Source organism: Chelonoidis abingdonii, chromosome 10 (genome assembly GCF_003597395.2).
Source record: "Chelonoidis abingdonii isolate Lonesome George chromosome 10, CheloAbing_2.0, whole genome shotgun sequence".
Taxonomy (NCBI): Eukaryota; Metazoa; Chordata; order Testudines; family Testudinidae; genus Chelonoidis; species Chelonoidis abingdonii.
In genome coordinates this window covers 1170227-1314405 of record NC_133778.1, presented here as the reverse complement: position 1 = coordinate 1314405, position 144179 = coordinate 1170227, and the positions used below count along the sequence as shown (strand labels likewise).

The 144179-nt window shown below is 44.7% G+C and overlaps 1 protein-coding gene across 1 annotated transcript; it reads right to left on the bottom strand.

The window, feature by feature from the left end:
- Window positions 1-63409: 63409 nt before the first annotated feature.
- TWIST2 (twist family bHLH transcription factor 2) lies at window positions 63410-134434 on the bottom strand. The gene is made up of 2 exons (XM_032771217.1): window positions 133716-134434; window positions 63410-64067 (listed from the first exon to the last, which is right to left on the bottom strand). Exon 1 carries the CDS (start codon window positions 134234-134236, stop codon window positions 133754-133756), a length of 483 nt encoding a protein of 160 aa, XP_032627108.1. The 5' UTR covers window positions 134237-134434; the 3' UTR covers window positions 63410-64067; window positions 133716-133753.
- Window positions 134435-144179: the final 9745 nt, after the last annotated feature.

The following is a 144179-nucleotide window of genomic DNA, read 5'->3' as shown; positions in this document are numbered from 1 at the left end:
ATGTTGAAGAAGAAGAATTCCTGGCACTGTAGGAATCACAGGGTGAAGCTGTAGGACCTGCCTGAGGCCAGAAGTCAGGTTAGATGCTTAGAGTGGTTCAGTTTGGCCTTCAAATCTATTAATTATTGTCCAACTTTGATATCCCAGGATAGCTCCATCAAGAAATTGATCTCTGTGACTATTTGGAGAACTAGCATTCTAACAAACCGATTATTAAGTTTTTGGTAAAGCTGCAGCTTCTATGAAGTTGTGGCTAGGGTGGTGCAGAAGGTTTGTCCCTGGTTCATGAGAAGGCTTGACAAGATTCTGTGGAATTGGGCAAGTTTTGAAGAACCCAATAAGTGCAAGGAGGAGAGGACTGTTTGCTCCGATGTGGAAACCATGCAGAACCAGACTGTCTTTACCCAACATCACTTGAAATTTTGTTTGCTCATACTCCAAACTCACAGCCAAACTCAGGAGTGGCAGACCCAGGAGTGCCTGTGGAAAAGCAAAGGTCATTGACACCCCAGCAAGTCCAAACCATGGAGCTAAATAGCTCTGGTAGGAACCCAATCAGTATTTTTTGGTTGTTTCTTTGAAATATTTTATTTAGTGTGTTCATAGTCATCTAGCCAAGCAATGGCATCTTCAGTGGCATGATGCAGTTCTTCTAGGCCACTGCTGAATCTAGTCAGCAGGCATGCATTGACAATGTGTGTCATTGTCTGTGTTGCACCGTAGCTGTGCAAACGGCTGTCATGAAGGCCCCAGCAATACTGATTGGCTGCATAGACACCTTGCCTGGTCTGGAACCTGTTCAACAGGGACCATTGGTGATGGGGCAGGTCAAAACCAGGTGGGCAAATTGTGGGGTTAGTGACGAGGGACTGGTGGGGATTATAACATCCTGGCATGGCGAACGAGACCATAATGGGCAACCTGATGGCAACCGTGCAGCTGTGGTTTGAAAAGGTCATTGTGCAGTGGCAGGATGAGTTGGCACATACTTTCGCCAGTAACTTGCCAGTGACAACCTCTCGTCTGATAGGAGGAGGGGCAATATTGCTCAGAACTGGAAGCTATGGGAGTACAGTCGGACGCAGGATGCCGGGGATGATATGCATGGCGGCATGTAACTGCGTATCCACCAGTTTGGTGTGTGACTATTGACTCCAAACTGGTGTGCAGGACTCTGCCACGGAATACAAGGTGGCAAGAGCTGATGTCTGCAGAGTTGGAGCACGAGTACCCCATGACGAACCTGCCAGTTTGCTAAGAAGATTGTTGTGCATCTTAACTTTAGCTGCTGTCTTCTTCAGGTGGGCATGGTAACCCAATGTGCGGTCTAAACTCACACCTATATAGACCATTGGGGCAATGGATCAGCGTCCTCCTCATGCCACCCACCAGTAGCTGACAGCAGTCAGTGAAGCTAATGATCCAACCAGCAAGCCGAATTCTGAGAGCATCAACTCAACGAATCCCGGCACTGTCGTCACCGACAACCCCAACGTGCAGCCTGGTGACTTCTATGTCTTCTTTGATGATTGATGGTAGAGTCTAAACTGTTAATACATTTTTACCATTTTATGGGCTTGTTGATGCTTAGCATGTGGTTGGTGACATGGTTCTGCGTCTGCAGTATAATGTATGATCTTGGCCAAGTTTATCTTTTGACTTCATTAGGGACCTTCATTGCGCCAGATTCTAGGGGTGCTGAAAACCAGACTTGAATTGAATGATTCCTTGGGGGTTGCAGGCTAATTCTTCTTTCATCTAAAGCCTTTTCATCTTTGTCCCCCTTATCTATAATGGGTAATTTGATTTGAACTGTTATTTCAAAACAATTTATTTTGCTTCCCTTTATGAGTTGAGAAAGGCAGGACTTAAGTCTTCAAGTATCAGAGGCTGCTTCCAAGATCTGCATTGAAAGAGGTAGGGGTGGGGTGGGGTGGGGGTGCAAAATATCCAAAGCAGTAAATTATCTGCAGATTTCATTAGAATTCCATCTCACATTCACTTAAAGGAAGCTGGCACAGTGATGCAATCAATCATGGTCCGGTCTGTCAGACCCCTTGTTTTTTAGAATCCCCGTTCAAAGTCCTGGTGCTGCTAGTCTGTTGAGCAATTTATTCCGAGTGTTGTGCCATAAAACTCCTCTAGTTAAACTTTGGTTCTGGAGAGAGAAAAATAACACACAAACACGCAACCTCATGGCTTCCAGTCTCCGACTAGTCTAAAAATATGAAGTCTTGACTCTTGTCCTGGGTCTGGAGTAGCTTGTTTCCTGAGTTCACTAACAGGGCAGCCAGCAGGTAGCCAGTTCGGCCCTCCCTAAATAGGTGTTCGCCCTGCCAGCTGAAATTACGGAGCACGAAAGGATGTCAACATGAGCTGAGCAGCCAAGGGAGGGATAGAAAATCGGGGGTGGAGATGCCTGTAAAGAATTAGCTGAGAGCAAATGAATGAACTCATGATGACAAATGGCCACACGTACAAAACTTCCTCTGATTTACACTGATTGGGGACACACACACACACACACACACACACACACATATACAGAGCTGCGATTAACTGGAAAGACAGCTAGAGACTAGAGTTTGTTTCTGCAGCACAGAACATAATCCTTGCTAGCAGAGATGAACCAGCTCTAGCCAAGGGGAAATCTCCTAAGTTTCAGACAGTGCCAGCATTGCAGTGTTGGAGGAAGTGTGAAATCTCTGAGGGTAAAGAGAAAAGAACCAGTATTTCCAATCCCCCACAAGAAAAACCCGGCTGCTCACCTGCCCTCTTTAAGAGGCTGTCACTAGTCTTATTTAAAAGAGAAATATAGTTTACAAGGTGAGTAAGGTAATATCTTTTATTAGGACCAACTTCTGTTGGTGAAAGAGACAAGCTTTCGAGCTTATACAGAGCTCCATGTGATCTTGAAAGCTTGCCTTTCTCGCTAACAGAAGTTGGTCCAATAACATATTATCTCACCCACCTTGTTTCTCTAATACCCTGGGACTGACAGGGCTACAGCAACATTATTACAAATATAATCTACATCAATCACTTCAAACATGAGCATGGAGTTTTTGCTCAATGGGGTGTTAGAGTTGCTCAAAAAAGGCCAATTATTTTTTATGGGGAAACTAAAATAATTCTTAATTTCCCATGAGAATTTTCTGTTGTTTCTCTGAAAAAAAATATGTTTGGTTACAATTTTCAGGGTTTGGTTTGGTAACATGAAAAACTTTACTGAAAAAGTGAGAATTTTCCCTGCCAAAGTTTTTGGTTTTTCTTTTTCCTCTAAAATAGAGCAAGACTTTAAGCCAAAATGAAAATTTTCTGTAAAAAAATACATAATTTTGTTTGAAAAGCCACTTTTCATCTAAAAAAAGTTTCAAATGAAAACATTTTAACCAGCTTCAAGTTACTTGCAGTTGCCCCATTTGGAACTTTCTTAGGACCAGCTCTGAGTTCACATGCTTCCATAATCTTTGCTAAAGGCTTCCGGACAAGAAATGAAGCATTCCCTGAAGTTGTGGTCAAAGACCGGTTAGAGTACAGGCCCTGACTGGGTGGTTTGAGCCTTGTTGTCTAACACACTTGTTAGAGAATTATGGGCTCTCCCAGACTAAGCACCCCAGGCCAGCAGCACATTCAGAAGTAGAGCTTCATATTTCACTGAAGAGTCTTTCTCTCTTTTAGGTAATGGAACTGGAATTTCTTGGATACAATAAATTGTCTCCCTCTTTCTAAATGATTCAATTCAGGTTTCCAATTTAGAGGTGGCTTGGCTTTGTTTCACCTTCAGATCAGATTGTTCCCATAAACAGAAACTACTGCAGTTACAACAGGGACCTAGGAACTGGGGAACCTGCCTTCTGGTCCCAGCTCTGCTTTTTCAACATGTGACCTTGGGTGTGTCATGTCTCTTCCCTGAGCCCAGGTTCTGCAGCTGTAAGGCTGTTGCAGACTCATAGCCCCCTATATGTGGATTAACCACTTGGGGAGAACAGAGAGCCATAGTCTATATGCATGGGGTACACAAATATTAAGCTAGTTTGCACAGCTCAGGGCTGTTTGAACATGTCTGTCTTCATGTGGCCTCAGTGGCCCATTCCCGTAGCTGGAAGCAGCAGGAAGTACTAGGGTGACCAGATGTCCCGATTTTATAGGGACAGTCCCGATGTTTGGGTCTTTTTCTTATATAGGCTCCCCAGCCCTCCCACCACAGTCTCAATTTTTCACATTTGCTATCTGGTCACCCTAGGAAATACAGACGTGCCCGGGCTATGTCCATTAAACTAGAAGCCCAGGAATGCAGGTGACACAGAGCTCGGATGTGCCTCCTACACTGGGAAAATTCCCAGGTGGTCAGAGCCTTCTGGTTTGCAGCCCCTCTTGTGCTGGCAGAGCCATACAAAACTGGAGAATTGGGACAATTTTTTTCCTTCAACCCCTTTTTTCTGTTACCAAGTTACTGGATGCTCACAGAGACAGTGGATCTAAACAAAGCAAGTCCCCCTCCCTCACCCCGGCAAACAGTGCCTTGCTCAAATCCAAGGAGTTTAAACTCATGGAAATCTGCAATGCCATAACTATCCCAGAGATTTCCTTCCTGCATGGGTCATATCAATCCTAGCCAATCAGGGAGTGACATTTCCTATTCTCATCTGTTTTTCTGCACCTCTTGAGCCTGTAGCTCCACCACGTCGCTGACATGGCCCACAGCCCTGCCCTCAGAGACATGGGAGAATTAGGGCCTTGGAAAGTCGATAGCATTGGGTGTCCACTCCCTTAGCCTTGGAGCTTTGCTTAATGTTTCCAATTCAGAGCAGCTCAGAGGGGATGGATGCAGTGGTGAGTTCGACCCAGTTCACACCAGTTCGCGTGAACCGGTGGTTAAATTCTGAAGCAGTTTTAGAATCGGTTATTAACCCACTTCCCTGCAAGGGGCACTGCGGCTTTGATGGACTGTGTCTGGGAAGTGATATAATTCCTCCTCCGACAACCGAGAGCGCTGCTTGCAGGAGCAGTGTGGACCGCCACCTGGCCCTGAGCATGGGGTCTGTTGCTGCTGCTGCTGCTCCCCTGGCCCTGGGGGTCCCACTGCTGCCTGGTGGGTCCCCGGCTGCTCTGCTGGGCTTGGATTGTGTCCTGCTGCTCTGAGCCGCTCTCCCCGTGAATATCCGCCACCCTGCCCGCAGCCAGCCTCTGTCTCCAGCCAGCCCTGCACCCCCTGATCGCAGCCAGCCCCTGCCACACCCCTGCCCTGCCTGCACCAGCCCTGCACCCCCTGCCTTGCCCACAGCCAGCCCCACACCTCCTGCCTACACCAGCCCCTGCCGTACCCCCTGCCCTGCCTGCACCAGCCCCTGCCGTACCCCCTGCCCTGCCCGCACCAGCCCCGCATCACCTGCCCACGGCCAGCCCCTGTCTCCAGCCAGCCCCACACCCCTTGCCTGCAGCCTGCCCCTGCTGCACCCCCTGCCCTGCCCACACCCAGCCCCGTACCCCCTGCCCTGTCTCCAGCCAACCCCTTACCCTTCTGGCTCCAGCCAGCCCCGCACCCTCTGCCCTTCCTGCAACCAGCCCCTACCTCCAGTCACCCCCTGCCCTGCCTCCAGCCAGCCCCACACCCCCTGCCTCCAGCTACCCCTGCCCCATGCCCCTGTCTGCAGCTGGCCCCACATCCACTGGTGCCCTGCAGTTCCCAGGGCTGTAACCCTGCACACATGCTTCAATGAGAGGAGCAGGGAGCAGCTGGGACCCACGTGTGTACACCCTAAGGTGACCAGACTGCAAGTGTGACAAATCTGGACGGGGTGGGGGGTAATAGAAGCCTATATAAGGAAAAGACCCCAAAATCAGGACTCTCCCTATTAAATCGGGACATCTGGTCACCCTAACACACCTCCAGGGAGTGGCGGGGCCCCACACATGTGAAACGAAGCTCATTTCTAGTTCAGGCCCATCTTTTTAAGAAAGAAATTTAGGTAGGGTTAACATACATCCGTATTTTCCCAGATATGTCAGGCTTTTTGGTTCTTAAATCGCTGTCCAGGAGGAATTTTAAAATTTTAAAATTTCCTCCCAGGAAAATACAGATGTATGGTAACCCTTCTGGTATGAAAAATACATACTGTGGCACATCCTTTAAATAAGAACTTTTCATAGGGAACCGGTTGTTAAGATTTTGGGAGCTCATCACTGGATGGATGCCTTTCACTTGGGGGAGAGGGCCATGTGATGATTAGCAATGTATTTCCCTTTACTGTTTCTCTGATCTATGTCACTCTGCCCTAATCAAACACCCTTCTGTCCTAAAGTCTGAGGACGTTTCCCTGCGTTGATCTTGTGTCAAAATCTTCATTACCTACATTCAATCCTCTGTCACTCAATGCTATCAAAGCTATTGGCTTATTACTATCCTGTCCCACAGAAAGGGGGATCTAATGGATTTGAAATAAATATGTAGAAGGGGAAGGTGATTCCTGCAGAGACACTAACCCTCCATTGGTCTGTTGGCGTGCCACAGGAAATAATCTGCAGGATGCCAAGAATCCTTGTATGGCAAAGAAGCAGTAAGGCCAGACCGGGGAGGCAGGTGACTGGTTAAAGTTGGAGGAGTTATCAGCCTTTCCCATGACTCCAGGACCATATCTTTGTGTGTGTTGGTACAGCACCTAGCACAACTGAGCACTGGAGATGATGAGGGGATCTCTGGGTGCTAATGTAACCCAAATAATTAGCAATAAGAATAATAATACTGTTTAATTTTTTGTAACAATTATTTCATATCCTGGACTGTGTAAAGTCATTGGCTTAAAATATCACAAGTGACTCATATTGGTCACTTGGGCCACTTCTAGACCATTGTCTTTTCTAATCTTGTACTTCAGAGCAATCCATTTGTCTGTCCTTTAGGAGTCTCTAAGCCACCCCGATTAAGGTGACCATATGTCACTGTTCAAACGGGACTGTCTTAGTCCTTCATATAATGTCTGTGTCCTGAGAACATCATTTGGGACCTTGGAAATGTTCCAGTTTTGAACTGAATTAGTCAGAACTTTGGGGAATTTGTTTTATAACTAAGAAACGTGTCTACAAGATGTGTAGCTAGAGGGAGTAGAATTTGCTCTGGGCTGTTCAGGACCCACAGTTCAGTGTAATGACCCCCAGTGTCTGGAGTGCAGAGAGAAGCTGAATGACTGTAGAGCCTATTCTGTTGCTCAAAATGGATGTTAAGACTCGGTTAAGACAAATGTTTTGTGATACATACATACAGTAAGGCACAGAACCTCCAGGCTATTTAAATGCCTAACTCCTATGGATTTCAAGGGCAGTTCAGTGCCTAAATACTTTTGAGTGTACGGGCCCTCGTTACTGGGAGAGAAATATACTCGTGCTGTTGTGGAGTCAGAAGTTGGCAGTGGTGACAGCAGTGTGTATTTTTTGAAATAAAAGCGTACTTTGATCTCAAGATGAGTAAGTCATGACCCTAAAAGATGTCCCTATTTTTGATTTCAGAAATACTTTCACCATAGCCATAGCATCTCAATGTGATGTGGGAAGTGATGAGGTGTGGTCTAGCAGGCAAAGAGAGTCGAGAGATCTGGGGGGAAATCTTGGTCTTACTGAAGTCAATGATTGCGTTTCCATTAACTTTAATGGAGCCAGGATTCCACCCTATATTCTGTCTCTGTCTCAGGTCTCCTGTGTGATCTTGAACAACCCACTTCACCTCCTGCATCTGTTTCCTCTCCTGCTCTCAATCTCGCTTGTCTTTGTTTGTCTGTAATTTCTTTGGGACAGGGACTCTGTCTTACTATGTGTCTATTCAGCACTTGGCTACATGGGGCCCTGATCTCAGCTGGAGCCTCTGGGCATTATCCTAACACATACTAGTAAGTAAACTGAGCAGTAAGGGATTTTGCCTTCTCCAAGAAACTGGGGTAAGATGCACAAACTTTTGACTCCTAAAACTGTTTGAGCTGTGCCCCTCATTTAAAAAAAGCACAGAAACAAACAAACAAAAAAACTCCCCATAGACATCACACAGAGAGACAAACCTGGAAAATATCAACCATTAAGATTGCCAGTACGTTTTATGTTTGTAATGGGGAAACTCTTGGAAATGCCCTTAATGAGCAGGCAGTATAGTTTAGGCAGGCTTATTTGCTCTGCCTTGGGAGCAGATTTGGGAAAGAATGTTGATGTTTATGAATAATAGGACGCCTGAACAAGAATGTGCCTGGGTAGCAGTATCCTTTCACCCATCTCCACCAGACATGACAATCCACGTCACATCAGCTAAAAACTGTGTCACATGGAAGCCATTTGCAGTGCACATCAACAATAGCTTTATTGATCCTGCAAATGAATAATCTCACAGAGTTTTATGTACCAGTAGATGGCATACTTTATATGAACTATCTGCATATACTCACATATATACAGCTACATCTCTGTTACATATGATCCCTGTAACATCAGCCAAACACTGCTCTTTCTCGAATTAAACACACACAACCAATGGGGACAGCTCAGCCATTATGAACAATGAGACGCTAACAAAGCTCATGTTTACGTTTGTGATTGGGATGGGGGAATTGGATGAGGGTGTCGGGGAATTGGAAAGGAAACCTATGTCAGCAGAAATTCTAGCTTCTCTGTTTATTGTTCTAACGCATGGGGAGAGGGACATATAGTTGATTTTGGGGGGGGGGGGGAGCTTTGAGAACTGCAGATGACTTGATATCTTCTTAAACTGTATTCAAAATTTCGCAAGAGGGGCACAATCCCCTGGCTGAGCATGGCATGTTGGAATGCATGCGTGCAAAACCAGCGTGCAGATGTGCATTGGGAGTCTGCATACCTCAGTCCCACAGTACACATGCACTTAGATGTAGGATATCTGAGCATCAATGTATATAGCTCAGCCCACTGTGTTTCTGCTATAGCAGGGCTGGTTTGAACCGAGACTCATGCCTGGTCTTTTTCCGTTTTTGTCCTGCGGCTGTGTGTTGTCCAAACCCCTTTTAGTGGGTGAGGGTTTCTGCTGGTTTAATTGCTCCCTCCACACAACCTAGAACTCAGTCTTATTGCTCTTCTGGTCATAGCGATGGAGATCTGGCTCTGGCTCCCCTGTTACAAAGATGACTGGAGGGGTCACAGTAGATAGATGGGAGTTGCTCCTTCTGGCCAGAGGTGGCACACAGTGCTCCTGGCCTGTAGTGATGGCCAGACCTAGCATCTGGCTTCCTGATCTTTTCCAGAATGGAACTTTGACTGAAGATTTTTGCTGGGTTGATTTTGTTGAGGCTGTGTTTTAAAATGTGAATGTGTCATCTGGATGAGGGCAAAGTTTTCAAAACTGGAAGCTTAAAGTTACTCCCCTAAGCTTCCAGCAGCAGTCAATGAACCCAGCAGGAGTGGTGGACAGAGATCAGAAAGTCAGGCTCCAGCTCAGTCCTTCCAGGTTGGCTGTGAGAGCTGCCAAGGGTGGATGTAGTTAGTCTACTGGCTGCATGACTCTACACCTGTCCAGGCCACCCCTGTAGCTACACACATTCTAGTGCAAATCGATGGGCCTGGTGGTGCTAAAGAAGGATTTTCATGGGAACAGGCCGTACCAGATCTGACTATTGACCCACCAAGTCCAGAGGCTGGCCTCTGGCAGTGACTGATATTCCAAAGGTGAACATCTCCCATAACACAGCCCCTAGAATGGCCACCTACAAAGTAGGATGGGCCCCTGTAAGGAGGTTGGTTTGACCCCTAACCACATGCAGTGTAACCATTGTAATCAATTAAGCCTGTGATCCTGCAGGATGCTATGGAGCAGCAGACAGTAGTGCTTATTGCAGAGCACCAGGTGTAAAGAGTGTTCTGCCCGGGGGGTCTAGCACTTCTCCTTTTCATGACTAAATAGCCCTAGATTTTACCATATCTCAACAGATGTGAATTTTTCCCATTCTGGGGAAAGTGTCTCAAGTTTTGAGTCACTCTGTTTACCCAGGACATGGGGTTTTCTTAAAAAGCCTCGTTTTCAGGGAAGTCACGGTGCTGAGTGCCTGACCAGACAGCTGCTTGTAGTGCGTGAATCCCTGTTGATTGCAACATCCCGTCAAGATCAAACAGGAGGCGGGCTCTGTTTGCAGAAGAAAGGACTTTTGAATCAGACACACAAAGCTGCAGTGATGGGAAAGGGAACACGGCGGGGGGAGGGGGCTGCCAATTGAAGTATGGTCTTGTGCTTAAAGCACTAGGCAGTAACTCAGGAAATTTGAGCTCAAGTCCTGCCTCTGCCACAGACTTCCAGTGTGGCTTTTGGCAAGTCACTTAGATCCAGATCCTCAAAGGTTTTTAGGCTCCTAACATCACAGAATCATAAAATAACAGAGTTGGAAGGGACCTCAGGAGGTCATCTAGTCCAACCCCCTGCTCAAAGCAGGACCAATTCCCAATTAAATCATCCCAGCCAGGGCTTTGTCAAGCCTGACCTTAAAAACTCTATCGAAGGAGATTCCACCACCTCCTAGGGAACCCATTCCAGTGCTTACCACCCTTAGTGAAAAGTTTTTCCTATATATTCAACCTACACCTCCCCCACTGCAACTTGAGACCATTAATCCTTGTTCTGTCATCAGTACCCTGAGAACAGTCTAGATCCATCCTCTTTGAACCCACTTTCAGGTAGTTGAAAGCAGCTATCAAATCCCCTTAGTCTTCTCTTCTGCAGACTAAACAATCCCGTTCCCTCAGCCTCTCCTCAAGTCATGTGCCTTCAGCCCAATCATTTTTGTTGTGCTCCGCTGGACTCTTCCAATTTTTCCACATCCTTCTTGTAGCGTGGGGCCCAAAACTGGACACAGTACTCCAGATGAGGCCTCACCAATGTCGAATACAGGGGACTGATCATGTCTTCGATCTGCTGGCATGCCTTCTTGGCAACAAGGGCACACTGTTGACTCATATCCAGGTTCTCGTCCACGTAATCACCAGGTCCTTTCTGCAGAACTGCTGTCTAGCCATTTCAGTCCCTAGTCTGTACAGTGAATGAATTCTTCCATCCTAAGTGCAGGACCTGCACTTGTCCTTGTTGAACCTCATCAGTTCTTTGGCCCAATCCTCTAATTTGTCTAGGTCCCTCTGCATCCTATCCCTACCCCGGGCGGCGCTTGAGACGAACTAGCAATCGCCTAGGGTGCCAGGATTTTCGAGGGGCAGCATTTTGCCGGGGAGGGGGTGGCAGACGGCTCTGGTGACTGGGCAGTCATGCCTGCGGAGGTCCATTGGTCCGCGCTCCGGTGGATCGCTGCAGGCATGCCTGAGGACGGTCTGCTGGTCCCCCGCATCCCGGTGACCTCCCACAGGCACGGCTGCGGCAGCTCCACCAAGCCGCGGACCAATGGACCCTCCATAGGAATGGCTGTCGGCAGCTCCACTGGAGCCGCGGGAGCGTGCGCGGGGGGCGAAAAGGCCGTGCGCCTAGGGCGCAGAAAAACTCTAGCGACAATCCTGTCCCTACCCTCCAGCGTATCTACTACTCCTCCAAATTTAGTGTCATCTGCAAACTTGCTGATAGTGCTGTCCACACCACCCTCCAGGTCATTAATGAAAGATTGAACAAAACAGGCCACGAACTGACCCTTAGGCACTCCGCTTGAAATCGGCTTGCCAGCTAGACATGGAGCTGTTGATCACTACCGTTGAGCCCGACGATCTAGCCACTTTCTATCCACCTTATAGTCCATTCGTCCAGCCCATACTATTTAACTTGCCAGCAAGAATACTGAGGAAACCATTATCAAAAGCTTTGCTAAAGTCAAGGAATAACCACCTATTGCTTTCTCCTCATCCACAGAGCCAGTTATCTCCTCATAGAAGGCAATTAGGTTAGTCAGGCATGACTTGCCCTTGGTGAATCCATGCTGACTGTTCCTGATCACTTTCCTCTCCTCTAAGTGCTTTAGAATTGATTCCTTGAGGACCTGCTCCATGATTTTTCCAGTGGGAGTTAGGCACCTAAATTCCTTTGAGGATTTAGGCCTTAGTCCATCTGTGCTTTAGTTCCCAATCTTTAATGAAAGGATAACAATGCCATTTCTCTGCCTAGTTGGTTTAGATTGTAATTTCTTTAAAGCAGGGGCTGGCTCTAACTGTATGTTTGTACAACGCCTAGCGCAAAGTGGCCTCACTCCTGACTGGTGCTCCTATAATACAAATAATAATACTAACCCTAGTCACTGTCATTTTGTATCATTTCTGTCCCCCTGGGAAAAGCATGTCTCCCTGTAAAGATTCTTCAGAGCTTGGTTTTGTTGCTCCCCCAACCCTCCCCCTTGATATTATGATAGAATCTTCTTTCTCTGAGATGTAATCACATGATGACACGGCATGGCCTGTAAATCTCCCATGCATGGCTTTCAGCAGCCTGCCATTAGCTGCCCATGGTGAAGTTTAGGGTTAGATAAATCAGCATGACAGCGGTGCAGAATGCAGGGATTTAAGCTGCTGCTCCTATCCAATGCATGTCCCTTTCTGATCCTGACTCCTGAAAGTAGGCCGTGTATGGAAGAGGGAGAAAGACTTTGAAGTCCAAAGCTGCTGTATCTCCTTTTGAAGTCATTAAGCAGGAGCTCTACTTGACTGAATTAGCATTCCCTGCTTTAAATGGAGGTGAACGTGGGCCGCAGGGTGGCTGGGAGCACACAGTCTGGCTGTGCAGACTCCAGTGTGCAGCACTTATTGTTCTCTTGTGCTGTGTGCAAAATGGTACGTGCTGGCGGGACTGTCCACACAAAGCAGTGAGTGCTAGCATGACCCAAAAGATCCAGAACAGAACCCCAAGGGAGATGCCTCCTCCTGCTTGCAATCAAGGTATCCTCGTGCATACAGCTCCTTTGATTCTTGAGATAAGAAGTAAAGACTGGGAAGCCAAATGAATTCTACTCAGTTGGGACGAAGCAGAACCCCAGCTATGAGAAAGGGGGTGGGAAATCAGCTGAAAAGGGGGAGAAAAATCTGACCCAGCCCTGAACTTCTCTGGCAGGGATGTGAAATGCATGAGGAAATATGGTGCAGCCTGCGATTTCTCATTATATTAGTGGGAGCGACATTATTGGGTCCAGTAAATCAGCCAGATGGCAACACCAGGGATTAGACAAGAAGGTGGGATCAGCAACAGCGTGTTGTGTTCTCCCACCCTCCCTCAAAGAATTTTAATCACCACAAATTCCAATGTGCTGTGTTGGGTTTGTTTATAATAAAATCTTTACAATGCAGAGAGTATTTCTCTCTCCCTCCGTCCCTCCCTCCCTAGCTGCAGGACAATCCCTTGCAGTTTGACACACAGGCCAGAAGGAGGGTGCGGAGGTAGTCATGTGTTCAGTAGGTTTGCTTCGATTACTTATCTCTTGAAAGGATGGTCTTGCAGGAAAGGTACCAGATGGGGAGACAGGAGGCCTGGATTCAATTCCTAGCTTTGCTACAAACTTAATCTGTGCCTCAGTTTCCCATCTGTAAATGCAAATGCTAACGTGTCCTTTCTTAGTTGGCTCATCTGTGTGAGGTTTAATCCCATGTACTCCCACCACCCCTTTTAACTGTGCTCCTGGATGGGGTTATCCACAGAAAATGAGCCTGGCAGCTCTGGTTGCAAAAACTTGAGCCTCTCTGATTAGAGATAAAGACCTTGGTCCATTCATGAGGGTGTAAATTGCAGAGACACTTGTGGTCCACTACAGCAGGGACATAGATTCACCCTGGTATTCATGGAGGTCACACTTTGGCCCCATTAGGAGTCCCCAGCCCTTCATGTCCCCATGCAGACAATCACTTGTAACAACTCCCCGGCCTGGACTGTCTCTGGGGATTGAATCCGGAAAGCATATGTTGCTTCTGCTGGAGCTAAAGACTTTATGTAGCATCGAAGAGACTGCCTCTTACAGCTCTTTAGCACAACGGGAGCCCAGATCTCAGTGGGGCTGCTAGGCATTACTGTATACAAACAATACTGATGGGCCCCAGCCAGGCATTGTCTGTCTTGTGCTTTATAAGACTTCTGAAACAGCAGGGAAAAGAGTGTTCAAAAAAACAAAATGAACCAATAAAAAGCCCCGTGAAAATCAACTGACTGGCAAAGAAAATAGCTGGCTCTCTTATTCTTGTGTTTGTTTATTCTCCATAGATATTGAAGCTGTCCTCTTTGGTCCATCACTCCAGGAAAAAATCCCTGACTGGCTTCATCTTTCATTGTCATTTAGAGGGTAGCGCCCCTCCCCTCTTACATGTGTCCAGTTCCTTTCAGCCCCTTATTTTCCTTTTCTGCTTTTCTGGCAGGTTTTTGCTGTGTGAGTTGTGAAGCATGGGCAGAATCTGCTCGAGGGAGTGGGGTGGGGGAGTGCTTCCCCAAGGGTTCTCTGTGATTTCTTGCAAATGTTTACAGAATTAATACTGGCAAAAATTAAACATGCAAACTATGGGCCAAGATATGACATCAGAGGGCTAACAGACTCCAGAGCTACTTGGCTAGATCTTGAAGAGATAAAAGGGTAACTGTGTGATTAGACTGGAATCCGAACTGATTGCCTGGAGAAGACTTACGGCACTTTTGGCGAGGTAATAAATACTATAGCCTGGAAAGATGCAGCTTCAAACAACAACAAACAAGCAGATGGGCCTGCAACCCTTAAGAGTCCTGCTGAAAGTCCAACAATGGCCAGAAATTACAGTGGCTCAGAAGGAGTGTGCAGACTCGCACACAAATGATAACTGTCTAGCTGCAGAGATCCAAATTCTAGCAGCCCACATTGGGGCCTGCAGAACTCCCTGGCTGGTTTCTGGTGTGGTGGCTGAAAAGCAAGAGTCAAGGGTGGGAGAGTCCTTATGCGGGGACAGGAATGAAATAGTCGTGGGCATGAAAGACTTTGTCAATCTGAGCTAGTCTATGATATGCTTCTGGCTTGTGGGCTGTTATTGTCAGGGTAGCTGTAAGGTGGGATTTAGTAAGCAGTTCCTGGATGGCTTCACTAGTAAGAGGTGCAAGGGGCATGAGTGGGACTGGGACAGGCAATGAAGGCGGCATGAGTAAATACCTGCATGGGCGTGCTGTCTTGGTGCATATGTAGCTAGCAATGCAAAAGTGTGTGTGTGTGTGTGTGCGTGTGTGTGTAAGTAGTTCAGCAAGACATGCCAGTCTACACAAGTGCTGCCAAAGGTATAAGAGAGAGACATCTCGCAGGGGTAAGTGAGCTTTGCCCAGGACTGAGCTCCCATTGTTTGGCATGTCCCCATTGTCCACTGGCGCTGTCTAGCTCTGAGCCGGTGGTTCATTGCTATGCAGCACCATGCCATATCTGGCATCTCTCTTGCGGCTTCCAGAATTAGGCAGAGTTTCCCCTCTTCACTTTTTGGAAAAATGATGCCTACCCGTGTAGCAGAGGATGCACATACACATACCTACCCAGGCCTAGATCCTGCAAAGACTGCAACCTGCTGCCTGAGAGTAGTCTTACTGAAGTCAATGGAATTACTTGTGTGTGTAAGGGGAGCATAAGTCTTTGCAGAATCAGGACTGAAGACACATCAATAAACACACTCATGTGTGATCTTAAAGAATGGCACTAGCAGATCCATTTGGAACGGAAACAGGTAAGCTAGATACCAGTGTTAACTAGACTACTTCGTCTCTGTCTACTATATAAGCTCCCATTGAAAGTCTCATTTCCCCACTCATAACCCTAAGCCTGTCAACATGTAAAAAATAGATTCTTATGAGAAATTTTATTTTCCTTATTCCAGATGATTACAGTTTAAAACAGATGCACTTAGTCCAATACAACCAGCAGGATCCCAAACTCTGTGTATACTAGTAACTTCAGCTTTGAGAGTACGGCACTTGAAATAGATTTAGGGGCTTGTGTGAAAGGAAACGGAGATCTCTTGGAGCAACAGATGATTTTTAAAGTGATTAAAGCTGCCAGATTCAGAGCCTGAATTCTTTCATCCACTGGGCAGCTGTAGCATGGACTGTCTCCGTTTTGAGAGTCAAACCAGTTACCTTCAAACCATATACACATTGTGGGGCATTGTGATTTTATAAATCAAAGGAATTAAATGTGGTACGTACGTATATGTGAACTACTATCATTGCATTAGGTTCAGAACTGGTTTAAAAATTTGCATACAGGCAGTTGGATGCAGTAAAAACACATTCTGTAGACACCTATTATAATTAAATGAAATCTGTGCATGTTCATTTTAAACTGTGACCTTTTGGAAAAGCACGAAGGAACCTGTATTCCCCTGGGAGATATTTACTGATCCGTTATCATTTGAGGAAGCTAGATGCTCAAAGACATATGTATTTAAACTTTCACCCAAGGGTACAAGCCCTTCAGAAAACATGAGCCTCTGTCTCTTTCCCTGTCCTGCAGTGTGGCAGAGAAGAGAGCCTTCTTCATATCTTGGGTGACGTATTCAGTTATCAGTATTCTTCTAATGGGGATATCAGGTGACCCAGGTCCCTCACAGGATCTTGCTTTTCTTGATTTTCATCTGCAGAAATTCATCATATGCAAGTCTGATTTTCAGAAAGTGCTAGGCACCCACTGCTTCTTTTCTTCCAGCCCCCCGAAGGTGCTCAGGCTGACAATCCAGAATCATGTCACTTTTGAAAATCTTTGCTTCAGTGACTTGCCCAAGGTCACACAGGTAGAGCAGGGATTTGAACCCATGAATCTGGGTAGCATCCTAACCACTTCTCGCTCACCTTCCCACAGGGTCATAGGGCTTGTCTACACTTAAAATGCTGCAGACTCGCCACAGCACTGTGTCAGTGAAAATGCTACCTATGTCTATGGGAGGGATACCCCCATAGGTACGCCACCTCCTGGAGAGGCGATAGCTGGGTCAATGAGAGAATTCGGTCATCAGCCTAGTGCTGTCTATGCTGGGGGTTAGGTCGGGTTAGGTTAACGATCTAAATTCCTAGTGTAGACCAGGCCTTAGTTCCAACTATTTCTGTGCTGGTGCTGGTGCTAACAGGTTGCTCCTGTAGTAGGAAGAGAGCCTGAGACATAATTGTAACATTTTTTCAGACATTTCAAAGCCATTTTTGTTTTGTCTTCAACATTTTTCAAAAGAAGATCTCTTTGAGGGCAGCTTAGAGACATTAAAATGTTTCAAAGCCCATCTTTGAACATCTTATCTTGGAAATGGAAAATGACAAAGCAACGAAGAAATTGAAAACAAAAAAACCCCATAAAATGTGCAAAAAACGCATGGAAAACTTAAGAAATATTCTCTGAGAGATTTCAATGTTGGCAAAAGGCCATTCTGAAACAAGCTCTGCTCCATGTTCTGTACCGTTACTAATAGGGATCATACCAATCTATACCACTTCTGCAGATAGGCTCAGGCTGGGGAAAACATTTTTTTTATTATGGTAACTGTGATATGGGCAGGGCTATGCTTGTCAGGCTGGTACTGGACACACAGAGAATAAAGCAGAGCCCTAAGCACTGAGCGAATACTGTTCACCACAGTAGCACCAAGGTGCCCTGACCAAGATTGGGCCCCATTGTGCTAGTGTATTTAGTTTGAAAACTCTTTTTGGGGCAGAGATTGTCTTGTGTTTGTACAGCACCTAGCACAGTACCAATTCATTTCTCATCAGAGCAATATGCTTTAGTGGACAGACAGCAATGGACTTGGATTCAGGAGAATGGAGTTCTGATCCCAGCTCTGGCACTAGTCTGCTTGGATGACCTGGGACAACAAGTCACTTCACCTCCCTATGCTTCAGTTTCCCCATCTGTAAAATGGGGATAATGACATGCACATCCTGCGTAATGCACTTTGAGATCATGTGATGAAAAATGCTATATAAGAGCAAGATATTATTAAATAGCAATAATGCATGCATGCAGTGAGAGACAGTCACTGCCCCAACCTGGTTAAAGTCCACTTGATCAAAGAGGAGTAGGGAGACAAAAGTAAAGTCAGCTGTCTAAGGACAGATGGTTAACGGCAGAGTCAAATCTAGCCCTCCAGTCGTTGGAGTTGCAGTTCAGTGCTCTATCGACCAAACATGCTACTTTCCAAGTGCTTAAAGATAAGCACTCGCTTACCTGCTTCTCTAGAACCAGGGTTGACTTTACAGACCTTTCAAACTTACACAGAGCTCTGACATGACCGAAGATGAGATCTGTGTAAGCTAGAAAGCTTATCTGTCTCACTAATAGAAGTTGGTCCAATAAAAGACATTACCTCCCCCACCATGCCTCTTTACAGACCTTGTCAATCAATAGTGGGCCACATGTCCAACCCAGTGAAGCTGAGCCATGAGGAGCATGCCCTCGATGCCACAGATTGGATGCCACTCAAGGACTTCAGTGGTGGGGATCTTGCCCTGCCACTTGATGTTGCAGATGGATCTTAAGCAGTGAAGGTGGAAGCTCTCCAGCTGTTTGATGTGGCATTGGTAAAGTATCCCTGTCTTGCCGCCGTAGAGAAGAGGGGTGAGTCAGGACCGGTGCAAGGTCCTTAAAAGTGAGGGGAGGAGAGCACCGGCATCTGATCCATGGCCCTGACTCCCCCAGCACTGCCTGTTCCCCCGAGGCCCGGCCCCCATGCCTCCCCTTCTCCCTTAGCCCCTGCCCTCATGCCACAAAAATCCCCCTGAGGTCCCACCCCCACTCTGCCCCTTCCCCTGAGGCCACATTCTTGTGCTGCCTCTTCCCCCAGACCCTTCCTCCTCTTCCTTCCCATTGCTTGCCCTTATGGCTGATAAGAAGTGGGGAGGCCATGGCCCCCTGTGATCCCCCCCTCCGTTCCGGTGACCCTGGGGTGAGTACAACAGTGTGATAGGTTTTTGTCAGACTCCATGCTCCCTCCAGAACCTGTGGGTCAGCCTGACAAATGCCAAGCTGGCCTTTGCCAAGTGCTTAATGGTCTTATCCCACATGGCATGGCTGGAAAGCACGTTTACTAGAGAACAGAATTTCCTGACCCAGTTGAGGGGGAAGTTGTCAGGTGCGACGATGGGATCATGGTGCTTGGAATGCTGATGGGCTCAGACTCAGTCTTTTTTAGGCTGATAGTAAAACTGAAACATTTTTAGGCATAGGCAAAGCAGTCCACAGTAAACTGAATGTCCTTGAGTGTGGAAGCAATGAGAGCTGAGTCGTTAGCAAACAGGAGCTCTCTTCATAGCTGTCCAATTACTTTGGTGTGGGTCCTGAGTCGCTGTAGATTGAATAGACCCCCATCAGGGGAGGTTTCCTGTATGCTGAAAGCAGTACTCTGCAGCCAGCTGAACATGGGAACCTGCTCTAAGAGTCAACTCATCCTCAGATATAAAGACACCTTGAAGGCCAACCTCAAAGCATGCAAGACAGACATTAAAACCTGTGGACTCGTTGCACTGGACAACCCTACCTGAAGAGGTCTGTGCCCTAAGGCCATGTCCACTTGTGAGGATTGGCATGTGAGGTCTCCACAAGAGAAGAGACCACGTCGTACGGGCGGTCACTCAAACTCTCCCCCTACTAACAACTACATTTGCAAGACATGCAACCACATTTGCAAATCCAGGACATTTGCTTCCCATGTGAGAAGCCATCAAAACAAACCCAGAACTTAAGTCAACATCAGCTGAACACTCATCTGTAAAAGTGACAGGAGATGCCAACAATAACAACAAGGTCAACAGGGAAGGGTTTTTCCCAGTTTAAATTCTGATTTCAGTTTTATAGTTTGAAAGTTGCTCTTATCAGACACAAATCTAATCTTGTTTTTAAGAAATTTTGTAATGGTAATGATGAAAACAAAAGGAGGGATCTTTTACATGACAGGAGAGTGGTGCCAAAGGAAAACTGCTGAAACTAGGAAACCTTTTTTGTAGCTACATGTTGACATCTCTGAGTACTTTTGTTTCAGATCAGCTCAGACAAAATGGCCCTGAGTTGTCTTGGCAGCGTAAATCAGGAGTAGCAACTTTGAAGTCAATGGAGTTTTATCCTAGTGTGTGAGAGAGGAGAATCAGACCACAAATTCCAATCTGCATTTGGGGTGATATAAGCTATATCGCTGCCTGTTACATCCCTCAGGCAGAAAGTGTTTATCCAGCCACTACAGTGACTTACTGCTTTCATACTGCGTCTAATGAGAGACTCCAGAAACCTTGCATATTTACAGAAATTAGACTGTGCCATGTGATCTCTGGGGCAGCATGATCAATAGTGGCGTACAACATATTTTAACAATGAGTAGAAATATTATATTTTTTTAAAGCTTTCAACTTTTTAAAGAGACTGTGAGGTAAGCGCAGATGAGTTTAGCAGTGTTATTGCGCCAGGAAGTCTGAAATGTGAATGTCGTACTGCATGATGAGCCATGCCCTTATAGATATACAATGAATTCCAAAGGGAGTGGGAGATCTGAATCCACAGGGCCCAATTCTCATTTATGCTGAAACCCCTTTTATCCTACTCTGGCATACGGGGACCTTGGTGTCACTGAAAATGAGGGCCAGATTGTGAATCCTGTACACTGATGAGCAGTAGAGGCTGCGTATTTGAGTAACTGATCCCCAGCAGGATTGATGTGGGGAGGAAAGGTGGGGGGCGGGAGGGACAACTGTACTGGGGGCCCTCGCTCAGGCCCCCCCCAAAAAACCTCAGTAACAGAGTGACATGGGAGGGGGTGGGGCACAGCAAGCATGGAGTATGGTGGCCCCAAATTTCTTTTGACAGGCCTGATCCCCAGTATTAGTAAGGGGTTCACAATCTGGCCCACGGGCATTTATAACATCAATGGAATGAACTAGCATTTCTTGCAGCAGATGCTGGAGAACTGCTATATTAAACAGCATACCAGATTCCAGCTCAGGGCAGCAGTTTCTCTTATCTCCACACAAGTCGATACCTCAGACATACCACAATCATACTCCTCCTCTAAAATATTTGTGGCTGATGGAATAACCTGACTCAACAATAACCCAAGCAAACATTGGTGTCAGTTCTCTGTCAACCTGAACCAATTACTGGGAAATGGCTGTCTGGGGTTGGACCTAATACTGCCACGTCAGCATTCAGTCACCCAGCTGCAATAGCAAGAAGAAAAACCAGGAGAGAAAATTAAAAAGGAAGGCAATGCAGGAGAAAATCATGTTTCTTAAAAGTGCAGAGGGTTCTGCTTTAATGGCTACCCCCTGGACTCTGAGGTTCCCAGCTGAAAGGAAAGCATCTGACAGGGCTAGCAGTGTTGTTACTGGCCGTATCTACAAGCTCCATTGTGCTAGGTGTGGTACAAATACATTACAAGAGTTCCTGTCCTGAAGATTGCACCGCCTAAATAGACAAGACAGACAGCTGGTGAGAGAGAAACAAAGAAGTGATTTCCCTGTGGTTAGTGGCAAAGTTGGGACTAGAACTCAGGTCTCCTCCTGAGTTCCAGGTGATTGGCCTCCCACATGGATCATACTGGGGGAAGAAAATGGTGATTTACATATAGCTGTGTCCATCTAGCCCACAAGTATTTGCAACTATGACAAGCATGAGCATAATATTGTTACCCCTTTCGACCTGAGAGGTTAGCCAATATTCAGGATTTAGCAGATTGTTTCAGTTAAGAGGTGAAATCGGTCATAAAAGTCAGGTGTTTCTTTGATACTATCCTGTTTAGTTACAAAGAATGTACAATGTCATTTTCCTGAGCACAGCAGGAATTGAACAATAGGAAACAATTTCCTTCATCACAGTTCGACATCACTTTACAGCTAACACTTAGCCTAAAATCGCTCGCTCTCTCTGTAGGTTTTTCTTAGGTCATGTTCCCAATGCTTCTCCTAACTGCATCATTGGCTTTCTGATATTTCTTTCACAGCATTTCTGGGGTTTCTTCTGTTTCTTTCCTACCCCCCCCCCCACCCGAAATCCACCAGTTTCTGCCCCTGCCCCTGTCCATGCATTTACTATCTCAATTATCAGGGAAACCCTGTGGGTCACATGAGTTGGTGTCTACTCCAGATTTGCATGAGTCTGTGTTGTAGATTGAGACTCCTATTGTTTCGGCCATCTGGTTCTATAAAGGAGCTTCATTGTTTCTTATATTTATCCCAAATGAAGGGTGGCTGTTATACCCACCAGGGTGCAGTTTAACCCAGCCAGTAACAATAACTTGGATATATCCTGGGTGGGAAATCTCTCACCTGTGTGTGTAGTTCCACTGGTGCAATAGTGGAGACTGGATGCTGGCATTTTGCTGTACTAGCATTTTGGTACCAAGGTAGCACTGTAAGGAAGCCTAACTTCTATTTGTGCCTTTAAAAATCTCCATCTTAGTCCCCAGGTTGCCGGGACAACTGCAGAAAGTTCCACCTGAGGCCCAACCTGCACAAAACACCAAACCTCTTTCCTCCGGGCCTCCTACACATCCCCCTTCCGCTCCAAAGCCTGGCTCTGTAATAACAGCCACTAGAGTCACTGCTTACTGACCCCTATCATGTGACAGGGCACTCACCATCTGTAACCCTCACCCATGGCTATGGCCAGGAAATAAAGTTCGGTCCCTTATCAGCACTGCCATGTGTCAGACTCTTGTTAACACACTGCTCCTACACTTCCCTAGTCACTCCCAGTGGCCTGTCCAGATCCTCATCTTTCCCCCAGCTTCTCTCTCCACTCATACTAACTCTGGATCCCTGAGGAGGCAGCTTTGAGCAGCTTTTTATATTATACTGGATAATATTGAACCAGATTGTGATACCTTCACATTGAGGCCCAGATCCTCAAGGTATTTCGGCAGTGAACACCTGCTGAAATAATCCTGATTTGTCGAAACTGAAACTGTTCACAGCAAAGAGTTGGCTTTGGCAAAATCTCCCGATTCATAACTTGTTTAAATGTAGTTTTTAAAGTGTCAAAACAGGATGCGTCGATATTTGGTTGGAAGCGACTTTTCGTTTCTAAGTTTTAGTTAATGTAGGCTAACAAATGGTTAATTTATTTAAAAGGACAAAACCTAAACAAATCATTCCAAAATTATTGAAATGAAATATTTCATTTGGGCCAGTCTGAAACTTTTTTCCTGATTATCAATTCATGAAAACTTTGGAGACTTCACATTTTTGTCCCAATTTCGGATGAGAAAAATTTTCAAAATTTTGAACATTCTCCTAGGTTGGGAAAACCATTTCCTGTTCATCTTTCCTGCTAATACCATAGACAACTCAGTGGTTCTGAAACTACGGGTCAGGACCCCATTTTAATGAGGTCGTCAAGGTTGGTGCTAGACTTGCTTGGGCCCGGGGCTGAAGGCCTTGGGCTTTGGCTTTTCCCACCTCCACTAGGGCAGTGGGACTCAGGCTTTGCACACACCCCTCCCCCCAGGTGGTGGGGCTTGGGCAGGCTCAGGCTTTGGTCCCCCATCCTGGGGTCATGTAGTAATTTTTGTTGTCGCAAGGGGATTGCGGAACAATGAAGTTTGAGAACCAGTGTTAGGGTAAAGGCCTGGCCCCACTGAAGTCAATGGCATGAATCCCAGTGACTTCACTGGGGCCAGGATTTCACACTTAGTGAACAATATGTGCAATGATGGATATACCAAAGAATTTTCATATCAAACCATATCTAGTTACATATTCTTTTTACAGTGCCCTTCAGTACGTTATACACTGTACAGTGTAAACGATTCCTGCCCAGAGTTCATTTTCGATGTAACACGACAACTGGGTGTAACAAACAGTTCAGGGTGATGGAATGAAAAAGACAATTTTTACAAAAACAAGATAGCACAGCCTTTGTGCCTTTACAAGGTTGGGATTTTATATTTTGTCCTTTACTTGTTCTTTTTAAAATAGTGTAATAACTGAAATGATATGAGTGTATTGGTTATACAGTTAATGTTTGGTAATGTTAGGATGTTTCATGCTGCGTCAGGTTGACGTTAATTCCTGTGTTGCCCACTGCCCTCATGCCTCATGGGAGCTGAATTTCCAGATTTTTCATTCCCCATTCTTCCCTATGGCCCTTCTCTCTAATCAGACTACATCTCCCATGAGATAAAGCAACAGCTCAACTACAGGGAGAGACTGCAGTGCATCATGGGATATGCAGTCTGGCCAAGCAGCATTGCCAACTCTGGTTGGATGTATTCTGGGAGGTTTCACCATATGCCAGAATGGCTTTAGGGACTGAGCTACTCTGAAACTCATTTACTGTGGGGCGAGCAGTTTGCCTCCAGTGGGTGTCTGTCAGATTTTTCATGTGCACCTAAAGTTCAAGCACATTACACAACTAAACAATACCGAAAAATCACCAGTTATAATAATGTGAACCTTATTTTTACAAGAGTGATGAGGTCTAGACTCCCAGCATCAGCACACGGATAAGATGGTTGAGGGGAGGGCAAGCTCAAGTTGCCTTAACATTTCAAACACTGGCAGGACTATGGCATCTCCAGGAATATCTGAAACTAATGACAAGCTGATGACAAGGTAAATCGAATCCACTATTCCATATTCACTGTGAGAATTCCCCATGATCTTTCTCCTAAGTTGCTTGCAGCCATGTTCAGGAGGTTAATTTTCATTTCCTGAAGACTCCAGGACAATCTTTGAAGAGCCACTGGCAAGAATTGGTGGCATGAGGGACTCATAACTGTTTCCCAATGGAAAATTTTGCCAAAATCAATCTAGTCCCACAGAAAATTTCCATGTCAATGGAATTCCTTTTCCAACAGGAACATGTTTTCTTCTAAAATTTTTGGCCAGCTCTAGAAAAAACTTTCCATGTGTAATGGGCAAGCCCTGCATGGGCCTATATGGGACTCCCAGCAGAATCAGCCAGCTACAAAGCAGCCAAGCAGGAGCTGAGGTTTCATCATATTCCAGTGCTCTGGCTGATTTTTCTTGCCTGGAGAGAGCACCCGCATTTCTCCAGAAATTGTTCTGCCTCTCTGACCTCCCCAAAACGTAAGTCTTGCTTGAGTAGTTTGATACTTATCCTCACAGGAGCCAAGATGGCTGCCACAAGCCTTCTGCCAGGAATGCCTGCTTGAGTGGATCTGAAATACCCCTTGTTGCCTCTGAGCAGCAGAATCCAGTCAGGGAAAAAAACACAGGTTTTGAATTAGCAGAGGCTTTCACTCTTTCTCTTGCCACACTTGCTATCCTCTTTCTGTCTTTCAGGCCTGTTTCAACAGCCCCTCCAGCTTGTGGTTTATTTTGTTGTTCTGACTTCTTCAAAAGAACCCAGCCCAAATCAGATCATTGTTGTCGTCTTCAACATGGGAAACCGCTACCCCTTTCCCGCCACCCGCCCCTGAAACTAGTTAGATCTTCACCACCCACATTAGAATTGAACACTTCAACTTGTGAGAAGTGAATGCCAGTTCTACCAGGTTGAATGCTGATCTGATGAGATTCCTGCAGCGTCTATAAACAGCAGTATGGGGGGAAGCTTTCATGTCCCACATTATAAGCTTCATGGCTTGCTATGTGTTTGTATCATGGACTACAACTAAATAATAATATTAGTGCAATTTCCAAGTAAACTTATTCTATATAGAAACGTATGTAAACGTATAGAAACAGAGAGTACCTTACTTATGCCTCTAGAGCCCTTTACATAGGTTTAGCAGATTTTGATTTTTTTTATTTTTAACTACTTTGATAGTTAATCTCAATGTTTATTTTTAAGCATTTTTAAGAACGTTATCAATGTACATTTTCACAGTTACACAAAGTTATGGGTTTTAATAATTTGTATTTATATTTATCAGTGTGCCTGTTCAGAGCTGCAGGAAGTCATGCGGGGGGATACCTAGTGAGGGCATCAGACAATAATGCTTTAATGACAGTAGATGATAAGATTCCAGAAGTTAAAGCTTTATAACTGTTAAAACTCTAATTGTCAACATCACGTCAAACTATGCAAAGTGAATATCCTTAAATCAAACTCTATTAAGTTCTTCAGCAGCATTTTTCTTACTTTGCCTATCTGAAAACTTTGATTTTATCAATGTAAATATTTGTGTTGATTTGTGTGTGCATCATGAAATTGATGTTTACCGATTAAAAAAAACCATCCTTCCAAGCCAACTTAAACAATACCAATCAGCATGGCAACAAGTTACCCTCTAACTCCCCCTAGTGGGTATGTAGCAGTAGCTAATAGTCATACTTGTGTCAATGACCACAGAGGGGGAAGTAAAAATAATATCCTGTTGTATAATGCATTGTTACGTGTTAATGGTGTATGAATGTAGCGAGATTGGAGTCTATTTAGTTTTGAGGTGGACACACACAGAGCATTTTCACTGCTGCCAAGTTTGAATTTAACCTGTGACATGGTGTGGGAGAGAAGGGAAGTCACACCCTGGAGCTTCCTTTCTTATATGGTAATGCAAAAGTGCCAAGAATTAGATTTGTTTAAAGAGGGAACCCAAAGAAATTAAATTGGACTTGGCAACAAGATCTTCCCACCCATACAAGTTAGCTGAGTTTGAATGTTTGTTGTTCTGAGCGTGGCTCAATAGTTCTGACACGCAGAAGAAAGAATGGAGGAGAATGATGTTGCGGTGGCTCAGGTTTCTAATACTCTCAGTTCCCCAGGGAGTTAAAATGACTATGAGAGAATACAGCCTTCTGCACTGGTGACTGAATAATAAGTATCATGCAAGTAGCTTCCTTTGTTTTCCTCCTGTAGCCCCAAGAGAAGTTTCAGAAGTGGCTATACTCTGTGTTTCACAAACAAATCAACCATTTTGGTGCGTGTCCTTCTCACTGAGCTTTTGGGAGAACTGTACAGGCTCCTGATGGTGAAGGAACTGAGAATTCTGGCTGGCTCCAGGCTTAGCACGAAGTCTGACAGTGTCTATAGACAACATCACCAGACCATTTCAGGTGGGACCTTTATGTACTAGTCCAGTCTGAGGCAAGAGTCCTGCAGCAACCGCTTCTGTGGTTTACTGTTTAAATCCCCACTTGGGCTTACGTTAGGACCTACCACGCTCTTTTCACTTTTGAATTGAAGAGAAGGAAGTGAGAAATGGGATTGAAAAACTCCCAGTTCCCCCCTCCCACCTAAACAATCAGCACCTCCTTGTCCCTGGGAACTGAATGCCTTCCCTGGGAATCTGCTGTGCTGCATAAAGTAGCTGTAGGATCAAATCTAGGCAGTTCCATTTGTATGCAGTGCAGATGTGTGCGCATTCCAGACTCAGACGCAGATTTTCAAAGCCCCAATATTTTTTGCTTTATGCACCGAGTCTGTTTAACAGGAGGTCTGAGGCAAGCAATTGACAGTGACACCACTTTCGAGCTGTTGAACTCTCCATGGCTTTCAGGCGAGTCTTTTTCAATTTGTTTTTTAGAGACCCCCCTCCTAAGAGCCGCAGCACTGCAGTCGGTGTTGGCTTCTAAAGCTAAGCAGACCCTGTCTCATTGATAGGGCAGTGGTATGAACGGAAAATGAATCTGGTGCTGAATTACTGAGCTGTTGAGAAGGGGCCACTCTAGAGAATTCTGTACTGATGAGTTAGAGCAGTGGTCTCCAAACTTTTTTGATCATGCACCCCATCAGTAAAAAATTTTTGAGCATGCACCCCCTGTTCCCAACTCAACTGTTGAAGTGCAAAAAAAAAAAAAAAAAAAAAGCCACACGGACTCCTGGCCAAACTGCTCAGGGAGAGGAAAAAAAGAAGCAGCACTGCTCCTCTTGCTGCACACCCTGAAGGATCCTCTTGCGCACCCCACTTTGGAGACCACTGAGTTAGAGCTGGGTGAATATGAATTTTTTTCTGTTTGCTGGCAATGCCAAAAAAGGGGGAAAAGTATCATTTAGGGTCAAACCAAAAAGGAAGCTTTTCAAAACTGTCAGGGAACCAAAAACTTGACAAAAAGAATTCATTTTGGGTTGAATGGAATGCTTCCTTTTACCTAAAACAAAATGTTTCATTTTAATTTTGACCATTTAAAACTGTTTTTAAGAACATTTTGAAATGAAAAGTCATTAAAAAAGTCAAAATATTTAATTTACAAAATACTGAAACAAAAAGGTTTGATAGTTTTCAGATTTTTGTTTCGTTTTAAACAAAATGATTTGGCAAAATTGAAACAAATTCATGAAAACTTTCAGACTTGCCAAAGCTGCACTTTTTGCCCCACCTCCCCTCTCCCCCCACCAAAAGTTATGTGTGAAAAAATGTTGCCCATCTCTACTGATGAAGGCTCAGTTAGCAGAATTTTTTTAATTTAAAATTTAGGGCTGTCAAGTGATTAAAAAAATTAATTGCGATTAATTGCATTGTGAAACAATAATAGAATACCATTTATTTAATTTTTGGATTGTGTTTACATTTTCAAATATATTGATTTCAATTACAACACAGAATACAAAGTGTACAGTGCTCAATTTATATTTATTTTTGATTACAAGTATTTGCACTGTAAAATACAAAAGAAATAGTATTTTTCAATTCCCCTATTGCAAGTACTGTAGTGCAATCTCTTTATCATGAAAGTTGATTTACAAATGTAGAATTGTGTAAAAAAACCCTGCACTAAAAAATAAAGCAATGTTAAACTTTAGAGCCTACATGTCCACTCAGTCCTACTTCTTGTTCAGCCAATTGTGCAGACAAACAAGTTTGTTTACATTTGCAGAAGATAATGCTCCCCGGTTCTTGTTTACAGTGTCACCTTAAAGTGAGAACAGGCATTCACATGGCACTGTTGTAGCCAGTGTCACAAGATATTTACATGCGAAATGCCCTAAAGGTTCATATGTCCCTTCATACTTCAACCACAGTTCCAGATGACGTATGTCTATGCTGATGATGGGTTCTGCTCAATAACAATCTGAAGCAGTACAGACCAACGCATGTTCATTTTCATCATCTGAGTCAGATGCCACAAGCAGAAGGTTGATTTTTTTTTTCCAGTTTGGGTTCTGTAGTTTCTGCCTCAGAGTGTGGCTCTTTTAAGACTTCTGAAAGCATGCTCCACACCTCATCCCTCTCAGATTTTGGATGGCACTTCAGATTCTTAAACCTTGGGTCGTATGCCATAGCTATCTTTAGAAATCTCACACTGGTATCTTCTTTGAGTTTTGTCAAATCTGCAGTGAAAGTGTTCTTAAAACGAACATGTGCTGGGTCATCACCTGAGACTGCTATAACATGAAATATATGGCAGAATGCAGGTAAAACAGAGCAGGGGACATACAATTCTCCCCCAAGGAGTTCGGTCACAAATTTAATTATTGCATTTTTTTTTAGTGAGTGTCATCAGCATGGAAGCATGTCCTCTGGAATGGTGGCTGAAGCATGAAGGGGCATATGAATGTTTAGCATATCTAGCACGTAAATGCCTTGCAATGCTGACACAGACGTGCCTTGTGAATGCCTGTTCTCACTTTCAGGTGACATTGTAAATAAAAAGCAGGCAGCATTATGTCCTGTAAATGTAAATAAGCTTGTTTGTCTTTGTGATTGGCTGAACAAGAAGTGGGACTGAGTAGACTTGTAGGCTCTAAAGTTTTACATTGTTTTGTTTTTGAGTGCAGGTATATAACAAAAAAAATCTACCTTTGTGAGTTGCACTTTCACAATAGAGAGATTTCACTACAGTGCTTGTATGAGGTGAATTGAAAATGATAATATAAAGTGAGCAGTGTACACTTTGTATTCTGTGTTTTAATTGAAATATATATATTTGAATATGTAGAAAAATATCCAAAAATATTTGATAAATTTCACTTGGTATTCTATTGCTTAACAGTGCGATTAATTTTTTAAATCACGATTACTTTTTCTGAGTTAATTACATGAGTTAACTGATTAATCAACAGCCCTATTAAAATTAAACCCTTATTGGGAAGCCAGAAACTAGTCTCTATTGCAGTATGAGTTTTCCACTGATCCTTTATCTCCTTGCCCTACAAAGCAGTAATTGGCTTCAGTGGCATATGGTAAGAGTGCCTTCCTCTGAGGGTATGTCTACACTGCAAAAAAACCCAAACCCTGCGGCATCGAGTCTCAGTCAATTCAATGAGCACCTGGGTCAGTTGACTTGGGCTTGCGGTGTTCGGGCTGTGGGGTTAAAATGAGCAGTGTAGACATTCCTGCTGAGGCTGGACCCTGGGCTCTGAGACGCCCTACTCTTGACAGGTTTTGGTCCCTGAACCCCATGAGCCCAAGTCAACTGACCCAACCTCTGAGACACAGCGCTGAGGGTTTTTCTTCGCAGTGCTGATGTGCCTAGGAGGCTATGTCTACGCTGCAGCTGGGAGTGTGCTTCTCAGCCCAGGTAGACAGAGACATGCTGTCTCAGTTCGAGCTAATACACTAAACATAGCCACCGAGCTGGGGGTAGCGCAGGCAGCAGCTTGGGCTAGCCGCCCAAGAACGTACATCTGAGCTGCCATTCATGCTGCCCCCAGCTACACTGATAATTTTAGTGCACCAGCTTGAGAAGAGCTTGCACTACTCTGCTGCCCTGCTCTCGGAAGCACGCTCCAGCTGCAGTGTAGACGCACACTTAACTGCAGGAGATCGGTTTGTAGTTCCCAGCCCCATTTCACCCCTCCCCTTGAAGCATAACAAAGAAGATGCCCCTGCAGTCTCTTCTCCCCCGCACTTCCTTTATATGGCATAGAACCGTACTTCCTCTGATAAGGATAGGGAAGAAGACTTTATCTGTTATTCCTGAGCCCATACCCTCACCATGGCATGGGGGAAGAGAAATTTCCTACTGTGCTATCTCCCCAGGTTCCAATCCAAATTCTCCATTGCCTTCCCTGGGCTCCCCCACAAAGGGCTCTACTGTGCTCTTAAAGTCAGAGGTAAATCTCTCATCAGTCTCCAAGCGGGGATGAGCAAAAGAAGAACTTACTTCTCCCAGGAGGGGTCAGAAGGAGCCAACCACCAGAACATCTCCAAGGCAAGTATAGCTGGCTGTATGCCAGATACGGTTGGCTGCTGAAAGCCAGGGTCCCATCCACATCACCAATCTTTGTGTATAATCAGCTCAATTAGTTGTTCATAGGACAAAGAAACCTCCAAATAATAAATTAAGAAAACTCAGCTGAGTCAATCAAAATTCTGATCATCTGGCCAAACCTGTGCTCTGTTTTGTCCCTGTGTGGGCCATGCCAAGTTCCTGCGCCATCCTTCCTTGGGAACATTTCTTTTATCAAAGAGCCTCCATTATCAGTCTGACCTTTTTCCCAACTGCGCTGATCTGGGGATGTTCTCAGTTGTATGATTACTGAGATTCCTCTTTTTATTGCTGGGTTCCTTCCAGCATGAGTCACTGTCCGCCTCTTCTCCTTAATTAGTGCACTGGGAGTTGTAAGGATGGCTGGTGTAGTCTACTAGAATTAATCAAAATATATCTTACACATTTAAATGCAGTAAAAACCATCTTCCAGCCAAGTCACTCTCCACTGGCACACAGACAATTCTAGCCTCTGTCCTCTCTCTCTCCCTCTGCTCTTTTTCCCCCTTTAGCTCCATTTCCCACATATGTTAATAACTTCTTTTCCTCTGATGTGTGTGCGTGCATGCAACATTAACTTGTACATTAACTGCTCAATATTGCTGGATAGGAACTGGATTTTTCACTTCATAGGAAATCTGTGATTTTGAAAACTCCTATTCCAAAAGGGAATAAAAATGAAACGAAACAAAACAAATGTTAAAATTTTCTCCAAAACTAAATACAAATTTGTTGTTATGGGTCAATCAAAATGGTCAATTATGATAACAAGGAAATGTTCTGACTTTGACTTTTCTTCATTGTAGATAATATTTTATACAATTTTAAAAAAATTGAAATGAAAAGTTGTTTCAAAACAGAAAATCAAAACGTTCAATGCTGAGGTTGGGTTTTTTCAATTTTTCTTTCAAAATGTACTTTTTGTGGAAGTCGATGTATTTTCGCCTAACAGTTTGAGAAATCATTATTTTCAGAGTGAAAAACATTCTGTTGGGAAAGTGCCAGTCATCTCTGCCTCTCAATGCCCCAAATTGTCATCAGGCCTTGATATTTGGTTAGTAAATTGGTGCTGGGAGGTGAGGTGGCTGGGAAATTTACACTGATCAGGGACAATCAAATATGAGGAGCTCAGGAGGCAGAAAACTATGAAGAGTTGTGCTAAGAACAAATCATGCCAAACCAGCTTGAATGTGGTGGACATAATATGCCTGGACTTCGGCAAGGCTTTTGACACAGTCCCACATGACATTCTGATAAGTAAGATGGAGAAATGTGGGCTTGTGAATGTACCATTAAGTGGATACATAATTGGTTAAACAATCACAAAGCGTAACTGTGAATGGAATGATGTCAGATTGGAGGGAGATCTCAAATGGGATTCCACAGGGATCTGTTCTGGGTCTGGTGTTTAACATCTTTATTAATGATCTGGATTTAGGACTAGAAAGCAGACTGATCAAACTTGCAGTTGACATAAGGCTGGGGGTGTTTGCCAACACTTTGGAAGACAGAGCTTAAATTCAGAGGGAGCTTGATAAATTGGACAACTGGGCTATAGACAACACAATGAAATTCAGCAAAGACAAATGTAAGGTGCTACAGTTAGGGAAGATAAAATGAATGCACAAATACAGAATGGGGGATAACTGGCTTGGTAGCAGCACAGTTGCAAAAAAAAAAAAAAAAAGCAAATGCAATTTTAGGTTGCATTAACAGAGGCATAACACACAAGTCATCGGAGGTGATAGTACCACTCTGCTTGGTGTTGATTAGGCCTCAGCTGGAGAACTGTGTCCAATTTTGGTCACCACTATATAGAAAGGATGTCAAGAAACTGGAAAGGATTCAGAGGCGAGTGAGAAAGATGTTCAAAAGGATGGAACACAAGCCATATGAGCAAAGGCTGAAGGAACTGGATATGTTTAGTTTGGAAAAGAGGAGAGTAGGGGGGGGATATGATAACAGTCTTCAAATACTTGAAAGGCTGCCATAAAAAAGATGGAGAAAAGTTGTTCTCTTTTGCCACAAAAGACAGGACAAGAGGCAATGGGTTCAAACTACAGCATGGCAGATTTAGATTAAATTTCAGAAACATTTCCTAAGTGTAAGAACAGCAGGACAATGGAACAGACTGCCTAGCGAGATCGTGGAAGATCCTTCACTGGAGATTTTGAAGAGGCGGCTAGATAGCCATCTGGCTTGGATCGCTTAGACACAACAAATCCTGCATCTTGGCACAGAGTTAGACTAGATGACCATTGCAGTCCCTTCTAAACCTACGGTTCCATGACCCCATGGTGGAAATCTGAGAGCTGGGAAGGCACCAGCAGAGAAGTGGGGAGGGGAGGTTAAGTATCTAGAGAAAGAGACACAAGTTCATGACATAATATTTCTTTTCACTGCTTCTGGCTGCTCTCCATTGGTGCTGGTTAACTTGGACATAGTATTCAAACTGCAGACATTGTCTTCAGTGGCAGCATAAATCAGCGTTCTTACTAGCTGTTTTAGATACTGTGACTTGGGGTCAATAGAAGTCAGGTCCTAGGTTTGCTGCTGTTTTATGTTATGCAGACAATGTAAGATCTGATAGCACTTCTAATTCCTAGCTAGCCTAAACTCTGCTTCAGCACTTCTCTACTCTGGGCACTCATGGCATGATGATGAATTCTTGTACAATCACATGGAATTGGCTTGATATATGAATTGATATTTTCCCTTGTGTTACACCCCTTGGAGCCTGTGGCTGGGTACTATCCTAGATTAGAATAATTGAGTGTGTATGGGTGTATGGTACAGTGTATGGAGTCACCTTCACCGCACTGCGCTATTATTGTTATTATTTACATGTAGTGCTTAGAGAGTTCAACGGAAATCAGGGCCCTGTTGTGCTAGACGCTGTACAAATACATAGGGATGGATTGACACATTGCAATCAGGAACAGAACAGAGGCTGAATCATGACTGTGATTCACAATCTGGGCCATGCTTCCCCCTTGCTCCGGGAGAACCAATTAAGTGCCATCTCTTTGCCTGGGCAGTTTACTTCCCACTCTGCCCCTGCTCAGCTATCTACCCGGGTCCTTCTGGGTGCAGAGGAACAGGTTAGCTCTCTCCAGTTCTGAGCTGTGAATCACAGTCCCTTTCCTACCTTTAATGTAACAGACAGAAACAAGAGGGACAAAGAGTTAGGGTTGTAATGGAGGGGGAAATATGGCTTTTGTTGATGTGCTCAGGGTACCTGGCAATAACTCTGGCAGGTTGGCCACAGCAGCTGTTGCGCTAGACCCAGTTTGGGACACCAACTGGCTGGTGTGGTCAAGCAGGAGAGGCATAAGCTCGCTGTGAGTGGAGGTGAAGGGACAAGGGGAAGCGAAGGAAACTTGGCTCTGTGGGAGGCAGTCAGCTGCAAAGGGGGTCACAGCTGCTCTTACTTGCTCACTGGCTTGATCCTGGATGCTGCAGAAGCCCCTCCAGCACCTCCAGAGAAGTTTATGCAGGAGCAGAGCCCTGCCAGTATTTCCATTACAGGGGCGCTAGCTCCCACTGCCCTGTGATCAGGTCCATCTCCTTCACTGTTCTTTCTCAGGCTGGACAGAGCTGGATGGGCCATCTCATCTCATTGTGCTGATGCTATGCAGTGCATCAGGTGAAAAGCCAGGAGAGAGAGAGGACCAGGAGGAAGATAGTGGGGGAGGGAAAGGACCACCCGAGAGAGGGCAAGACTGAGAAGGATCCCACATATATCGAGCTGGGGTCCTTGTGGGTGCAGTGGTGATGGTCAGGTGCACCCAGAGGCATGCTGAGGTCTGTGTGTCACAATGATACAGTTGCCCATGAGGCTCATACCCAAAGGACAGAGTCTTTGTAGCGAAGCAGAGTTTTGGCAGCCTGTCCCTCGGGACTCTGCCAGGAATCTGTTCTCCATTTGATCCCCACAAAGGCTCCCTTTTCAGGACCCCAAGGCAAGATGGTGAGCGGACCAGCTCATCCTTTCGTTATTTTGGCCACCTAGTTTCCAATACACCAATTTTGGCTCATCCATTGCCGGTTCAATTCTCCTCTTGTTTACCTCCTCTTGATCTCCACGCTGTCCTTGCATTACGTCCATTGTTTGGACTCAGTCAATTGTTCTGTCTCCCTTTGGAGTTTATCTCATCGACAATGATTGTGATAGGTGACGGGAACATTTTATAAACTTTCACCCAATTTCCAACAGTTGAACTCACATTTGGGATAGGTCTGTTCGGCCCCAATTATTACAACAGTTTCTTGGCCTAGGTTCTGCAGGAGGTCGGATGTGATGGTCATTATGATCACTTCTGGCTTTAAAATCGATTAAATGCTGGCTGCTTTCCCACTGCTGGTATTTTCCTTTTAACAAAATGCCTTCTGATTTCAGTGAGAATTTAGTGGTTTGTTTCTTCTGAGCATTTACTAAGCTCTCCAAACAGCTCAGCGTTACAAAGTGTCCAGTAAACAATAGATATGTATATAAAATTAAACTCCTGCCCTCATTATCCTCAGTGGAAGGATAAACCTGGTGGTGTTCCTCCAAGAAATGACAGCCCTTCCCTGCAGAGATCTATAGCTTCACAAAGCGTGGCATTCTCTTTGGCTGGGAAAGCAGTGGCTGGGCTGCGGACCCCTTCCCATGGAGGTGGTTCTCAGGCAGCAGGAACATGAGCAAAGGGGAGGTGAAGGCAGGGTGTCTTGGCTCTACATGAAAAGCCAGAACACGCACCTTGCCCTCTTCTTAGGATAAGCGCACAACCAGGGTGTTAAGTCCAGCTGCCGCCACTGCCTTGTGCTGAGCACGGCCCCCAGGTTGTATCTCGCTGAGTGCCTGGGGGCTATGAACACTTGCTAGTTACATCTGACTCTCCATATGGCCTATAGGTCTGATCCCGGACCTAGCTACAGGGTAGCCTGGCACAGGTCAGAGAGCCCTGTTTTTACCTCCCTACTCTCCATAATCGTATAGGGCAGCTGCAATCAGTCCTCATTGCTGGATAAGGCAGCTGGAGTCTACTGTCCATTGCTGCATATGCTCAGCTGCCCAGGTGTCCTCGGAATGGGTGGCACCAGCGTGGCATTACTATAATGAAGGGAGCAGGCTTGTCAGAGAGGTGTCCTCACAGTGTTACCTATGGAGGCTCCTCAGCTGCCCTTGCCAGCAGTTGGCTTCCAGGCTGTAGCGAAAAAAATGTGAGCAGTCATAGGCGCTGGCTCCGTGGGTGCTCCGGGGCTAGAGCACCCATGGAAAAAAAGTAGTGTGTGCTCAGCACTCAGCAGCAGCCCCGTGGATCAGTGCCCCCTCTCACCTCCGGCACCTCCTGCCGGCCGACCAGCTCCTCCCTCTCCTTCCCGGCGCCTCCTGCTGGCCAATCAGCTCTTCCCTCCTTCCCGGCGCCCCCTGCCGGCTGACCAACTCCTCCCTCTCCTTCCCAGCGCCTCCTGCTGGCCGATCAGCTCCTCTCTCCTGCTGGCCAATCAGCTCCTCCCTCCTTCCCGGCACCCCCTGCTGGCCGACCAGCTCCTCCCTCCTTCTCAGCGCACCCTGCCGGCCAACCAGGTCCTCCCTCTCCTTCCCAGCACCCCCTGCCGGCCGACCAGCTCCTCCCTCCTTCTCAGTGCCTCCTGCCAGCCAACCAGGTCCTCCCTCTCCTTCCCAGCACCTCCTGCTGGCCAATCAGCTCCTCCCTCTCCTTCCTGGTGCCCCGTGCCGGCAGACTAGATCCTCCCTCTAATTCCTGGCACCTCCTGCCAGCCAATCAGCCCCTCCCTCCTTCCCGGCGCCCCCTGCCGGCCAACCAGCTCCTCCCTCTCCTTCCCGGCGCCTCCTGCTGGCTGACCAGCTCCGCCCTCTCCTTCCCAGCGCCCCCTGCCGGCCGACCAGCTCCTCCCTCTCCTTCCCGGCGCCCTCTGCCGGCAGACCAGCTCCTTCCCCTCCTTCCCAGCGCCATCCTGCCCGGCGATAGCTCTCCCTCTCTTCCAGTGCCTCCCTGCCGCCGACCAGCTCCTCCCTCTCCTTCCCGGTCGCCCTCTGCCGGCTGACTAGCTCCTTCCCCTCCTTCCCAGCACCCTTCTGCCGGCCACAGCTCCTCCCTTCCTTCCGGCGCCCCCTGCCGGCCGACTAGCTCTCCTCTCCTTCCGCGCCCCACTGCGCCACAGCTCCTCCCTTCTCCTTCCCGCGCCCCTGCCGGCCGACAGCTCCTCCCTCTCCTTCCCGGTGCCCCCTGCTGGCCGATCCGCTCCTCCCTCTCCTTCCCGGCGCCCCCTGCTGGCCAACCAGCTCCTCCCTCTCCTTCCCAGTGCCCCTGCCAGCCGATCCGCTCCTCCCTCTCCTTCTCAGCGCCCCCTGCTGGCCGATCCGCTCCTCCCTCTCCTTCCCGGCGCCCCCTGCTGGCCAACCAGCTCCTCCCTCTCCTTCCCAGTGCCCCTGCCAGCCGATCCGCTCCTCCCTCTCCTTCTCAGCGCCCCCTGCTGGCCGATCCGCTCCTCCCTCTCCTTCCCGGCGCCCCCTGCTGGCCAACCAGCTCCTCCCTCTCCTTCCCAGTGCCCCTGCCAGCCGATCCGCTCCTCCCTCTCCTTCTCAGCGCCCCCTGCTGGCCGATCCGCTCCTCCCTCTCCTTCCCGGCGCCCCCTGCTGGCCAACCAGCTCCTCCCTCTCCTTCCCAGTGCCCCTGCCAGCCGATCCGCTCCTCCCTCTCCTTCCCAGTGCCCCTGACAGCCGATCCGCTCCTCCCTCTCCTTCCCGGCGCCCCCTGCCGGCCGACCAGCTCCTCCCTCTCCTTTCCAGCCCCCCTGCTGGCCGATCAGCTCCTCCCTTTCCTTACCAGCATCTCCTGCTGGCCGACCAGCTCCTCTCTTTCCTTACCAGCATCTCCTGCCGGCCAATCAGCTCCTCCCTCCTTCCCGGCGCCCCCTGCTGGCAGACTAGCTCCTCCCTCTCCTTCCCAGCGGCTCCTGCCAGCCAGTCAGCTCCTCCCTCCTTCCCAGCGCCCCCTGCCGGCAGACAAGCTCCTCTCTCCCCATCCCAGCGCCCCCTGCTGGCAGACTAGCTCCTCCCTCTCCTTCCCAGTGCCTTCTGCTGGACAACCAGCTCCTCCCTCCTTCCCAGTGCCTCCTACCGGCCGACCAGCTCCTCCCTCTCCTTCCCGGTGCCCCCTGCCGGCTGACTAGCTCCTCCCTCCCTTCCCAGCACCCTTTGCCGGCCAACCAGCTCCTCCCTCCCTTCCCGGCGCCCCCTGCCGGCCGACCAGCTCCTCCCTCTCCTTCCCTGCGCCCCCTGTTGGCCGACCAGCTCCTCCCTCTCCTTCCCGATGCCCCCTGCCGGCCGACCAGCTCCTCCCTCTCCTTCCCAGCGCCCCTGCCGGCCAACCAGCTTCTTCCTCTCCTTCCTGGTGCCTCCTGAGCACCGCAGATCAGCTGTTCAGTGGTGTGAAGGAGGCACTGGGGCAGGGAGGGAGAGGAATGGGGGCATAAAGAGGTGACATGGTGGTGGAGTTTGCAAAAAGGAGTGGAGTGGGGGTGGGGCCTGGGGAGGAGTGGGGATCGAGCCTCCCACTGCAAAGATCTGAGTAAGTTGGCACCTATGGGAGCAGTGAGAGGTTTTAGTGTCAGGGAAATGGGACTTTTTCAATGAAAGCCAAGAGAAACCTACAGAACTGCCCCGTCCAATACCGCAGCCTCACCCAAAATAGCATGCTTTCAGCCTGGGGCATGAAAGAAAGCTTGGTCTGTAAACACACAGAACCACCCCTGTGGACATCTCACTGGCCACCCAGCTATTCCTGACACTTCCCTAGTTGCAACTGCCCTGTGTTTGGTTAATAGGTCACGTTAGGGCATGTCAAAAAGGAAAGGAAAATCCACTTTCGTGCAGGGGGGAGAGCTGGTTTACAAAATGGTGAAGAACTTGCACCCTCAAATTAGAGATGGTCATATCCATTGTAGGGTGTAAGTTTTTGAAAAACTGGGATTGGTCCTAGTGCTGGGTGCTACATAGTGTGGATGGAGCGTGACAGCTATCCCTAAAATCTAGGGCTTCACACAGGTACTGGATCTTCTTGTCTTTTTATACCTGTAGCTGCCACTGCTCTAGTCACTTTCAAACTCCTAGGAGATTTTCAGACACATGGAGAATGATCTCTATGCTCCCTGCTAAGTGAACTCCTCATCCATCTATATATGCCTCTGCTCACCTCTGAAGCATGTGGGGAGTGAAAAATAAACATTTTACAAAGTGATAAGAGCCACATGTTCATCCATCCTTAAGGAGGTATCTGTTTCTCAAGGCACAACTTTGATTCGGTTGGGATGTGATCCAAAGCCCACTGAGATCAATGAAAGACTTGTATGGATAATAACAACGAATAATACCTAGCTCTTCTTATCAGTAGATCTCAAAGTGCTTTTCAAAGGAGGTCAGTATCATTATCCACATTTTACAGGTGGGGAAACTGAGGCATGGGTAGGGGAAGTGACTTGCCCACGAGGCCAGTGGCAGAGCCAGAAATAGAATCCATGACTTCTGAAGCCCGGTCCAGTGCTCTTATCCACCTACATAGCTCTTATCCAGTGATCAGATCCTTAGTTATTGAAGTACATCATTCATGGCTGCAATCAGGTAGGTCAACATTGTCATGAGCAATTTCACCTGGAAATAATTGTTAGTGCAAAAACGGAGGGTGGCATTTGAAAATCTAGGAGCTAATGAAGACGGAAAGAAATTTTGGTCTCAATTCAGGTCAGCACTTTAGCATGTGCTTAATTGTAAGCATCTGCTTAGAGATCAGCATGTGCTTAAATGTTAACCTGAACAGGGACACAGTTAAGCATGTGATGAAGTGCTTTCCTGAATCAGGGCCTTTATTTTCAAGCTTCTAAAGGGGTTTGGCAAACAATGAAGAAAGAGAAATGAATCCATAGAGTAGTTGGCAATAACTTTTTAATTGTGAGGGCTGTTCATTGTATAGGTCAAAGACACATGGGAAAAATGCAATACATTCATATTCAATGTGTAGCCTTTGGAAATATTTACTTTGAAACAGCAAAGACTAGTCATCAATGAGGCTGAGTAATTCTCTGGTACAATGGGCTGTATATTGTGAAAAAACTGTTTATACACCATTCCAGCCCACTAATGCGCTACAACTTTCTGATTGTGGGAGGTAATGTAGGGTTCAATAATAACACCATTAACAAACTCATTCCCAAATCAACTAATCTCTTGAGGCCTTACTCAACACCCCTTGCACTGTCAGTCTTCCCCCATGTGAATACTCCCATCAGTTGCCATGGGACTACACCCCTGAGTGAGAGTTTGCATGATTGGGCCTACAGACTCAAGGTCTCACTCTACTTCCTAGTGTATGTTTGCCCATGTGGTGCCCCTACTTCTGGCGGCCAGGCCACCTGAGCAGACACCTTGCTGGCAAACTCTCCCATCAGCTCATGTACAGGCACAGGCAGTGGCTGTAGTACTGCTGTGTCTTCCGTCTGTTCTTTCTCTCAGCTAATTCAAACCAAGGCCCATGTGACCTGCTAAGAAGCTGCCTCCCTTGGCAGAGCCAGAGCTGTGTTAAGCTCCTCTCAGCTGGAAGTCACTCTCTTCATATCCTGCAGGCTCCGGTACAAAGCCAGAACAAAAAAGCCTTGGCAAAATAGCCTGGGAGAAGGAAAAAAAGGGGTGGGCAGGTGGTGTGCGTGGGAAGTGCCAGAGGTCAGAATTAAGGCATAGCTGTCTGAGCTGGACGCCGTGAGCTTGAACGGTGCCTGGCTTTACTCATCCCTCCACTCTTCTGAGAACCAAAATAGTCACCCTCTTCAGAGAGAAATGATGAGTCAGGGTGGATTCCCCTTAAAGGCTGGTATATTCAAAGGAGTTGGTGGCTAACTGCCATCAGAGTGGAGGGCACACCTAATTCCTTCAGGCCCCACTGAGTATGGCTTGGATTGGGATTTCAAATGCACAAAGGAAATCCTAGCCTCATTACTGACTATTCCCCTGTTCACCATTTGGCTCAGTTTCAGATTTGGACTGGAATAGGAGAGGGGGAAGCATGTGATCTTTCATAGTAAATATAAGAAGGGGCTGACCCCACGTCCTCCATGCCAGCTGACCCTGGAGTGGTTGGGCCCTGCAGACTATTTATTTTTAGAACGATGGGCTGCAAATCATTGGTGTTAGCTGCTTTTTGGTGTTGAGACAACACAGGAGGATGGTGTTTGCATGTGCTTCCAGCAGAGGAACAAGGTTCTGGCAGAGGACAGCTGGCCTGAACCACTGACAAAACTTATAACTGAACCTAGCCTAAGGTTAAAAAAAGGTTGGTTAACTTTTCAAAGAATATTTCCCTGCTCAGAAACCAGGAAACACTGACAATCCTAGGAGAGCCAGTACCTTTTTGTGAGGTTTCCAGCCCAAAAAACCTTGGATAGTTACACAAGGGTGAGCTTCTTAACCTTTTGAGCTTAGTTTAGCATGACACCAAGATCTGAATTTGAGCCTGTGTCACTGCATAGGCCTTGTGTACCTGTAGGAGAGAAGTCCCACTAGTGATCTGATAGGAGGTGCCTTAGTGTAGACAAGGCTCTGGTGGCTCCTGGCATTTCTATTACTTTTATTAATGAAATTGGTTGGAGGAAGGAAGGAGTCTCAGCATCATAACGCATGAAACTGGGTACAGAGAATGACTCTCACAACCCCTAATCACTGTCTGTTTCCATGTCGCTTTCTAACTTGCTTCTTCTTGCCTCTGCTGTTCCTGTTAGATATGTGCAGTTAAACTGGTGGAGCATTGGTGGGGAATTTTCTGTGCAATTCCGTAGTGGAGACCAGTAGAGAAGGGAACAGAATATGATTGTATAATGCATGCTACACAAATCTCTTGTGTTTGTCCCTGGTATGCAGTGATTCAAACTGTGTAATAGAGAACAAAAGCAAAATCACAGCATTACTAATCTGAGTGTGACATTGCATCAGATAATTTTTAATACATTTTTTCCTGTGTGGAGTTTATATTTAGATACAAGTTGACTTTGATGTGTTGGTTATTACACAGAGAGGATTTTGATTCACGGTGGCAATACCTTACCTAAGAGTAAAAAAGTAAAGGCCAGTAAAAGAAGATGGGCAACATAAGGTACAATCTGTAGGCCACCATCAAAGGTAAGTCTTGTCCTAAACAATGCCACTTCCTAAGACTGGTTAATTGGTAATGTGATGTGCCAGGCATTCCCTGTCCCTGCCAGATCCTGTTACCTCAACACATTCCGTCTTCAGAAGCATCCTTTAAGAAAAGAAGGGCAGTGAGTTTGGACCTCCTTAGGAGGCCTTTCTAGGCAATCTCTGGTCAGGAAGACTTAGCCCTCCAGAGGCTAGAAGGGATGGGAGCAGGCAAAGGCCAATTGGGGCTCAGTAGGCCAGATGATAAGGGCTGTCTGCTTCTATCAGGGGGGCAGTTCTGGATGAAACCAAGCGTTGGATGGAAGGATCCTCCCTCTGCCTGTGGCCAAGAGGCCAAGTCTGGTGAGAGCTTAATTCTGACTGCACTTAATCTTTACATCAGTGAAAAACCTTTGGATTTTTTTTTTTTGTGGAAGCTGAGGCCCTGGCAGGCCATTCCGAGTTATACATTAACGGGACTACTGAAATTAGGCAAGATCGCTTGGGCAGTGACATGACGGTATTTTTCTATTTCCTGCCTCATTAGAGTTATTAGAATTATTTGAATGTTGTAGATTTAGCCTGGGATTTTCAGAAGAGCCCAAAGGACTTTGTTAAAAAGTAATTTGGATTAGAAATGCTCTTTCTGGAGTACTTTTTAAAGGTGATATTTGGTTACTTGCTTTTGAAGGTGGAGGACTAATAAAAACAGCTAACATTGGGCCTACAAGGAGCAGGCTGGGGAAGTGGTATGCTCCTAACTTTATACCTGGGCCTCATTTTTCACCTGCATTACTATACTAGTGGTTACGAAACTACAAATGTCAAGCAGAAGATGCATGTCCAGCTCCAGTGCTGTTAAGTGGAACTTGGTGGTGTGGTTAGATGTTGATAGATGTTTGGCAGCATGTGTGTTCACTTTGTGTGCCGCTACGTCCCTGCACAGACAGCTGGCATGGCAGATCTTGAGTGAACCACCCAATGACCACAGAATTCATTAAGGGACGAAGGCACCCAGCCAGGCTAATTGTTGATAAAGCATAGTACTCGTATCACACAGACTCTACCGGGCCACTAATATACATGTATACCCATAACAATGGACCAGCTCAGTGAACGGCAGGACTTTCCATTCCTCCCTAGTCCAGACAAAGAGACTCTCTGAGATACATCTTTTCATACCGATACAAACAAGTGAGTACTGCCCCTCTGCCATAGTTTGTTACTGCCTCATGACATGGCTAGTTATTACCCCTCACCTTGTACATGTTGGTTCAGTTACAACATTTTTATTATGTATTTTCATCCTGACCTTATCTTTTAGGGGGGGCCAATGTGTTCCTGTTATTCTTAGAGAATGTATTTGTATCATCCTTGGTATTGGGATGTTCTGGTGCTACCTGATATCGGGATGTGTTTGCATGAGTACTCTGTGACTTGCGCTTCTTAGGAATGTGTATTTCTGCAATATCAACCCTATTCTTGCCAGATTCAGTGAGCAGGTCCTGCCTCATACCAGGCCTTTGGTATAAGGGCGTATGTCTCAGGCTCTCTTCCTACTACAGAGTTCACTAGGGACTAAATTGGAACCACAAAATTCATTTCCATTTGTGACCTAAGGCAGGGTTTGAACTCAGACCTCCAGTGCACTAAGCACCTTGAAGAATTAGGTTTTTCAAGGGAGACCAAGGGAATTTGACTATGAGTAGAATTTGAGCACCTAACTCCCTTAAACTGCTTTGGCAATCCCAACCTAAATGGCCTAATTCAACATATGGGGAAGGCTAATTTATTTTCCCAGGTCAAATGGCCTTTGACATTTCCGTGTAAACAGCAGGGGGCGCTGCTACCAAAGTGCCTGCTGTGCATTGCTTGCCTGGAAAGTCTGAAAAGGTGGAATGTGAGAGTCCAGAAAAAGGGCTAATGCTGTGGAAATGCAGAATTACAGCAACCATGTGTCCTGCTTCCCAGAGCGAATGTTTAGCAGTAGGCTTCTCTTCTCCTGGAATCACTCTTTGCAGAGAGAATCACAGAGGCATTCAGAAGCTGCACAAAATCTTAGTGGGTTTGGTTTTCAGGGGTTTCTACCTACTAAGTTTTAACTTGAATTCTTGGGTTCAGATGAGTGAAACTAGTGAAAATGAAATGAATCTGTTGCATTTTACCTTGTTTCTCACAGAAACATACCAATTCTAATAGCACCAATTTTGCTATTCCCTGCAATTATGTTATAGAAACAGCTGAGGGAGAGGATAAAATTGGACAGTGTGGAATCTCTGGGTTGCTGAGTTCCAGCTGGTTCAGTTTAAAATCATTGCAGTATGTGAGGGTGGGAGATCATATTGTATTTGTATTTAAAACCTTTGCCACCGTTATTTTTACAGAGCTCCTCATTGACACTTTGTAAATTAAGTGCAGGAGCCGGGCACTGACAAGAGCTACACAAATACTCTAGGATTAATAAAGAAGGAATGACCTGATGGTTTTAGTGAATGAAATATCCCTTTTGTTAACGCAAAGGAAAAACTAGTGGTACAAAATGAAAATTTATGTGACAGCCTCTTTGAGGGGAAGGACGGGGGAGGTGTTGGATTTGTTTAAAAGTGAAATCATCGAGCTTGGGCCTGACCTCTGATCTCTCCTGACCTTGGTACTAATGAAGGGGAAAAGGCCTGGTCATATAAACATGTCACAGCATGAGGCTTGGTAAGGTGCGAGCTGATTACAACACAGCAAAGGAATACCAGGGCGAAGCTTAGAACAGTAACAACTCCCAGTGAGGGCTGAGCAACTGCTTGGGGATCAGAGTCCCAAAATTGTTCCTGGGTTGCTTTATCCCTAGCAGGACCTGAGGAGCTCAGTGAAGGGAATGCAATCAATAGCCTGCTTCCTCCTGTCAGTCATGTCAGCCTTGGCTGATGGAGGTTTTGCTTTTAAAATTCAGAGTCTCTGCCCAGCTCCCCCTACCCACCTGGAGATGCAGTGGTGACAGGCATGTGCAAAATGCCCCAAACTGTCACATAGCTGAAATACAAGTGGCGTGGCCCATTCAGTCATTTCCCCTTGTTCCCCAACAGATGGCAGCAGAGAGCTCCCCCCACCCACAACAAAGCCCTGGGTCATCTGGAGCTCTCAGGCCGCTCTGGGCCACTCTTCTCCCTATTCACCAACAGGTGTCAGCAGTGAGTTCCCAACTCTCTCGGAGTTCAGGCCACAGGGCTTACGTAGTCATACAGCCCCCCACCCCTGCCAAAAAGAAGAACATATAGTATTCATAAATGATGATAGAGCAAGCCCATGTCCAACACAGAGCCCCTATGCTGTGCAAACCTGACTAGCATGTGCCACTTTGAAAATCTGGGCCATGTATGGACCAGAGTGAAATCCTGGTCCCACGGAAGTCAATGGCCAAACTCCATATTGGGAACAGAGCATGTCTGAAAATCTGGCCCCACGTTTGTGAAATCTGTTGTCATTTTTTACAGTATCAAAGACCCATCTGTTGGGGAAGGGGAAATGACTGAATGGGCCAGGCCTTATTTGGATTTCAGCTGTGTGACAGTTTGGGGCATTTTGATTAACATATCGATAAATTCTGAGTTTGGGAGCAATAAAATGCTATGGACCCTGTTGGGAAATGAAGGGGTGAGAGATTTATACGAAATATGCCTGAGGTGAGGGGTCTAAAGTCCAGTACAATTGGATTAAGGGTGCCTGGACATTCCTGAAAAAGGAGAGTGAATGAAGGAGGTTCCTGCTTTATGTTAGCAGTGCCTCGCTAGTGTTAAGGGCTCTGGATATTATGGATTCTTCTCTAAAGAGCTGAGCTGAGATTACTCTCTTGAGCTCATGTGGTTGTGAGACAAAGGATGGCACAGAGCTAAGGTGGCTGGGGCTGAAGCTGCAGAGAGAGCAGTAGCTTACCTGAAGGACAGGCTAGCCCTACCCCACAATCAAAGCTAACATCACTTCATCTGGCTCAGGAGGTAGAGCCCCTGGAGCAGCCCAGGGAGCCCTGACCTGCGGAGTCAGTGGGCTCCACCAATCCAGGGCAACAAACTGTGAGTGGGGAACTGGGGAGGAGGGAAGTTGCTAGAATGACTCAGCTGCTCGCCACAGCCAGAGGACGATTGAGGTTAGGGCTATTGCAAAGACACCCTGTGGGGAGTCATACCTCATTGCTAATTTATTAATTGCTGAGTTTCCCATGTCTAGTCTGCTCTCCCTCACCCAGGAAAGTTCACTTTGTTGTAACCTCTGGTCTCAGTGCTTGTGAGTGGGGAAATATTGCCTATCAGTGGTGCCCATGATCATATATATAGTTTCAAGGGCAGGGAGACTTAAGTGAGTGTTGTTTAAGTTTCGAGATGGAATACTTAGAAAATTCAGTCTGGCTCATTTTGCTGCCAACAGCACCTGGCAGAAGGGTTACAGATACAGGGGGTTACTTCAAGGAGAGGCTGACTGGCAGGAAAGAGTACAACAACTTCAGATAGTGATAGGGTGACCAGACAGCAAATGTGAAAAATAGGGACAAGGGGTGGGAAGTAATAGGAGCCTATATAAGAAAAAGACCCAAATATTGGGACTATCCCTATAAAATCAGGACATCTGGTCATCCTAGATAGCAGCCCATCTACCAAACTGTGGAGGGGTGCTACAAGAGAATGGGAGAGCAATAGCCTTGATGAGGATGGCTCAACCCCCCACAGTGCTCACCAAACTGGTGTTAGGCAACAGGTCCCAAACTCAGAGTCTGAGGGACTTCTGGCAGGTTAAAAGGATTCTCTCTGGCCAGGGGTCAGTAAGATGTTGGGGGAAACAGGCTGATACGCACAGACACCCACCATGGTGTCAGAAGGAGCTAGGTTTTCATAGGCTCCCTTCACAGGTGGGGTAAGTCTCCTGTACGATAGACATGCATTTAGACTGTTTATTGGGTTAAAATTATTTTCCTCTTATGTTTTGCCTTGTTCCTACTGTTAAGATTAAACAATCTGGGTTTAAGAAGGCTGTCTGGTCTCTGTATCCATCACTGGTCACAGGCTCCCAGTGGTTCTCACTGGTTCTCAAAGTGGTTCTTTTAAAAATGTGTTATGCCCTCAGTTGAACCACTTTTCTGAAGCGTTTGCAACAAAACCCAGAGTCTAAACAATATTTTTGTCGGGATAATCTGAGGTTATTGTTATTACCCACAGGTAAGGGCTATTTTAAAAAATAGAGTGCACATACTCCAGTGATGTAAATCAGTGTTGCTCTGTTGAAGTCAATGGAACAATGCTAATTTACCCCAGCAGAGAATCTGGCCTGTGATTTTTATAACCTGACAGTGACTCTTTAGTTAAATGGGGTCTGACGATATTGTCTGTTTAGTTTCGTTTACCCTCCCTTCTGGCTTGGATGTTACTTTTTTCTTCCTCCACACGCCTTGTTTTGCTTTATGCACAAAAGACATATGTTTCTGTTTGATGGCAAAAACAGTTAGCACTCAGCCACCAACTAATTAGTAGTACTTCATATTAAAGTAGGCAGTGGAAGAGTTATGTGAGGGAGGTGAATGCCATCTAGTCATATGACTAACGGGTAGGATGATTGCTCAGTTTGCCAAGGGTCTCCTCCATGCCTCTGTGGCACCATTTCCTCTAGCCTGGAAGCCAATGCAGAATGCATTGTCATGTTGCCAGAAGCCCTGGGAGGAGGGACAGAGACTGAGTAGGTCTATGACAAGAATGGCTGGGGGGTAATGTAGCCTACCCCTCCATGCCTCTGTGGCACCATTTCCTCTAGCCTGGAAGCCAGTGCAGAATGTGTTGCCATGTTGCCAGAAGCCCTGGGAGGAGGGACAGAGACTGAGTAGGTCTATGACAAGAATGGCTAGGGGGTAATGTAGCCTGTGTTATCTTTTCTGCCCAGGGGTCCTGGCGGTCAGAAAATCCAGTGGACCCAGTGCAAGGAATCTGGAGGGGGAACCTGCCAGGAACCAGAGCAGCTGTGAGGGCCTCCATGCAGATAGCTCTATGCCTCCTGTGTATCCCTCAGGCTCTGCAAGGATTTTGAGGCATGGCCCATGGTCTATTCCTCCAAAGGAATAGGATGATGAGAGTGTAACACTATCAGGAGAACCTTTATGTAAGTTGTCCCCCTTCTCATGGGAAGGGCAATATTTGGGGGTTCCATGTTCTGGGCCTACTTGTGCAATATTTATTGCCCAGATGCAGTAACAACAAAGAGCTCTGAAGTGAAATCTATTGATTTTTTTGTTTTTCCGAGGTGCTTATCCGTGTGGTATCTGAACAGCTTACCACACACCAATCAGACAGGGAGTACTGGCTCCATTGTGCAGATGGGCAAGTGAGGCCTAAATTTCAGTGGGAATTAGGTACTTAAATACCTTTGAGGATCTGGGGCAGAGAAATGAGACTGAAAGTCAATGGGACTTGGTCAGCTAAGTCTCTGAGGCTCCTGTGGAAACATTAGCCTAGGTAACTGACCAAAGATCACACAGGAAGTAGAATCTGAGGTGGAATTTCTGAGTCTGACTGAGCTGGGCCTAAGGGAGTTGGGCTTATGGTCAATATCAAGGAGAGCTCCTCACAGAATGAGATTATAACATGGCCCTTACAAAAGACCTCTTCCTTACTGTTCTTACAGTGGAGAACAGGAAGGTGAGGCCTGTCTGAGTGAGCCAAACCTGGATAGTTAGATGGGAGCACTAGCTGATAGTTGATGAAAAATGGTTCTCCAATCACTTCTCCTGACATAATTTATCATTGCCGTACAAAACAAACAGATAGGAATGAAATGATGAATATTCCTTTACGGCTGAGATGACCAAGACTCAGGCCAGGCACCCAAGGTTCTAGAAAAGCAGATCAACCCATTATTATAAAAAGCAGGGGAAAAGACCTTCCCAGAGAGTACATGAGAGAGAGGTCTTGCAGGAGAAATCCCTGAAATGTTCCTAGATCAGGAGGATGCAGAAATTCTTCAGTCTGAAATTCATGTTAAGCCTCCTGGTTATTTATTGTCTTTTGTGGGAGGAGGGGAGATGAAAGCCAATTTCTCTCCCCTCCCTTGTTGCCAAGACACAGCATTCCAGCTCTGGTTCCCAAATCCTTTAAACATCTTTGCGGCATCCAACTCAGTGGTCTTGGATGACGCAGAAAACAGCCCACCAGGCAGACTTCCTGGTCGTCTGTGTATTGGGAACCCGTTGGAGCATGCCATCTATCTCCAGCAGATGCTAACAAGCCTGAAGGAGCCTTTCAGCACACAATGCATCCATTCTCTACAGGAGCACTGTCACTGGGGCTGCATGACTTCATTACTGCAGTAGGATTTCAACAGTGACCCTGTCTGTGTGCAGAGCAAAAGCAGAAGCTGGGCTCATTCAGTGACTGAGTTGGAAGTGCTGCAGGTATGATTGTGACTGGAGCTGGAGCTAGTATACAGAAACTGTGAGGAGTTGTGATCTAGGAGACGGAATGAAGGAAGGTGAAAGGGAAAAATTATGAACAGAAACAAATGGAGAGATTGGAAGCCTCACTTTCAGTAGTGCTATTTTAAAAGAATGACTCTGGGCTAGTGCTGAGCAAGGGGTGGGGTCTAAGCCCCCTCATCCTAGGGAGTGGCCAAGGAGATGCTGTAACTAGACACACCACTGAATCACAATTCTCTCCCTGATTCCTGCTGACCTGTACCAACAGCACATAAGAGTATGTGCCCGTGCTAGCTCGGCTGCATTGGTCAGTGAGTACAGGAATGTGGAGCCAAGGCTCTGCCCATTTGCCAACCCTCTCCACGCACTCCATGCCCACCTCTTCCTTGTGTGGAAGTGTGGTTCAAATCACAACCTAGCCCTATGTCCTGTCACTGCCTGGATCTGAAAGGATGCATGGCCAGAGAGGGCTGTTAGAGAGAATATGGGGCACCAGGAATTTCATCCAAATCTGGAGGCCACATTTTAAACTGGACAGATTCTTCAAATAACTAAGCAAACAAATCGAAGATATCACAAACTGCAAGTTACCAATGAACCCCTGATTGCTTGAGAGCCAATGTAAGATCCGCAGCCTCTGAAACATAAAGATTTAGTACCTCACTTATTTAGTGAGCCTTTTGAGTATCAGGGCCTAAATATAGATTTAAAAGTCTAACATTTTTTAAAATGTTGGCCATGTTACTGTCTAGAGAAATGAATCATTTTCCAGCAAATGCTTCATGCAGAAAAATATGTTTTGTTTTGAGTCTTGGCAAATTCAAAGCCTTTGGCGTTAGCAGGCGTTTCCCACTCATTATAACTGGCACTTGAGTAGGAAAAGACAAAAATGAAAGTATATAATACTTTACAACTGAGTCAGTCTATGAGGTCTCTATTGGAACAGGATTCACACTTTAAAGGTGAACAGCAAAGGAAACCCTAAAACTGAGCCAAGCAAGGATGTATGGCCAGAATGCTCCTGGTAACCTGCCTGCGATGAGTATTCAACACGGGAATGCATCTATATACCCTTTTAGACAATTTACAAATCCTGTGAAGACCTCTGTCCAGTTCCTGGTTCATTTTTGTCACCCCTTACTACATAAATCTGGGACAACTCAGATACCACACACTGTACTGTCTAGCTAAGGAATTATGTGACCATCACCTCCACCAAATCTGAGCACCTCATGCCCATGAATGGATTTTAGCCTCACAACTGCCTTTGAGGAAGACAGGTATTATACCCATGTTCAGACAGAACACTGTGGAACAAGGTACATTAAGTGACTTTCCCACCATTACACGTGGAATCTGTGGCTGAGTCAGGAGCAGAACAGCGATCTTTTAAACCTTAGTTAATGCCCCAACCACAGGAACATCTTTCCGCTTTAATGACACCAGAGAACCCATTAAAGTTTCAGTGGTTGACATTTTCAATGGGACCTAAGACCTTTGAGTTTTCAGCTGGAGTTGGGCTCCTAAAATCTAGGTAGTCTCTAGCAATCATAGAATTATAGAATATCAGGGCTGGAAGGGACCTCCGGAGGTATCTAGTCCAACCCCTTGCTCAAAGCAGGACCAATTCCCAAATCATAGCTTTTATTCTTAAATGGCACAATTTTCAAAGACAAAACAGCCCAACTCCCATTTATGCACTAAAATATTTAGCCAGGTTTTCCACAGAGCTCAGCACATCGGGTGCACAGTGGGAGCTCTTGGGTGCTGAGTTTTTTTTGAGAGCCTGACTCCAAATGTGGGTGCTCATTAGTTGAAATCTGGTCTCACCCAGAGTAAGAACTTTAAAGAGCTCATCTCTGCTCTGGATCTTTTGCCACAGAAACCAAAGCTGAATGGATAGCTCTGTATTTAAACATGAATAGAGTACCTATCTTACTCTTAACTGCATCATTTTCTTTCAAGGTTTACCTTGAAACTGGCAACATACTTGTACATATTTAAAGTGACAGGAGAGTCCTGGAAAAAGATTTAGAAGGCACTTTCACTCCAAGGCTCTGAAATACTACAGGAAATCATAAAAAGGGTTAGTGCGCTTTACTATATTCAAAACAAATTCTGAGACTCCGAGACTGAGGCTGAAAGGGCATTGAAGTCACAGTGTAAAGACATGGCTGAAACCCTGCCTAAGCTGGAATGATTGCATTCGAATTCTGAACAAATAGTTGGTGCAACATGCAATTTTCTCTTTCACTCTGGTTACAAAACAGTTGTCTCCTGTTGTGCTATAACGTGGCAGAAATGATTACTGATGAGAGATTATATGGCAGCTCTTATCACCTTGTGAGGACTGCATATGTTAATAATAAAGCGTACTGGTCTGGAATAGAGTCTTCTGGTAGTTTCACAGCTCTCTGCACTTAACCTATTCTCTGGCTCATTGTACCTTGTGGTAGAATTTCTCATTTCAGGAACTCGCTGAAAGAATCAGAACAGTTTTAAACTAGGTTTATCTGAACATTGTGCAGCAGGAGGTCAGTTAGCATTGTAGGGGTTGATTCTTCACTGAGATTCATGGGTATGCATCACTGCTTACGTTGGCCAGCCCCGCGGAGCCTGATCTGGAGTCACTGAAGTCAATGGCAACACTTCATTCGGGTGTGCCACTCTATAATTCATGACCAAAAATGTAAATTGCTGCTCTTGTTTTACATTTTGAAGAGCAGTCACCAAAGTTCAAGGAACCTAGGCCCAAATTTTCAAAACTGGCCACTATGTTTTGGGAGCCCTAATTTGGGAGACATGCATAGGAGAGAATGTAGGTAGGCCTGGTAAGCAGAAAAATCTCTGGCACAGATTACTTGTTACTGTGTGGTGGCTCACCACTGTAGACTCGTGTATTGCAGGAAAAGGGCAGGGGGAGGGGGAGTGTTGGATCCCCTCACTCCCCAGGATGACCTGTTAAGCATCACACATCTCACTTGACACTCATGCAGTTGGTAGGTCTGTCATATTGACCTGCTTCTCAGGGAAAATGGCAGATTTTTAAAGACATTGGGAGAGCTTCTCCATAATGCAATGCCCTGTAGCCTAGGGAAGTATTTGGTGAGCTTCAAGCCAGAAGGCTAAGCACTTTAGTCCCAGCTTCTATGTTGATTGCTGTTATGCATGTATCCACAATGCTTAGGTAGTGCCCCTCTCTACCTGGTTACCTCCTTTAATGGCAATCCGCTTACAGGTTTTAATGGACAGGTCTGGGTTCTTTTGGATCCCGCCACCCACTCAGCAGGGTGAATCTTTTTTCTTTTTTTGCTATGAAATTATTTGGCGGTGCCTCCACCCCCCTCGCTCCTTCCTGGCAGGGTCACCAGGGCAGCTTGGGCCGAAAATTCTAACTACATAGTAATCCCCACTTACTTGCCAGATAGTTGGAGACTTCCAAGAAATAATACAACACATAACAATATATTCAACACAATAATTATATTAAACAGGCAACAAATACAACATTACAGAGTGAAACACTATTTTTAGGGTCACCGGTGCCCACACTGAAAATACCTGTGACTTGATGTAACAATTGTAAGATTAGTGTCCTGTTGGTACGCGTACTTTCCTGAGGTCCTTGATGACCTATAAAATTCTCTGCAGTGGTTTATCAGTGCAGCTGACTGGGTTCAGTACAGCCCAAAGGACCCACAAGTGGGAGGAGGTGGTGAATCCCTACACAGGTGTAATATGCAGCAGGTTATAAAATCCTCAAACCCTCACTCCCTGGCTTGAGGACACAGTTCAGGGAGTAGGGCAGGGGTCACCAACATGGTGCCCGTGGGTGCCATGGCACCCGCAGGGGCATCTAAATGTGCCCACATCCTGGCCAGCGCTGGAGCATCCACTGAAATGCTGCCGAATTTCTGCGGCATTTCGGTGGCAACGCCTCTTGATGATGCCGCTTGCCGCCGACAAGTGACGTCACTGAGAGGTGTCACCGCCGAAATGCCACAGAAATTCGGTGGCATTTCGGCGTATGCTCCACCGCTGCCATGGTCCTTCGTCTGGCGCCTGCCAGACAAAAAGGTTGGGGACCACTGGAGTAGGGGGTCCCCAAAACAAATTTCCTGACTAACTAAGTAAAGATGGTGCACTCACGAACTCCATGAATGACCTTCAGGTTGGAAGATGACGCTGGACTCCTCAGTCACTGCAGAGGGGCTGCTGTCTGCTGTCAGGGATCCTCCTCAAGCAGGAATCAGGCTGTGTTGGTCCCAGGATTTCCCCTCACCACAAAGGGGTGCAGGACTCAAGGTGCTGGTTATACAACTACCCTAACATCCAAACTGTAGCCTCCTAGCCCAGCCTCCAGTCACACACTCAGCAGGCAGCTTCCCTGGACAAGCAGCGCTGACCATGTGGGGACTAGTCTCACCAGGGAGCTGGAGGTGAAACCCATCCTGGCTGGGGAAATTTCTCAGCAAACGCTACCAATTGGGAATCATCCGTGGGGAAGGAAAACCCATCTGGGGGATTGGCTGTCAGGTCCCAAGAGGCCAGTTCTCAGGGGGAACCCTGCTTGCAGGCCTGGGACTCACCAGCTCCCCACACAGCCAGTCCTGCCCTTGCCCTGGCTGGCTCCAGCCTCTCCAAAATGGCTTCTCCCCTCTCCTGAACTCCCTGGGAGGGGCATCTCACTCTCTGTTGGTTGCCGGGCAGACTCTGAGTTTGCCTTGGCTTTCTCCTCCCTGAGCGGCCAGCAGACAGAGCTCCAGGAATCTATGTAATCTCCTTGGAGGTTACACTTATTAAGTAAGGCCTTCACTCTTATTTTAGAGTAGGCATTCACCTGCAGCTACAACAACTGAGAAGTTGCAGGTCATGTTAAGACTAGAATCCCAGCCACTAACATGGCAGAGACAAGCCTTGGCCTGGCTTTGTCACGTTGTTCTGTAGAAGGCATATATCAAAGTATGTGCTTGGCTGAGTTATCTGTAACCAATCGACCGCACTCTGCCTCCAGGGCCAGGAATCTGAAACACAACATTCGTGTTGGCTCACCAGTTGCCGTGTAACCCACGGGCAAGTTGTATGTCATTGTAATCCCTCTGGGGGTTTTCTGAATCCCAGCTCCTGGAGCTCCCATCTGAGAATGTAGGGAGCCTTACCAAAAGGAATCCAATTAAGATGGCTGCCAAAGTGTCTGACTCCATTCCCAGCATGCTTGGAATCAGGGTTGGTGACAGAAGGAACTAGAAAATCCTGCTGGGGCTGATGAGAAATCTTCTTCACGGTGTGAGCTGGATGAACTGTCCACTGGACCAATAAGACAGGGCTGTGCAGACCCCTTTCCTACTGGGGGACAGCCTGACTACACAAAGGAGAGAGAGTTTTTTGTTCAGTTTTGGTTTGGAGGCTGGGAGAGAGACAGTGTGGCATGTGGCATCCCAGCTATGCGCCTACTGCCCCCAAAGGGAGTTCTCACACAGCTCTGAGACTCTAGCTCCAGCATTGCAGTGACCAGTAGCCAGAGAAGGAGAGAGCCCACCTAGCACTGGCTACCAAGAGCCAGCCAACACCCCAGGAAGATTCCAGACCAGGAAACTCAAGAGCCTGAAGAGGACTCCGGCCTGAAGAGAAAATAAGGTAGCTTTTGGTTAAGCCAGTTGATGTCACACTGCTGCAACACTCTGTCTCAGGACATGCCATCTCAACAGTGCCATCCACCTAAGGAAGGCAGCTGCGGTAAGAGGAGTTTGAGCATGTTAAGAAGTGGGAATTAACTCGGATATTGGTTAAATATTAATTAACTGTAGCCCTTTACTTCCCCAGATCCTACGTTCTTGTTCCCAGTAAAGTCTCTCCGTCTGTTGTCTAGTTATTTTATTCCTTTGCAGGGGTTTGTTTTGATTAATTTATTGTCCCCCGTTTACTGGGCTTTAGACTCCTTGTCAGCTTGTAGTATTCGCCTTGATTTCTCAAGGCCACAGCCCCTGGGTATCTGGCACAGTGCGAAGATGCTTTGTGTGGAGGCACCAGGTGTACTCAGGACCTGCTGTATGCAAGGAGAGAGGAGAGGCACTCCAAAGACTGGTGATCACAGGCATCTGGGAGAGAAAAGGGAAAAGGCTAAACCAGAGGTTGGCAACCTTTCAGAAGTGCTGTGCTGAGTCTTCATTTAGTTACTCTAATTTAAGGTTTCGTGTGCCAGTAATACATTTTAATGTTTTTAGAAGGTCTCTTTCTATAAGTCTATAATATATAACTAAACTATTGTTGCATGTAAAGTAAATAAGGTTTTTAAAATGTTTAAGAAGCTTCATTTAAAATTAAACTAAAATCCAGAGCCCCCCAGAATGGTGGCCATGATCCGGGCAGTGTGAGTGCCACTGAAAATCAGCTCGCGTGCCGCCTTCGGCACCCATGCCATAGATTGCCTACCCCTGGGCTAAACCAACACCTTGGGGGAAGGGCTGCATTATTTCCCTCTATGGGCTGTCTCACAGAAGGGAGAACGTCCCATTTATGCTGCTGGTTGCTACAGTACTATCAGTAGGACTGGGGTCGAGTGTGTGCCAGGTTGCTACTGTAGCTGAGGTGGAAGAGGTCTCTCGTGGAATCTGGAGAGAGTGGGTGCAGAGCCTGCTGATGGGTTCCATGGGGTGACAGACCATATGCCTGTGATTCCTTCTTAAGTAAGCATGTGGTTACAATGACTATCTGAAAGAACAGGAATTCAAACTTTCTATTTTTTTTTATCAAAACTGCAATGTGATTTAAAGATGAACTGAGATTTCAAGTCAATTGCCAGGCTTCTTACCTGAGATCTGGGTGCAATGTTTCTGCTCAGCGGTGAGCGATACCACACCTACGTTCCCCTGCTCTGCTTGCTGATTTAAGACTAGATTAGGCCTTTATGTCCAGCCCTGAGCAAGGGCTAATATGTAGCTGCACAGCAGAATATACCTTAATTTTCTCCTTTTTGTTGGGTTTTAACTTCAATGAGCTTTCAATTCATCCAAGGCTTCAAGTTAATGGGAGTTTTACCCTTAGGACCCGATCATGCAACTTGCTGCCTGAAGGGGTGCCACTTCAGCTGCATGGAGTCCTATTGAAATCAGTGCAGCTCAACCTGCCCTCAGTTTCAGGATGATGGCCTTAGATTGTAAGCTGTTCAGACCAGATGCTTCATCTTCCCCTGTGCCTTTGAAGTGCTTAGTACGTTGTTGGTGCTGTATAAATAATGCAAACCATTTGTTATAAACAGCAAATGGACTATTTCTATTCATGGTCAAATATTAATGGGGTTTGATTTTGTTTTCCAGAAATGTCACTTGAGTGGTCCCAGCAGAGCAAGGGCTAGACATTTATCTCTGAGCAATTGTGAGCACTCCCTTCCTACTTCCTTAATGCTGTCAAAACTCAGGCTGGGAGGGGGTTAGGAGATTTTGCTTTTGAGAGAAAGTCTGTTAGGTTTTATTTTTTTTGGTTTGGAGCTGCGAACTTGAGTCTGAACACTCTTTTCCCTTTGGAAAATCAGGCTTTGGTTGGCCTTTACCTGAGTAAGGTTTGAGAAAAAACTCATTAAATCTTTGTTGAAAGGCGACTTTTGTTTCTTTGCAGTTTTGTAGACTCGCAGCTCATTACAGGGTATGTTTTCTGTAGTCTTGCATTTGTGTGTGACCAGTTTGGCTATAATATTTAGACAGTCCCTGGATACGTGTGTGTGGTGGCTTGAAGGACTTACTATTGTGAAAAAGAATGGTCTTGTGGCTTAGCCCCTAATGCATTATGGGATGTGGATTTTACTCCATGTTCTGCTATAGATTTTGTCTTGAGCAAGTCACTTAGGCCGAGATTCTCAAAGGTATTTAGGATTCTAGCTTGCACTGATTTCAATGGGAGTTAGGTGCCTAAATGCTTTCAAGGATCTAGGTCTCAATCTCTCTCTCTGCCTTGTTTTCTACCACACAGGGGTGTTTGTGATTGGAGCAGGGACTGTGGCAGTGAGCACCATAAACAAACTATAAATAAAAATGAACACAAAATATGTGAGTAGTTAGTTATAATGCATTAGGACAAAGCTGCATTGTTGGTTCATTATTTCACCTTGAATATTGCTTCTGCTTTCTTGTATTTAATTGATACATGGTACTGACTGAATAGCTACAATTTATAATGAACAATTTCTTAGACAAATGTAGCCCTTTTTCTCTGTTAATCAAAATAACTGTCTTTTGACAGTTAATTTTCAAATGTATTTGCTATTTAGAATTGTTTTAGGTGAACATATTTCAGCTCAAAAACTGGCAGTATTTCTTGGGATGTTTGATATTCACGACTCAATATCGGGGATCTGTGACTGGTGACTTAAATCACATGGCATTCTTCTGGTTTCTCATTGGATAACCAAACCATTAGTTTCAGGCAGAAAAAGGTCTTTATAATTTTGTTTAATCATTATATTGATTTAGTTTCATGATTAAACTACATGCCTTACAGGCCCCAAATTTGCTTTCTATGAATATTCACATGAATAAACCTTTGCTTGACCAAAAATTCATGAAAAGTCCATACCAGTGGGTGTTTGTGAGTATTTATTTTCCCTATTTGCCCAGCTCTAGTTACAATAGATTTTTAAAATTGATGTGTCCTACAAAAAGAGAGAGTTTTAATCCGTCATTCGGTGTACTTGAGCACATCACTGTGAAACGAGGAGTCCAGCACATCAGAAAAAAATAGCAAAACATGTTGATGATTTAATTTTAAAAATCTTTTCCCACTGCAGAATACAGAACCTTTCATTCCATTGGGTTCCATGAGCTATGGATTGGGCACTTGTGCCCCTGCATTAGCTAAGTTAACATTAGATGGCAAACTTAGCAGAAAGGGTAGGTTTGAGGCCATGATTCAGTGAAGCATTTACTCACGGAGTTAATAACTGCAGTGTATGCTTAAGTCTCACTGAAGTCAAGCCTGTGCTTCGGTGTTGGGCTGTTTAATGGCCTGGATGTGTACAGAGAATAAATTACCCTCTCACTGCGAGCTCTGTTCCCAGAGTTGAGGCACTTGTGAAAACCAGGCTAACATTTTGCTTCATTGTGATTTGGACTCAACTTATCTTTGAGCATCATTAAAAGAGCAGCTGTGAAAGGAAGGGTGAGTATTGCATGGATTGTGAGAACTCTAAGACCAGACGCCCACTGTGAAAATCTACCCACCGCACTGTTGTGTGACCTATGTTAAATACACCTTTATTGAATGCTACAGGAACCCAGATGGAGATGTCAATTACCTTTTGAGGCAATAAAGACTCTTAATTGTTTGGTTTGTTTTACTCCATGCAACTGGAAACATTTGGGATTACAGTTTTAAAATCTACCAAGCAAATAATGCATTTGATGCACTGTGACGTTATTGGTATAAACTGGGACCATATAGAACATGGGTTGCAACCAAGGTTCTGTAGTGGCACCAAATTCTATGTAAAGGGGGTCATATAAGGTGTCTAAGACCAGGTTACGGGTTACTGGTTATGATTATGCTGTCTGTATGTCTGTATAATTTGTAGTTGAAGTTATAAGTATTGCGTATACCTGTCCCTGTATTTTAATTGGTGCTGCAGTTCTGGGTGACCCCCGCAGACTCAGTTGTGTAGCTCAGCGTAAGCCTGCTTGATGCCATTAGAGACCATCACCTACACAACTGACCCATTGAGAGAGGCGAAAACGCCTTGTACTCACAAGAGTATGACAGAAACCTGGCCCAGGACGCACACCCATTTGTGCTGTAACTTTCCAGCAGTAGGAACAAAGGAGTTCTTACCACCTGGAAAAGTCATATAAGGCGAAGGCCCTCATCTCTATTGGCTTCAATCGCTTCTTACCTCTGGAGGGACTTTGCTACCATCTGAGACTTGCAAAAGACATGACCATCCAGCAGGGATGTCTCCAGGACTGGACTTAAACCTGCCAGTTTATACCATCACTGCTACACAGCCTGAATAAGGATTTGCCACCACTGATGTAATTGATTCAGTTTTAACCATACTCAGCCTCATCTCTATCTTTTCCTTTATGAATAAACCTTAGATTTAGATCAAAGGATGGCACCAGCGTGATTGTGGGTAGATCTGATATATAACCCGACCAGGCAGGCCTTGCAGGTGACCACAAGTGGGACCCAACAACCACTTCCTCCGCAAGGGCAGCTTCACCGCTTCGCCGACTGGCGGTTCATACACGCGCCCGACTAACTGCGTCCGCTCATGGAGCCATCCGTCATGGAACGCGGACAAGCGCTGCAGGAAGGCGGGTAAACCCCTGGAGACCCTGCCACTCCTGTGCAGCTGCAAGCCCCCCATGCAGAGCCTGGCAGCTGTCCACAACGCCGTCCAGGACCGCCTAGTGAAGGCCATCGCTCCACACTCGGCGATTGACCTCAATCGCACCATCCCTGCACCGACACCGCCTACGCCCAGACACGTCGTCACGGACACGGAGCAGAAAAAAGATCATCCCGTCGACGTGACGATCCCATCGAAACAGGACCCGGCGTTCCGCGAACCCAGCCCGTAAACTCGAAAAATATGCCCCTTGATACACATTGCGGCAAAGGGCTACGGGTTTACACCGACGCCCTGATCGTCCGGCGCTAGGATGCCTGGGCCCCTGTAACGAACCGTGTCTTAGGGCCTGTGGGGCGCCGTCGCTAATGCACCGACTCATGAGACGATTGATGGTCTCGGACACTATCGGCGGTCCAGGACATCTACACCGACACATCACCGGCCACGCCAGTACTAGAAGTGAACCGATGTGGCTCAACCCACGGGGGGGAGGGAAAACCCTTACAACCCCCCTACTAAACTACATCCCTGATACCTGAAACTGACCGACTGATACCACCTCGTGAGGGTCACCCTGTCCATTACCCGCCTGCTGCCTTAATCATGACTATGTGTAACCCATTAGATATCGATGTACCTCACTGCTCCCTACTATAACTTTGACCACCCACCGTACACCCGCATGGGGACATTACAGACTGTATGTACTATATGCTACCATAACCAAACTACCAGCGTCCCCATCATCTTTACTAATAACACCGATGACTAATGCTGACATGCCAAACCTGTGTAGATCATCTTTTAACATATTCTAATAACAATATTGACCTGGGTCTGGGGCTTGGTCCTTTGGGATAGAGAACCCTTTTTTTTTTTTACTGGGTGTTGGTTTTCAATAACATTCATCCCCAGGACGTGTGGACTGGTGGTGGTACTGGGAAACTGGAGGTCTCAGGAAATTGCTTGTGTAACTTGAGGTTAGCCAGTGGGTGACACCAAGTCTTTTTGTTCTGGCTGGTTTGGTTTGCCTTAGAGGTGGAAAAACCCCAGCCTTGGGCTGTAACTGCCCTGTTTGAGCAATTGGTCCTGATTTGGCACTCTCAGTTGGGTCCCGCCAGAACCACATCGTCACATGCACATACATCCCTACCCCGATATAATGCAACCCAATATAACACGAATTCGAATATAACATGATAAAGCAATGCTCTGGTGGGGCAGGGCTGCACACTCCAGAAGATCAACATAAGTTCAATATAATGTGGTTTCACCTATAATGCGGTAAGATTTTTTGTCTCCCAAAGACAGCGTTATATCGAGGTAGAGGTGTATGTATGTTCTCCGTCAGTGTGTTGAAACACTTCTCTCTGAAGCAAGTTTACATGGACTGACTTTATTTCTGGTTGAAATAACTTTAAGCCATCACAGAATTATTTTTCCATATTAAAACGTCCTTTTCGGACACGTTTTATTTGTCTGTTTCCAACACAATCTTTCTTATGAGGCTATCTTTTCTCTCTTTGCAAAGATGAACTGATACTGCGATCACTGAGTACTGAGACTCAGACATTGCCTTTGTTCTCAGGCACCTGTGTTGTCTCTGAATATTTCAATCCCAATGCTCTCAAATAGGCACTAATGTAGAAGTTGGAAGACCTGTAGTCAAGTCATGGCTCTGCCGCAGACTTCCTGTGGAATATTAGGCAAGTCATTTAGCCTTCCTGTGCCTCAGTTTCCTATCTGTAAAATGAGATAACAACACTTCCCTACCTTGCAGGGGGTTGCATTCAAAGATTGTGAGATGCTGAGATACTATAATGATGTGAGTCCTATAAGTAGATAACACGAATTGGGCTAGAAAGTTCTCGGTCCTGGGATAGAGTATATGTGGAGGATGAATGATGATTCCAAAGCCAAACTAAGTGACTTTATTGTAATTTTCCTACATACCTTTTTATTTTAAATATAGACGTTCAGTAGAGCTGGTTGAAATTTGATGGAAAATACCTTTTCGATCAAAGCAAAAAAAATTGAGAAAATATTTTGCTCAAAATGTTTGAATTTTTAACAAAAAAATTGAAATGAAAAATGTTGAATAGTGTAATGAAATTCAATGTGTTTTAATGGAGAAAAATGCTTTCTCTCACATTTTTATCATTTACTGCAGAGAGAAAAAAGTCAAAAAGTGAAAGGAAGTGAGTTTTCTTCCACCTCATTGAAATTAAACAAAACTTTTCAGAGAATTTTGAAAAATTAAAAAAAAAACATGGGAAATTCCAGACAAAACATTGAATATTCTTTGGGGTTTTTTTGTGAAATATACCTTGGGTTTCTTTTTAGCAGCCCTAACGTATAGTAGTAATCTGTATTCTGTTATCCCATCTAACAACAGAGGCTAAGAGTACTTTGGATTTATTGAAACTGCCTGTTTCTTTCACTGGGTCATACTAGACATCCCATTAAAGTTAATGGGACTACCCAGTCTTTGCATAACTTGGACCTGGGTCTCTGTACAGTAATTTAGGGTCACAATATTGCTTTTGCAAAAGCCGCTAACAACTGTGAGCTGATACTGAATTGGAAAATTTGTAACAGACTTGGTGAACCAAGCCTCCCTCTGAGCAGCTTAGCTTTGGCAGCATCCTGCTATCTACAAAGATTATTACAACGTTCATTGGCAAAACACCACTACTGCCTTAGCCTTCCCGAACTCACACAGTTAATGAAGACTTCAGAGGTTTGGTAGATAATCCACTGCTCTGGCAGTTAACAGACCTAGTTTATCTACTAATATGTTCTGTGACCCAGGGCAATTCACTTCTCTCTGTGTTCTGTTGTAAGCTCTTTGGGGTAGGGACTTTCGCCCACTATTTACAGCCCTTAGCTGACAGAATCCTCGAGGTACTACCATCATATAGATAGTACATAATAATGAAAGAAGTGCTCATTATTAGAGAGAGCAATTCAGAAATAGATACACGGTTAAGTGGCATTACATTTTATTGAATTAAGATTTGACTTTAATAAAAGTTACACCAAAGGTATGATTTACAATCAGTTCAATTAAACTAGTGCAAACCCCTGGAAGGACACTCTAAAACTGATTTAAATTTGGCTTAAATCCATTTAGCCTAAGTCAGCTAGTAACCAAATATAAGCCAGGTTGAAATCAATTAAACATAGAGGTTTAGTTGATTCCAGGGTCAGAAGGCACCATTAGATAATCTAATCTGACCTGCATAACACAAGCCGTAGAATTTTACCCTGTTACTGCTGTAGTAAGCCCTATAACCTGTGAAACTGATTTTAGTTACTGGTGTGTCTGTTTAAATGGAGACATGGTGAAAGGAACAAATAAATAACTTCCTGTCCTTTTTGCTTAAGTGTTGGATGGTGAAATCACAAAGTAAATCAAATACCTCCAGTAGCTGCAGGACAACTTTATTTTTAGTGGCAAGAGAAGCAGTATACACAGCCACATTGCAGTCTCATAGCTTGTTAAAAATATCTCAATAAATAAAACAAATAAGCAACATATACACTGGAACAGAAAATGAAACATTGACAAAGGGTTTAGCTGTAGCACATCATGGAGCAATTGGAAGAGCAGAATCTGTAATCCAGACTTTACTTGAAACAAATCATGCAGGATTTGGGGAGTCCATGATGGTTTTTTTCTGAGCGCCTTGGTCCAGTTTTGATGTCACTGTACAAGAAATCATTTTGAGTTAAAAATATACATTTAAAAAAAAAAGAATACAGCAAAGGGGAGATAAAATCCAACCCGAAAGATTTCTCATAAATGTATTCCTGAATTAAGATGTTCAGAAAAAAATAAAATAAAACCAAACACACCCACAAACAAAAACCCAATGACACTACACAATCAACGTGGTTTTCTTTTCCTTTCTTTTCTTTCCGTTTGGGTCAGTCTCTTGGGGAGAAATGTTGCAAAATTTCAGCCCATTCCCTTCGGTGCTGTTTCTCCACTCAGTCTAAGTGCTCTGCAAGAGTTCAGAGTTAGGGAGGTCTAGAGGGGTCTTTTGGACCAGTTTACTTGAGGTTGTTAAGGTTTCAGAAGCTACAAACTTGGATACATCCAATTCTTCTTCAGTCTCAGACACTGGACAGTCTGGAATAAAAGAGAGGGGGAAAAAAACATGTCATACTGGACATCTTCCTGTGCATGTTCTCTGATAAGCCCTTTCCTCTTACAAATCAAGGCAATGATTCAGCACAACATATGCCTAAATCTATTCTTGTTCAGGTTTATACTTAAACCTAAAATGACGCACATCCAATGTTTATTCCCCACCCCACCAGCAGTCTTTTAGGCCTCCATCCATTTTAAAAACAAGTCCGCTGATTTCTACATAGGCTTAAAGTTAAGCATGTGTTACAGTGCTATCCTGAACAGAGCTGCTTTCATGAATCAAGATTCATACCTACACAAGCACCCATAGAGGCATGGAAAGGCTTCCAGATGAGACAGACTTCCTGACATCCGGGGAGGGGAACTTTAGGATTAGTTCAGAATTATTTAGCTTAGTGAGGACACAAACAAGAGCTAACGTAGTAGAAATAGATGGAGTGATGAATGGTGTAGAGAATGTCATACAGATGCTCCTGTTTACCTTTTCTCATAACACAACACCCGGTGCCATCTAGAGACATGAAATGACAATACATCTTAAAACTACTGAAAGGAAACATGTTGGCAGGACTAACCAGTGGAACTCCCTGTCACAGGAGATTTTGAAGGCAAAGAGTTTAGCAGGAGTCAAAAAGAAGGTTAGATGTTTCCATGAATGATGATACTATCATGCTATGCTCAGTTGTGCTAATTAGGTGCATTTTATGCTGGATATAAACTTGCCATAGACTCATAGAAGATTAGGGCTAGAAGAGACCTCAGGAGGTCATCTGGTCCAACCCCTTGCTCAAAGCAGTGCCAACCCCAACTAAATCATCCCAGCCAGGACTTTATCAAGCCGGGCCTTAAAAATGTCTAAGGATGGAGATTCCAATACCTCCTTAGGTAAACCATTCCAGTGCTTCACCACCCTTCTACTGAAATAGCGTTTCCTAATATCCAACCTAGACCTCCCCCACTGCAACTTGAGACCATTTCTCCTTGTTCTGTCATCTGCCACCACTGAGAACAGCCCATCTCATTGTCTTTGGAACCCCCCTTCAGGTAGTTGAAGGTTGCTATCAAATCCCCCCCTCACTCTTCTCTTCTGCAAACTAAATAACCCCAGTTCCCTCAGCATCTCTTCCTAAGTCATGTGCCCCAGCCCCCTAATCATTTTTGTTGCCGTCCACTGGATTCTCTCCAATTTGTCCACCTCCTTTCTGTAGTGGGGGGCCCAAAACTGGACGCAATACTCCAGATGTGGCCTCACCAGTGCTGAATAGAGGGGAATAATCACTTCCCTCAATCTGCTGGCAATGCTCCTACTAATGCAGCCCAATATCCCGTTAGGCTTCTTGTCAACAAGGGCATATTGTTGACTCATATCCAGCTTCTCGTCCACTGTAACCCCTAGGTTCTTTTCTGCAGAAATGCCACTTAGCCAGTCGGTCCCCAGCCTGTAGTAGTGCATGCGATTTTTCTGTCCTAAGTGCTGGACTCTGCACTTGTCCTTATTGAACCTTATCTGATTTCTTTTAGCCCAATCCTCCAATTTGTCTAGGTCACTGTAGGCCCTATTCCTACCCACCAGTGTATTTACCTCTCCCCCAGCTTAGTGTCATCTGTGAACTTGCTGAGGGTGCAATCCATCCCATCATCCAGATCATTAATGAAGATGTTGAACAAAACCAGCCCCAGGATCAAGTCCTGGGACCGACCCCTGGGGCTTGATACCAGCTGCCAACTAGACATCAAGCCACTGATCACAACCCATTGAGCCTGACGATCTAGCCAGCTTCCTATCCACCTTATAGTCCATTCATCCAATCCATACTTTTTTAACTTGTTGGCAAGAATACTGTGGGAGACTGTATTAAAAGCTTTGCTAAAGTCAAGATATATCACGTCCACTGCTTTCCCCTCATCCACAGAGCCAGTTTTCTCATCACAGAAGGCAATCAGTTTGGTCAGGTATGATTTGCCCTTGGTGAATCCATGTTGACTGTTCCTGATCACCTTCTTCTCCGCCTAGTGCTTGTAAATGGATTCCTTGAGGACCTGCTCCATGATTTTTCCAAGGCCTGAGATGAGGTTGTACTTCCCCAGATTCTCTCTCTTCCTGTTCTAAAAGACAGGCACTACATTAGCTTTTTCCATCATCCAGGACCTCCTCTAATCGCCATGAGTTTTCAAAGATAATGGCCTATGGCTCTGCAATCACATCAGCCAACTCTCTCAGATGCATTAGATCTGGCCCCATGCACTTGTGCATGTCCAGCTTTTCTCAATAGTCCCTAACCTGTTCTTTCACCACTGAGGGCTACTCTCCTCCTCCCCATACTGTGCTGCGCAGTGCAGCAGTGTGGGAGCTGACCTTGTCTACAAAGACTGAGGCAAAAAAAGCATTGAGTACTTCAGTTTTTTTCACATCATCTGTCACTAGGTTATGTCCCCCATTCAGTAATGGTCCCACACTTTCCCTGACCACATTGTTGCTAACATACCTGTAGAAATCCTTCTTGTTACCTTTCGTGTCCCTTGCTAGCCACAGCTCCAATTGTGCTTTGGCCTTCCTGATTACACCCCTGTATGCTTGAGCAATATTTTTATACTCCTCCCTAGTCATCTGCCCAAGTTTCCACTTCCTGTGACCTTCTTTTTTGTGTATAAGCTCACCAAAGATTTCTCTGTTAAGCCAAGCTGGTTGCCTGCCATATTTGGTATTCTTTTTGCACATCGGGATGGTTTGTTCCTGAGCCCTCAGTAAGACTTCTTTAAAATACAGCCAGCTCTCCTGGACGCCTTTCCCCCTCATATTAGCCTCCCAGGGGATCCTGTCCATCAGGTCCCTGAGGGAGTGAAAGTCTGCTTTTCTGAAGTCCAGGGTCCATATTCTGCTGCTTTCCTTTCTTACTTTTGTCAGCATCCTGAACTTGACCATCTCATGGTCACTGCTGCTCAGGCTGCCACCCACTTCTACTTCCCCTACCAATTCTTCCCTGTTTGTGAGCAGCAGATTAAGAGTAGCATGGCCCCTAGTTGGTTCCTCCAGCACTTGCACCAGGAAATTGTCCCCAACACTCTCCAAAAACTTCCTGGATTGTCTGTGTGTTGCTGTATTACTCTCCAAGCAGACGTCAGGGTGATTGAAGCCCCTTATGAGAATCAGGGCCTGTGATCTGGAAACTTCTGTTAGTTGGCATCTTCAAGTCATAAACCATGGGTTTAGAAACACTAATGCCCAGATCCACAGTTATTTAGGCTCTAACTTCCACTGAAATCAATGGAGGTTAGGAGCCTAAATACCTTGGATGATCTGTGCTTAACTACCCAAATTTAGGAAGACACTTCCTGCTAATATATGCTATCATGGGAGGTTAGCACTTGATTGTGAAGAAGCATCTGGCATTGGCCAGTGTTGGAGACTACTGTACAGATGGACCTCAGGAATGGTTCAGTCTGGCAAGTCCTATGTTCTTGCACCCTCACCTTTACACCTTGCTCTAGGCTGCTGTGATGGGGAGTACAAGCCCTGTGCTGGAAAGGAAGGGGTTAATGAGGTACTTTGGGTCCAGGCACCCCACCCTGGTTGGAGGAGGAGCTCCTAAGGAGACCAGGCCAGCTCAGTAGTAGGTGGCCGGGGAAGTGAATCCATCTACACTTTTAGCTCCGTAGAGGCAGCACTACCTGGGACCTTTGCCTATTGTGACTCTGCCAGATCACTTGAGACAAGGGACTCAGATGGTTTGATTTATATTCTTTCATGTCTGTACTTTGCCCGTTGGGAGAAAGGGGCTGGGAGGTAGCAATTCAGGGAAGCAGCCGTACAGAAACCTTGGGCGCAGACCTTAGCCACCTGCTCCAGGGCTGTGAATTGGAACCCAATGGAGTGAGTGGATCTGGGCTCCATGACCAATCCCTCGGGCGTGCACAGGGCGATGAGCGTACCCTGACATATGAGAATTGAGATGGGCAACAAGGCCCTGAGACTAGGGGAGTAGGGCCCTCAAGACAAGTTGTGGTGCAGAACTCGAACCCTCCCAGCCTTCTGGCCCAGAAGCAAGATTTCTGCTACCTGAACATCCGTGACACCAACGTGCACCTTGTAGCATTTATTCCCAGCACTTTTAACTCAACCCAAACCCTTTAATTCCTTAGAAACCTTTTCCAAACAAAGAACTATCCAGGATAGTTTTGCCTGAGAAAGAGACTCAGTGACCCACTGTATGTAATTCAATACCTATTTTAATTACATGTTTAAAGTGTGTGTCACATTATGTATTGCATTATGAAATCAAGCCAATGGTGTCTGTGTGTCAGTGTTACACACTGAGTACCTGGCACATCTTTTTTTTTTTCTTTCTTTCTTTTTTTTTTTTTGCTATGTAGGCTAGTCAAGGAATACTATACAAAAGCAAAATGCCTTCACTTTATCTTGTGCAGATGGTTGCATATTTGGAATGTTAAATTACAGATGGAATTTGCCCTGTCCCCATTCCCTCACCAGCCTGGAGAATTCAAAGTACCAGAAACCTGCACGGGACCTGTTAATCAAACATGTGAAGATCTGATGCTCTGCCCAGGTGAGTTTGCCTATTTTATGTTACATTTTAAAGCAAAATAATGTAAAACTGCCATTGACTTCCATGGGAGTGCAGGCAGGCCAACGCCGAGCACCTCCTTTCAGTGACTACCTGTTCTCCCTGTACGATGAAGCTGACCCTGTTGCAAATACACACATTTACTCCCCACCCTTGGGGAGCAGTAGTCTCGGTGCACGCCTCAGGCTTCCATGCATTTAAAAATCAAGTCCACTGATTTTTATGCCACAGTAGGCTGTACATCTTAAATCTAGCCTGTAGTTCTATAACCTTTCCAGGGCATATGGTATGATGGAAGTGAAAGGGTTAAATCCAGAGATGGACGCAACACCCTCATCATGCAGCCTGTGCAATCCCAGGTCCGGGTCCGTGCATCACTTTCCTGGATCCAAGGGAAGCCGCAGGGCTACCATTCTTCAAAGCCAATCAGTATCTCCCATTAGGTGCTGGACTGGCTGTGTTGTTTAACCTTTGCCATTCCAGCCAGTCAGCAAATTTCAGCTAGATGTCCCTGGGAGAATCCAAAGAGCGAGGGCTCTAGGGCCTTTTAAAACATACAGATAAGCTCATCATTTCAATCCAGCTGTAGCACTTCAGCCTAGCTCCACGGCTCCATCCAACCCACAATGTCTCTGAAACACCCTTTAGGCTCAAGCGCCGCACAGGTTAAATCTCACCAAGGGGTACTGAGCTCATCTTGCTTAAGCACGACTGGGTCACGCCTCAGGACAACAGGGGGCTTTTGTGCCAGCAGACGCCTTCCTGTGCAGGAAGAATAATGAACATGCCGCTGTTCATTTGCCAGCCAGCTCAGACTAACGAGGCAAACCCTGTAAGCCACGACTACCCAGGGGATGCCCAGCGTAATTTTTTGGCTTTTCATGGAAGACACTGTATCTCCCCTCTGAGGGCTGACTCAGCTCACATATCAAAAATGATATATAATTATTTCCTCTCTCTAAGGAAAGCTTCCATTTAGCGTTTTAAACAAGTTATTAATTATCTAATTACACCCACATTCTGCAGAAGAGTTCAGGACTTGACTGACTGCCCAGGGCCACTTAGAAAAGCTTACATGTTGGGCGTGCAGTGACAGAAGTGGCTTGCATGTGTGGGGGTGTGTGTTGGCGGATGACAGACAAGGCTTTCCTTTGCACTTGTGCTGCTACAGCCCTGTTGTTTGGGTGTGTGTGTGTGTGGGGGGAATAACGAAGCAGAGGAAGGAGAAAGACACCACAGGATAGTGCCTTGCTTAGGGTGGAGCAAATGTTAAACACTGCACTTCCTTAAATCCCTGTGTCATGTGTCCAGGGAAAATTCTATGGTACTACTCCTACCTTTTATGCAGCACTTAGCATCAGTAGGTCTCAAGGGGCTTTACAAAGGAGGTCTGTATCATTAACCTCATTTTATTCATGGGGAAACTGAGGCATGGGGAGGGGAAGATGGCAGGGAGCCCAAGATCAGCCATATACTGGGTGTAGAGATGAAAGTGATTCAGGCTGATATTGGGGAGGTATAGGCAGCTGTACTCTGCTTTCCTGCACAGCATCTGGTGTAGGAGTAGCTGGAGATGTGGCTAGAACGCTCTCTATTCCAGCTAGTTTGGGCAGTTGAATTTAGCAAAATAGAGGCCATGGGGCTGCTGTAAATTACACCAGGGATTTAAGTCCCCAGCAAGCCCAGCATTAGGTGGGTGTAGAGCCACCACTGTCTCTGGGTGCCTGTGCTGTGCCTCCTGCATGGTGTAGCACAGAATGTGGCCTTAGAGGTCTGGATAAACCTTGGAAATGGAAGTGACCTGAAACCTCGGAAGTCCTGGGATCTCAGCTGGCTGTCCAGAATTACAGCACTTTGCATCGGTAGATCTCATAGCACTTTTATTGAACATTAATGAAATAAGCCTCACAATACACCTCTCAGGTAGGTGAGCATTAGACCTGTCTCCCATATGGGGAAACTGAGGCACAAGGGCTGGTGGGGGAAATGGGCATGTCACAAGCTACCTTGAAGGTGGATTTTGGGGGGCATTGTGCCTCACTTGCTGGCCCTTCACAGACTGGGAATGGGGTGTTGGACCCACTGTTCTCTTCCCTCAACAATGATGGAGGAGAGTATGCACAGGGCTACTGTAACAGGTCTCCCCCTTCAGGCAGTGGCTGGAGTGCATTGGGAGAACAGAAGTGTGGCAAGGAGGTTGAGGAGAAGGGGTTAGGATCAAGGGGATAGAGCAGGAGACTGGGACTTAGGATACATGAGTTTAATTCCAGGCTGGGCCACTGGCCTGCTGTGCCACCTGGGACAAGTCACTTCCCCTCCCTGTGCCTCAGTCTCCTCATCTGTAAAATGGGGATCATGATGCTGACCTCCTTTGTAAAACACTTTGAGAGAGCTATGGAGGAAAAATGCTCTTTAAGAGCTAGGGATTACCACCATGCATCAGACTGGATGATACAACTATATAGTATTTAAAAAAGCAGAAACCCCCAGGCCCAGCTTTGTTTGAAACTGAGTACTGGGGTACCATCCCTGCCATAACCCTGGTATCGACTTTTTAATTTACAAGATCTTTCCTTTGACACTATGACTTCCAGTTGGAAATGGTGCAGAGAAGGGCTACTGGGATGATCCGAGGAATGGAGAACCTACCTTATGAGAGGAGACTCAAAGAGCTTGGCTTTTTTAGCCTAACTAAAAGGAGGCTGAGGGGAGATGTGATTGCTCTCCATAAATACATCAGAGGGATAAATACCAGGGAGGGAGGGGAGTTATTTAAGTTAAGAGCCAGTATGGATACAAGAACAAATGGATATACACTGGCCATCAACAAGTTTAGGTTTGAAATTAGATGAAGGTTTCTAGCCATCAGAGGAGTGAAGTTCTGGAACAAACTTCCAAGGGGAGGTGTGGATGCAAACCCCCCCCTCCCCCCTAACTGGCTTTAAGACTGAGCTTGATAAGTTTATGGAGGAGATGGTGTGATAAGATTGCCTACAATAGCATGTGGCCCATCTGCAACTGTTGTTAGCAAATATCACCATTGGCTGGTGATGGGACACTAGATGGGGAGGGCTCTGAGTTACTGCAGAGAATTCTTTCCAGGTTTCTGGCTGGTGGGTCTCATCCACAGGCTCAGGCTATAACTGATCGCCATATTTGGGTTTGGGAAGGAATTCTCCCCGCCCCCAGAACAGATTGGCAGAAATGCTGTGGATTTTTGCCTTCCTCTTCAGCATGGGGCATGGGTTCCTTGTTGGTTTTAACTAGAATAAATGGTGGAACTTTAAACTATGATTTGAGGACTCCAGTAAACTCAGCCTGAGGTGAGGGGCCTATCACAGGAGTGGTTGGGTGAGGTGCTGTGGCCTGCAATCTGCAGGAGATCAAACTAGATGATCATGGTGGTCCCATCTTGCCTTACAATGTGCAAGACTGAGTGCAGGGAGACTGGCCTACCTGGCAAGCAGCAGCTAAGCTGGGCCCTAGGTATAAGATTTGGTTTCACAGGGCACGGAGTTTGGAAAGGGATGAGAGAGAAACTGGATGGATAACTCAGTGACTGTGTGGGCAGATGGGGCAGCTGCTATGCACTTAGCCATGGGTCACGCACAGGCTATGATCAGAACCATCTTTGTCTGGATCACAGGACTAGCCCCTGCTCTTTTCAATACTTGCTGTGAGACCCAGACTTTCACCTGGGGTCAGGTGAACAGCACCTCTGAGAGATTGCATCTCCCTCAGCTCTGCATTGGAGTGGCTGCCTTATGGAGTGTGCCAGTGGGGAACTTGACCACACAGTCTTCTGGCCCATGGATACTAATAGAGTGACTGTGGCCCAAATCCTCCTTAAAGTGCTGTGCAAACAGGATTCCCTGGGGCCCCACCCCCATGGGAGTTAGGCACCTAAATATCTTTGAGACTCTGGGCCTGTGACACTACAGATTACGTGGTATGGGTGAGAGGACTTCAAAGCAAAGCCAGGCAGTGCTGGACACAAACAAACATGGGCCTTGCCATAAGGACAGGATTCACCACGGGCATAAGTAAGAGCAGCTTAACTGAGGAAGTGGAGCTGTACCCTTGCACCAGGGTGTGGACTATGGCTGTCAAGCAGACAGCTGTGCGGAACTACTAGCTTGCACTCTGGTTCCAGCTAGCCTTCCTCACTGTGGTGTCTGAGCAACTCCCACTGGACGTCATTTTTACCTCAGTGAGGTAGTGAATATTGCCCCCCATTTACAGATGGGGGGATGGAAGTATAGGGTAGATCAAATGACTGGCCCAAGGTCCCACAAAAAGTCTGTGAGGGAACCAGGAATTGAATACGTGGCTTTCGAATCCCATTCCAGTGCCTTTATATTCATGAACCCGTCCTTTACTTATATAGCTCCAGGGGTCCTTGGGAATCTGAGCCAGGGTGGAAACGTACATACAACGAGGGAATTCAGCCCTCTGAGTAAAATTACAAAGTTGCTACTGATAGAACTGTGGCAACTTCCATCTTGAACTTGCTTTTTAAATTGAAATGATACCTGCTCCCCCCATGGAATCTGATTTGCCTTTTCGCTAGCATTTCAACAGGAAAATGTTTAAAAAAATGTGATTTCCACCCCTCATCCCTCCGACAGCCCCTTGTTTGTTGTTGGGGAGGAAATGTTTTCCACAAGGAGCACCTGGTCAGCATTAGCTATCTATTAATGCTTGCCTTGAAACCTTCCGGGGGGTCTAATTTCAAAGGAATAGGGCAAAACCAGTGTGTCATTCAGAAGAGAGTGCATTTTCCCATGCCTCCGGTGTTAGTTATTTATTTGAGACATAAAAGTAACAAAATAGCCCTACTCTCAGGAGCCTGTATCTTCTCTTATATCCTGGACTAAAATGTCATTTTATCGGATGGGTTGGCGATGCTTCCAGAAACAATGATCAGCACCACCTCCTTCCCCCGGTGAACCTAGTTTAAAGCCCTCTTCACTAGATTAGCCAGCCTGCTTGCGACGATGCTTTTCCCTCTCTTTGTTAGGTGGAGCCCGTCTCTGCCTAGCACTCCTCCTTCTTGGAACACCATCCCATGGTCGAAGAATCCAAAGCCTTCTCTCTGACACCACCTGCATAGCCATTCGTTGACTTCCACAATTCGATGGTCTCTACCCGGGCCTTTTTCTTCCACAGGGAGGATGGACAAGAACACCACTTGTGCCTTAAACTCCCAGAGCCACATAGTCTGCAGTGAACTGCTCAAGGTCATTCTTGGCAGTATCATTGGTGCCCACATGGAGAAGCAGGAAGGGGTAGCGATCCAAGGGCTTGATGAGTCTCGGCAGTCTCTCTGTCACATCATGAGTCCTAGCTCCTGGCAAGCAGCACACTTCTCAGAAAATCAGTGCGGCAGGGTCAGACCTTTACTGATGTAAGCAGAGTCAGAATGAGCTCTCCCCTGATATCTGGTGGTGAGCTGTGGAGAAAAGGACTTCAGGGGCTGATCTCGTTTGCATGGGCACACCCACCCGGCCTAGCATGATGGACTGCTTGCCCAAATGGTCACTTTGGCTGCTGTGAGATCCCTAGTCTCTTTATTATTGGGGCAGGAGTAATAAAGGGTTGTTATCCTAGTTATGCGAATCAAGGACAGAAGAACTGTACTTGACATTTTATGACAGAGGGACTCGCCCTCACCTAGTAGCACTCACTAGGCAAGGGACATGGGTTCCAAACACCAGTGGATTGAGGGAGGTGGGGGATAGGTATTTTTGCCTAGTAGTGTGGGTCTGAACCCTCACTTTTACCCTGCCTCTCTCCAGTGTGCAATAACAGATTTCTTTTTTACTCCATTTGGAGTCTTGTTACATGTTGCAGAGCTGCAATCACTGATACCTGGGTTTAAGCATCAGACTTGCTTTGGATGGGTGGTGCACTGTGGGGTTGCTGGACTTAAGACCCTTAGGGGAAAAGGACACTGACAAACTTACTTGGGGGTGGGTCTTTTGCTCATGATTTTTATGAATCCTGTTTGTGATGTTTCCCTCCTTTATTAAAAAGCTTTTGCTACACTCAGACCCTGTGCTTGAGAGAGGGGAAGTATGGACTCATAGAGGTGCCCGGGGGTATGCAATTGTCCCAGGTCACTGGGTGGGGACTCGAGATGCTTTTGCATTATAATGTATCAGAGGGGTAGCCGTGTTAGTCTGGATCTGTGAAAGCAGCAGAGAATCCTGTGGCACCTTATAGACTAACAGAGGTTTTGGAGCGTGAGCTTTCGTGGGTGAATACCCACTTCGTCAGACGCAGTCCTGCGTCTGACGAAGTGGGTATTCACCCACGAAAGCTCACGCTCCAAAACCTCTGTTAGTCTATAAGGTGCCACAGGATTCTCTGCTGCTTGCATTATAATGGAACCCCTAGATACTGAACCCGGGCCTTGTTGCTGCCAAATCTGATGGGCAGGAGGGTTACACTGAGATGTAACTTCGTTGCATGGGACTAGATTTGTGGCAGAGTCCTGAGCATAGTGCAATGCTTTGCCAGGAGAGAATTGTATCTTCTTGCTCCAGGCAGAAGGAGTGGTAATTTATTAGTCTCTATCAGCAGTAAAGTATTGTGTGCAGTATTGTTGTAGCCATGTCAGTCCTGGAATATTAGAGAGACAAGGTGGGTGAGGTAATGTCTTGTACTGGATCAACTTCTGTTGGTGCGAGACACAAGTTTTTGAGCCATGCTGAGTTCTTCTTCAGGTAGGGGGAAGTGCTCTCAGCATCACAGATCCTTTCCCAGACCTGACAACCCCACCCCCTGCCCCCTGTGTAGCCTGAGCTAAACAAGCAGGTTCTGGACCTGTGTGCTGTAATAGACTCATCTCCCCTGTGGAAGGAGGCCTCAGAACACCCTGAGCCACGGGATGCCCTTGTTCCCCTTCTACCAGTTTGAGAAGATAGCAGATATGCAGTTCCCACTTACCCCGTGTTCCTGGATCTGAGCTCTGGGTAGTCCCCAGGGAAACTCATTCCCCCTTACTTACACCTGTGTGGCATTGTGCAGTGCAGGGAACACTCTAGCTTTTGACTTGCATATAGCCTCCCTACGGCCCTGATCCTGCAAAGAGACAGCACCTGTGGGTCTGTGGTTGTGAGCTAGCCTTCTCCCTCTTCCTCAGTCAGCACTATAGCTTTTGTTTTCCTAGTGGGAGTGGCTCTCAGGTCTCATGCTGCCCAAGTGACAGCCCCTGGGAGAGGAGTAGCAATGGACAACAAACTGAGGCACCTTTGCTGTGTATTTCTCCGAACCAGCTGCTCACAACTGCAGCAGATGTTATTGATTTTTGCAGCCACTGAGAAGTTTATAGCCTGTTTCCCCCCCCCCCGCCCGTAATCTTGGGGAAGTAAAATACTATGCAGGCCAAAGGCAGAAAATCCCTATGCTTCACCATTGGTGAGAGAAGCCAGAGAGGAGTTCCCATTCTGTCCAGTGGCAGCCCGGTGACTGGGAGCAATGGAAATCAGAGCATTTACCTTTAAGGCTATTCCGAAGAGATGTGGTTTCTGACCAAACATCCTTCATTTTCAGACTGCATTTGACTTAAAACAATAACAGAGTTCCCATTACACAGTCGCAGAGTGTATTTCGAACCAAACTTCATCTGCTGCTGTCTGTCACAGAAATCCACAGGTGCAGAAAGTCTATGGTTCCTCAAGGTGTTGCTGCATCCTGCAGAATCTAAGCTGCTGTTTGTTTTTCTCTCCTTTGTATGTTTCCCTTCTCAGACTGCCTCTGCTCTCGAAGTCTCCTGATGCTATTCATTTTAATGATATCTTTACTTCAAAGCTAATTTTTACTAACTCTGGGGCTTGGAACTGTGAGCTGTATTTTCAGCCGCTCGTCTAACTTTCGAGTGACAGCATTGCCTGCTGATTAGATAGGATTTGGCATCACACAAAAGCACCACCAAAAAAACCCAACAACCAATACTATTCATATGAATGTTTTCCATTTGCCCTAAAACCGTCTTCCTCCCCCGAAACAAAACACATATGGAAGAAATTAATATTAAAAAAATAAAGGGCAAGGGGGAAAAGAGAGAGCCACAGAATCAAATCAAAAGATCAGAATCAAATCTCCCCAGTCCACCCTGAAAATCCATAAATAAAAGGGAAACAAAAATCCCAAAGGGAGAAAAGCAGGAGAAACCCAAGACACCAAGGTGTTCAGATTAGCATCATAATCTGTAGAGGGTCCCATCGTACCAGGTGCTACAGAAACAGGATTTCCCAAGGCCCTACCCGCAGGCTATGTCCCTAGTGTGAGATCTGCTGAGAGCTCTCCCCCTATCAGAGAGGCAAGGCAGTAGCATGAGGTCCATTTCGCCCCCCAGGAAAAGCCTCAGGGCCACTTCCACTCAGGAGCCGCGGTACTTGCTTCACTGCTGTGGTGTGATTGCTTGAATGAGTCACGCCTGCTGCACTCTTCTCTGCTAGACACACTCCAGTGCAGTGGGTCCTGGAAGTAGCATCTTAGTGAAATGAATGAGGAAGTTCAGTTGTGTCTCAGGCTCTCGGCAGACTCAGGCAGACAGCACAGCACCAGCAGGTAACATTTTCGGGCTTTAACTATGAGACCTAGAGACTTTGGCCCAGATTCTCAAAGGTATTTAGGTGCCTAGCTGTGAATAGAGAAGAGTTATATACTCTTTTCTACAATACTACAATGAAATGAACAGGCAGCAGGTTTAATACAAACAAGAGGAAATACTTTTTTTCACACAATGTACAATTAACCTGTGGAATTTATTGTCATGATATGTTGTGAAGGCCAAAAGTATAACTGGGTTTAAAAGAACTATGTAAGTTCATGGAGGATAGGTCCATCAGTGGCTATTAGCCAAGGTGGTCAGGGATGCAACTGCATGTCCCTAAACCTCTGACTGCCACAAACAAGGAGGGCAAGACAGGGGTGGCTCTTTCCAAAATAGCTGTGTTTTGTACACTCCCCCTGTAGCACTGGCCACTGCTGGAGACAGGATACTGGGCTAGCTGGACCATGGGTCTAATCCAGTGTTTCCATTGGAATTAGGAACCTAAATACCTTTGAAGATTTGGCCATTACTATTTTTAAAAAGCTGGGACTCCCCATCTAGATGTGTGATGCTGGAAGTCTTGGGCCCTAGGCACAGGCCAATAGAGCCTATCCCTTAATCTATTCCTGCTCCCACGTGCTGTTGTCTCCCACAGAGCACATTGTGGGGGCGTGAGAAGCACCAGCGGCTCTCCCCATCTTGCAATAGGGTGGAGAAGAGCATTGCTGCTGGAGAAGAGGGGCAGCTTAGGGCACAAGAGAGAATGAGGTCCAGGAACCATTAGGAATATAAGAGCAAAGTCCCACAGCACTAACCACAGACCATTACAGAACTAATATTCAACCTGCTCGGGACCAGCCTGAGATGATGCGTGACTGGGGGATGCTCCCCAGCCTCACAGGGCACCCATGGCTGCTGTTCTGTGCTGCATTGGCCCAGACCCCAAGCTAGCATACTGCACACCTCACAGTCAGCCAGTGGAGACTCTGTCTGCTGCCTCCTGCTGCCTGCATAGATACTGGACATGCAGCCCCACACTCCTCCCCACGCCTGGACTGCATGGCTGTCTGGAGGCTGGGGCAATCATGTCTCTGTGGCCTGGCTGCCCAGACTCAGTCAGAATGGAGATAAGGGGTGAGGGCAAAATCCTCCCTTCAGATCTACATGGAAATAACTCAGCTTTTGTTTACTGGTCTCTGTCACCTGTGCCTGTATAACCCGTGTGCGTTACATGTGTCCGATCCACAGGGGATATACAGCCATCACCTCTGGACTGGAACTGTTCAGCTCAAGCTGTAGCAGCTGTAGCTTGACAAATTGGAGGATTGGGCCAAAAGAAATCTGATGAGGCTCAACTAGGACAAGTGCAGAGTCCTGCACTTAGGAAGGAAGAATCCCATGCCCTGCTACAGACTGGGGACTGACTGGCTAAGCAGCAGTTCTGCAGAAAAGGACTTGGGGATTACAGTGGACGAGAAGCTGGATATGAGCCAGCAGTGTGCCCTTGTTGCCAAGAAGGCAAATGGCATATTGGACTGTATTAGTAGGAGCATTGCCAGCAGGTCGAGAGAAGTGATTATTCCCCTCTATTCAGCACTGGTGAGGCCACATCTGGAGTACTGTGTCCAATTTTGTGTTCCTCAATACAGAAAGGATGTGGACAAATTGGAGAATCCAGTGGAGGGCAACAAAAATGATTAGGGGACTGGGGCACATGACTTAGGAGCAGAGTCTGAGGGAACTGGAGTTATTTAGTTTGCAGAAGAGAAGAATGAGGGGGGATTTGATAGCAGCCTTCAACTACCTGAAGGGAGGTTCCAAAGAGGTTGGAGCTCGGCTGTTCTCAGTGGTGGCAGATGACAGAACAAGAAGCAATGGTCTCAAGTTGCAATGTGGGGGGTCTAGGTTGAATATTAGGAAACACTATTTCAGTAGAAGGGTGGTGAAGGACTGGAATGGGTTACCTAGGGAGGTGGTGGAATCTCCATCCTAAGAGGTTTTTAAGGCCGGCTTGACAAAGCTCTGGCTGGGATGATTTAGTTGGTGTTGGTCCTGCTTTGAGCAGGGGGTTGGACTAGATGACTTCCTGAGGTCTCTTCCAACCCTAATCTTCTATGATTCTGTGATCTCTGGAGGTCTCCAGTTCCTCCTCTGCTGGTGGACAGCATGTAAGTGTGTAGGTGGGGGTGAGGGCGATTCAAGTGATTGGGTGACTCAGATACCCTGGATGAGCTTTCTATGGCTAACCCAGAGGTTATTTGTCCCACAGCTCTTTTTAGTTGTAGCTGCACATGCTTGTACCTCTGGAAATCCCTGGTTCAGTCCTTGGTGGGTGGCCACGATGGTGGGCAGCAAACCCAGCTGCTGTGGCGATGGTTGCTTTAGCTAGACATGTTGTACAGAGCTGTAACAATTGCAGCTGCAGGGTTGCACAACAGTTTCCATCCTAACTCCGTGCTTTCATCTGCTTATCATCGCTTGGTGAGACATGCTATCTTTGGGCTGGAATTTTCCATGCCTGAAGGTGATTTGTTTTTGTTTTTAAAGTCTGAGCAAAAACGGTCCAGCTGTTTTTGAGCACGAGGGGAGTGGAAAGCACACTTTAGCCTCAAACGTTCCTTCCAACCATGTTTTGAACATCCTTAGGGCTGCCATGGCTGAGAACTGAAAGCTGTAATCGGATAAGGAAATAGCGCGCACTGAGGCGCAGAGTCTGACCTGACAGGAGGAAATTGATTTTGTTTTGACCTACTTATGAACCTTCCAAAGTGCTGCTTCTGAGCAGGACCAGTAGCAATTTTTTATTAAGACTTTGAAGCGTGCACCCAAGGAAGGCAGCATGTGGCACTGTTTTGGCTCGTGCTGTATCTGAGCTGGCACTGTCATAGCCAGTCAAACACTGCTGCTGTGACTTAAGAAGGGCCATCGGAGGCTAGGGGAATAGGTTTCTAGATGCCTTGTAAGGTGAATCGGGAGCTGAGGAAGAGTTTCTGTGGGCAGTTGCTAAAATGACCCAGAGTGGGACTCACTCCTATGCCTTTTAGGACATGCTGGGTGAGGCTGGCTGGGGATGCATTGCAGGCGTGTACTAATTTCTGTAACATGGGATTAGGAAAAGTGCGTACAGCTGGGAAGAGATGAAGGAGGAAGTTTACAGGAGAAAGCCCTGTTCTAATGAAGTGTATGTCTACTCTGCAGCTGGAAGCAAGTCTCCCATCCTGGCCACTACTAGGAGGGCTCAAGATGGCATGCTATTGTTTGCAGGCTAGCGTGAGTCTCTCTACCGAGGCTTTAAGGCTCATTTCCAGCTGCATTCCCTAAGAGCCCCACAACTGCGGATGCCCGTCCTGTCTTCCTCAACTGCAGAGCACCTCATGTTTTCAGAGAAGAGAATCTCCTCGGTGGAGCTTTTTAAGATCTCAGGTCACATACCTAACGTTCACTATGTGCATAGTCCCACTGATGTGTGTAAAGTTAGGCAGGCACTTAGGTGCCTTGCTGAATCCAGACTTAAATCTGCTGCAGAGGGCTCCTTCCTTTAGCCTTCCCAAAGGGTATGTGAGTGATGTTCTGGTGGCGTTGAGGCAAACAGATCTGGACTGGAATCTCATGCTACTTGCTGGGTTCTGGGCACATTCAAAGTTTCCTTGCAGGATGGAAAAAGCATTTCCCACCTACCTCTATCTATAATGTTTGCATAGCTCCTGATACACAAACATTGTGTGTGCGCTGGGATATGTACACAACACTATCTACACAGACCACAGTCTGCTTGATGTCTCAGCATTTGATGGCTGCCTGCCTCATGCTTTCAGAGTTCATTTAAACAATCATGCCGGGGTTGTGTTCAGGTTAGCCTCGAAGAGCAGAGTTTCTTTATTCTCATGAAAGAGTCAAGGTAGGTAGTATAAAACAAATCCACATGTGCAGACAACAGACACACTTACTGTATAAATCACATGTGCATCTGAGATCTAGAACCATTTGTCCTTCTGCTCCCACACCACTGGTCCCTGCGGAAAATTCCCGTATCTCATAGCAGTAGCAACTCTTTAACCCCACTGTGGGCAGCCACTAGAGGGCAATATCACACTGGTATGTGATGAACACAGAAATGGCAGCGTGTTACAGTAGGAGAAAACTAATGAGGAACAATTTAGGGTAGCCATATGCATTTAACACCTGGAGCATTTCAGAAAGGGAATGACTATGCACTCTAGGTTACACACAGCTGAAGGGGGAATGAGAAAATGATGAGGAGCAAAAAATGGCTGTCTCACTTGTGTCCTTGCACATGTATATTTTGCAGGCAAACCGATAATTTTATGTACAGGCAACCTGACTCTTGTTATTCACATCACAGTTATACCCAATGGCCCCACCACTCCAGGCACTGTGCAGACATATAGTGAAAGATGGTCCCTACCCCAAAAAGCTTAAGGTCTGAACAGACAAAGGTGGAAGGGGCAACTGAGACACATAGGGATCACATGGGGGAGCCAGGAACAGAATCCAGGTCTTCCGGATTACTAAGAAGAGGTAATTACACATAATACCTAGCTTCTATACAGCATTTTCATCAGTAGATCTCAAAGCACTTTACAAAGGAGGTCAGTATCATTATTTCCATTTTACAGAGGGCGAAACTGAGGCATTGTGAGATGAAGTGACTTGCCCATGGCCACCCAGCAAACCAGTAGCAGAGATGGGCATAGACCCCCAGGTCTACTGAATGATGGCCCAGTGCTCTTTCCACTAGGTTACAGTATATACAGGGAGGCAGTGTGTGTGTGTACACAATTATCCAATTTTCATGCCCATTTCCCCTTACCCATTTGCCCACATGCACATTATGTTGCAGGCACATTTTGGGCACCTGCTTATTTAAAAATGTGGTCCTAGCTGGATAGAAAGTAGCTGAGCAGCAGCTCCGAAAGCAGAGCTGCTTTCTCTACACTTGTATAAATGCCCCGAGATTGCCTGCGAGGTTCAGGCGTGAGGACGCAAGTGGAGAAAGGAATTCAGATAATCATAAAAATGAGGAAAAAAAAGAGACCAAATCAGATCCAATGCCATGAGTGAGGATAGACTGAAAACAGATACCCCTTGCTCATGTTTTTCTGCTTCCATTGGTATGAACTCTTATCGACCATCCACTACTGAAGTCTTGCAGATGAAAAAAAGCAAGCCACAATTATGTGCCTCTTACAGCTAGGAAACCATTAAACAACATATCCCTTCCAGCCTCTGATTCCCGAACAGCGATCCTTTTGCACTATCACCAAACTCTCCCCTGCTCCCTTGGTCTTCTCCAAACATTTTTTGCAGACAAGAATTAATCCTGTAATCTTAATTTACCTCAGGCATTTCAGATCTTGGAGGATTTATCTGCCCCCATTCAGGAGTAATGGAAAATCTCCTCAGTGTATGTCATCAAGTTCTCCTGCAGGCCACACTCCCGTTAATGGCACTGGATAATGTACGACGCAGAGGCAGCTTACAGCAAGAACAGTCTACTCCCCATTCACTAGATGTAAACCCCATGGTCCTCGCACCTGCCCCATACCTGCTTCCGCTGCTGTTCACTGTCAAGAAAAGCTGATTTAAGTTAAACACTGCCCACTGGGGCAGGATGTGGGCTCACCCAGGCCTAACTGCCCTGGAAAAACAGCAATAACAAATGGCCCTTTTAAAAACCCCAACTCCTTTGCCCATGGAAAAATCTTGATTCCTCCTCAGCCTTGTGGCAGTACTTCCTATGGGAAACACAACCCCAGCCAGAAAGGACACCTTGAGCCAATTTTGTTTCTGCTGGGTCTTCTAGCAATGAGCATTTCCACCCCCCTCCCCACCCAGGGTCAGTCTCACTTGCCCTTCTTTTTCTGCCTTTCCCCATTCCTTTATCTTTTTTCCCTCTTTGATTTGGTTGGTCTGGTTTACTTTTGCAGCCAGGCCCCTTTCACGCCCCTCTTGCAGTGGAAAGTGCGCACACACGACATGGAGACTCACTTTAAGGTTCCTTCATGGGGCAGAGTAAATGGGATCTTAGTGTTCGTAGGAATCAAGGCCCGTGAATCCTAAGTATTCGATGTACACATATGGATGGCATGCCTCAGTCTGTGGCAGCAAAGCACAACTTAGCAGTGGCTGCATTCCTGGCATGGTTTTGCTGTTAGAGTGGTAGGCAGGTTGGCCTTAACAAATCCTGAAAGGACAGGAGGTGAAGCCCTGCTTAAGGCTGCCTAAAGTACCATGGGGTCAGGCAAGTTCACACCACCCCTTATCAAAGGATGTGTCTTTGTGATGGCCCCTATCTTGGCTGACACACCAGCAACCATCAGAGCTGACAAAGCACAAGCTTCTACTGCTTGAGTTAAAGCACAGTAACACACTCACAACTGCAGATTGGGCATAGAGGGTAGCAAACACTCATTGGTGGATTACACCTTAATGATACAAGTGAAACCTCCAGCTTTCACTGAAGGTAATGGAAGACTTTCTGGAATAGGTGCCGATTCTGTGAGTGTTCCGGGGCTGGAGCACCCACGGGGAAAAATTAGCAGGAGCTCTGCACCCACCAACAGCCAAGCTCCCACCACCCCTGCCCCACCTCTTCTCTGCCTCTCGAGTGCACTGCATCCCCGCTACTCCCCCTCCCTCCCAGCACTTCCTTCCCCCCTCAACAGCTGTTTGGCAGCATTTAGGACTTCTGGGAGGGAGGGAGAGAGGAAGGGGGAGGAGTGGAGATGCCGCATGCTCAGGGGAGGAGGTGGAGAAGAGGTGAGGTGGGAAAGAGGTGGGGACTTAGGGGAAGGTGGTGGAATGGGGGTGGGGCGAGGGCGGTGCAGTGGCAGGAAGAGGTGAGAAGAGGCGGGGCAGGGGCAGGGAGGGGTTGAGCACCCACTGGGCAGAGGGGAAGTTGGCACCTATGCTTTATGGGATCCAACCCTGTTATTTTTTTGTGGGAGATGGGTGAGGAATTTCCCATGACACTCTGTAACAGTACAAGCTTGTAATTCAGAGCAGGGAGCTGCCATCATCATAGTTGGAGGTGTCGTAACCCACAAACCTCCTGGGTGTGATGTGTCCCATCTAGTGGTACTGAGACCACTTAGAAAGAGAGAAAAAATCAGTCTGCTCTACAGCCTTAGCTAAGCACAAGTTGGCTGTTAGAGGACCATGCATTAAACTCCCAAGGTCGCCCGTTTGATCCAGCCTGCTGACAACCAGGGTTTGGGGTTAAAGAGTTGCTACTGCTATGAGATACGGGAATCATGGTGTTACACCATGACAGCAAAGAACATGAGCTAGGCTTTAGGGCATTCATAGGTTTTCCCATACACCTGCATGAATTTCCAAATGCTGCCCAATCAAATGAGATTCTTTATCATCTCTGCACATAGAGTAGTTTTTGTTTTGCAGTCTGAAGGTTCACAGCCCCTCTCCCACAAATCCCAGGCTGTGGCTTTACATACACATTTTAGGCCCTCCTCCTGCAAATACTTACACACATGTTCAACTCCATGCATGTCAGGAATCCCACTCAAGTCAATGGTCTGCTGACAGTGCAAAAGTCAAGCACATGTTTAAGTGACTGAATAATCAGGGCTCTAAAAATTGCAAAATGCATGGAAGCCAAAAGAACAAGTCTCCCTATGTTAAAGCTGACACCAAATAGCGGGACAGCTCCCCACCTGATGCTTGATCAGCATGGCTGGGGAGAGCTCTGCTGATCTCCACTGTGGATGAGGTAATTTCTGTGAGTCTGATGGAGGTCTTTGGATGTTCTTGAGAGAGGGGACTTCCCTTGTGGCTCATAACAAACTTCTGAAAAGCCATTTATTTAGCATTTAGTTTGGACCACACTGAACCAAATATCAACAGATTTCCCTTCCCACAATCCCTTGCCCCACTATACTTCAAATTAAACAAGCTGAACACTGTCCTACACTAGCTATGTACTCAGTCTACTTTTCAACCATCCCCAGAGGTGGGCCCTTAATATGTCTACTCCAAGGCCCTGCCCGGCCTCATGGGTATAAGTGTGAGAAAGCCTTTTGCTTTAATGGAAAAAGAAATGAATAGAGGATTCTTCACCCCACCCTCGCTTCCCTGCTTGCATCGGACAGGGGGTTTGTTGCAGGCAAAGAGAAGACTTTTTAGTGGGAACCCCTTGTTAAAATATTGGCAGCACATCACTGAAAGCAAGGCTAGAAATTGCCAAAAGGCAGAAACTGCTAATGAGAAGTTGGAGCAGGAAAAAGCAGGGCTGTTTCCGAACTCTAGAGGACCATCTGAATTTTCTCCCCAGCTGTACCCACCCACCCTGTTCTTGAGCAGCATTCCTAAGAGTCAAAACTCAAAGAGCAACACCCAAGTCTTCTGGCAACAGAAACTGCTTACGATGCTAGAGGCCATAGACAGCAAGTATACAGCGACTCCCTGATGCACACGAGATTGGAATAAGAGCAACGCAGAGTTGAGAAAGGGACAAACATTGCTGTTTAATGTCATTTGCAGCAAATCATAATATATGTGCAGCTGCAGCTCATCCATGCAATTGGATTTCTTTCTTTCTTTTCTTTCTTTTGGTGGATTCTCTTTTTTATGGACGTGTTTCTTTAAAAACAAACAGACAAACCCAACTAACAACAACATGGCCATGGCTTGGTGACACTTTATGCAGAAGGGTGAATAAGGGTATGTACAGGTGGGGAAGATTGCAATTTTGAGTTGCTCCAGGAAAGTGTGTAAATCAGAGCAGTAAGACTGATAGGGAAAGATGGATGAGCAAGAAAGAAGATGGAATATATATATACACACATACATGCACACACAGTCATATGCATGCATAGTTAAACAATGACACCAACATTAACAAAGTATGCGCCAAACATGAGCTCAGTCATTTTGCTTATAAGTTGCAGCCATGCCTCCCTCCCTGTCCTTTTCTTTATCTGATTTTCTTTATTTTGCATGTGACTCCTGCTTCAGTGCAGGATCGGGGCAGTAGCCTGAAAGCAATCTGGGGCAGGCATCTACCTTGTTTTCTGCCTGAATTGCACCCACCACATTTTGTGGACTTAAAATCATAATAAATAATTGTAATTCAGGGCAACGTGACATCTAAAATTAAATGAGGAGAGCTCGCGTTGTCACATGTGGATCAAGAATGGGTTGAGCCGTGCTATGTGAAATGCTTATGATGAAATCTATGTGCAACACATCTAGTTCAGTTATAGAGTTTTAACACCAACTAAGTTGTCTCAAAAGACCATGACAACTCCACAGTCTCTTTCTTGAGTAGTAACAGCTAATTTAGACCCCATAATTTTGTACGTGTAGTTGGGATTATGTTTTCCAATGTGCATTATCTTCTGCCTACCAACTCTGAATTTCATTTGTCATTTTGTTGCCCAGTCACTCAGTTTAGTGAGATCCCTTTGTAACTCTTCACACTCATTTTTGGCCTTAACTATCTTGAGTAATTTTCCATTGTTGTATGCAGTGTTGTTGTAGTTGTGTTGGTCCCAAAGTTCACGATCATTGAGATCCAGTGGATATAGTGTACTTGGACTTTGAGAAAGCATTTGACAACATTCCACACCAAACACTCTTAAGCAAAGTAAGCTGCCTTGGGATAAGAGGGCTCAGTAACTGGTTAAAAGACAGGAAACAGAGGGCAGGAATAAAAGGTTCATTTTCACAATGGAGAGAGGCAGTTAGTGGGGTCCGGGACTGTCCAACGTAGTCATAAAAGCTCTAGAAAAGTGGGTAAAAGAGGTGGGCAAAATCTGCAGATGATACAAAATTGCTCAAGAGACAATGTGGGTGAGCTAATATCTTTTGTTGAACCAACTTCTGTTGGTGAGAGAGGAAGTGAAAGCACGATGTGCCCCAAAGATTACTGATAGGAACTCTAATAAAGAACTGAGGGCTATCTGTCATGCTCCACGAGCTCTGCACGCTTTCATAGATTTCAAGGCCAGAAGGAACCACTGTGATAGTCGAGTCTGCCCTCCTGTATAACACAGGCCAGAGGACTTGCCCCAACTCTTTCCTAAAGCAGATCTTTTAGAAACTACACTACAATGGTGAAATCTTAATATGCAGAACCAGGGGATTAGCCATGGCCCAGAATAGGCACATTGGAGCAGAACTTTGTGTCTTATAACGGGCAGAACCAAACCCTTAGAATCAGAAACTCTCAAAGCTGGGAATTTCCAGTCCAGATCCAACTCCAGATCCAGGCCTTTTCAAACGTCTGGGTATTCAGATTTGGCCATTTATTGAGGTAGACTGAGATTTGGAATGTGGTTTTGGTCTGGGGCCATCTCTGCAGGGAAGAACGCAACCTAGATTTGTGAAATTAACAGGTACTCTGGTGCCAGTGACAGCAATACAAATAGTTTATGTGTCTATACCATTTTTCCAAGTGACACAGAGTATATCGTAAGTTTGAGCCATCTCTTATTCACCTAGTAAGGGTGAAGACTTTTCAGGAAAACATTCTGCTGGGGTAGACTGTTTCTCTGAGAAAATGACTGCAGATGTTTTTCGGGAAGATCTTATATTGTTTGACCACCTTGACCAAAAATTACTGTTCCCTGTCTGTGTTTGATGGGGGCTAATTTAGCTACAACGAGTCAGGAAAAAGATCTTGGAGTCATCATGAATAGTTCTCTGAAGATATCCACGCAGTGTGCAGAGGCAGTCAAAAAAGCAAACAGAATGTTAGGAATCATTAAAAAGGGGATAGATAATAAGACTGAGAATATATTAGTGCTCTTATATAAATCCATGATACGCCCACATCTCGAATACTGTGTACAGATGTGGTCTCCTCACCTCAAAAAAGATATTCTAGCACTAGAAAAGGTTCAGAAAAGGGCAACTAAAATGATTAGGGGTTTGGAGAGGGTCCCATTATGAGGAAAGATTGAAGAGTCTAGGCCTCTTCAGCTTGGAAAAGAGGAGCCTAAGGGGGATATGATAGAGGTATATAAAATCATGAGTGATGTGGAGAAAGTGGATAAGGAAAAGTTATTTACTTATTCCCATAATACAAGAACTAGGGGTCACCAAATGAAATTAATAGACAGCAGGTTTAAAACAAATAAAAGGAAGTTCTTCTTCATGTAGTGCACAGTCAACTTGTGGAACTCCTTACCGGAGGAGGTTGTGAAGGCTAGGACTATAACAGTGTTTAAAAGAGAACTGGATAAATTCATGGTGGTTAAGTCCATAAATGGCTATTAGTCAGGATAGGTAAAGAATGGTGTCCCTAGCCTCTGTTTGTCAGAGAATGGAGATGGATGGCAGGAGAGAGATCACTTAATCATTGCCTGTTAAGTTCACTCCCTCTACGGCACCTGGCATTGGCCACTGTCGGTAGACAGGATACTGGGCTAGATGGACCTTTGGTCTGACCCAGTACGGCCGTTCTTATGTTCTTATATGTTTCTCACTCTTCAGCCTATATCTGTGGCATTGTGCAGAGGGTATTGAAAGAAGCAGTTTGGCAGGTGGGTTGGGTAGTGGAGTGGGAATCAGGTGACCTGGGTTCTATACTGACCTTGGGCAAACCATTTCACAGCTTTTTTCCCCCTCCTGCTCTCTGTTTAGATTGTAAACTCTTCTGGGCAGGGACTGGCTCTTGCCCTGTGTATGTCCAGTGCTTAGTACAATGGGGTGCCAGTCTTGATATTGCCAAAATTCAAGGAACAAATCACCTTAATTTAGTTTACAGATGAACCTAAAAACTCACCACGTCGTATGCCTTGGTGGATGTCACTAATACGAGAGGTGATGACTAGCACAACTACTTTTAACACCGAGGGCATGTCTACACGTGCAGCGCATCTGGTGAAGATGCTCTAGGCCCTGACGGGAGAGAGCTACCCCACTGGCATAATAAAACCACCTCTGTGAGCGGCAGAAGCTATGCTGGCAGGAGAAACTAAAGTTAAATCTAGCTCCCGGTTTACAGAAGGGGACACCCATTAAAAAGCAGGGATAGGAGGTGGGGAATTTGTGGTGTTTTGTGCCTTCCCATCACTTTTCCACAGATACATTTTCCTATGAACTCTGGGTACCATCTTACAGCTGATATTATTGCTGACCAAAAAGCAGCCAAAACACCTGTATGCCAGATGTGCACAGCTCAATATATGCTGCTGATCAATCTTCAGACTACACCACAATCCATCTGCTTGACTTAAGAATGGGGGGAGGACCTCATCAGAGTGAGACATATCATCATAAAGTTAATCATTTTGTTCCTTTGTCTTCATCTCCTCTCCACACATTATGGCAGTTTTTATCTCCTTAAGTCTGTGAGATGGGAAGAGTGGGGCCTGCTGTTGAAGAAAACGGATTGCCACCTGTGCTAGTCATTTTTTGGGCTAACTTATTTGAGGCACCAAACACACAACTCACTGTTTGTTTCTTTTAGGTCCCAGCCAGATTAGTCTAGTAGATTATTCAGATATTTCAGTGGTACCCAAGTAGGTCCAGTATTTCAGCCATTTCTAATAAGAACTAAACTTCATCTCATCCCACACCGAAAGTGGGATATTAGGAAACACTATTTGGATATTAGGAAACACTGTTTCACTAGAAGGGTGGTGTAGCACTGGAATGGGTTACCTAAGGAACTGGTGGAATCTTCATTCTTAGAGGTTTTTAAGCCCTGGCTTGACAAAGCCCTGGCTGGGGTGATTTAGTTGGTGTTGGTCCTGCTTTGAGCAGGGGATTGGACTAGACGACCTCCTGAAGTCTCTTCCAACCCTAGTGTTCTATGATTCTATGCCAAAATTGAATATCTGAGAAAATAAAAGACAGAGCACAATTCCTTTTACATCTGTGTGATGGAGTGATGCTGTTGTAGAACTACGAGTGAGGGAAAGAGTGCTGATTGGCCAGATGGGCTGTCAATCACCTTGCCTTCTAGTGTGGAAAGGGAGTTGCAGGAAGTTGTTTCAGCTGGTGGAAACTGGGCCTGTTGGAGTTATGGTATGTAAAGTGTTTCCTTTTTAAATTATGTCTTGCTGTTACACTCTGGCCCCAGTGGCATATATATATGGGACTGTATTTATCTGGGTTAATTAGGGTAGTGCAAACCAACAAATCATGTTGTTGTTGTTCTCCTTCTCCTCCCTCAAATCCCCAGTCACTGCGGTATGGTTTTGACCTTAAATTGTTGTCAGGTCAGGTTTCACCTGTATGCTAATGGAGGCTAGGGCCATGTCTACCACTTAGCTTTTGGAAGGTGCCCAGCACATATTATTTAGGCTCTCAAAAAGACGTGATTATATCAAGAATAATCTGTGAAAACCCACTTTAACTGCAAATCAGCCTTGAGATCAGGATTTCTCACATTTATTTATTTGTGTGTCAGCAGCTTCCAAAAGTCCAATAAAGAATCACATTGAAGCCAGTAGTAGCAGAAGTAATATTATCCAGCTTTATACAGGGCTTTCCATCAACAGATCTTAAAGCACTTTACAAAGTGTCTCAGTACCCTGTCCCCATTGTCCAGATGAGGAAATTGAGGTACACAAAAGTGAAAGGACTTGTCTAAATTAGCAGGTCCAGGTAACTGGCATCTGGAAGTGTAAAAAGAGCTGGCTGAGTAGCTTGCTCAACCATTAATACTGACTTTCAATAAGTCTTAGAGCAAAGACTGGAAGAAAAGTTAATATTGTACCAATTTTTAAAAAGGGTAAACGGGATGACCTGACTAATTATAGGCCTGTCAGTCTGACATCAATCCCAAGCAAGATGATGGAGTGGCTCAGATGGGACTCAATTAATAAAGAACTAAAGGAGGGTAATATAATTGATGCAATTATACATGGGTTTATGGAAAATAGTTTGACAAGATCTATCTTGATTTTTTTATTAGATTACACATTTGGTTGATAAAGGTAACAGTACTGATTAAATAGATGTAGACTACTCTGAGTGTTTGCCTTGATATCACACAACACTTTGATTACTAAATGAGAACGATATCAAATGAACATGGCACAGCTTAAATGGACTGAAAACTGGCTAACTGATCGGTCTCAAAATGTAATTGTAAATGGAGAATCATCATCAAGCAGGTTTGTTTCCACTGAGGTCCCGCAGGGAATCTGTTCTTGATCCTACTCTATTTAAGAGTTTTATCAATAACCAGGAAGAAAACATAAAATCACCTGTGATAAAGATTGTAGATGATACAAAAATTGGAGAAGCGGTAAATAATGAAGAGGACGGGGTCACTGATTCACAGTGATCTAGATCATTTGGTAAGTTGGGCACAAGCAAACAATATAAATAATTGTTAATATGGTTAAATGCAAATGTATGCTGTACTTAGAGGATGAGGGACTCTATCCTGGGAAGCAGTGACTCCAAGAAAGATTTGGGGGAGAAGGTGACTAATCAGCCAAACAGGAGCTCCCTATGTGATGCAGTGGCCAAAGGAACTAGTGAGATCCCGGGATGCATAAACAAGGGAATATTGAGTAAGAGAAGAGAGGTTAATTTACCTCTGTATTTGGCATTGGTGTGACCACAGTTGGAATATTGTGTCCAGTTCTGGTGCCCACAATTTAAGACAGATGTTAAGAAATTGGAGAGAGCCATGAGAGTGATTAAAGGATTAGAAAACACGCCTTATAGTGATAGACTCAAGGAGCTCAATCTATTTGACTTAACAAAGAGAAGGTTAAGAGGTGACTTGTTTAGTCTATAAGTACGATGGTAAACAAAGATTTAATAATGGCCTCTTCCATCAAGCAGAGAAGGGGCTAACCCAGGACCACGGCTGGCGGTTGAAGCTAGACAAATTCAGACCGGAAATAAAGTGTACATTTTTAATGGTGAAAGTAATTAACCACGGGAACAGCTTATCAAGGGTCATTGTGGATTCTCCATCATTGAAAATTTTTAAATGAAGATTGGATGTTTTTCTAAAACATCTACTCTAGAAATTATTTTGGGAAAGATCTCTGGCCTGTGCTATACAGTAGATCGGACTAGATAATCACAGTGGTCCTTTTCTGCCTTAGTATCTGTGGATAAGGTCACCCAGCAGGCCAATGGCAAAGCCATGAACAGAACCCACAAATTCTGACTCCTAGTGCAGTGTGCTATCCACTAAGCCGTACCAGGGCTGCCCAGAGGATTCAGGGGGCCTGGGGTAAAGCGAGGGAGCTGCGGCGCTTGTACCCAGTGGCGGTCTGGGTCTTCAGTGGCATTTCGGTGGCAGGGACCCCACCGCCAAAATTCCACCAAAGACCCAGAGTGACTGAAGGGCCCCCCACCGCCGAAGACCCGGATCACCGCCAGGCCAGGGCTCGTGGGGCATTTCAGCAGCAGGGGGCCCTTCAGTCGCTCCTCATCTTTGGCAGCACTGAAGGGTCCCCCCCTGCCATCAAAATGCTGACTGAAGACCCGGACCCCCGCTGGGCCAGGGCTCACTGGGTCCCTGCGGGGGCTGGGGCAAATTGCCCCACTTCCCCCCCCCCCCCCCCGCAGGGCGTCCCTGAGCCATACTGCCTCCCATTAGGTGCAATAGTTCATGCTAATGGAGCTTGAGGCAGGATTCGGGCCTAATTTAATAACAAGTAACAGTGTGAAAGAACTTATTTAAGTCAGATGCTAGAGATAATATTATTCATGAGCCCATCTGATTCCTCATAGTAGCTTTTCTGTGGTACAGTTCAACTGCTACAATTCATATAGTCAAGCGAAGAGGAAGGATAAATGAAAGACAGCAATTGTCTCTAATGAGTAGTTATACAAAGTTTTCCTTAACATAAAGGGCCAAATTCTCTGTTGGGGTAAATTAGCATAGTTCCAGTGACTTAAATGGAGCCAGGGCCGGTTCTTCCATTAGGGCACCAGGATTCGGGGGGTGGCATTTTGTGCGCTCCTCACGGGGCGCACGGGAGCTTCCAGTTCCACTCCCATCGCGCCGCTGGAGAAGGACCTTCTGCCGACGTGCCGCGGAAAACGGCAGCAGGCAATTGAGCAGCTCAATGACTGCCGCTGTCGCCTGCGGCATTTTGGTGGAGGGTCTTTCTTCAGCGGTGCTATGGGAGCGGAACTGGAAGCTCCCGCACACCCTGTGGGAAGCGCACAAAATGCCACGCCCCGAATTCTGCCTAGGGTGCCAGAAACTCTGGCGCTGCTCCTGAATGGAGCTCCTCCTTTTTTACACAACTGGGCATTTTATCCCAAATTGTTCTTAAAAATAAAGAATTTACATTATTTCTCCTTCTTCTAAGAGGGTTAAAGAGGACCATGATACTAAGGCTAACTGGTTAAAGGGGTGCTATCAGAAGGAAAACCCTATTTTATTTCCTTATCAGTGTTACTAGTAACAACTCAGATGATAGAAGAGAAGAGAATCTTTACAATCTAATTTGTTCCTTGTTCTTTTGGCCCTTTCATGTAGGGGCCCTGAGAATTCATAGATTCATAGACTCTAGGACTGGAAGGGACCTCAAGAGGTCATCGAGTCCAGTCCCCTGCCCTCATGGCAGGACCAAATACTAATACTGGTCAGAATCATCCCTGATAGACATTTTATCTACCACTCTAATATATGGAGATTCCACATACCCCAGGCAATATTCAGTGTCTAACACCTGAAAATACTGAGAAATTGGAGGAAACTTTTTCCCTAATGAACACTTATGCACACTTGTAAGGCCATTGCGTCAGTTATGTTCACTATAAGTAGAGGCGAAGGTGACAGTTTCTCTCCTCTGATGATCCTTTTAGATAACTGAAACATATTTCAGTTTCTGCGCTTCCACCAGAACTAAAGTAACCTCAATTCCTCAGCGGCTTTCTATCCACGTAGAGTCATCTTCGCAGACAGCTAGTTTAATGCCATTCTTGGTTGCATGCTTGCTGTGACCCCCACACACGACAATTTCGTACAACATATTTCGTCAAGGAAGCGTGTGCAGCAGAACTGGACACAGATAGACATTACGCATGCTGCGAGCCTTAACCCAGTGCAGAGAAAAGCGGAAGAATGACTTCATCGCGTAGTCATTGTTTCACAACAGACCGTAAATGCACATCCCAGAATTCACGTTTTGCTTTTTTTCACACGAAGCCAGTATCACACTGGATTGACTCTATATTGATAACTCGTAGGTCACCTATGCATACCAGCACTAGAATCGTTTCTCTGCCTACGCCTTCTAGATGTCTTTCCCATTCTTATATGTGTGGAAACTGATTAGTTCATTCTAAGTGGAGCACTGCATTGTCTTTATTGAGGAGCTTCCATCCGGTTTACCTCAACCATTTCTCAGTTTGGTCCAGATCATTTTGAATTTTAACCCTTTCCTTCAAAGCATGCAATCCCTCCAGTTTGTATCAATTGCAAACTTAAAAGCCTAACTTTTATGCCAACATCTAAGTCGCCTGAGTTTGCTGAAGAATATTGAGCCACAAACGAGACCCCTGAAGGACCCACTTGTTATACCTTTCCAGCAGATTGGAGCCATTAATAACTACTCTCTGAGTACGTTATCACCAGTTATGCACCCACCTTATAGTAGCCCTAATCTAAATTGTATTTGCCTAGTTTATCAATAAGGATAACTTGTGCGAGACTGTATCACATGCCTTAACTAAAGTTTAGGGTATACCCACTTCAAACGACGCTCTCCCTTATCCACAAGACTTGTTATCCATCAAAGAAAGCTATCAGAATGGTTTTGACATATTTGTTTCTTTAATCCATGCTGGCTATTCCTAACACCTTACCACCTGCAAGTGGTTTGCAGATATCTTTTTTAATTACTTGCTCCATTATCTTCCTGGCACGAAAGTAAACTAACTGGTCTGTAGTTTCCTAGGTGTTTTAATTCCCTTTTTATAATGGGCACTATATTTGCCCTTTTCCAGCTTCTGGAATCTCCCGTCTCCCATCGACTTCCAAAGATAATACTAGAGGCTCAGATACCTCTCTATTAACCTCCTTGAGTATTCTCGGGATGCATTTCATCAGGCCCTGGGTGATTTGCAGGCATCTAAATTTTCTAAGTGATTTTTAACTTGCTCTTTTTTATTTATCTTCTAACTACCCACTTCCCAATAAGATTCACTGTGTTAGATATTACCTTCAGACTCTCAGTGAAAGACTGAAACAAAGAATCATTTAAGCAATCTCTTGCCATTTCAAGTTTCCTGTTACTAGTTCCCCTCCGCAACTGAGCAGTGGGCCTACCCTGTCTTGTCTTCCTCTTTGCTCTAATGTATTGATAACAAAATCGTGCTTATTTCCCTTATCCATACGCTAGTTTGAGCTCATTTTGTGCTTTCCTTCTAATACTGCCATGCATTCCTGTGTTGTTTGCCTATATTCATCCTTTCTAACTGACCCAGTTTCCCATGTTTATATGACTTCTTTTTATTTTGTAGGTCATGCAAGATCTCGTGGTTAAGGCCAAGGTGGTCTTTTGCCACATTTTTTATCTTCCCTACCCATCGAATAGCTTGCTTTTGGGCCCTTAATAGTGTCCCTTTGAAAAACTGCCAACTCTCCTCAGTTGTTTTTCCCCTCAGTCTTGATTCCCATGGGATGTTACCTATCAGCTCTCTGAGCTTACCAAATTAAATTAAACTAGCTAACTTTCGCTCTTGTTTGTAGTCCATTTCTAGCACACTTCACTTTCAAGTTCTTATGTACTAACACAGTCCTGCAATGTTTGGGTTGTGGTCAAGGCAGGGGAATGCTTAATTATTGGAAACACTGCTGTTCATCTTGTATGTTTCAGGCCAAATTTAACACCTTCCACATCTTGCCCATCAGCTTGTATCACAAAGGACTATATTAAGGCAACCATTCTGACTAGCAGCCCAGATTTTGATCTGGACACAGTGCTGGACAGGAAAAGACCATTTGGCCTAATAGACTTCTTCCCTTTTAAGATCTCTCACTGCACTTTTCCTTCAGTGTTAGTGTATCTTTCATCTGTCTCCTCACACCTGCTTTAAAAAAGGCTAGCAGTCTCTGAAACTCATCTAAAATCAGTTGCTTTCTCAGCTTATTCTCTGGGCTGACTAGTCTGTGAATGAAACATATTGTTCTGCTTTCTCTGTTGTATTCTAACATTCTAGTTGGCAACAGAGTGAGAAGCAACATACATTGTGAAGACTCTCTGCTCATCAGCTCTTCAGTTTCATAATAATTGGTGTTTTTCTTAAAGCCTCAGCTGCTGGAGTCATGTGAATCACGCCCTTGAATTTTAAAAAAAGTAAGTTTCTAGCTCTCTTGGTTGCAGAGAATAGCATGAAAGTGTGACCCCCATGCATCCTACAGGCACAAAAACCAGAAAGAAAATGAAAAGGATCCAACATTTTTTTGCTTGTTTTTTAAATGTCATGATTTTAAGACAACCAAGATTACAAAAAAATTAAAATGAGACAAGCAATCTTGGATCTCTGCAGCTCTAAAAGTCTCTACTCTATTATTCCACTAACCGGAGGGGCTATTTATGTGTGCACCATGAATTAGAAAGAGACAGCACGTACTGCAGTTGTCTATTTGATTTTGTAGTCACTCTGCATTTGACGCCTCCACACTGAAGGTTATCACAATCAGCCCTTGTAAAGAGTGGATTTGGCCCTGATTTTCTTCTGTCCTATCTGTTTGGTAATCATTTACACCTTGGCAAAGTGGGTGGGTAGAAAATGATACCGTATCAGTATGGTTGCTACAGCCAATCATGTTTCACAAGGTCCTGGCAGCGGAGGACTAAAATGTTCTTTAGTGCTTAATTCACAGCACCATGTTCTCCTGTGAGCTACCAGCAAGTACAAATGAAAATGCTTGGTCTCTTGCACCTATGTTCTCCTTCCTCCTGGTACAACATACACATTTTGTGAAGTTGTTCTCCTCAGTAAAGAGGTGGCTTTGTTTTAATTAGCATCCCCCACTCACTACTGCTGTAATGCAAAGACACGTACAAAGAAGGTGACTTACATTGTCCCTGTATCCTGTCAATGACCCTTTGAGTGATTGCCAGAGGGGCTTTTCCAACAGCACTTTCTATTTCCTTCCCTCTCCAAATTATCTATGTGATGACCCACATGTTCAGAAGCTACAAAGTGTGCGGGGTCTGTGTGGCAATCTCCTCTCTCAACCAGTTAGGAAAGCATGACTCGCTGACTACTGCAGCTTGTAAATGTGGGGCCATCTGGGGATATGTCACATTCTCTCTGTGGCACCATGGATGGTACTATGTATTTGTTGTTTCATGGATATTGAATTCGTGTCTACATGCTCTTTATGGGCCTCATTCTCATATACACTAAAGCCCCTTTAAGGGTCCTTGAAGTGGGTATTTATCCCTATTCTTAGAGCCTTTTGCACTGCCAGAGAGTGATGTGAAGGGCCCTTAATGCAAATGAGAATCAAGTCTTTTTTTCTAGTGGCATCACTTCACAGTAGATGGGGCTGCACTTTTTTATATATATAAAATGGGAGGATGTATGATTTTGAAGAGCCATTCTGATCCATGGCAGAAAACAGGGGAGGGACGGGGAAAGCAATTTTTACAGGAAGAAAATGATTATGAAAAGCAGTTCTCCCCAGGAAGTGCCGAAATCTTACCAGTGTAAAGTCCCTAAAATACCTGAGGTCTAATTCTCATTACACTAAGGCCCTTTTAAACTGCAAGAGCAGAATAAGGGAACTTCATGTAAACCAGAATTGGACCCCTGACCTTTTGCTCAGAGGGCCGCTTGTCTCCATACCTTTGTTTTCTGGCAGAGACGGGAACCTTGCCCCCTTTGTCAAATTCGTGAGTAATAGCAAAGAGAGAAGTGGTAGCTTGGCCCAGCTCCTCTTTACATGAGGCAACGTTTTAAGAATGTGGCCTTTCTTGACCACACCCTGCTCCATTATATCAGAAATTTGACTTGTTAGGCCTAATCCAATGTGTGTGTGTTAGACACCAGCAGGTGCAGCCTTTTTGGTGACCACAGAGCTCTGAGTAAGTCAGTGGAGATGTTACTCATCTGCTGGAACTTCAGAACCTCCCACCCAACCCCTCGCTGGTGTCAATTGGCACAGCTCCAGTGGAGTCAATGGTCCAGAGCCCAAGTGCTGTAAATCTGCATAGCTCCAACAGGACTAGTACAATGTACACCTGTTTAGAATCTGGCCTGCCATTTTTCTATCAGTAATGGCCAATTCAGTATTGCTGGAGTAGGATCCACAGGGCTGTACTGTGTTACCCTTGGGCAGAATGAAAATACCTTACACATTGAGTCATCCCATCAACAGGATGAGCTGTGGAGCAAGTTACTACTCAGTGTAAGGATAAGATAATCTGGCTCATGAGTAACTGCCGGATTCCCTTGAATTACCTCCAAATCTTCATGTACTCTTTGTCCTATGTGTCTCTCTTTAAAATTCATATTGTGCGATCAAAGCAGTTTTAATACATTATGCAAATAGTGGTAGTGACTGCCTGGTTAAAGAATACTTGAGAGACAGTTATAGTCAAACAACCTGAGACTAGAAGACCAATGAGGACTTTTTACAGAGTATTTAGAATTTGGATTCATAGATCTTAAGGGCTGGTCTTTACTATAGGGAGATTGATGTTGCTGCAATCGATGCAGCAGGGCTTGATTTACTGGGTCTACTGAAGACCCGCTAAATTGATGGCAGAGCGCTTTCCGTTCTACCTCAGATACTCCACCTCTCTGAGACGAGTAAGGGAAGTCGAGCAGAGAGCATCCCATCTCCCATCGACGCAACGCAGCGAAGACACTGGGGGTAAGTCGACATAAGCTATGTTATTCACATCGCTGGACTAGAATAACTTAGGTCAACTTAGCCCAGTAGTGAAGACAAGCCCTAAGGCCAGAAAGGACCATTATGATTGAGTCCGACCTGCATAACGCAGACCAAAGATCCTGTTACATATATTCCAATGTGTATATCTGTTACATAGCTTAGGCAACAGAGTACAAATGACCCAAGATAAAACATTGTCCCAGGATATGACCAAGATTGTATTATTCATTATGTGCATCACACAAATGCATAGACTGAGATTAGGGCCCTGTTGTATGACCATATATATATAACAGGAGGCAGTCCCTGCCCCCAAGAGCTCACAGTCTAAATAGATAAGATGGCAGGGGATACAGGGGTGAAAGGACTTGCGAAAAGTCACAGAGCAGGTCAATGACTGAGCCAGTAATTGTGTCTAGAGTTCATGAGTCTCAGGCCAGTGTCCTAGCATTATACTACACTGTTACCCAATTTGTTTTGATAATTCAGCCTTTCCTAATTTTGGCTCTGATCCTTCCAAAAGTTATGCATGCATGAACTTAAGCACGTGCTTGACTCATCCCTATCCAGTTAAGCACTTAAACACATGATTAATATGCCTCATAGCATGTTCTTTGCTGAATAAGGCAGGACTGCTGAAAGGGAGCTTAGAAGTCCAGCTTGATGTAACATATGTGCGATAAGTTTGTGAAAGCTCTGGAAAATTGGTTTCCATGGTCTTTTCCAGGCTGTCACGCTGTAAAAGCCAGACAGATTTTCTTGCCTCTGGTCTTTAGATGTTTTGTACTGAATGAGTTAAATCTACACTTTGAACCAATTTACTGTTGGGATGACTAAATTCATCACCAGCTGGTTTGTCTTGTTTAGGATTGCCATCTGCAAGCTAGACATGTTTGAACCTTTGAGTCTGAACCCTGCTATGCTCCTGCTGAGCTATTTGTCTGTATTGCTGTCAACTCTACAGTATCCCATACCTCTTCTACCCACCTCCCCCTTTTTTTCCTCCTTCTGTCCAAATCTCCATTTCTGATCCATGCAATTATTCAGCTGACTTACAAGTACTTTTGGATGTTCTCAGACCGTATTCTTGGTTAATATCCACCTAAACTTGTGCTCTTGCTGATCGAGGACTCCACTCAAGTTACCGCTTGTGTGGTTCCCAGTCCTACCTGCCTGTCTACCTGCCTTTCTGAGAGATGCTGAACAGCCTGTACCCTGGACACAGCCTCCTTATTTTACATGCAGTTTATACATGTAAAATATAAATGTAAACCACTTAAATATACACTGCCATTCCTCCAAGTTAAAGTCACAACATTAAAATGTTTGGGTGCATACATCACATATATGCCTGTGTGGTGTATGGATATAATGTGTACTGTGATGGGGCAAGGCAAGATGGCTACAGTAAAGTACTGAGAAACAGGTATGTTAGCCCCAGGCTAAACAAATCATTAGGACCCTGGTAACCAAATGGCAGTTGCTCCAGGTTAATCAAGGCACCTGGGGCCAATTAAGATCTTTCTAGAAGGCAGTGGAGATAGCTACTTTAATTAGAACACCTGCAGACAATAAGGCCAGGCTAATCAGGGCACCTGTTTAAAAGGAGCTCACTCCAGTCAGGCAGGAGAGGAGCCAGAAAGAGGAGGAGCTGGGAGCAAGAGGGCAAAGGAGCGAGGGTGAGAGAGTCATCACTGCTGGAGGATTGAGGAGGCAACATTTCAGACAGCAGGACGGAAGGTCCATGTGGTGAGGATAAACGAAGTGTTTGGAGAGCCATGGGGAAGTAGCCCAGAGATTGTAAGCTGTCTGCAGTCTTTAACAGGAGCACTAATAGACAAGCTGCAATCCACAGGGCCTGGCGAACCTGGATAGAAGGGCGGGCCTGGGTCTCCCCAAATCTCACAACTTCCTGATCAGACACAGGAGGAGCTGACCCAGACTGTGGGTTCAACAGAGGGAAGATCACTGAGGTGAGCAAATCCTCCAATAAGCGCAGGACCCACCAAGGTAGAGGGAGGAATTTGTCACACTACAGCAATTACATATGTTTGTCTACAGCTATAGACCATATGCTAGCCATATGTAGCATAAAAATACACATAGCGGATGTAATTAAAAAGTTTTCCTTTATTTTTTACATTGTTTACCAATAAATATAAAACCAGTACAGGTCTGATGGTAGTCCCTGTTCAGTTGTCAGAACTAGTAATATCTTATGTAGCACTAAAAAGATAAAAGAAAACTTTCCAGTTGCCCCTCGGTGAGTGTGCAGTAGCAAAATATCTGTACAGATGTACATGCATACATGTAGGTATATGCATATGTCTGTGAGAGTGCATACACACATAAAGTAACTTCTCACTTAACGTAGTATTGTTCCTGAAAAATGCCACTTTAAGCGAAACGATGTTAAGCGAACACAAAATTTTCTCCATAATGAATTAATGTATAATGAGGGGGTTAGGTTCAGGGAAATTTTTTTCACCAGATAAGACCCCCATCACACACAGAGTATAGTTTTAACAAACAATTTAATAACTGTTCACAGTGATGCGAGATGTGAAAGCTTGGTTGAGCTGGAGGAGTCAGAGGGTGGAATATTCCCAGGGAATGCCTTAACGCTAAATGAGAATTAGCAATTGAGCTTAACCCCCAAGGGTAGCTCTCAAACTCCATACAAGGCAAGCATTGTGACAGAGAACAAAACTCACACTGTGTGAGAGAAAAACGCATTTCCTTTAATACGCTGACACTACTCCTTAAGTAACTGCCTTGTTAAATCTAGATTGCTTGCTGAGACCACAGCTGCTGCCAGCGAGCTCCCTCTGTTCTGAGCCCTGTCTTGTGTCCCCCCTGCTCTATTGAAGAGGGGGTAAAAGGGGTGCAGGAGCAGGGAGGCATCCTGACATTAGTCTCTCTCTTCCTCCCCACACAGCAAGCAGGAGGCTCAGGGAGCAGTTCCAAGGCAGAGGGCAGGAACAGCACATGGCAGTGGGGGAAGGGACAGCTGAACTGCCAGCAATTGATAGCCTGCTGGGCAGCTGCTGCAGAGGAAACTTAGGGGAGCAGGGAGCTGATAGGGGGAGCTGATAGGGGGGCTGCCGATGCACCCTGGTTCCAAGCCCCCACCAGCTAGCTGCAATGGACTGCTCTTCCTGCAAGCAGTAGACAAAGCAGGTGGCTGCCGAATGACGTTAGAAGGGAGCATTGCACAACTTTAAATGAGCATGTTCCCTAATTGATCAGCAACGTAACTACGTAACTATGTTAACTGGGATGACTTTAAGTGAGGAGTTACTGTATGGCCATATATGTAATATAGCGTGAGTCTTTATATGTGTACCTATCTACCAGATGTTCAGCTGCTTGGGAACAGACTGTAACGATAACAGGCAGATCTAGTGATGCGATCTAGGTGTAAACAGTAAAAAGTTTATGCTGCCTCTTCACACCTGGATGGAAGCGATTTACTCACTGCCCATTATCACCCTAAAGAGAGAGTTTCCACCTAGTAGTGATGCGAAATCCTCTAACTTACTTTAACATGGCATACAACTTAGATTCAATTAATGCTAAAATGACACCCATGTGTTAAGCTCTCCACCAGCCTGTGCTCTCCCGGGTGTCCACAGCTCAGATGAAATGGGAATAGAGCAGTGGTTTTACAAAGTGCTGCTGCTAGTTCTTTTGACTCAAGTGTGTAAAAATGCTATGAAAAATAGAAACCCTCCTGTCTCATATACTGAACTGTAGGTGGAGAGTGTTCAGGAGTGGAGAAGTGCAAAAGTGTCCGTAAGTCACATTTATTTCCCCCTCCCCTGCTCCAGTGGCTGTCCTGGTGCCAATCTAGTCCCTTGCTCAATGGTAGAGCCAGGACTAGGGGTCCTGATCTGAGCCTACAGCACCATCCTGGATCACTGTACGAGGTAATGAATCCTCTAGTGGCTGGATGTGCTGGTGCTATGGCAGGTTTGCAGCAGGGACAGATGCAAAACTGCCTCGAGTGCTCTAGAAGTTGGGGGCTCTGTGGGTTATAGTGGATAACCTTTGCTGCACGCGCAGCTGCATGGATATAGCCGACTCTTTAGGTATGTGTGCAAATCCTCAATGTCTAATCTGTGGCCCCTAGATCATGTTCCTTCAGGGTAACCCCGACAAAGAAAATGTGTTTGATTATGGATTGAAAACGGTCTCCCCAGGTTGTGCCTTGTGATGTTTCAACTGAAGTGTTTAATCAGCCTCATAGCTAAGTGGTCGACTAGTGCTGCCTTCTCAACTGCCTCCCTCTGTTACCCCTCTGGCTCTGGCGTGAGCCAGGACTCCTGCGCAGAGCAGCTGCTGTTCCTTTCCTGCTGCAGCTCGCCTACTGGTCACCTGCTGCATTGCAGGGGAGGGAGAGGAAAGTACTTCTGGGGGCTGCATTGCTGCCAGGCTGTGGGAGCCACAGGAGAGCAGGATCTGAGCTTGGCGGACAAGGCACTTAGCAAAGAACAGCTCTTCCCTCCCATACAGCGACCCCTGGCAGCACAGGAGAATGGAAGAAGCGGAGAAGCTGAAAACTGAAAACCAGGTAGGGCTCCCTTGTTCTTTGCCCAGCCCATCCTTTTTGATGCAGGTTACAGCAGCCTGGAGGTTGCTCTCGCCTGCTTCAGCTGGCTATGATCCTCCTGGGGAGAGAAGCACAGCACACTGCAGTCCTTCTGTCTCCTTGGCCTACCAGGTCCCCTGCTCTACACCCAGCAGGGGCTGTGCAGGCAGTTACTGCTCCCATTGCACCACCTGACTGTAGTTGACAGTGTTGATTGTGGCTCCCTGTCCGTGGCCACTTTCTGGACAGAGGAGTTCAGAGACCACTGCTCTAGATCAAGTCTCGTTCTCAATAGCAGTGAGAGTAAGGATGGCAGGTTTGGGCTCTAAAGCTCTGGCTTCAGTTAAGGCATTCCTTATGTGTTAAGTTTATTCTATGTGGGACTTAGAATAAACTTAGTAGGTTGAGTTGAAAACTTTCTATTAATGTTATTCCAACAGAAAATGACTTTTTCAATGCCAATTTATGCAAAAAGTTTTCATTTGTGTCAAAACCTGAATATTTTTGTGTGTTTGAAAAATGAAAACCAACATTCTCCTGTTTAAAACCTGAAATCTTTGGTGGGGAAAGGAATCATTTCCTGAACTGCTTATTCAGTTATTTGCACATGTGGTTAGCTGCATTTATCACTCCACACTTGAAAAGCTCCAGTAAGGGTTTCTCTACGTGGGAACCCTCAGGAAAATTAATCCCAAGTAACTAAAGATGTGAATTGAAACTGGATTAATTAAACTGTATTGTATCTTTGTGTGCACTCTTATTCACAATTAAACTGGTCTCAATTTTGTTTAATTCATTTTGAAAGTGATTTAAACTAAAGTAAACTGAACTGAGGCCACCTTAATTCTGAGTAAGAGACTCCATATGGGGATTTAATGGGGTTTAACTAATCCACTTTAAAAGTTAACTTTGCCGAGTGGGCCACGTAGACAAGTTGTGCTTCCAGGGATTGTTGTTCCACATAACTGCTCTCCATGATCACAAATTATATTGGCCCTTTTAGGAACCTTCATTTCAAACAGCCTCAAAGTACCAAGGAGTCTTTAGTGCAGTCAGACTAACAGGAAAATGGGGTCAGGCACAGGGGCTGATTCTTGAAGAAAAGGCTCTTACCTCAAGGATGGAGAAATCAGCAGAGAAAGGGTAGGCAAGTTAGCTAGCAGATGACAAAGATGCCAGACATTCATCTAGGAATGATAAAGACCCTTAACCAAAGCACAATGATTGGCTGGAGCTTAAGTGGGTTTTAGCCCACGAAAGCTTATGCCCAAATAAATTTGTTAGTCTCTAACTCCTCCTAGTTTTTGAAATATATTTGGAGTTTCAGTCCACTTAAACTGCAGAAGAATCCCCCTTTCGCCCGTAGGAACTCACAGAAAGTTCATGGAACTCAGCTCCCATCGCACAAATGACAATGATTGTGCATTCTCCCATGCCATGCTCAGCATCAAGACAGGTGATCTGCAAGAGCTGGTGAAGATTTCAGATCACACTCTTCCCTCATGCGTATGTGTGTATTTGCATGCACAAACCCAGACTACAGCCATTTAATCCCTGTACAGCCTGCAGAACAAAGCAGGTTGTGTCTTTTCTGGTGTGGTTTTTTTTTTCGATCGACAGCACAAAGTGGGCCTTTAGAACACCCCATCAGGAGGTCACACAGCTGAAATAATAACCAATGAATTTTTAAAAAATGGGAATTTTGATTATTAAATCATCTTTCCCCCTGTTTGGTGTGCTGAGAGGAGGGGGGAAGGCTCAGATGGGACACTGAGGGGTGTTTCCAAAAACCAGAGCAGCTGCCCTTCTTCCATCTATGAGGAACAGTCCTGCTCTGAAGCTGAAGTCCAGGGAGGGCAGCCTCAGAAGTCAATGGTAGTGGGAACTGTTGCAGAACAGGAAGGTTAGCTGAGGGACTCTCTTGGCACTTTGCAGCATCATTGGCAGTGATCTTTCTCCTTTTGGACTCAAAGCTGTCTCTCCTCATGGCTCCCACCACTTTGTCTTACTGTTTTATCCTGATGGAAGCTCTTAGGTGCAGGCACTGCAGCTCAAGCAGGAGGGACAAAACTGGGTCAGATCCTTTTTTTTGTGTGTGTGTGAATTTCCTACTTTTCTGGGTTACAGATATTAGAAGCTGAAATAGTAAAATACTGTGATTAAAGTTGGTGTCGAATATCTTCAGTCAGACCAGAAGTACTGAGTGTCTGAAATTTTGGGAGAGCCTCTTTGAGCCCTATTGTGCTCTAAGAAGCCTCAGATCTGCATCTGGGCTGGTATTTTTTACAGGGGTACAGGAGTTAGGAACCTAAGGGAGTTGGATACCTTCACAAATACTTGCCCTGGACTTCAGTGGCCCCTCTTCGAACTGGGCCTCCAAACCTCTTAGGTTTGTCATCACTTCTCACTGTATATCAGAAACCACAGTAATTATAATTACAAATCAGAATAGTTCCATTGAGCATTGGTGGAACTATTTCATCAGGAAGCTAGTGGCATGTATGTGAGTCTGCTCCACTGTGGGGATCAGGTGCACTGTGCTATATGGAAATAGTTTTATCTTGGTTCCAATCACTCACTCATTTTTTTCCTTCTGTGGACTTTTTCTTTCATCCGTTTTCTGAAGCAACCTTTTTCCCCTATGGATGTGTGAGGTACATCCTCCACAGGGATGCTCACTCAAAGGATGCAGCGGTGTGTGAAATATTCACAGTACAATATGAAACTTCCCGAAACTCCCTGGGTGCAAGATTTTGTAACAAACTTAAAATGCGGGCTAACTCTGCTGAAGTCCACAAAGCTTGTGAGGCTGGACTGAGATAGCCGGGTTGATAGGGGGATTCTGAAAGAAAAGATGGTGAAACTTGGTTTCAACAAAGCTCTGTTTTGAGTTCAGAGGTGTTTGTGTCCTTACATTTGCTCCGAGTCTGCAGTGATTTTTCTGGAACACTCTGTACGTCCCTCTCCTTCTCTCTCACTCTACTCGTGTGTATCTCCTGGTGTGCATGCGTGTTGGTTTTTGGAAACCTCTCATTTCCAGTTGTATTGCAGAGCTAGATGGGCGGGATTTATGGACTTAGTCTCTGTTGCATTTTATGGCTGTCCAGCTTCCTTCTCCTTGGCCTGCTTGGAAGCTGCCCACCAGAATGCTCATTGACATTTACAATTTGTTTGCACATACTTGACCAAAGCTTTTTTTTTTTTTTAAATTGAACTCCATCTGGAGAGGACAGAGAAAGCTGCATAGTTTGGTTTCCTTAGAAATGTCAGTCTACAGTCTTACTGTGATAAACCATCCAACAACTCCCATTGGGGAACCCACCCTATCTTTGAGGCTTTGCACTGCAGACACTCCAGTACTTCCAACCAGAGGTACTAGAACTAGGAGTGCTGGGGGTGCTGCCGCACCCCTTGTCTTGAAGTGGTTTCCATTATATCCAGGGTTTACAGTTTGGTTCAATGGCTCTCAGCACCCTCCACTATACAAATTGTTTCAGCACCGCTGCTTCCAGCTGAGCAGGACTGGGTGGGACTCTGCTCAGAGACTGTCAAAGCTCTCCCTTAACTGGTCAGCAGGTTCACTGTGAAGCAACACAAACCATTCTCCCAAGGGCAGGAGAGACCTGGATCAGAACCTGTCTCTCTCCTGGCAGTAAAGATGGGGCTATGCCCATGACCTTGTAGCAAGGCTCTATCATCTTGGTTTTTAAACTACACTTCCAAGTCACACCATATATTATCATGTTTGTCTATATCTGCTTATGTTGATGTATCCTGTGTGCCATATAAAGAGTTGAAATTTAAACGTGCAAATATACTTTTGTGTCTGTGTCCATATTATAACTGCAACATTGGTGATAATTATCTTTGAGGTTGTCTACAAAAATCTCCATTATGCTCCTTATTTTCAGTTCCATATAACTTTCCATAACTTGCATCACTCAGTATGAAATTTTTTATGCCTGAACTCTGCCCAAGGTGTTATATTTTTGGAAAGTTTTAATAAAAATAGCTCAGCTACTTCAGGATTTGGGGTGGGAGGAATAAATAACCTAATATGTAACCCATTAAAAATAATCTTGCCAATAAAAAAGCAGCCAGAGGAGCTGGGAGCAGAAGGTTGGAATGCTGATAGGCAGATAGTCCTCACTGAGGAGAAATGCCTTTGATGGTTCTTGTTACAATTGGCTTTGATTTGGCTGATGTAGGAGACTTTGAAAAATCATACTGAACGCACAGGAGGATGGGCCAGATCTCAGCGGGAGAAAGTGGGTGTTGCTGCACTGAAGTCAAAGGAGTAATGCAGATTTACACCAATTGAGGATCTGACTATATTTAGCCATAATATAGCTTGTTTTGTCAAACAAAAATTCCCCAAATTTTTGGTTTTCAAAACCAGTTTTCAGGACAATTTTTCAAACACCAATTTTTTTTACCAAAGCCTGACATTTTTAACCAAAAATCTCAACCTTTTTCACTTTCCATTTTTTGGTTTATCATGGCAAAAATAGAACATTTCAACTCCAGTGAAGATTTTGTCATTAACATTTTTGATTTGGTTGAAAAATCATTTTTTGTTGGAAATGTATGGTGAAAATATTATAGTCAGCTCCACTTTGTAAGCTGACAGTCCCCATCTAGGAGAGGTAGATGAAGACAGGTCAGATGCACTTTTGGTCCTTACATCCTCCTCCGATTTTAATTGTGTGTCTCTTGCTCACATTATGCCTCAACTCAGCTCTGGTCCATATGAACAAGGATTTTGCTGGGTGTGTGTCAATGAAACATTTATAGTATCGCTAATTGCTTTCTTCAAAGAGCTCCCTCTTTTCAAAAGCATGAGGATCTGCTGGAGAAATTTACCACACTACCCCAAAGTAGGCAGTATAGACTGGGTTTTTTACAGGTGTCTATGGGAGTCAGGTGCCCATATCCAATTGGCTTCCAATAATTTTCAGTGGGAATCAGGTGTCTAATTCCCTGAGGCATCTTTGCAAATCCTAGCCATGATGTCTTGTATGGATTCTGTGGAAAGGCTCATCTTTCCCAAGTGCTCATCATACATTAGGATGAATGCAGTGTCCCACTTCTGTTATGTGTATTCTGTCTCCTGTAAATACCAGGTGTGAAGGAAGGAGGGTCAATGCCAATAGACGCTTTTAAGAATAGACCTCCAGATGATTCTCCCTTGTTCTCCCCTCACACTATTCCAGCAAAGAATGACCTGCTGTGTCTATTTAGTCAGTGTTATCAGTGCTTTCAATTTTATCACAAGCCTCACATTTTAGTGTTTTTCTTCAAGCCTCAGGTCCTGGAATCAGGTGATAATGTGATAATTTGAGCTTTCTTTTTAAAAAAGTTTCCGCCCCTTATGATGGTTCAGAAAAGCTTGAAAATATGAACTCTAAAGATTTCAGCACCAGAAGGCAAAATAAAAAGAACTCCAAATGTATGATTTAAAAAAAAAAAATCTCATGACAATCTGTAGCCTGACTCATGAATTTTCAATGCTTGGGGTTGACAATAGTGCATATGTAACTGGCAGAGCTTATTGCATGGGGTGTTAAAAGTTTAAGAAACCAGATAAGACTGAGACTGTTGTAAGACATGATATTAAAAAAAAAAAAAAAAAAAAAAGCTATGAGCAGGCAATGAACTGTGCATTCAAAGATGCCCATACAATAATGGTTACCTCAAAAGTACTTGGAAATTCTGCATTTATTTGGCCACAAAACCTTACAGTTGTCTCTTTTGCATGTTCAAGTGCCTGTTTGCCCACACAAATGGAAGCTCTAATAGCCATAATTTTGCCAGCCAGTTTAGAAAATGTGGCCCAAGATGCATTTTGCTAGAAGCCAGAATTATTATTTAAACTACTTGGTTAGGGTACTATTGAAGCAACTGTTCAGTCTCAGATCTCAGCTGCATATTTGTGTTTCACTCATAACAGTGAATTATTCCTCTTACTTTCAGCCCTGATTCAGCTAGGTAGTTAAGCACTTGTGTAACTGCAAGCAGGTGAAAAGTCCCGTTCCATTTGATAGGCTTGTAGCATGATGAGTGGAACTGGAGAAAGAGTATCAGGTTTCATAGGGGGCCTAGACTGATGTGTCACCATGCGGGGAGGGGATTCTGGAATTTAAATGGGGCTAAGGCATTATTGGACAAACACAGACCTTTTACCATGTAACACTGGCTGCTATGCATGGTGAATAAAGATCTGTTTCCTACAACTCTACCTGTTTGCTGCATCACATATTGTCAATGAAACGGGTCTCATCTTTAAATGTAACCTAAAATAAATATTTGATCTATACCCAAATATTCTCACAGAGTATATATATTGTGACCTGAAATCTGGTCAGTTTAACTGGTTTAAATATATATGCAATCATATTTTATGCAATGTAATGGTGGAATTTATTTGGCCAATTTTAAGGGAACTAGACATTTTCTTAACACACTGATCTGAATGCCAAAGCATCAGAAATTTAAAGTCCATCTAACTCTTTGGGACACCTTACACAGGCTTTTTAGTGAAATTCTGCTTCAGTGTGAGACCTCAGATGGCTCTGGGTTGTGCCCTGAGATCTGCAGATGCTGACCTTCTTATAAACTCCCACTCCTTGACTCAAATCACAGGGAAGCCAGTCGTTCTATTGCTACACTCCTGGCACTTTGAAGAGGGACAGATTGCACAAACTCTGTCTTGAAATCAAGGTTCGTATATTTCAAATGTCTTCATAAGTTGAAGTGGCTTTAATAGCAAAGATGAGTGACAGACAGAATACACACAAGCGTGCGTATTCTATCTTTACAATAGAGGCATATATTCACCCAACATGCGTGTGAAGCCTGGCTCATGTGCATATTGCAAAGTTAGTTCATACATTGACACTGTACATGTATGTCGTGTGCGTTAGCAATGACATGGATGCTTTTCCTGAGTTATGCCATTTATCCAGGATTCGCTTTCAGCCTTGTGCTTCCAGTATGTACTGAATGTGTAACTAAAGTGAATTAGTAAATTACTTGGGGCTACATGTACCATTTGGTTATAGTTCATAATGGAGGGAGCAGGTGTGGAATTGCAGATCCTGGGCGCAGTGAGTTGCTCCTCCATTTTGTAGTGAGTGTGTAAAAGTGGCAGAGCTGTAGGCCCCTTCCGAACTGTTCAGATCTGCCATGCACTCCCACGATAGTAAGGGCAGAGGATTCTCTGTGCTCTGCCGTGCACAGGGGCTGCAATGATGCCCCTTACATGGTCTCCTTATACAACACTCTTGTGCACAGGACCGGCTCCAGGCACCAGCAAACCAAGCATGTGCTTGAGGCAGCACAATTTCAGAGATGGCATTCTGGGTGCTCTTGGAGGCGGCTGCTTCTTTTTTTTTTTTTTTTTTTTTTTTGCTTGGGGCGGCAAAAAACCTAGAGCTGGCCCTGCTTGTGCATGTGCACAAGGGCCACTTTGCTAATGTTTACCGGTTTGAAGATGCAAAGTACTATGTGTAATTGCTGTTGCCAAGGCTGGGTCTATGCACTAGCATAGCAAGCAGCAGCTGGGTCCCCACTCCATGGAGACTCTGATCTGGTTTGCGTCTGACACAGTGGTTAATGAAACAGACACTATCAGCACATCAAGGAATTCCCCCCCTCAGTGTGTAACTCTGCAACATGACCAAGGGTTTGTTAAATGGAAACCACACCTCCAGAGCTGGATCCCTTACCAGTGAGACGCTTGCTATCAACTCCAGTGGGAGCAGGCCCATGCAAGCCCATCTTTGCTTTTGTCATTACACTGTAAATGACAAACAGTTTGCTCCATGCAATCCATTTTCCTGTTTGTTTGGAAAGCCCTTGCTCATGCTGTTTGTTCTACTGAGCTCTTTGGATGGGTTCCCAGAGATCAGCACAGCCTACAATCCTCATTTTCTTTGCTATCTGCTTTGTTAATTTGTGTGCCTGTCTTTTGCCTTTCATGTTTGCTTGGTTTTTCTCCTCTCTAGGTCACCTCTTTTGGGTCGTTTTTTTACTAGCTGCTCAGCAGTGTTTTCAGATTCTTGCTTTTCGGATTCAAACCTTTGTTTTAGGGGCTAGAATACAAAAAGTAAATGGCTTTGAAACCTTCATTCAGCATTCACAGCCCAAGTATGTTTCTAAACCAGCAATAACTCTTATTAGAGTGACTCACACTGAGCTGTTTAACCTCATTGTTCGCTTTTATCTCTCTCCAAATTTGAAATGAACATCTGTAATTTAGATTTATGAAATGAAAAGCTGTTAAATGCATCTAAACAGATGCAGCTATATTAACTGGAGACTAAAATACATGCAGAGAGCAATTGTTTATTTGGAGCCAGAGGGTCAAATCCTAACCAGCTTTAAAAAGCAACTTAAAACATTAGATAAATGTAAGTTTGGCACCCGAAAAGCATAACTAGTTGGGGGGAAGGGTGGTCTTCTGGATCAGACCTAGGCGAGCTGGGTTCAGCTCTGTACAGACGTTCTGTGTGACCTTGTCACTTAATCTCTCTGTGTTTGTCCTGCCCCAAAGCTCTTACAAACTGGACAGACAAAAGATGGGACAAAGGAAGTGTTATCGTTCCTCTTTTACAGATAGGGAAACTGAGACATGGGGGTTAAATGTCTTGAGCAATGTCTTGTTTGACATCCAAGCCAGGAGACTTTTCAGAGCAATGCCTTGCACGCAATATTAGCCTTCTTCGGATAACTGTACCAACTACAGCGCTAGGTGGAAGCTGGTCCTGACCAGAAAGCAGTGGTGGGGAGTGTGCAGCACCACAGCAGGAAGTAACTACCAGGTCACCAGGATGGAAAAAGCAGAAGAGGGATGATATGTGCAAAGCAGTAGAACATTGGACACGAGCCTGCATGCTACAGCTGATAACAGCTGGATGACAAGAGCAAAGCCAGCAGGAAATCCCTAAGTGGCCCTCAGGGGAATCAAACAAACACACAGAGAGGCAGCATTGCCTAGCAGCCTGAAGCATAATAGGCAAGGCATGACAGTGGCACCATAGCTGTTTTTCTGACTGCCATCTTCCAAGGTGCTCCCTCATTTTTCAAGCCATGTAGTGCTCTGGGTCTAGTGCCAAGCTGATGTGAGTGAATTGCCTTCCCTGATAGTTTGGCCAGCTAGCCACGTTCGTTCATTGGAGCCAGTGACACACTTGGCAATTTATGCCTGTTGCCTTACCCCACTTTTCCATTCCAGGGGCCTGTTTTGAAAAGCTGCCTACTGAAGTGCAGTTCTACTCTGAACAGTGCCTCTATTGTGCGGTTCCAAGCACCTCTCAGTGATCTCACAAGAACCGTGCTTGGACGGTCAAAACATTTGAAAGTGGGTTTTCAACTAAACATCATTTTTCATTTTCTTTCAAATTGTGTGATTTTTTTCAACTGAAAATGAAGTACATTTTTGAAATGTTCATTTTGTATTGGAAAAAGAAATGTTTCCACAATTTTTGAATAAAATGAAAAAAAATCATTTCTTTTAAAAGATTGCTCTGAAAATTTTGCCAGCCCTGCATACTTTATATGGACTCAGATTCAAGCTGGGTTCTTCCCATCAACAGTAATCAAGACTCTGCAGACCATCAAGATGGCCATGGCTGGGTCTCTGAGGTGGCACTGAGCACTTTCCCTCTTAGGTGCTTGGCTGGCTGGTTCTTGCTCACATGCGCGGGGTGTAACTGATCACTATATGTGGGAGTGAGAAGGAATTTTCCCAGGTCAGACTGGCAGTGACCTTGGGGATTTTTCACCTTCATCTGCAGTGTGGGGTGTGGGTCACTCGCTAGGATTATCTGGGTATATCTCACTTAGCCATTGTGGGGCCTCGAGCACTGGTGCACCTTGATCCGCCCTGTTCTCCATCTGTGGCACATCATAGTCTAGTGTCCTGAGGGGAGGGCTGTAATATTTTGGCCTCATTATGGTTGTTGGGTTCAGGGGCAGGTGCTGGCTAGCCTGTGCTATACAGGAGGTCACATTAGATGATCTAGTGGTCTCTTCTGGCCTGAAACACTATGAAATTCTCAGTCTAGATTCCACAGCCACTCTCGTAAAGGTAGAAGTGAGGGCACAATTTGAAGGCAATAAGGGATTCAGAGATTTACCCAGAGGAGAATTTGGCTTTTAGATTGTTACAACAGGTGATGAGATGTGAGAGGAAAAGAACCCAGTTTGACTCTCAGCCCAGACTGAATTTGCTGGGCTGACAGCACTGGTTGGACAAAGCATTTTTTTCTCCGTGGAAATGACGACAAAATGAAAATTAATTTTGGCAAGAAATTCACGATGGAAAAATTCCAGCAGGAAATCAGACATTTTGATTCTGAAATGTTGCTGCAGTGCCTTATGTGAGTTGTATTTTTGGGTGCCTCATGGCCCCGTTCTCCTCTATGAGCGGGGCTGCCTGGCCAGAATACATTTCCAGTGATGCACCATAATGTCCCCTCTTGGTTAGCTGCCCCACTGCATCATGGGAGTGATGTGGCTGCAGCATTTCCAAATTGAAATCTTCTGTTTTTCAGCCAAAATTCAGTTTTCAGGTGCTCAGTTTTTCATTTTAATTTAGTTAAAAACCCAATTTTCTATTTAAAAACAGTTTTGGCAAAAAAAAAAAAAATGGACTCATCCAGCTGACAGGTTGTGGATACCCTGAAGCCCTAGAGAGTTGGGAGCTCGCTGTTGACACCTGTTGGTGAACAGAGAAAAGCAGCCTATAGCTGCCTGAGAACTCTGCATGGGCAGGGAGCTCTCTGCTGCCATCTGTTGGTGAGCCAGAGTAAAGGACTGAAATGTTTGCATTTCAGTTACATGACAGTTTGGGGCGTTTGGATTACAATAAGGTGAAGTTTTGAGTTTGGGGGCACTAAAATGCAGTTGACCCTGTTGAGAAATGAAGGGATAAGAGATCTACAAAAATGTGTCTTTGGTCACCCTGACTATGCCTGCTCTTGGGCACAGTTGGGTCAGAGAGCCAGGCTACTTGAGAATCCTAAATGTGACTGATCTCTCTCTCTCTCTCTCTGCTGAGCTGAGACTGCTACAAAACAGTGGGTGGTGCAGAGTTGAGGTAGCTTCAAAGTGACAAATGGTGCTGAGCTGAGGTAACTTGGACTTCAGCTGCAGAGAGGTCACTTGCCTCTGTACCCTGGAATTAAAGCTGTAATCACCTCAGCTGGGTCTTGTGGTGGGGTCGCAGGACCAGCCAGCATCCTTTGACCCCACAAACTCTGGACAACAGGGTTGTGAGTTCAATCCTTGAGGGGGCCACTTAGGGATCTGGGGCAAAAATCAGTACTTGGTTCTGCTAGTGAAGGCAGGGGGCCGGACTCTGACCTTTTGAAGTCCCTTCTAGTTCTAGGAGATATGTATAGCTCCAATTATTATTAACAAACTATGAGTGAGGAGGAGTGAAGGGGCTAGAATACATCAGCCACTTATAACTGCCAGAGGATGATTGAGGCTGGGACTCCTGGGGTGGAGGAGAAGTCTTGTCTAGTCTTATTAGTTTATTAATTGCTGGCTTTGCCAAGTTTATTCTGTTGCCCCTCTCCCAAATCAAATTCTGTTTTAAACCCCTGAGCTTACTGCATGTGAGGAGGGAAGCATTGCCTGTCAAGGACCTGTGAGGAGCATACACAGCTTCCCAGGTTTCTGGGTAGGGTCTCAAGCGGTGGTGTTTAAGTCTTTAGAAGGAGCCCCTAGAAAATTGATGACACTAGACAGAAGAGTTACATGTGCAGTGAGTGTGTTAAAACAGACAAAATAGGCACCATCCAAAGGGGGTTGTATTTCCAGAGCATAAGCACATTTCGCGTCTATGATTCACACGCACAAGTCTCAGGATTGCGATAAGAATAGGGTGACCAGATAGCAACTGTGAAAAAATGGGGCAGGGGGTGGGGATAATAGGCATCTATATAAGAAAAAGTCCCCAAAACTGAGACTGTCCCTATAAAAACGGGATATCTGGTCACCCTAGATAAGAATGGATGCCGTGAGAGGATGCACTGCACTTTGTGGTATGCACCATTACAACTGTAGGTGTAAGGGGCACAGAAAGAAACGGTTTCCTTCTTTTTTGCTTAAAAAGAATGAGGATCTGTCATCTAGAGTGGAATAAAATGTGACTAATCTGAGGAACAAATTACGGAGCTAAAATTCTTTCACCAGGCTCCGGGTTATCAGTATCCAGCTGTACTATAAAGGAGCCTGAGACCTGTGTAAGTTCTTGTGAGGTGTTCACTATGAGAGCATAGCTTATTTCTTGTGGTCATCTGATCTGCTTAGTTACTACAGCACATCACAAGAGCAGATGTTCACAAACAAGATATGTTGCTTATGTATAACCTGAATTTGTCACTTGTAGTTCTTTTTTTAATACCTGACCCGTTAGATACTTTTACTTTAGTCATGTGACATGACTTGAAACCATATTTTGTAACCCTATGTTAGTGTACTGACATGCTTCAAAATGAGGGCACACTTTTCTTATTAGATTCTTGGTAGTCCTATAGGGCCCAGTGCTCATCTTACTTCTGCCAGACTTACACTGGTTTGGCGTTCAGTGGAATTACTTCTGTTGTACCCTGGTGTAAATTAGACCAGGAGGGCAGGCTGTAAGAATTTGTCTCAGTTAAGCACCTGCGCTGGTTGTGATCAGAGGAAATTGTTGAGAAGGTTGATTTCTATTTGCTATCCAAGCACAGAGGAGCAGAGTCTGTTATTTTCTATTATACGCAGAATTCCATGTCTTCTATGATTTTGTGGCTGTGGTATTTGCAATAGAATTCATGACTTGCTGTAGAATTGTGCTACTAAATCTATGTTTTAATTTAAAAAGTAAACAGAGAAATATTGTTTCTAGCCCTTCTGGCTTGCAAGAAAACGTTTCAGATTTGAATCGTTGTAGTGCTGCCTTCCTGTGTAACAGGCAGCTTCTAATTGTATCTCTGAGAAGTATAAACTTCCCCCACTCATCTTAACTCCACCACCCCAAAATAAAGAACACAGGAGGCTACTGGACTGATTGCTTTGCTGCAGGATGTAGGCACCTGGTTGCAGAATTTAGGTTCCGCTTGCTGTGCAGTAAAGGAGATCTTGATCACAGAGCTAAGCAATGTATTTCTGGTTGGGGTAACGAATAGTTTCTTGATATGCTTGCAACAAATGTGTCCTTTGCCTGGGCAATAATAAAGTCTGTGCCATCCATTCGGACAATGCACTCTGCCTTCTAGTGCTCGGTGCGGCATAAAGTAGGCAGCAAAAGCTAAGATAGCATGAAATGTGGAGCCACAAAGACAGAGCGTGTGGACTCTCTGCTATTGTTTTCTGTATTCTCTTTAAGGATGTGCTGTTGCTGGGATATTTGGCCACCTTTAAATTGTGAGCATGTGAGGCTGTAGAATATTAACCTGCTGGAAAATGAAGGAATATTGTTTAATTATATTTGTGGATCAGGGGGAGGACAGTCAAGAAGACTCCTTTCAGACTGTCAGAGAGGATATCAAGTAACCACTTATCCTATAAACGGACCTGTTCTGTTCCCATTGGTATTTGGAAGATAAAACACCATCCTAGTCAGAGCTGATCAACAAATTTACATTGATAGGTTTATTTTGAGGAAAATTGATTTTTTCAACAATTGGTTGAAATTTTGTTCCCTCCCCCCCCCTCCACTTTCAATGAAGCACTAAACTGGATGATATTCCAGTGCAAGAAAGGGGAGAGAGAGAAAAAGTGAAAATGGATGGGTTTTTCCTGAAAAATGTTTCAATTTTCAGTTTTTGTTTTGTCTAAAAAATGAGAAAATGTGAACAAAACAAAAAATGTTTCCTTTCGTTCAAAATTGTTTGCAGGAAATAAATAGCATTTTCTAACCAGCTCTACTAACTATTGTCTGGAACCGACACTAATGTTTCATGAGAGACACAAGGTGGAGGAGATCATATCTTATATAGGACCAATTTCTGTTGGTGAAAGAGACATGCTTTGGAGCTATCCAGAGCTTTTCAGTCTTGAAAGCTTGAGAGCTTGTCTCTTTCATCAACAGAAGTTGGTTCAATTAAAGATAGGATCTCACCCACCTTGTCTCTCTAGGATCCTGGTACCGAAATGGCTACAACAACACTGCAAGCAACTAACATTTTAGGAGTTCTCTTTTCCTCTGCTCCTCCACTGAACCCAATCCCCCGGAACTCCGCTAGGCTTCCTTCTGCTCGACAGGTCTTTCTCCTTAGCTGTGCATTTTGAATTTTGATTTCTTCCCTAATAGTTTTAACATTTTTATAAGCCACTAAAAATGGTTCAGTAGAAGCAGTGAAATAAAGGGCCAAAATCTCTTCTGGTATAAAGTGATGAAGCATTTCTGAAGTCAGTGGAACTGCATCCTTTTCCATCGGGGGGAATTTGGGCCCAGAAGGTGTGCTGTAGACCAGGGGTTGGCAACCTTTCAGAAGTGGTGTGCTGAGTCTTCATTCATTCACTCTAATTTAAGGTTCTGCATGCCGGTAATACATTTTAACCTTTTTAGAAGGTCTCTTTCTATAAGTCTATAATATATAATTAAACTATTTTTGTATGTAAAGTAAATAAGGTTTATAAAATGTTTAAGAAGCTTCATTTAAAATTAAATGAAAATGCAGAGCCCCCTGGACTGGTGGCCAGGACTCAGGCAGTGTGAGTGCCACTGAAAATCAGCTTGTGTGCCATAGGTTGCCTACCCCTGTGGTAGACCCTTTGCCTGTGGGTTACTGTAAGAACAAATGGGGCTACTGTTACTTCTGTATGTTAGTTGGATGCTAGAAAAGGCACTGCGATGCAGCGCAATGTATATTACTTTTCCCCTTGAGCCATATTAGAAACCAGACCTACAATGTCTGAGATTGGGGGTGGGGTTGGGGGGGATGATGTCTAAGAGGTCACCGATCATTTTCTTTTTAGCTCATTGTATAAAGTATTAATGCTCATATAGCTGTTAGGGTGTGACTGTTTCTTTAAGGTCACTCCAAGAGGGAGGACTAGTACAAGCAATGTGGCAGTTATGGCACCTTCTACTTGCTTTTAACATGCATCTCAAGGGTCACACGACTTGTCAGTGAAGAAGGAACAGCTGTTCAGGAATTGGCAGTGAGATTTTTACACTTTTCTTGTTGTCAACTAGGTATTCCCCCTCCCCCCCCTTCTTTTTCAATGTAAGCGTTTTCCGTTTGGGATTCAGGGGATGTCCCCTCTTTCCTATCTGATTCTGGTTCCATTGGGAGCCAGACAGGCTAATTTGCTTTGCACGGTGGGAGCTTCAGCGCGAGGGCAGAAAAGTGCCTAGTAGTGATTTCCAATCACTACACAGCCCCCTTTTCTAGATCAGCACAAGCATTGTTGAGATTAAATAGTTTTTGTTCCCATATTAAGACTGAGAGTTTAAAGGGTCCCTATAGTTTTTGGTGCCCAATTCCCATACCAATGAAAAATGGGTGTGCAAATCCCTTAGGTACCTTTCACGGTCGAAATAATTTAGGACTCTAAGCGTGACAGGTTTACACTTTTTTCCCATTCCTTAAATGGGTTCCCTCTGTGGTGTGCTGCAGATACAGGTGATTAGTGCAGTGTATGCAAGAGGTGAGCTAGCTAGAAAAGGAGAGTGCCCTTTGAGGCACCCCCTCACACACTTCTGCTGGCCAGCAGATTGCTTGAATTAACTCTCTCAGGCTGCGGTGCAGCAGGTGCTCTATCAGCAACTGGATGTCAGGATGCTACAGTGAAATAAAATTCTCTCTGCAGTGTTTTATGAGACTCTCAGACCAACCCCAGATAGGGTTTATGCAGCAGAAACAGGGTAAGTGACAAAGACAAGCAGCAAGTGAGAGCAAACCTGGGACTAGAACCTAGCGGTTTTGCCTGCTGTTCCCATTACACACCACCACTTCTCACTTCACTATAATTAGGCTTGGCAGGATTTTGACAGATAATATCAATGTTTCTTTTTAAGAGGAATTAACCATTGGAACAGTTTACCAAGGGCCATGGTGGATCCTCCATTATGGATAATTTTTAAATCATGATTGGATGATTTTCTAACAGATCTGCTCTAGGAATGATTGTGGGGCAGGTTTCTGGCCTGTGCTGTATAGGAGGGCAGACTAGATGGTCACAGTGATTCGTTCTGGCCTTGGAATCTATGAGCTATAACCTACAAACCAAGCTGGTGTGGGCTTGAGAGGGGGAGAATGATCTTTACATTCCCCGCTCTCCGATTCTCATTAAGGAAGCCAGGAAGTTTAACTAGGAGAGTGAAAAATCCAAGCAACAGGACCTTAGTTGTGATCTCTGCTTGCTACTGACTGACATCGGACCTCTTGGATCTCAATAAGCCCAGCTAGAAAATTCAGTTAGGGAACAATACTTCATTGAAAAAGCACATCTGAGCTAAGGGGCCTTGGGCTTACGAATTACACATTGTTATTAATAACAATAATAAATGACTTACATAATGCTGCAGACAGAGAAAAGCAGACTTTTGAGGGCATGTGAATAAGGTGTAGTGTAAGAAATGGCAGATTTGGGGATGTTAGATAGAATGTAAGAGAGTGCAGTTATTTATACTAGGGCAGCTCCCAGAGGAAGTGCTAGGTGCTGTACAAACATGTGAAGATAGAATCTCTCCCCTGAAGATCTTACAAACTTATGTTTGGTGGCTGTCAAACAGAATGTACTGGAATGGCGCATCTGAAATAACTGCAGTCAATGGTTCTGAAATCTTTCAGCGGTGTATGCCATTGATCATTGTGCCTGCAATAAGAGGTAAAAGCAGCAGACTGATCAGTTAAGTGGTGGTGAAAAGAGTTTTACTAGGGGGAAGTAGGTCTTCTCACTAAAAAAGGAGGTTTTAATCAGATTTAATTAAAACTACATCTCATAAATCAGTTTTCTGTGTAGCGGAGGATAAAATGGAAGAATTTGAAAGGATATGGAATCCATTTGGGTAGATACAACTGTATGACAGCTGAGTTGTGCTGTGGGTGAGTTTAAAATATTGGGAAATAGGCACACAATATACAGCAGCACACACAAAGTGGGGGAGCCAGCATGGATAGAGAATTACTAATTACTTTGTAAATATGCCATCGGTTATATTTAATTTAAAATATGGAGAAAATGATTCATGAAGTTTTAAACTATAATAAACGTGGTTCAGTACTGATAGTTGAAAACAATCAACCAAATGCCAATAAAAGAAAAATAAATTATCGCATTGTTTTTTAAAAAATGCAGGTAGTAGTTCAGTTCTTACATAGTTTACAGCGAAGTGTTAAATAGGTAAAATTTTCAAAAATGCCTTGGTCCCATTGTCAAAAGGAACTTAAGAGGCTAGAGGTCATATTTCAATAGCACCTAATGGACTTAGGCGCTCTTGAACATTTTCCTGTGTCTCATTGAAAATCAATGGGTCTTGGGTGCTTAAGTACCTAAGTACTTGTAAATTCAATCCTTGAGGGGGCCATTTAGGGATCTGGGGCAAAAATCTGTCTGGGGATTGGTCCTGCTTTGAGCAGGGGATTGGACTAGATGACCTCCTGAGGTCCCTTCCATCCCTGATATTCTATGATCCTAAGCCGCTTTTGAAAATGGAACTTACATATCTAATTCAATTTTGAAAATCCAATGTCATTTATCCTCTGTGTATAGTTCAGGTAAATACTTAAACCTAACAGAGTGGGCATCTATTTGGATTTATCCTATTGGACAAAATGATTGTTTTGCGACATTCTCTGTTATGATGTTTGCATTTTATTCCCTCGGTGCAGGATGGTGTGTGGGTGTCACAGCATTCAGGTGCCCTCGCAGTACATCAGGCTGTTGCATCTCTCAGAACAAATCTGAGGCCCTTTCAAAATACTGCCTTGTGCAATGAGTTTTCTAATAAGGGTGGCTGATCATGAGGAAGATATCCTTAGAGCACGTTTTCACTTGTGACCTAAACTGGATCATGAGCCCAGGTCGCTACAGTTCAAAGACCAGTGTTTTGAACTGCAGCACCACCTAGCTCTCCCTCAGTCAAAGCATAAGTGTAATTTAATTTCTCCTCTTCTTGAAATCCCATCAGAAAGTGCAGCCACACACGGGTACTACAGTTCCTTTGAAAAATGAAACATTTTGGACATGTGAAAGTCCAATGCATGATAGAAGCCCTTGTATTATTTAGTGTCAGTATTCATGATAATAGAATCTTAGATTTAAATAGCCCTTTTCATTGCAAAGGATGTGAAAACTGCAAAATATTCATAAAACCCCACTGAGAAAGTTGGGAGCTCTGAGTGCAGACAGACTGCAGTATTGTTACTCTAAAAAGTAGAGGGATTAAGATGAACTGACGGTATTAGATGTTTCCTTACCAAATCAGACACAACAATGTAGTCATCTTAAAAGCTAACACCTCAAATCTCCAGTAACAGTGTTTAATGTGATGCATGGTGTGTTGCATTTGATCTATTTTTATACTATATTTTTGTTTTATGTACTGGAATCTTTCTGAGATTTTTTTTCTTCATGGTGGTATATTCTGGCATCTTAAATACCATGGCTGCTGGTACAGCATATGACCAACATTTTAGTTGAGTAGAAATTGGTCTGATCTTCATCAGTTGTTTGCATGAATAGCCTCCAGTGTGTGTGGCACGCTGACAAATTGTTAGGTTAATGCTGTATTGGAAGAAGTTCAGCTCTGCAGTGTGTTTGGCAGGGAGAGGATGAGAGGTTTGCAAGAACTCGCAAGTCCAATGAAATGAACAGAAATACCCGCAATGACTTCCGTAGTTTTTCAGACTAGGTCCATAATGACTGTGTCCTGGTGTGTGTGTGTAAGAGTGACAGGGAGTTAACGCTGTTTTAACATGCTGAAGCCCGGTGTACCCACATTTTTTGTACAGATATAACAATATCATCTAGGAGTGTAATTTTCTTTTTTGCCCACCACAATAGTTATACTGGTACAATCCCAAGCGTGGTCACAGTCATCATACCATTATAACGTGCATTGTATGGGTATGTCTTATATACAGGGATAAGCTATACAGGTATAAGACACCTTTATACTGTACAACTGTGTCCCCGCCAGGTGGTTCATACTGTTTTAACTGTATCATTACAGTGGTACAATATTTGAGTATAGAAAAGACTCAAGTGTGTACCTCATGCTGCCACTAAGTATGCCTTGATGATCATTATTACTTCTATTGTGTCAGCACCTAGGGGCGCCAGTCACAGACCATGTCCCCACTCTGGTAACCCTCATACAAACATGAATCTGATCCCCCAACCCTGATCTTCTCATGCCCTATCAAATCAGAGTCTCTCTTCAAGTGGCAGCGTTTATTCTAGAAAATCATTGCACCCCCAGAAACAAACAGGCTGCCCTGTGGCATGAGCGTTCTCATGTCACTGGAGCGAATGGGACTGTCTGACCTGAGACTGACTGGGGCCTGCAGCTGTGGCTGCTGCAGTATAAATATTATGTAATAATAATGGCCTCGATTCAGGAAAGCACTGAGGCATGTACATGAGCGACCTCACTGAATAAGGATGCTTTTCTGAACCTGGCCCAGTGTTTCATTGGGATCTCAAAGGGGTATACCGTACAATACAGCAGCACAGAGAACCAGCAGTGAAATGCTTAACGGACAGATATTAAAAGATATTTAGACACTACTGGGATTTTTAAAAATGCCTAGGCAAGTTAGGTGCCTAATTGCCATAGATTTCAATAGGAGTTAGTTGCCTAATTCATTTAGGCACTACTGACATTCCCACCAGCTGCCTCTTTCACCTTTAGGCACCTAAACACTTTTAAAAATCTGACCCTAAATTATTAGTAGATAGGTGGCAACTTCTGAACTGAAACTTTTCTTTAGGGTTCCTGCCTGAGTTCAGGATTCATTATCAAAACCGCTGCGTGCTTTACTGATAATTTTACAGCCAGTCAGCTACAACGGATCCCAAAGAATGCCACAATCCCTGGAGAAATAATTTGCTGTTGAGATTCAATCCTGTTGTAATTATTGCACAATCTGAACTAGTGCATTGGATTTAAACCAGAATGAATGCGCTAGGAGAAGAGCTGGGATCCAGTAACAACGTTCCAGGTGCTAGTCTTTATATCATCATAAATGTGGTGCATCATCTGGAGCCTGATTGTGCCTCTCTTACTCAGGTTAGGTAGTGTCTTGTACCTTGAGTAACCCGCTGCTTTTAATGAGGCTGCTTGAGGATGAAGGGTTGAGGAAGAATGGCAGAATGTGGCCCTTTATGTTTAGAGAGCTTAAGAACTAGTTGACGCCTGACATTGGCTTTAGAGAGAAGTCTGCTTAGCTGTCATTCTATTTTCTTATAGTCCTTTCCCCCTTTTTTATTGCCAAAAGAGGATTTTTGTTTTAAGAGCTTATTTTGCCCTTCAGACTCAGTATATCATATCACAAGTGGTCAGGGTTGCCCAGAGGGGTGGGTAAGTGGAGCAATTCGCCTCAGGTCCTGCAGGGGCCCTGCGAGCCCTGGCCCTGCGGCAGTCCGGGTCCTCAGCACCATTTTGGCAGCGGGGGGCCCTTCAGTGCTGCCGAAGATGTGGAGCAACTGAAGGGCCTCCCACTGCTGAAATGCTGCTGAAGACCCGGACAGCCGCCGGCTGAGTACAAGCGCTGCAGCTCCCCTGCTTTGCCCCAGACCCCCTGAATCCTCTGGGCGGCCCTGCAATTGATTGCTGTAGAGAAGGTTATGATGTCACAAACCAAAGTGCATGACCTGTAGGTAAGGAGAAGGCAGTAGGAGTTGATTCATTGTTAAGAGATAAAGATTTGTCATATCATTAGCACAGGGGTCGGCAGCCTTTCAGAAGTGGTGTGCCAAGTCTTCATTTAGTCACTGTAATTTCAGGTTTCATGTGTAATACATTTTACATGTACAGGGGCTGTTAGACTGAACCCCGGACTGGCACCAGGCTGAGTGGGGCCGGCGGGCAGTACCCCAGGCCAGCAGCAGAGCCCCCAGAGCCGGCGGCTGGGACCCCAGACCGGCAGCAGCGTGCCACTGAAAATCAGCTCACATGTTGCCTTTGGCATTCGTGCCATGGGTTTCTGACCCCTGTATTAGCATCACAAATGAGAGTCAGACATTTGTGTTTCAAGGGGCAAGTCACAGATATGCTTACTAGTATATCTATCCTAAGGTTTTCTACAGCACTGATCACCAAAGTATCTAAACAATTCCTGCACTGTACATACTGCAATACAGTTATTATCCGAATTGTTACATAGATTCAAATGCAGAGTTGTTCCATTTCAGTTGGCACACAAACAGCAGGCAGATTGGGAACAGGGACATTATTGACTTAGTACACAATTGTTAAGAGTTGATGCAAAGGATAGCAATGTTATGTGATATCTACGTGCCCCTAGGAAGGCTTGTGTTTGTAGCACTATATATATAGCTGCATAGTTGAATACGTTTTTCTCAAGTCTGTCTCATGAGTCTGCTAAGACCACGCTTTCTTTTTTAATTGATCATGGTATTTTCTAACCTGATCTGTGATTTTTTTTTAACTATTCCATAGTTCTCCTCTTTTACTTATGCATATCTTTGGTGTAGGAATTTGTTTTGTGCTCCATAATACAGTAATACATTTCCTAGCTGCCATTTATGCCTTGAATTAAGCTCGCTCTTGGGAGGTGTGTGGGATGTATGTGAAAGGGATGGGAGTGAAAGAGAGAGAAGACTGCCTCCCAGAATGGGGTACTACTGTGTTTTTAGTCAACAGGCTGTTGGAGTCACTTGTGAGCTGTGATATAGCTGTGATTAGTGTTGGGCTCTGAAGCCAGACACAGGAAAAGTCGTGTGTGTGTGTGTGCATGTACTGAATGATCGTCCTACTGTCCAGCACAGTTCGAGAATGTTTGAGTACATTTTGGTCCCAATCCTGCCAACTAGTGCATGTGGGCAGAGCCCTGCTGAAGTCAGCACGGCTCTGCATCGGAGCAGTGATCCAGCCCCAGGGATTCGCTTGCCAGACTTGGATCTTGGTGATGTCTGATGTGTAAAAAGCAACATGCAATCACTTTCCATTGGTTGGATGTGTATCTGGATGAGGAGAACCCAGGGAGTCCCCTGTGACAGTGTGAAACATCTCCTTTCCATTTCTCTTAATTAAATTCACTCACTCTCCAGAATTTTCCATGATAGGTCAGCTGACTTGTAACAGGAGTGCTGTTAAAGACTTGATCCCTCTGTCTGTCCTGGCTATGCAATTAGATTTGTTTGTATTTTAAACACAAACATTTGATTTTTAAAGTATATCCAAACAGCTTAAAGCAAAAGAATGATCACATAAATTACGGCATACAGAATTTTGGTGGTCAGATTGATCAGAAACTTAATTGCACATTTTAGAGCATATGTTTGGCAGGTCTTGTATCTTTTAAGGAAATGCTAAACTTTTTCTTGGGGGTGGTGGCTATCAAGACAAAATTATCTTGTTAAGAATTCAATTAAAGCTTGCACAGGCTCACTGGAACTAGTCCAGTAAATGTAAAACAAACTGAACTAGCAGACATCTGCCTCCTTTTTATTTTCCAAGCTGCAGTTTAAAGGCAGAGAAGAGAAAGGCATGGAGGCGGGGCTGTCGCTCATTTCTAGTTGTATATATGCAGAAGCAGCCAATGGGCAATTCTCTTTTTGTTCTGATCACTTCTGCGTGCTCCGCACAACCAGATCTGCATAGGTGCTGCCTTTACATAACTTGTTGATTTAAATGTGTTCAATATCAGGGTGCCTTTGGCATTGAAACTTACAAAATTAAAACAGAACATGCAAAAAGTCCCCCTCAGGAAGCAGAAATGCAATTCTAAATTGTAGACTTAGGTTTTCATGTTTACAAAATAGCTCCCCAAAAGGAAGAACTCTAGTAACTTTTTCTTTTGAGAGCAACAGAACTGCAGTCAAACTACCTGCTACTTTTTCCTTTCCACAGACTCAGTTAGACTATATAACAGGGTCATCGCACATTACAACTTATTTTAATCTATCATCTTTTCTACAAATAACACAGACATTTTCTATCGAATGCTTTACCGAGCAAGGTACGAATGCTCTGCTTTCTCTAGGCTGTGCGAAAGAAGGAAACATACTGTGACGTTGTTGTGTTGAAAAACATACGTTCCCTTTGGGGAGTTGATTTGCAACAGCATTATAATAGATACAGTCTGGCCTCTTGACTGGACTAGATGAAAATTATTGAACAAAAAAGTCCTTGCTCTCAGAACCATATCTCCAAAGTTTAAAAATATAGGTTCTGACTTCTAAAGGAAAGTCAGTGGTAGTTGGGCCTATAGTTCCCTTCAGCTCCTTTGAAAATCTCAGGTATATATTTATAAGTCACACTTATGAGCAATATTATTATTATGATTGTTTCAGATTTGCACTGCAGTACTGCCAAGAAGGCCCCATCAGGGATTAGAGCCCCATTTTGCTAGGCGCTGTACATGTATTTGACTCCATTGCTGCACAGGATATAACAACACTTCTTTTAGGCTCTATCCTCACTTACATGGATGCAAATCCACATTTCAAAGGATTGTTCTGGCTTTTCCCAGTGTCAGTGTGATCAGGAATAGGCTCTATTTACAAGGCAAAATGTTGGAGTCAGCAGACTCTAAGCTGGTGATTTGCATGGAAGTTCAAGTGGCTTGCACTATTTTCCAAAAGAAAGCCCTGGTTTAATATAAAGGAGGAGAGATGTACGTTGAAGAGCCATTTTAATTCCTCCCCAATAAAAGTGAAGATTGTGGGCCAAGGGCTACTCTCTTGAATCCACGCAACCCCGTTGACACCAGCTGGGTTATATGTGTGTGTAATCAAGAGCACAATTTGACCCATACATTTTTCATGTACATAAAAGGCTCAGCAAGGGCTCTGCCTTGCAGTATTCAAGTCAAGCTCCCACAAAAGTCTAATAAAAAGGACAGGATTCAGCGCAGAGCCGCAGATAAACTGATGTCTGAGAGTTGAGCAAATGTAGACCCTAATCCTGCAATTGTAACTGCTCAGGGAGTTCCTTGTAGAACCTAATTGAAGCCTCATTGCAGGATTGGGGCCATCATCAGAATAAAGTGAGAAGCGGATAATATGTTACCATGAAAATGGAAAAGCCCCGTTAGCATCTAATGCAGTAAACAGTAATAAAATTCGGCTGCCTAATGATGGCTTCCTGATTTCTTTGTTAGAGCTTTCAAAAATCCCGACTGACCTGTTTATGATCATTTTATCCAATATGTTTGATGGGGTTTGGGGGGGGAAGTTGAGGGTACATGTGTGGGGGTGTGACAATCTCAGGGATTTATTGACTACCTGAGTTAATTCATTATTTGTAAGTATTAGTTTTCACTGCAGAGTGGTCATCACCTTCAGCTGTAAATCAAATTCATTGTTGGGGGGTCTAAAGTTTTTTTGGGTGGACTTTTTTACTATTTGAATCTAGCATGATAATAATTAATGACTATGATGACGTTTGTCAGCTGGAGAACATCCCATTATTCCTCACTTCTAAATTTCCTTAAGAAGTAAATCATAAGCGTTGGCATATAGTACTCTGCAGTCACTTAGAGTAATCCATGGAGATGTTCAGCTAGATTCTCAACTGATGTTTATCAATTATGTCGATTTACACCAGCTGAGAATCTGGCCTGCTATTCTGGGGTTTTCTTTCTAACAGCACAGCTGTTTTTTTACGATTAAATTGCGTTCTGCTCTTACTTGGTGCCTACTCAAAAAGTTACAAAAGAATCTATGCTTTCACCAAAAGGCAACTTAATTCCCTGCTTGTGTGCACTGATCTATTTGTACTCTGGAGTTCTGTAGTGTTTTCTGACCTGTTCCCCGACTCATGAAAATAGTCCTTCTGCTTGAACTGAGACATACAAACTTTAGATATGGAGATTTCAAAGCCACACAGAAATGCGTCGCAGACTACAGCTATAAATGTAGAGTCACACAATATGTCACCAAAAGAGATTTCAGCTGCAGTTATAGAATCAATTCTTGCCCCGTTGCACAGAAGATGGTGCAATGACCAGCAAGCATGTTTTAGTATTCCATCTATTGCTATATGTATGAAATAAGCCTAACAAAAGCTAAAGGAAGGAAGATATAGAAAAAGAATATGAGGATGATCTGCAGTTCCTTGTTGCAATTTATATTTTTAACAAATAGAAGTCTGTATTCTCTAAATTTGAAGCTATGTAGGACAAATGACCACGAAATTAGGTCTACTTAGCTAAAGTGTATACACTTATATTTTTCCTTAATGATCCTTCCTTGTGTCTCCTTCATGGCAGGACTTTCAAAGCAGAATTGACTTCAGTAGGTTGAATAACAAAATGTTTGTCATTGTTCTAAAGTGTCCTCCTGTTTCAGGCCAAAATGTCTCTCTATCGTGCACAGACTTGATATTTTCTAACTTCATATGATCAAGAAATGTACATCTGGTATTCTGAAGCATGAATCATGGGTGATAGAAAATGGTCTTTCATGTATGTGTGAATGCATGTATGAATGTGGGTATGAATATGTATAATGTGGCTGTGAATGTATGTATAATACATAGTACATTGGCTTCTTACACCATTTCATGCTTTCTTCAGTATTTTTTCTTGTGTCTTTATTTGGGTGGTTTGTCTCACATTAGTTTTGGCTGGTTGACTAATATGTATTTGGTTGATACTGTGTAGCAGATTTACTCTCTCCCAAGAAAAGACACAAACATAAACAGACCATCTAGAATGCATTTTGCAGGGCTTTTAAATATACCAGCATGTAAAAAATAAACCTATTAATGTAAATACTAACTTTAAAAACTTTCCTGTCAAATAAGTATGTTTACATTTGTAGTGGTGCATTTCAAAAACATTGGGGCTTTTGGAAAAAAAAAAAAAAAAGATTTAGTTACAGTATCATGATACAACCAGTTAACAACAGTTAACCAGCTCTGCACTTTGAGTGGTTTCCAGAAGAAATTGTTTTGTTTCTATAAGGACAAAACAAAATAGAGATGCTAACCAGTCTACTCACTTTTTCCACTGAAGAAACTCCTAAAGTCATAGTCAAATCTTAAGGAACAATCACCAGGGTGTTATAAAATATACCCATTTACTAAAACTTCTTCCAAAATGAACAAGGTTGGCAAATGCTTTCATAATATAAGGATCAATTCATGTAGCGTATACAGCCTTTTATAAAAATATAATCCCGCCACCGTCCTTACTAGTAACTCAAATGTAAAAAGTAATGTTGACAAACAGATCTTACTAACTTGCTGGTGTAGAACTATATCATCATTAGTGCACCTCTACCCTAATAAAATGTGACCTGATATAACACGAATTCAGATATAACACAGTAAAGCAGCGCTCTAGGGGGCGGGGCTGCGCGCTCCGGCAGATCAAAGCAAGGTCAATATAACGCGGTTTCACCTATAACGCAGTAAGATTTTTTGGCTCCTGAGGACAGCGTTATATCGGGGTAGAGGTGTATTTGGCTGGTGCTTGCAAGGTTACACTGCTTTAGTTTTGGCTTTTATTCTTGTCCTACTGACACCTCTGATTAGGTACAATATTTCCACGCTTCTTACCAAAAGAAATAATGGAAAAGAATCTTTTTTTCTGAAACTGTCTACTGTTTGGAACATCTCAGACATTTTAGCTTCCAAAAAAATAATTGAGTGGAGTGAGGTGAGGTATGCAGGTGCTAGGTAGTAAACAGCTGGAGTGCTCGAGTGTGTGTTGCCTGAATTTGTATATTTATTTAAACATCCTATAGCTTGATATGCTAATTGAAGTGAAAAAGTTGTGGCTGTGTCAAGTGAAATTACAGGAATATGTTTTCTTTAATTACATGGAACAGAACAGAAAAATCTCTGATTGCTGGATAAGTCAACAATGGTCACCTACTTACTGGCATTCTCAAATGCCAGGTGGCATTTCCCCAGTTCCCAGGGCTCTGATTTTCTAATCAAAAAGAGCCTCTGATTTTTCTGTGGAACAGGCTCTTCAGCTTCTTCAAAGAGAAATCATTTCTTCCCTGTTTCTTTTCAAAACCCAGGCTAAAGCAAAGAAATTTGGGTAATATAATTAGTAACCAGTGCCTGATCCCTCATTCTGTCTCATAGTGACAATCCTCAGAGTTGCAGAATTTCTACAAAATACAGGATCAGGCCCCAAATTTGTTTAGCCATTTCCTATGTTTTTTCTTCCAGCCAACCAGTGTAGCAAATGTTCTTTTTGTGCATCAAAGTTTCCTCAGATGGACAAATGCACACAGGAGTCCATGCTAAAATGATAAGCCACACTTGCAAATTTCAACAAGTTTCTTGAGGTGCTTGTAGCGTTGGATGGCAGAAACAATTGTTTCTGCCCATAAATGATTGACCGAGACACTTGCCACACTGCTCTTTGGCAATAATGTTTTCAACAGTGCCACCACAAAAAAATGCTTTTTTTAAAATGAAAGGTTTTGGTTTATTTTATATGAAAGGAAATAATTGTTAAGCATGTAAGGGAAAATAAGAAACAAATAGATCACTTCCAACATTTGCTAGGAGGCCAGGTTACAGAAAAGATACCGTATACCAGTTAAGCATGAACCAGATGAATATGTGCTATATACGCTTAAATGTGTTCTTCAAAGCTCTATTTGGATACAAATAATTTTCAACTCTAGATTTAGCTATTTCATTGTTATTAAGGAAATCCTGAACTTCACTGTCTAATTCCTCCATATAGGGACTATCTCCTAGTGTTCACATTCAGTATCTTTCCCATCAGACCAATCTGAACTCTAATTCTGTTGACACTGCACTTGAAACGTTGTTGTTTTTTAAGAAAAAAGTTGAAATACCGTTATCTGCCTCTAATGTACTGTAGAAGGTAGAGGGAAGGATATACAGTAGATAAGAGATTAAAACAAATTGATAATGACAGCACATAATTTAGGAAACAACAGAATAAATGCATTGTTCCATTGGAGAGGTTTAGTATTCGGCCAATCTAAACTCCTGCAGAAATATGTGTTTGAGACATTTTACATCTGTTTTTGACAAAGACAACAGAAGATTCCCATAAAGGACACCCCCCCTCCTTCTTACTGCCGTAGTCTTTTAAAAACCATATTAACCGAGGGAAAGGCAATGCATTTCATAAACCAAAGTTAGTTTGTTTGAAAAAGCTGCTTTGTTCAGTTGTTTGCAGCTGAAGCTACAGCAAAGCCACATATGTATCAGGGCAGACCTGTCTTTTTTCTGGCTGTGATAACAAAAGTAGTTAACTTTAAAGATTTAAATTGCCTGTTAGTGTGGGATGGATAGACTTCTTAGAATAATGAAACTATCTTCTTTCTAGGTTTTCATGAAGGGGTAACAGAAACTCTATTGAAGATATTAAAATACAGAGTATTTCAAACACAAATGAATCATAAAGTTGTTAAAATGCTGTATAAAATGTTTAAAATCTACATTTTACTCCTTTACCTATTATTGCCTAAATATTGCCTATTTCAGATTAAATGTTGCCAATTGCATCAAGTTTCTTGTCTGTGTCCTAGTTATTGATAAAACAAATATGGATTTGTATAAAAAAAATTCTGGCTAATGGACCAACCTGAGCTTCTTTCTTTATTCTTTTAAGGAGTTGATGTCATCTGGATAATTAACCAATTTCATTCACAGTGCTGCATGTTGTACTACAAAATGTGAATGTCCCCTTACTTTCATTTCCTTGTTTACTGATAAATATTTTTAATTTTATGATCATCTTATCTGTCTTTTGTTCTGTATTTTATCTGTGGATGTTCTGTGCCAGGCATGCAAACAATAGGAATATATGTAAACTCTGAAATACTGCATGATTTATAGATGACTGTGAGGTGTTTCTTAATTAATGTAAAGTTATGACATCATTTAGAATAATTTAGGGGGGTTGCCTAAGCACACCTCCTCTCCCCCTTCTGCCCTCTGGACTCTTCCACCCCTCAAAAACCCCAACACAATTAAAAAGGAAAGATAAGAGGAAGCTGTTTTCTGGTAATGGAAACTGATGAGGACGAGTTCCGTGCCCCGAATAAATAAGAAACTATGTTCAAGTCCTTAAGAGTTTGATACCAGCCTTAACTTTACTCTAGGGAAGGGAAACTGAATATGAACTTGACAATGGGTTTGTTCTATCTTGGTTTGCCTTTTATTTGTAAGGGGGGGAAAAGGAAGTGGACACAGCACAGATAAACAAGTTCAGAACATCTACTGATCATACAAAAATGTTACAAAGATCAAAGCAGAAATTATTCTTCACAGGATCAGCTGACTCCCCCCGCTTCCCAAAATGGCAAAATTGTAAAAACACTTAAAGCCTATTTTGTAGGTGCTGGTTCTTTTAGAGCACAGACATACACCAAATCCAACAAGCAGCTGTTTCAGGTCTTGTCAGTGTGTTTTACTGGCTTTTTCCTCTCTTTTGAAATTCTTCTCTAAGAAAAGTACTCTTGCAAATTTCACACCATTCGCCATTCAATGTTACAGCTCCCCTTTTGGTAGCAAACGTTTTAAAAGACAGCAGCAGTGTATAAACAGATTGATTTTAAATCTGAACATATCATATGTTTTACTTCCTAGAAGTTTCTCTTATTTTTAGATTGGGGTGAGTGGAAGGGGGAACAAATGTAATCTTGACCTTTAATCTAGTTTTTTGTGGCCTACACAAGAGAATCATTGAGACGTGATGGAGAGAAATGTTTTCTCCCCTGTCTAGCTTATCATCTGAATCCTTTCTGCCTTTCTGGATGGCTGCTGGATTTTCAAAGGGCTATAACATTTTGGGCTCCCCATTTAAAACAAGCTTAATATTTACATTATAGCATAGACAACGTGAAGCTTTATCACTAAAACAAGGAGACCTGTGGCTGAATTCAATAAGATGCACTTAGAAGTAAAAAGAAAGAACCAGGTACCTACCTCTTTGGCAGTTGTATTTGCTTTTGCCCAGGTACTGGCTAGTGGGAGGCAGACATGGACCAAGCTCCTTCCATCCTCCACACTGAAAAGGCATAACTAAGCCGCTCATGGGCCACATAGCTGCAGCTTGTCATCTTATTGTCCATCTCGTCGCTTTGTAGGACCTGGTAGAGGAAGTCTATGTACCTGGCTGCGAGTTTGAGAGTCTGGATTTTACTGAGTTTGTCAGAGGGCAACGTGGGGATGATTTTCCTCAGGGCTGCGAAGGCTTCATTGAGGGACTGAGTCCTCTGCCTCTCTCTGACATTGGCCAAGATCCTCTGGCTTTGGAGTTCTTCATAAGATTGGGAACTGGGACTGGACTTTTTCCCCCTCTTGCCTGGGTTGGGGCTGCCATCTTCGCTGGATTTCTTACTGTATCTCCTCTTCCTGCCAAATCTCTTTGGCTGCCTTTCCAGCTCCTCTTCACTGGTCCCCAAGCTATCCACAGGGGAAACAGGAGAACTGGAACTTTCTTCCATTCTTTCTGCAAGAAGGGGAGGGGAAGAGACTTTTCCCCCCTCCTGATATGGTGTGAGTGTGTCTTAAATGTGTTTTAAATTCCTGAGACAGATCCTTTGGAAAAAAAACAGGAGTTTTTTTGCTGACCAAACGTTTTCCAGGTTGCTTGAAGGGCTCTTATTTCAAGGACGGGATTGTGCAAAAACTGAGGTCTTGGAGAGAGGAAGTTATTCTAACTTTTTTGGAAACTTTAGCTGGGCTCAGTTGCTAAATAGTTGTCAGAAGTGAGGGAGGTGCAGGGCTCCTTTCTGATTGGACAGCCAGGCCAGTGGGAGGAAAGCTTTTCTCCTGCTAAACTTTCACAGTTTTATGTTACACTTAACTAAAATCTTGGGAATGCACCTCCAATAAAAGACAGTTTGCAACCACCGCTCCTCTCTCCCCCTTTCCATGTATATTTGCAGCTGTGGGAAGCCTTCACGTGCTAATTCAGTGGGGGTTATTTTGTTTGTAAACTTTGCAAAGTGTCTAGGTTCTGAACAAGCATGCGACACTGTGTCATTAAAGTATCCAGTGCAGCCCCCACTGATAATGCATTAGGACAATGTCACTGTTTATTGTCAGCCTGAGAGACAAAACTTCAGGCTGCATCACCAGGCTATAGGTTCTGCAAGAGATTATGGCACAAGCATTTTCTTGGTACCTGGAATGAGTCTTGCAAATGAGCTCTGCTTAAATACTCATGTCAACCCTCTGATCTAAAATTTAATGAGTGGAATAACAGACAGACACCCTCTTACACCTCCTTGTTTGAGTGCACACAGTAACGACAATCTTGTAATAAGGTTTATACCACTTTGCTCAGTTTAACAGCTTCTCTGTCTTCTTATAATACACAAAACACCTAATTTTTTCGGCCTTTAGGACATTCATTCTGCCACTTCTTTAACAGTAGCTTAGGGAAGTAGCTCATACCTTTGTGCTGTGCTAGGGCAGAAATAATTAGCTAAGTCCCAAAGTTTCAACTGTGATCAAAATGATGAAAGTCAATGATTTTATTTTAATGCAAAATGAGAGCAACTCCTGCAATTTACGACACAATGATCTGAACTGATCAGGATTATTATTAGCGGTATTTATTATTTTTATAGAACCAAAAGGACTTAAATACATCATTGCGAGCTGTAATATATAGCACAGTGTGGAACCAAAGTAGTGAATTTTGAAAGAAACGAGTATTTTGAAAGCATGCTGGGTGCACTTTATATGGGTGTTTCAATATCCTAGTGGATTTTTTTAAAATAGATAGTATGCAAACTGTTTGTTAAAAGCATGGGTGCAGATTTCCTTTGCACTACTCTCTCTCACACCTTACAAACAGGAGGGATCTTCCTAGGCAACAGAAACATAATGGAGAGGGGATTTGTTTTAAAACTCAGAGCTTGAACTAGAAGGATTTCTATCAAGGGGAGTTATAGATCTCTAAAATAATAATGCAAATTGAATGACTGGAAACAAATTCGGTTTCCCCTCATGTTTCCCCATACAAGTCAAGTCCCATAACCAGAAACTTCATCTGGAAAAGCAAAAGCCAGAAGCAGAGTCCATCTTTGGGTGCAGGGTTAGCTGAGGGGTGAAAATGAGGGGGTTACAGAGGGATGAGGAGGAACAATGGGGGTTGGTCTGTGGAGAGGGATGGGGACCCTTGGATGCAGCATGGGGTTAATTCTAAGAGGTGGGAAGAGCAGTGGGGTAATGCCAGGGTAATGGGACAGTAATAGGAATAATTACAGAACGCTGGGGATCAGATGCCAGGTATTTATAGGGGTGAACAATGGGGTGCTGATGGGGGAATGGGGTCCCAGGTATTCACTAGGAGATGGGGAGACCCAGGGACTCAACTTTCCCCTTTGGGCCTGGGAACAACAGCACCTTTGTCCCCACCTGGCTTGTGGTTGCTGGGGAGTGCAGGGAGAAGCGCCCAGTACCAGAGTGCTGGCTGCTTGGCTCCCCCCACCCACGCCAGGCAGGAGGCTCCTGCAGAGTAGGCCCCAGCTGCCAGAGCTGTGCTGAGGCAACCCAGCCTCCCGTCCCCTCCCCTGCACAGCCAGTAAGAAGGAGCATCTGCAGGGGGCGGGGGGGGGGAGGGGAAGGCAGAGGCTGGAAAAGCTGGGGAGGCAGAGGCCAGAGAGCGGATGGAAAAGGGAGCCTGGGAGGCAGGGGATGGAGCAGGGAGTCTTGGGGTGCAGATGCTGGAGGGGGGGTAGAAGCTGGGGGAGGAAATGGCAGGAGAAGCCTGGGGGGGGCAGAGGCTGGGGAGACGGAGGACGGAATTTGGGGAGCAGAGATTGGGTGATGAGGGAGGTTGCTTGAGAGGACTATTTTGGGACCAGGCAGAGGCAGGAAATGTGGGGGTTGAGTCTCAGTCAGAGGTGTCAGAGGGTGAGGGGTCATAGCGTGGAGTCAAGTTCAGGGGACACAGGTACAGGGGAGACAAAGGAGGAGCAGGAGACAGGGAGAAGCAGTGACCGGTGGGGCTGAGTGGCTAGCTGGGGAGGCAGGAGGTGTGGAGAAGACCGCAGGAGCACTCTCTTGACTAGATATGAGAGACGGAGGTGACAGACACTCCCAGACAAACCCATCACAACCTGAACAATGGCTCACTGAAAGAGCAGGCGATGCCTTATGGAAAACCCTGGAGAGACAGTGCTGGTTAGATACTGTATCAGGTTGGCATTTTGCCCTGTGTCCTGCTCCTCTTGTTAATATCCATGGTGCTGCCATGAAAACAGGAGCCTTGAGATCTCCTCCAGTTTTTTCCTCTCTTGAAACCATGATGCTCATTTTGAAATTTAAAAAGGATAGTAGTTGCCATAATGATTATGATGCATCAAACCAATGAGAAAGGGCCCAGTCCTGCTCTCAGTTACAGTAGCATAAATCTGGAGTATCCCTGTTAGGTTCACTGGAGATAATCCCAAGTCAAATGAGAACAGGATTTGGCCCTGTGACTTCAGTTGATGAATAAATAGCAGGAACTGATGAATTCCTGAGCAGCAAAGATCATGTTTTCAGTTATAATAATTTAAAAGGAAAGGAAAGGAAAAAAACCAGGAAAAAATTATGTCAGAAGAATTGTTTCTGAACAAATTTCTTTGCAGAGTTTTCCAGTGAGCATCAACACTTATTAATGGAAAAATAATGTCTGGTTTGATTGGAAAGCGCTTTGCTGGGTGAAGGAATGCCTGGAACTCACTTGACTAGTGGTAGGTAATGTTTATAGTGGAAAGACTTCCCCAGGGAAAGCCTGTGTTTGCTTTCCAAAGGAAAGGTTTTCAGGTGCAGCACAGAAGTCCAAGAACCGAGGCAGTTTTGCAAATAGACTTTTAATCCAGTTGAAAACCCTGTGGAGTCAAATGTGAGGGATGCCTCCTACTGTAGGTTGAATTCTAAGGCCAGGTTTGCAAAAGAGTTCAGGGCCTGGCTGTAAAGGCTCAGCATCTGCAGCTGGGGCCAGATTTTCACAAGGCCTCGGCACCCAGTATAACCCACTATGTTGAGCTCTTTTGAAAATCTGGCCTCACTTGCTAAATTCAATGGGAGAGCCGGAGCAGATGGTGATTCTTAACATTGTGTAGATCTGGAGAAGAATTTTGCCCTTCATTAAGGACAAATGGACCATACAGTGAGAGGTTAATAGTGATGCATTTTGGTGTGCTAGTTTATAGTTACTGTGCCATTCTGGTGCCATTGGAAGTAACTCCACTGAAGCCTTTGTAGAATGTATGCCCTAGTTCAGTCACAAGTTACTGGGCTCAATGGAGGAATAAGCGGGTGAAATTGCATGGCCAACGTTTATGCAGCTGAGTGAACTGCATGGTCATAACTGTTGAAGCTATGAAGTCAACAGAGTTACTCCAATATGAAACCAGCTTTACAGAGACCAGAAACACTCCCATAAATTGTATTCATTATGTAGTTAATGAGTTTAGAAATCTTTTAGTCTCAGTTTTTGGAGTGATTTCTCACTATAGACAGAAACAGAATCATAATGCACAGAGTGACCCAGGAAAACCAGCAGTGAAAATTCCACAGAAAAGTCCCTTTGTCTAACCTCTAAGAGCAAGATTAGATCAGAGTGAGTAGATTAGCAATGAAGGGACCTTGTCTCTTCTATTTCTTATGCTGGATTTGCAGTGATATAACCCTGTTAACCTCAGTGAAGCTATTCCTGGTGTGCAGAGTTGGTCACTAAAACCAATTACATTGTGACAGTGATGTGATTAGATCGGTGTGGACCAAATGTGTTGTCAGAATACGTAGATACATCACTGAAAGTCCTGCAAGGACTGGTGGGAGAGGAAAGCCTGGTTGTGATTTGGAATAATACACAGGCATGAGAGGAGGGATATGGCCAACCTGGATTATGGTTGGAGTCTACAAAAATAAGAGGGCACGCATTCCTGCTTGCTGCCCTCCCAGAGCAGGTGAGTGAGGAGGTGTGGCGAGTGGACAATATTTATAATCCACTTGTGACGAAGTGGGACTGTTCTTAATGTTTTCTCTGAATACTGTGTGGGTGTCTCAGTTTCCCCGATGCATTTCTTAAGTCTCCAGTGTGCATAAATAGCCGATGCTCTGTCTCTTGGCATCAAATGGCTGGGGCCTTTCCCCCTGCAAGGGGATGTCTAAAGGTGAACAAAGGGATCAGGTGATCTCATGGGCCGGGAAAGAGACAAAGGCCAAAAAGGAGGGGCTGGAGGGGGTTTCAGTTTGGAGCTGGCTGGGGATGGGGAGTGAGTGCAGATGGGGTTGTCTGGCTTGCTGCCCCTCCCCCCAAAATGGACCCGGCTGAGAGGTCCTGTTCTCTGTACCTACAAGCTCTGTTTTAGACTCTGTTCCTGTCATCTAATAAACCTCTGTTTTACTGGCTGGCTAAGAGTCACATCTGACTGCAAAGTGGGGGTGCAGGACCCTGTGGCTTCCCCAGGACCCCACCTGGGCGGATTCACTGTGGGAAGCGCACAGGGGGCAGAGGATGCTGAATGCTGCAAGGTCAGACCCAGGGAGATGAAGACATGTGAGCTTCTTGCCCTGAAGACAGTCTGCTCCGAGAGAGGAGGTTCCCCAGAGTCCTGACTGGCTTTGTGGGGAGCGGTTCCAGAGCATTGCCCAGGGACTCCATGACACCACTTTCTTCTGTCTTCTTGCAACAATTGCTGATAGATGGCCGTGTTTTGACACCTGTCTTCATGCTGGGTAGTATCTTATTTCCCTGATTGAAATGGGACTAGCTGGAGCAAGGTACTGCTCGTTGTCATCAATAAGGATGGTAGGAGCAGGCGGCAAATGACTGTGTTTTCATACCAGGTGCCAAATCTGCAAGGCAGCATTATCTAGTGGGCAGGGCACTGGACTGGGAGTCGGGGGATCAATTTCTATTCCTGAGTCTGACACTTGCCTGCTCTGTGAGGTCTTTGCAGCAGGGACTTTCTCGCTATGTGAATGCACAATGCCTCCCTAGCACAATGGGGCCATGATGTCACTTGGAGCCCGGAGACACTAATGTAATATAAATAACCAATAACAAATCCTGCTTGCCTTACTCATGCAAGGGACTGTTTGCCTGAAAAACACAGTCAGGATCTGTCCCTAAATGGATGTTATTTTAAAAAACTTGGACCAGCATAGCGCATATCCTCTAAGTTATCTACCTAATTTCCTTTTGAAGGTCTTCATTTTCATGGCAGTCTTTGTTAGAGGAGATTTATGGTATAACAGGGCTGTATTGTAACTACCAACAGTGTAAACACACCCAGCTCTGATCAGAATCACTGGGAAGACTCAGTGTATACGTATACACTTTACAGCCACAGAACCCCCTAGCAGTGCTTAGTGCCAGAATTAACTACAGTGTTGACAATACTGTGGATACCTTCCCTTAGAACAGACTGAATGTTCAGGCAACAGGTCCCCTGGTATTGGTGAAATGTAATCTGGTCCCTCAATAATAAGGATAGGTGTATATATAAGGTATGCAATATTCTTCTTCTGTATGGCTTACAATCAGCAGTGTTAGATGTCTTCAGTCTAGGTTGGTGAGCCACATGATTGGATCTAGTGACATGGAGTGGATGACAGAGATACCACTGGGATATGATCGTATGGTACATTGCTGGATGTTTGTTTCTGCAGTTAAAAGATCACTGGGTTTGGTCCCCTTTGAAGAAAGGCTGGGGACCAACTGGCTAAGTGACAGTTCTGCAGAAAAGACCTGGGGATTATAGTGGACAAGAAGCTGGATATGAGTCAGCAGTGTGCCCTTGTTGCCAAGAAGGCTAACGGCATTTTGGGCTGTATAAGTAGGAGCATTGCCAGCAGATCAAGGGACGTGATCATTCCCCTCTATTTGGTATTGGAGAGGCCTCATCTGGAGTATTGTGTCCAGTTTTGGGCCCCATACTAGAAGAAGGATGTGGAAAAAACTGGAAAGAGTCCAGTGGAGGGCAACAAAAATGATTAGGGGGCTGGAGCACATAACTTATGAGGAGAGGCTGAGGGAACTGGGATTGTTTAGTCTGCAGAAGAGAAGAGTGAGGGGAGATTTGATAGCAGCCTTCAGCTACCTAAAGGGGGGTTCCAAAGAGGATGGAGCTAGGCTGTTCTCAGTGGTGGCGGATGACAGAACAAGAAGCAATGCTCTCAAGTTGCAGTGTGGGAGGTGTAGGTTGCATAACAGGAAACACTGTTTCACTAGGAGGGTGAAGCACTGGAATGGGTTATGCAGGGAGGTGGTGGAATCTCCATTCTTAGAGGTTTTTAAGGCCCAGCTTGACAAAGCCCTGGCTGGGATGATGTAATGGGTGTTGGTCCTGCTTTGAGTAGGGGATTGGATTAGATGACCTCCTGAGGTCTCATCCAACCCTAATAGCCTATGATTCTAAGAAGGAGATGGTGCATCTGCCATGTGAGATTCAGATGTGGTTGAAAGTGGCCCATATTTTCTGTGGGAGTGAAAAGCCACTGGCAGGGTATGTAATCGGATCACTTGATACAGATATCCCCTTGTGGCCCTGCTACCGAAAACTCCTTGTAAAATATCATGGTAAAGTATTATTAGTATTTAAGGCATGATGAGAGGAAGCTATGAAATATTGACAGTGATATAAAATTAGACTGTTTTGGTGAAAGTTTAATATCCCTGCTTAAGCAGTACCTATGATGTCGGTATCACTCCACCATAATTAACAGGACTTTTAAAAACATTTGATGCAAACAATTAGCATCATCTTTGTATTGAACAGGTTGCAGCATCAGTGATTATTCACTGCAGTAACTCACTTCAGTAGATACAGACTAACATGGCTACCCCTCTGATACTATTCACTGCAGCGTTTCTAAAGTTTGCAACCTATAGTCTCATACACCCCATACTAAGGTGTTTTCCAATGTCTTCCATTTCCAGTTCTTCTTCCTTTTGTCTCAGCTAGAGACTAAGGCCTCAATCCTGCCAACAATGCATGTGGTTAATGTTACTACCGTAAACCCTATAAACCAAAATCCTGCCTCACATTGGAAAAGTACGGAATTTTGGCAACACTAGACATGGGCATTTCAAAGCATGGCAACATGCTGGATGTGCTCGTTTGCATGCCAGCTTCTGTGTATTTTATAGAGGTGCTGGGGACAGCCCTTTGAGAACAGATCAAAACTATTACAGGTGCTCAATTGCTCTGTAATGGCCAGGCCCAAAGTTGGATTTGTTCCCTTGGGCTCAGGGAGAGCTGGAGAGTGACGTGAGAGCTCTCTATTGCTTGCTTAAGAACCACTAACCCTTGTGCTGTAGTTTTTTGTGAAATTTTTTTGCACTTTTACTTTACAAGACCGGCATGTTCTATAGTCTTCGCTTATTGATTTGGTTTGATTCTTATTTGTATTCCAATTGCAACCAAAGGTTTCACTCAGACCAGGCATTGTACAAACACAGGCAAAGCATGGTCCTTGCCCTGAACAATTTACAGTCCAAGACAAGACACGGTGTGTTTCTGTAATGCACACTAGCAGGCAATGGGTAGGGAGGACAGCGCTACAGTAGTAAGATAATTCTCACACGTGAGCGTTTCAAAGTAAACATAGTTTTCTACAGGAGTGTCTGTTTCTGACATGTTATCAACTGAGGCTTCTGCTCTTCCTTTCTACTCTAGCAACATAAACCCTCGGAGCAGAAAACTAGTGCATGCAAATAAATCTTATGTAGAGGCAGAAGCAGAAAGAGACTATCCTGAGTTGCATTGGTTGCTCTGATAATAATGCAGTCTAGTTCAAGATGGCAAAATGAGGCTCCAGAGGGAAGACAGGTGTTTTCCCTGCCAATTCTCTTCTGCTGCTGCTGTAGAGAGTCTATGTTTGGCTTGATTGCTGCTCTCAGTTTTCCCAGCCCTGGGTGTAAAGATTCTGGAAGGTAACACAGAGAAATAATCATTACAAGAGAATTGTAGAAATTAAAGGTGGAAACGATGCATTAGATCATCCAAACCATCTCCCTGCTGGTGCAGAATTGTTTATTGTAAATACATATTCTAGTGCTGTGGTTTTAAACCTTTTTTCATTTGCAGACCCCTAAAAAATTTTGACTGGAAGTGCAGACCTCTTTGGAAATTCAAACTTCGTTCCTCAGGCCCCTCCCATAGAAGTCTTAGACTGAAAACTGACTGAACAGAATTCAACTATCCATGTTACACATGCTCGCCATGGCATTTGATGCAGCATGAAAAAGGGTGCTAAACTACGGACTTCTATGGTAATGCCAACATTTCTGGGTTTTGACCTTCAGGTGGGGGTATTCACATACTTTTGACTGAGCAGAAAAACAGAATGTCTTGCCTGGGATCTGAAACTTTATTTTCATTGTCACCTTTCGCGAACCCCTTAGACGTAGTCTGCGGATCCCCAGGGATCAGCAGATGATAGGTTGAAAACCACTGTGCTAGTGCAAAATCCTAAGTGAAGGGGTGTCTATCACATTCCTAAGGAGAATATTCTACAGTTTAATTATACATCTCATTATCAAGAAGATTTGTTTGATACCCTAAGAAAGGGAGCATTTAGGCTATGTCTTCACTACCCGCCGGATCGGCGGGGAGCGATCTATCCAGCAGAGATCGATTTATCACGTCTAGTCTAGACGTGATAGATCGACCCCCGAGCGCTCTCCCGTCGACTCCTGTACTCCAGTGCCGTGAGATATGCAGGCAGAGTCGATGGGAGAGTGGCAGCCGTCGACTCACCGCAGTGAAGACAGCACGGTAAGTTGATCTAAGTATGTTGACTTCAGCTACGTTATTTAGATCGATTCTGCCCCCCTAGTGTAGACCAGGGCTAAGTTTCATCTCATTACTCCTGTTCTTATCCCCCTAACTCCTGATTATACCTGTCTCCTAGTTATAACTCTGTAAATTGTTTGATGAACTCTCTGCCCTCTCTTTGTTTGGCTTATTCCCATGTGAGATTATGGGAGGTATCTTCCCACCTTGTGGATATTTACAGGAGCTCTGCTAATCCAGAATGCAAACCCTTTACTTGCAGAACTTCACAGACGTGGCTGCCAATTCTCCCACCTGATGTTAGAAACTGGTGACTTTAAAAACAGACCCTTTGTTTTCGTTCAGGCAGATTTATTCTTCATGATCCAGCTTTATCCAAAATCTTGATAGAGCAAGTAATCTGCTGAGGATATTTTTCCCCAGAATACATTATTTTTAAAAGGAAAGATTTAATGAATCATAAATCTGACTTCAAATCAGTCCTAAAGATACTATGATACCCACAAGAAGTGACCTAAACCAAATGTTAGCAAATGGATACATTCTTCCAAGACACTCTTCCTCTTGATTCCTAAGACACACCTTCTCTGTTTCTCTCTTTTTCATTATAAAATCTTTGGGGCAGTGGCTGTCTTCACTT

Excerpts from the sequence above, each read along its gene's own strand:
- TWIST2 (XM_032771217.1), bottom strand. The coding sequence starts at position 134,236 with ATGGAAGAAAGTTCCAGTTCTCCTGTTTCCCCTGTGGATAGCTTGGGG.